This window comes from Indicator indicator, chromosome 2 (assembly GCF_027791375.1).
Source record: "Indicator indicator isolate 239-I01 chromosome 2, UM_Iind_1.1, whole genome shotgun sequence".
NCBI classification, from domain to species: domain Eukaryota; kingdom Metazoa; phylum Chordata; class Aves; order Piciformes; family Indicatoridae; genus Indicator; species Indicator indicator.
The window spans coordinates 14,587,172-14,731,350 of NC_072011.1; the positions used below are offsets into that span (position 1 = coordinate 14,587,172).

At 41.7% G+C, this 144,179-nt stretch overlaps 2 protein-coding genes across 2 annotated transcripts; both read right to left on the reverse strand.

The window, feature by feature from the left end:
• Window positions 1-13,108: 13,108 nt before the first annotated feature.
• On the reverse strand, window positions 13,109-39,068 carry TXLNB (taxilin beta). Its single transcript, XM_054397819.1, has 9 exons — window positions 38,666-39,068; window positions 36,389-36,480; window positions 35,201-35,371; window positions 28,453-28,647; window positions 26,143-26,262; window positions 21,110-21,184; window positions 16,772-16,864; window positions 15,034-15,129; window positions 13,109-13,957 (listed from the first exon to the last, which is right to left on the reverse strand). Exons 1-9 carry the CDS (start codon window positions 39,066-39,068, stop codon window positions 13,109-13,111), a joined length of 2,094 nt encoding a protein of 697 aa, XP_054253794.1.
• Window positions 39,069-64,513: 25,445 nt separating this feature from the next.
• On the reverse strand, window positions 64,514-65,239 carry CITED2 (Cbp/p300 interacting transactivator with Glu/Asp rich carboxy-terminal domain 2). The gene has a single exon (XM_054399160.1). The coding sequence runs from the start codon at window positions 65,228-65,230 to the stop codon at window positions 64,514-64,516; it is 717 nt and encodes a 238-aa protein (XP_054255135.1). The 5' UTR covers window positions 65,231-65,239.
• Between the last annotated feature and the right edge of the window lie 78,940 nt (window positions 65,240-144,179).

A 144,179-nucleotide genomic window follows, 5' to 3' on the forward strand; every position in this document is an offset into this window, starting at 1 on the left:
GCAAGGCAAGAGGCAAAGGCATGGGCTGCAACAAGGAACATTAGATAGCAGGGGAAAAAAATTCACTGTGAAGGTAATCAGACGTGGGAACAAGTACCCAGGGATGTGCCGTCTCTGCCCTTGGGAATATTCAAAACTGACAGGACCTGAGCAACCTGATGTAGCTTCAAAATAGCCCCACTTCTGGGAACTTAGGAAGTGGAGCTCACCTCTAGAGGTACCTATGAACATAAAATATATTGTGCGATTATTATGCCATTTTTCATGGCATTTTTAATTAGAAGAAAATGTTGTTTGCACTCAAAATAACTCACAACTGCATTCAATATCTGAATTTTACATGCAGGAAAATGAGGCAGAAAAATCATCTGTCTGAGACACAGGGTCATAGAATCATAGAATGGTCTGGGATGGAAGGGACCTTCAAAGGTCATCTATTCCAACCCTCTCTGCAGTAAGCAGGGACATCCTCAACTAGAGATGGCCTGAGCCACCACCCTGGGCAACGCATTCCAGTGTTCCACCACCCTCATACTAAAGAACCTGTTCCTAACATCCAATCTACATCTGCTCTTCTCTAGTTTGAAGCCGTTGCCCCTTGTCCTGTCACTACAGGCCTTTGTAAACAGCCTCTCTCCATCCTTCTTGTATGCCCCCTTCAGGTACCGGAAGGCTGCTATTAGGTCTCCCTGGAGCCTCCTCTTCTCCAGGCTGAACAACCCCAGCTCCCTCAACATGTCCTCATAGCAGAGGTGCTCCAGCCCCCTGATCATTTTCATGGCCCTCCTCTGGATCCACTCCATCAGGTCCCTGTCCTTCCTATACTGAGGGCTCCAGATCTGGATGCAGTACAGGTCCTAAGAGAAGAGATCATAATGTGAAAATTGCAGGGGGTTCAGGTGCACAATGTGGTGTCCACATTGTATGTCTACCTCTGGTATCTACCATTGTCAATGGGGTTCTCCAGGCTGCAACAAAGATCCCAGCTCCTTCCAGGGGGAGAGCATCAAGTGATGTTGCAGTGTGTCCCTGCAGCTGTGATGTTGCAAAGCTTACCATCTGTGTGGTCAGCAGTGGTAGGAAAGCGATTGTGCCCCTGTACTTGGGACTGATGAATACTGTGTTCAATTTTGGGGACCTCACTGCAAGAAGGACGCCAAGTTGCTGGAGCACGTTCAGGGAAGGGCAACAAAGCTGGTGAAGGGCCTGGAGAACAAGTCTTATGAGGAGCAGCTGAGGGAACTGTGATTGTTTAGTCTGAAGAACAGGGCACAGAGGGGAGACTTCATTGCTCTCTACAACTATCTGAAAGGTAGTAGTAGTGAGATGGGGGTTGGTCTTTTCTGCCTAGTGTCAAGTGATAGAACAAGAGGAAGTGTCCTGAAATTGTGCCAGACAAGGTTTATACTGGATACTAGAGAAAAATTTGTTTACTGAAAGAAAGGTCAGGCATCAGAATAGGTTGCCTGGGGAGGTGGTGGGGTCACCATTCATGGTCATCACAATGGAGGTATCCAAAAAATGCGTAGACATGGGACTTCAGGACATGGTTTAATGGTCACAGTCATGTTAGATAGATGGTTGGACTTGATGATCTTGGAGATCTTTTCCAGTGGAAACAATTATAATTCTATGAAAAAGCTTTACTAGAGCTCTGCAGGTCCATGTGCTTCACAGCTATAAACAGACCATGCTAGATCACATGTATGCTATATTAATATATAATTAAGATGTTAGTGTTGTGTATGTTAATTCACCACTAACTGTGGGTGAAGCTGTGTTGCATCATGAACCTTTATTAGCATGTGTATAGTACAGACATAGAAAGAGGTCATAGCAAATGGCCTGGGTAGGCTCATGGCAGCCATTCTCCTGTACTCTCAAGGTAAATGTCATCTTTTGTAGAAGTTAATCTCCTTTATGGGGAGCCAGCTGAACACATCATGCTGTTGTGTACCATGGTTGAAAATTGCTGTTATTTTAATCTGTATTTTAAAGTCTTGTAGGTGTATTTAATGTTGCAGAAATGATAGGTGAAAAGGAATGGGTTGACCAAGGCAGGTGAAGAGAACTGTCGCTGAGAAAGACATCTCTTATGTAACCCTGTATCAAGCTGCCTTTTCTGTCATCAAGGCTTTTCTGAACAGGCTTTCTGTCTCTACAATATAGCACTAGTCAAAATTGTGGTTTTGTGCAGTGGTCTGGCAATCTAGCAATGATCTAGAAGCACAAATGTAACCCCAAAACTGTCTTGAGGTGATGTAATTCAGATGTAACCCTGAATTTCAGGAGGTAACAATACTGCGTTACCTGGGAGGGCTGCAAGGATGATTAATGGACTTGAGCACTGCCTTATGAGGAAAGGCTGAGAGACCTGGGGCTTTTAGTCTGGAGAAGAGAAGACTGAGAGGGGATCTAATAAATGTGTACAAATATATGAGGGCTGGGTGTCATCCTTGTGCCCTGTGATAGGACAAGGGGCAATGAATGTAAACTACAGCACAGGAAGTTCCATCTCAACGTGAGGAAGAACTTCTTTACTGTAAGGGTGTCAGAGCACTGGAACAGGCTCCCCAGAAAGGTTGTGGAGTCTCCTTCTCTGGAGACTTTCAGGACCTGTCTGGATGCATTCCTGCGTGACCTGAGCTAGTTTCTATGGTCCTGCTCTGGCAGGGGGGTTGGACTTGAAGATCTTCAGAGGTCCCTTCCAACCCCTAACATCCTGTGATCCTGTGAATACCAACCCCCACAAAAAGGCTGCCTCTGGTAAAAATGCCACAGACCATACTCCTTTTTTTTTTTTCTTTCTTTGAAACAAATTCCTCCTTTTTTATGCTATATTCAGCCTCCAATGCAACTGAAAGATGAATCTTTTGTGTTTTGGGATGCTGTTGTCTAGACATTGATTTAATAACATTTTGTAGTACAATAAGCAAAGCAAGAAAGAAATTCAGTACATTCATATTGCTGAGGGAATTGGCCAGTTAGGATCTACCAGAATGACTGGGAGTGGAGAAGTGATCCTTGAAGACTGAGCAATCACCTTGCTGCTGGCACATGACCTGTTCTCATCTGTGAGAACCCAATGTGTCCATATGGAAACATCTGCTAAAACAGTCAATGAGAAGGCTACCATTGACCCTGGGAACAGCATCATGCTCCAGAGTTAACAGCCAAATATGTAGATTACTTTATGAGCAAAGGATGGGTGTAGTTCAGCTGGCAGTTACTGTGATCAGAATTCAGGTCATAGTTTCAGGAGATACTGTCACAAAAAACCCCAACTGTCACAAAAACCACCAATTGGATCACTGCAATGATCTGAATTAAAATTAGCTCTTCTTGGTGGTAGTGAGGTATTTTTAACTTGACTAATTTAAGTGACCCAGTTCAAGTGCAGCCACACAGCAGCATGCTGGTGAGGGATGGATTGGAAAGATGCCTTTAACAGGGGAATGTGGGAAGAGGCTGTAAGTCCTGTTACTGCTAGAGCCAGCATTTTGTTTTTAATTCTGTGGAAACTGGTGGAAACACCTGGGAAGAGAGTAACATGATGACTAGCATGACTTCTCTCCCTCCTTGGGACTTGCTTAAGGTTTTTCCTGTGTATGCTTGCTGTGGCACTGGAGGTGTTTAGCTTGCAACTTTGCTTTTCAGCTGGCAGTTTGTAGTCTGAAGCTTTCTGGTGTTAGCCATAGGGTACCAGGACCCCCTAAACCTAGAAAACAGAAATTCCAGAACATCCATGAATCTCAGCAAACATTGATCTAAAAAAAAACTATTGCTTTTGATGTTGTTGCTGCTACTTTTATTAATACCCTCCAAAGGGACAGACTGAAATGCAGTCTGAGCAGCACAGTGCTCAACTTTAATGTTGTTGACATCTTGCAAATCATAGAACAATAAAGTTAGGAGGGACCTTGAAAAGCTCCCTCTCTGGGTGAAGTCTGTCATGATTTGTGTGCTTGAGTTGCACATGCCAACTCTCCCAAACCTGTCATCATTTTGATAAGGTGCCTAGCCCTGAGTCCACATCATGCCTCGCTGATCTGGCACATGGTGATGAGACCTCAGAGATATCTCCAGTCTGTTGGTGCCTAGACCATAACCCTTTCTTAAGGGGTCCATGGTATTATATAGCTCACCTTTTCCCTCAGGGCTGCAAAGGCAGATACTGCCACAACCTGCTATTCGAGGTAACTTTTTTGGCCTAGAAAACTCATAGCTTAGCAAACTGGAAGTGATGTGAAATAAGTGATCTGCCAGAGGAGCTCTTCCTGGTCTCAGTTTTACTGATGTGTGGGGCACACATGCTCAAAAGCCCTCAGCTCCTCTCAGCTTCCACACTGAGTGAAGCACTTGCACACCAGCCCTGTAGTAAGCCAGTTTTGGGAGATACACCAGCAAATATTTTTTTTTCCTTTGGCAACATTGATTTTCTTCTGACTTAAACCCCAAACCAGTCCACAGCTGGGTCAGAGGGGTGGCATCCCCCAAATAGGAGAGGAGGCTGTGATACCCAGCAGAATTAGGGGGAGGACTCCTTTGGTGGTAGCTTGTCTTTAAGATATAACAAATACTCTGCTGATAACAAGAGTCATCCATCTGGTCCTGTATTCTGCTTCCAGCTGTGGCAACAGGTAGCACTGCAATTAAGCAGTAAGTGAGAAGGATTTTGGTATGCCTGAGCCGACCTTGTTTGAGCTGCCTGAGGGTTGAGCAGCTTGAAGCTGCTCTGAGCTTGCTGCTGTCAGAAGGACTGTTCCTGCTCTACCCATTAGCACTCTGATGGGCTTGAAAATAATCCTTTTTTCCTTAGCTGTATTACTTTTCTGTTGGGCTATTTAGTTAGATCAGTTCATCAGAGAGCCTGATGTGCTGGAGCCCTAAGCTGGTGAGAGGAGCAGAACCTCCCTCGTGGAGACCGAGAGCTGTTGCAGCAGCTCAAATGGTGTTGTCAGCCCTGACCCAGATCTCGTGTGAAATGAAACCTGAGTGTAATCATATTTTGTTCTATTTTTAACAAGGACTATCCAGCAAGCAGAATAAGTTTAGACTGGTCATTGAGGGGAGAAGCGTGAGAAAGAGCAAAGAGCTGCAGGAACTGGGTGAAGTGGTTGAAGAAAAGGTGCTCTGCCTTTCACCCTTTCTGAGGAAAGGATGTGAGCTGGAGCACTGCAGCACTTGGTGTTCAGATGAGCTGCAAAGTGGAGGCGGTGGCTGCTTGTAGTCAATAAAGGTTGCTTTTTTGGTGCTTTGCCTAAAAGTAGCTTCATTGAATGGGATGTGTTGGCCAAATTCTAACAGAGTAAATCCATTCTGCCTCTCTCAGGGCCCCTGAAGTATTGGCTGGGTAAAATATTCATTTTTTAGGAACAGAGGACCTGCTAATGGCCTCGTAATTCAGCCCCTTTGATGAGATTCTCATTGGACATCAACATTTGGAGCTTAGGTGGCTCCAAAGGAGCTACTCTGATTTACACCTGCAGAGCTGGACTTTTATTTTCTGATGATGGCAGCACCAGAATTATCAGGGTGAGGTATAAAAAAGTAAGCAATTAGGGAATAAACTGGTCATTGAAAAGGTTTCTATTAACAGACAGTTAGCAGTTGGATTCTGCTCTGAATGTTTATATCTAGTGAAAGCCTCTGCCCTAATTCTGTATTTCTGCAGTGTATTGCTAGTGTGTTACAATCCAGAGCTATGTGGCCCTCTGCCCAACATGAAGTCCTAAGTCATTCTTTAACACTTATAATTTGAAAAGCATTTTTGGATCCTCTGGAGGCACTCTTGGTGGTGTATTTTTATAGTCAGTGTATAAATTTATTCATGTAAAATAGAAGGGCTTCCTGAACATCCTTGCCCCCACTTCCTCCCCCTGCCCCAGGAGAAAAAAAAACCTACTTAATATAGAACTTATTTTCTTAATCAGTGAACATGAGATGTTTTCTTCATCTCCTTTTTGTCTCATGGCTCGTGGCCACACGGTGCAACATCTTAGTCCAACTTTAGCATCTTCTTTTTTGTCTTGAGTGTAGAGTGTTTTGCTAAAGCTGCTTTTCTCTTAGCCTGGATTGTGAGTGTTTCATCTATGCCTCAAAGCTGAAAACTGCTAACTTCATCAGAGACAGACTTGCACTTAAGCCTCTCCCTTCTTTTCTTTTAAGAAAGCAACCTCAAATCAGAGGTGAATGACATAATAATAATAACAACAACAATAAAACCAGGATCCAAATGCAGAGAAATGTAAAACTTTTCCTGGTCTTCCAGGCAGGGTCACACGTAGTTGTGACAGGGAGGGAGGATGATGTGGTTGTTCCCTCCTTATGGGGCATCCTTTTGTGACACAGAGCACATACTTCAGGCAACATGAATGGGTGTATGTGCATCCTTCCTTGCATCCTCAGGGTAAATCCAGGACTGCTGTAGTCTGGGTGCCTGACTTCAAGTCCTCTGTCTGGGCATGCCTATGTTATGTGTCCCCTTCAGACCAGTGTCCATACACGTGTGATGTAGGTGTTGTAAAATACACTATTCAGGCTTATTTCTGAATTATTACCCCTTTCAGCTTTTCATGTGCTCTTTCTTTCAGACCACCTCCACATATAAGAAAGAATGTGGAAGCCACTTTGCTGATGTAGAAGATTGCTCACCAACGACATATGCTCTGTCATCTTTCCTTGCCATCCCTCTCACAAGGTCAGGACTGAAGCATAAGAACTTCCACCACTCCTTGCCTTGCCTGCACAGAGGGAGATGAGCCATGGTTTGCTCAGCTGTCTGTGGCCCATGAGAAATGACCACCTGAGTCACTGCGTTTAGGTCAAGTGTGATGAGTGGCTGGGGCTACAGGATGAACTGAGCTGTCCGCCATGTGAATCCATGAGCCAATGGGGACTGTGGATGTTGACATATCTGTCAACATATCAATTCCCTGGCATTTGAGCAATGGCCCAGCTCTGTCCTGCCACAGCTACAACCACTGTGTGCTCCTGCAGCTTTTAAAGGGATGTGGTAAGTCTTTTCTAAGTGGAAAAAACAGAGTTGCTCAGTAGTGAACCACGTTAATGCAAAAAATTCACAGGAAGGAGAGCCTGCCAGGACAGCAAACTCCCTTTCTCCTTGTCTGCCCTTCTGTGTCCTCCCAACTTCCTTGTCCTGCTGGCATGTGCTTGTCCTGAAGGTTCAAACCCCAAAACATGCCCTAGCCCAGACAATGGGCTAAGCACCTGTGAATGTGCAAACCTGGACACTTCCTGGGGTCCAGATGGTCCAGGTAAATGTATATCAGTGTAACTAATCTTGTAAGCACCTGTGAGTGTGCAAACCTGGACAATTCCCAGGGTCCAGGTGGTCCAGATAAACATGTAGTATGTGTAATTAACTTTGTAACACACCTGTGAACTGCGTGTACCCCTGGCCGTGTTTGGATATGCCCCATCCTATAGGTCCAGTTATCAGGTTTCTCTGTTACCAAAGGGGATTAATTGTCTTGGGACAGTCTTCAAACCAGCCAAGAAGACAGGCGTTTTGCCTTGTTCTCACTCAGACAGCAACAAGAGCCAAATGCTGCTGGAATGGCAGCTGAAAAGCTTGCCTTAGCAGGCCAACTACACCTGGACCTTGCACCTGGACCAAGGCAGAAAGGGGAAAAACTCCAAGAGAACAGAATCCCAGAAGAGCCATAGAAAGGCTACAGCCCAGTGAAGGAGCACACGAGAGAGAGAGAGGGCCCCTAGCCCTCTCCGAGCCAAGAGCCACTCGAATTATAGTCACAGCATCTGGGAAGTTACCAGACAGAGGAGCAAGCTGTAGGTACCCAGCCAGTCTGCCACGGAATCCCATTCATGGGAAACTGCAGATCACAGAATGTTTATTTCCCATTTGAATGGCTGTATTGGAAATTCTTAGGTCTGTGCTTAAATCGTTTAACTGTCTTTGTATGTGAAATGCATCACTCACAACCCAGTGACAGAACCTGTCAATATACTTTTTAAATAAGTTAAGGTGGTGTTTGAAGATACCACTGCCAGGAAATATGAAATATAAAATATATTAAAATTTGCACTTTATTACAGCACTGCTTTGCTGGGCAGGCTGACTTGAGGACAGAGTTATCTCCATTCCTTATGCTTGCCTCTTGTCGCAGCAAAGGTGCTGGGTGAATGTCAGTATGAATGGCAGTGTGTGAGCCCAGGAGAGGGATGCTGACATTTCCTAGTAAAGATGAAAAGTCTAAATTCAGTAGTGCCCAGCACAATGATGTTCGTTGCAAAGAGAGAGGGGCGGTGTGGAAGACGACTGCATATGTGGTTGATTGCCATCTGATTGGCAAAGGGAATTTAAAGATGACATCAGTAGTGATGCCTAGGATTAAAGTTTCACTTTTTATTTTAGCCTATGTCCCTATTCTGGGTTACTTGCACTTCCTGCAGTTCTGTCATCTGGGTTGTATGTTCTATGTCTGCATCTGCTTCTGTTCAGTTTTGTTGGAAGAGTTGAGCTGAAGCAGATCAGCTGTTTCTTACTAATCTCTCATCAACGAGATTTATCATTACTGTGGTCTTCTACAAGGATCAGAAATTAGGTGAGAGGTTAATGTTAGCCTCCTGGATGTGATTTTAGCTGTCATAGTGAAAATCCCCTCCCATGTGGATAAACTCTGGGTTATTGAAATATATTGTGCTTTACAGGTTCATCAGGGATGCTGTTGAATTTTTGAGATGGCAAAGGTAGACATGCAGAAAGGGAAAATATTTTTGTTAACTTGTAACTTCTGCAAATAAAGGCTGTGGCAGGTTTGGAAGCAGAGAAGCAATGGATAGTTTTAGTATGGAAAATATAGTTACCACCACCACCTTTCCTCACTTCCAAGTCTGTACCTGGTGTATGGGAATAACTATGTGAAATAAAGGCAAGATTGAAGGAGGTATCCACAGCACACATCAGGATTGATGAGACTGGCAGTATCAGTAGGAGAATGGTGATAAGGGTGAACAGCAGGAAAGACACACATCTCACTGCCACTTTCTGCCTCCAAATGATGACTGAAACGTGTTAAGTTTCTGTGTCTTGAGTATGGAGGTGCCAGAGGGAAGTGCAGCAGAACTGATGTCCAAACTGCAATCCCAAAGGCTTTTTACAAGGACATGCTACCATGCAGAGGCAGTTTTGCAGTGGGTACTAGTACAAGAAGAGAGCAAGAGGAGGCCAGTAATTTATTTTGAAGAAGAATGAAAGACAGCAGGTTAACACACAGATATCTGTGACAGTAGTTTAAACTGCCAGCTTGATGCAATGGATGACAAATAGGTGCATGGCTACGTTTTATAGATTTTACACCTCTACTGAGAGTACTCCAGCCTCTCACAGCTCTACAGGCCATGAGATTACACACAAACCACTCCCACAGTTTTACTCTAAATGCTCTGTCTGGGATCAGCTGGAAGCAGCTGGGATCAGCTGGAATTTTTTCTACAACTTCTCTTTTATCTCTTGCAAACACGTGAGGTCAAGCCCTGAAACTAAAAGCCCAGAGGGTCACTCTCCTGTGCTTTCAGAGTGGTTTGTATGCACTGAGAATGAGGAAGAAACTGCTGGGATAAAATGCAGTTGGTAGATGATATGGAAGAAGAGAAGCAACAAGTATGTGGGTGGAAACTCACACAGTAAGAGAAATTGCAAGTATGTGAGTGCAGTTTTAGATGCAAGAATTAAAAAGGCAAAAAATGAGGAAGGTGGAATAGAGTGGGAGTGATTTTCTCAGAAGGTTGTGTAATTATTCATGAGGGATGATGCTGTAAGAATCAATTATGACTATGTAGGAAGTTTTTATCTGTAGAATTCTTGACTCCCTAATTGCTGAAGTTGGAAGACATGAGAAACCAATTATATAATTAAAGATGGAACCATAGTGATTATGCAAAATGGAACCAGGTTAAAATTGCAAGGCTATGTTGATCATTATTATTATGCAACTGAGGATTTGAATCATACAATCATAGACTCATAGAATGATGTGGGTTGGAAGGGACCTCTGAAGGTCATCTATTCCAACTCCCCCAGAAGTCAGCAGGGGCATCTTCAACTAGATCAGGCTGCCCAGAGCCCTGTTGAGCCTCACTTTGAATATCTCCAGGGATGGAGCCCCAACCACCTCCCTGGGTAACCTGTTCTAGTGTTCCACCACCCTCATAGTAAACAACATATTCCTAACATCCAATCTAAATCTGCTTTTCTCTAGTTTGAAGCCATTGTCCCTTGTCCTATCACTGCAGGCTTTTGTAAACAATCTCTCTCCATCCTTCTTGCAGGCCCCCTTCAGGTACTGGAAGGCTGCTATTAGGTCTCCCTGGAGCATTCTCTTCTCCAGGTTGAACAACCTCAGCCTGTCCTTGTAGCAGAGGTGCTCCAGCCCCCTCTGGACCCGCTTCATCAGGTCCATATCCTTCCTTTATTGAGGGCTCCAGACCTGGACACAGTACTCCAGGTGAGTATAAGAATAACAGAATGTATAAGAAAACTACAACAATTAAAAGAAAAAGAAGTTGGGTTTATGCAGGTGATTACTAAAATAGCAACAGAATCAAACAAGACCAAGAAAAGATAAACACCATTAACAACTATATAAACTGATTTAATTTTAAAAGTCACCCTAACAACAAACAAAATTTGTAATGTAAACTGTATTTCTACAAGCTTAAGTCAATAGAAACTAAAAAAGTAAATCACGTGAGTATAACTTTTTATGTTAGGATAAGGATTTGTTATAAGTTAACATTTTCACATGCACATAACTATTTTGGCTTTCAGAGATGGCCGTTTGCTTAGGGCTTTGAATCTGAACATTTGTTAGGATTCATCTTGCCTAATTTAGACACCTATAAACAGGCATTTTAAATTTAAACTAGTTGTCCTAGGTTGGCTCTAGAATCGACCAAGAGAAAGGGCATCTTCAGAGAAAAAGTAATTTCTTCTATCTTGGATGCAAGTCTTACCATGAGATGACTCGTCCTCAAAATCACAGAATCATAGAATCATAGAATGGTCTGGGTTGGAAGGGACCTTCAGAGTTCATTGAGTCCAACCCCCCTGCCAAAGCAGGATCATCTGAGGCAGGCTGCACAGGAACACATCCATGCAGGTCTCGAAAGTCTCCAGGGGAGTGGAAATGTGCCTGTCTTCTCCACTGTTTATAGAAGGAACTTAACTAAGGCTTGAATGATCTATTTGGGGCTGATCTAAAGACATGAAATAAATCCTGCCAGACTTGGTATCTAACAGAAGGCATCCACATGTGAAAATTGTAGCCAGAATAGCTACTTGTAAGGCTGTATCAAAGCAAACTTGAAAATTATGCTCTGTATACTCCAGCAGTTAGCTCTTGAAAAGCCTAGAGCAGGCTGTGCAGACACAGACACACTTAACCAGGGTGTGGACCACGTTGGCAGCAAGCAAAGATTCAAACTCCACTTTTGAAGGGTAGTGTGCTGGAAGGACTCTGTGATCACAGTCTCCCACAATCTCACAAAGATAGCATGTTTTCTCTTGGTTCACCTGTATTTCAGCTCCAGCTTGAATGAGTTGCTTTGTCTTCAGGGGCTTCCAGGGATTCGTCTATAGACAAGGGTTTGTTTGATTGCAGTATTTCCTTTTCCAGCCTTTGGACATCTTGTTTAATTGCCCTTTTCAAATTCTTAAGTTATCCATCTCAAAATCCTAAAGGCCTAGACTGGATTCAGTGGAAGGGGATGAGAAGCAAGAAATGTTCCAAAAAGCTTTCTTAGTCTCCTTGCTTGAGACCATTCATCTGCCTGGGTAGGTACTCTCTCTATCATTCTTCCTTCTTCATCTTCGTTCTTGGCACCAGAACCAGCTTCTGGCAAGGTGGATACCTTATTAAACAATGGTGTGTTGGCAGGCAGATGGAAAGAGCCAGTCAGACAAGAGAAGGAATGAGAATGTAGCCAGTTCCTGAAAACATCTGTGAGAGGGATTCCTGCTTCCCTAGTGCCTATTTCCTTCTGGGCTATTTACTTGTGCTCCCGGAGCATCAGCACGTGCCACAAGCTGTGGTGAAGAGGTTCCTGTGGCTGTGACTGGGAGAGATGGCACTATCTAGAAGCATGATTTATTTATTGGGGCATTTTCTGGAAAACATTTGGTATCTTCTACTGCTCCAATTTGCTTTCTGCTCCTGGCCTAGAAGCTGGGATCTGCAACCAGCTTCTGAACTTCTGGCCTCATTTGTGAGCTGGAAACAGCCTGGAGCCCCTTTGTTTGGCTCATGATTCCAAATAGGAGGACGAAATTGCAGGTTTTTGTTGAATGCAGAAAGAGTTGTGGCCCCTAGGATGGGGCTTACCATCAGTCTGGAAATTGCTGTTTTCAGTAATTTTATGAGGAATTTAGAAAAGATTTTCTCCCCTCCACTGTAGTTCTTTTTGAAAACAAAACCTCTTTTAGAACACTAAGCAGGAAAAACCAATTCAAGGTAAGGCTAAGAGCTTGTGGGTGTTCAGGGCACAGGGCTGAGTGGTAGTTTACTCATACAAAAATTCACCTTTCATTATTGCACCTCTCCTTCAGAGACAGCTGACCACAGTGATGGTCTCACTATTTTACTTTGTAATTTACAGATTCCTTTCACTTCATTTATGAAAATCACCATGTGTCCAAGTAGACCATCTTGTATGCAGCATCATAACAAATAGATACAATTATGAATCTTTAAATGTATCTAGGTGAATTCTGATGATTTTTTTTAAACATTGAAACTTCTACACTTGAACATTATTTTGCTGAATGAGATGACTCATTATGCTTGGGGGAAAAAAAAAAGATCCTGCAATTTTGTTTTATTTTTCTGTTATTAAGAAAATACCATGCTTCAAGCAGATGAAGGACAGCAAAATTTGCAAATGCATTATTAGTGGAGAGTGTAGCAAAGGGAAGTGCATCACAATTGCCTAGAAATGTGTGAGTGTGTTTTAGCACCCACTTTTTTTTTTTTTTAATGAAAACAACCAAACCCCCCAAAAGGTATCTATTTAGAGGAAAAAGTAGAGCTGTGGTTTGTAGAAGACAAGCCTGGAAACACCAGTGTCTTCAATCCAGTGCTTCCATATCTGTGACCCCTGTTTGCTCTGTGGACTGACCTTGTACAGACTGCTCTGCTGGGTCATCCACATATTCTGCAGCTTTTGGTGGGTTTTTCGTGGGTACTGGCATATTCCCAAGGAAAGTGGACATGTTTTGTGTGGGTATTGGCACGTTTTCAGGGGTTGCTGGCATGGTTTCGACAGGCTTTGGCATTGGCATGGTTTCAATAGGTTTTGGCACTGGCATACTTTCAATAGGTTTTGGCACTGGCATGCTCTTGGGAGGTACTGGCACACTTTCTAGGGGTGTTGTCACCCTTTCTGGGAGTTCAAGCATGCTTTGGGTGGGCTTTGGCACATTCTCAGTAGGTGTTGTCATATCTTCAGTGGGGACTGGCGTGCTCTCAGTGGGTCCTGGCACATGTTCAGTGAGTGTTGGTGTGCTTGTGCTGGGCTGCTCACAGTGATTCCTGGCCTCTGCCTGTGGGGTGAGAGGAGAGGGGAGCTCTGACTCCAGGGCAGCATTACATGTTTGAGCATCACAGGTCTCTGGATTACTTCTGTTGCTTGGGAGGGACTCCTCTGCCTTGTGGGACACTCTGAAAGCTTCAGCCAGTTCCTTCAGCATGGTCTCATCACTAGCATGCAGCTCAATGCTTTCCTGCTCAGAAGAGGAAGGGCTTGCATCAGCATCATCTTCTTCTAAGATGCCATTTCCATTCACTTCTTCAGGGAACTGTGCTTGCTTTATTTTTTGGTACAATTCATTCCTCTCTTCCTGCAAAGCCCGGCAAAGGTTCTCTAGCCTCTGGATTTTCAGCACAAAACACTCATATTCCTTGGTCCTCATGGCTTTCTATGGTAAAAGATACCAGACAAAGGTTCAGACTGAGTTTTGATGCATGCAGTATTCATTAGTGGAACTGTCAATTAGGAAAAAATTGAGATCTAGGCAGCCCTCGCAGGCCTCTACCAGGTAGCTGGCTTGTAACCTACTGCTCTGCAATAACTATGGTCTTCTGTACTGAAGCTCCAAGAGGAAATTCACCTCTGTTAATGCAGCATATTAGCATTATCTATACAGATTCAGACCAATTTCACTCAAAAATACTTGCAGGAATACCTGCTGATGATCTGTAGAGATGGAAAAACATAGTGAATATCCATGTAGATAACGATCCAAAAGCCTAGCCAGACTTCTGGTGGGCTTGGGTGTGAATTTGGGGGGAAACAAGCTGTACTGTATTGTTTTATGTTTTGATTCTAGGTTCTGTGAGAGCAACCTGAATTGGAACATTTCCTTGCTTCTACACCCAGTGATACAAAAACCTGTAGAAACAGCAATAGCACAGAGCTACAAAGCTAACCAAAAAGACCTGCTCCAAGGTCAGTGTAAGTTTGGGGTGAAACTTCAGGACCCTCTTACCTTATTTGAATGAGTTCCAACATGCTTATGCATTTTCTCTGCAATGCCCCCGTGACAGTGTGTTTGAAACTATGGTGAGCCACAGTACTTGCCTTTGGCTCTTAAGAGTTTGCCTACACAGGAAGTTAACAAAAGATGTGAATTTAAAGTTCATTAGCTAGAGCACATTAATTCCCTGGGTGGATGTTCTAATGCAGAAAGAAAGTAGTGTGAAGTGAACTAATGCCAATTTGCTTCTATGTGACAGCATTAGCAATCACACATTTTTAGAGCGCTTAAAATTCAGTTACATAATTCAGTTTCTTGTGGACGATATCTCTGCACAATCTAAAAGCCACAGCAGTTGAGATTTTTTTTTCTTTAATTAAGGCATCTAATTTTCAAGGTAGCTTGGGAAAAAAGAACAAATATTTCATTGAATTCTGGTGGGTTTGGGTCTTCTCACCTCCTGGTTAAAGCTTTATGTGGAGAAATAGGTGCATCCTGAGAAGAAAAAATCTGCTCACCTCTTCAATCATGTCCAGTAATGCTCTGTTACAGTTCTCAAATCTGGATTTCCATGTAGCAGTATCCTTCTCCAATTTCTTCATTTTCTTTGTCATCTATATAAGCAGGAGGAAAAACTGAATCACAACAGGAATTCCATGCTGCAGATGAAATTAGGGCAGCCCTTTTATTCAGGTCTTCGTGCTCATAACTCTGCTACCAGTAGCTGTAGTGATTGTGCTAAGTAATAACTTAATGTTAAGGGATTGATTTAGTTTTAAGTAGCTGCCACATAAGTTTCAGCCTCTGATCTGTAGTCCTAAAGTAGGACCAGTTGATTATGTGGTGTGGCAGTTTTAGGCCATGCCTAGGAAAATTTTTCACAGATTGAGTAGAAAAGTGGTAGGATGTAAATAAATTATCATTGGATGTAAAAGGGAAAATAATGATAAGGTCTAAATAACTCCATTGGTCTGATATTTAACATAAAGTTAGTTGTGTAAACTAACTGTTTCCTCTTTTTGGTTTCTTCACTCTAGCAGACACTAGCTGGTGCTTTTGCTTGGCTGTTGCTGACCTTAGCTGCATTCTTTGTTGTGGCTAAGTACTAATAAGCTACTCTCTGCTTTTCTCCTTTCTTCTTTTGTCCCATGTACAGGGTGGAAGGTGGGGAAGAGGAGGAAGCTGTTGGTAACCCCCTGGTTTTGTCCAGGGGTCCTTGTGTTGTTCATAAATTGTAAATATATGTAAGTATTGTATACTTTGTACATATTCATTGCATTTCATATTTCTAGATTGTAGTTGTACTTGTAAACATAGCTTCATTTGCTTTCAACTGAGCCGGTCTGGCAATTTTCTGTTGGGGGATAATTTCAACCCACCACATGTGGTTAAAAGTGTAGTAGCTAGCTCCAGAGCACAAATGATCACAAAACCAAAAGGCAAAAAAAAAAGGGCAGCATTATTCTGATTGACTCTTCACCAGACCACAGTGTTAGATTGCTGGGAAGTTAAAGAAGGGCTTGTACCTTCTGAGCCAGCAATGCCAAGGAAGTTCCCTTTGGATTAGTCACCTCTATACTACCTCCCAACCACACCACTTGCCCAATAACACCATCTTTCCCTTTGGTTTTCTGCAAACTGAGTTCTCTGTGAAGATCATCGGAGGATGCCTGAATCAGGGTTTTGGGCCTGGGTAGCAGAGCAGAACATTATTTATTAAGTAGGTACAATATCTGAATGTATTTGGTTTTGATTCCCTTTCAGTACCCCAGCTGCAAGGAAACAATCACTTGGGCTCCGTGGTAGGAAGGTGTTGTTGGGTTTCATCTCTGCCTACACACTCCAGTGGAAAGACCATGTAGCCTGAGCCAACCTTTCTGTGTCATTTTCAGTCACCCAGGAGGCTGTAGGCACTGCTGGAGACATGGGCTGGGAAATGCAGCTCAGGACTACCCCTTTGGTGTCTCTGAGGGGCCTGCATGTGACCACCACATTGGGTTTGGGTACATTGATTATTCTTCCAGTCAGTTTTGATTTTAGCTTAAAGGGAAAAGGAAATGTCCAGCTTGCAGTGCTGAAGTCTATGCTGGTGTCAGCCACGGCTGAGTATGTCACAGATCTTATTTGGATGTTGATGAGATTGTTCTCCAAAATGTGCACAAATGGTCCCATCCCAATAAAATGATTGCAGTGAGTCGTGTGAAAATACAAAAGGGAAGTCTCAAATACAGAGTTTGGGTATGACCTGCTACTCACTTTCTCCATCTCCTGTTTGAATGTGGCAAACACTTCATTGCTTTTGGTTAAAGTTTTCTGAAATTCTTCAAACCTTTCTGAGTACAGAGTGATCTGCATTAAGAGAAAAACCACAGTGATTTCAGAGTCTCCAGGCTAGTTGGTAGAAGATAATAAGTATTGTGTTTGGACATGGAAATCAGCTCCTGTTTGGAGACCATGAGGCACAAACATCAGGGAACTGAAATTCTCCATCTTTTTAAGGTTGCAAAATGTTGTGATTCCTCTCCTGCAGAAAGGCAAACATGGAAAAACATGGAAAAGACCCAAGCCTATGATTTTAGAAAGACCTGCAAATTTTGGATCCTCCTGAATGTTGCAGCTATGTTGTCTCTACACAGGGTGCCCATGAGTAAAAGAATTCCCTAGAAGTAGAGGTTTCTGAAAACGTTTACCTTGATAACTGTGTGGAGACTTCAAGAGGACAGCATTAAAGCCTGTAAGATTTCCAGTCTCTGCCTTTCCTTACAAGCCCTGTATACTTTTCTGTGTACAACTGTGGCTGACATCTATAGGAAAGACCATCTAGGATGACCTACAGAGTGAAAAACGATAATGTGATCCCCAGGCCATCTCCATGGGCAGGGAATAACCTGAGCTGGTCTGTCTACTGATGGGCCAGACAGCAGGATTAGCTCAAGGAGGTGAGAGCCCATGTGGTTCAAAGCTATGCTTCAGTAATAAGCCCTGCTTTACCATGCAGACATCACCAAACTCCAACTTTAACCTGAAGATGTAAGCTCTGGCAGGCTTTTGGAGGGTCACTTAGTACGGTCTGGCTGCCCATCTTTTTACATTCCTTCTTGATTAACCAACAAGCCACGTTTGGAGCCAGATGCTACCCTGACTACACTGCTTCTGATGTCCAAGCAAGCTGGGAAGAGGCTCCATCATGCTGCTGCCACAGCTTACCCTGTTCCATCCTTCCAATCCTCAAGTGCTGGCTCAGGCTGTGGCCAGGAGTTGCACCAGACAGCACCTGATGCACTTCACTGGATTCCACCATTGGAGTGTTGCTGCTCCCTTCCTATGTTATCTGTCATATGGGATAGTCCCACCTTTCACTTCAAATTGCTGTAATTCTGCACTGGATTTCTTCAAGCTGCATCTCTGGCACCATGGCTTGAACAAGCTGAGAGGGCATCTTGTCAGTTTTTTTTTTGTAGCCTGCTTGGGACTGCTGCTATGGGCAAGGCCAGCAAAGGCAGATAAAATAATCCCCTGCCAACCTCTTCTGCCAGTTTCACTTCACTTCATGAAGCAAAGCGACAGAAAGATCTGATGCAATGTGCCACCATTTGAGACTATTAGGGCTCCACATTTTGCTATCAGTTTAGACCTGGTACCCATTGAAAGTTCACCTGTGTTTTGTCAGTAAATCATATTTGTATATCTAAAATCTGTGGATGTTTTTGGAAAAAAAAAAAGCTTTAAATATCTGGTGTTAGTTTTTCTGTAAGATTTTAATGTCTTCTACTTTTTCTGTTTTGGTTGTGGGTTTGTGGGAGTTTTGTTTCATGTGTTTTGTTTTAGTTTTAGTTTTGTTGTTTGCAGTTTTTGTTTGTTTGTTTTGTTTTGTTTTGTTTTGTTTTTGTTTTACTAGATCCAGCACTTTCAGAGCTCCAGAATCCTGCAGGATGCTATAGAGATAAAGCACAATTATCTCCTCTTTGAAGAAGAAGGTCAGATCAAACTCACCCACTTCCTTCTGGTGCCAAAGCACCCCTAGCAGTGTTTGATTGATTGAATATTTTATCTGTCCAGACTGACAGCACTTGCTAGAAAAAGGGATTTGGTGTCATCTACAATGGCTGAGGCAAGGTGGGTGCAGAGCAATGAGAAGTTAAAGCACAGCTTATAGTATCCAGGCATCTGGCTGGAGGTGAGCTGCCCTCTCCACACCAGTGCAGAGATGACCAAATTATTAGCTGGGAGCTTTTCTTTTGTGGGGTGCTGGCCAACACACCCTGCCTTGATGCTGCTCTTCAGTTACTGAGGAAAAGATTTAGCTAATGTTGCTAATAGTGGGGTGGGTTTAGTTCTGATTTTGAAATCAGATATCATTTTGTTATGTTTCACATACATTCTGGCTAGATGCTATGATGCCTCTCCTCGTGGCCATAACTGGCAGCGTAGTATGGATGTGCCCAAGCTAAGTTTAAGCTAACTAGTAGGGTCTCAGTAGCTGTGAGTATGGCACTGGCTGCAGCCCTTCCATGCCAAGCTGGGTGAAGGCATGGGAGGTTAATCCTTCAGATGGAAGGAAGCAGGGTGTCACTTCCTCACTATTAGCAGGCAGTGAGGGCTATATTACAGCTTTGTCTTATCTTATTGACCAGTATCTTCTCATCACTACCATACAGCTGTTCATCTCTTAATATCTATTTGTTGTTTTGCACTGTTTGCATCAAGGAATGTTTTATGCTCTTTCTGTTCTGTGCTTGAACAACACCTTTGACAATGGTTCACGAGGGAGACCCTTCAGTGCTGCCATAGTGGAAATTATTATGAAGTTGATAATAATGTTCTCGTTCCTACTAATTCCAAATGGAGACTGCTGTGTAAATGACAGAGCTCTCACACTTGAGCACAACACCTAGCTGCATGTTTCATTTCAGGAGGGGAATCACTTAGGTTTTTTCCACACAAGTCTGCAAGGGGCATGCATATTGTCAATGTCTTTGCAGACTTGTTTTACTGGATTTTCCTAAAAACAGTTTTACAGTTTCAAATGTATGCTTAATGTATTCTAGCTTTTATCAATACCTTCAGTTTCATTAAACTGGCTACAGAGTTCTGGCAGCATACAAAACTCTTTCTAGTTAAACATAAAAGTTTAATTAAAACCACTCAGAGAAAATTGGGAGCAGGTTTGCAGTTGGGAGAGAGTCAGCTGGAGGCCTTCAAGGTTTGATTGCAGAATCTGTCAAACTGGTGACAACAGCAGTTTATGTGATAACCTTCAGCGTGTTACCAGCTTATCTTAGCCTTTGAAAAACATGTAAAGGACCAATATCCCTCTTGACATGTTTCCAGGTTATCAGTTTAATGCTAACCTTTCTTGGATGCTCAAGAAGTAGGAATTAGACAACTTGCAAGAGCAGAGCTTGAGCAACTTAGCCAGTATGATTAACTGTGAGCAAGGGCTAGGAGGGGGCTTCCTGACAGGTGAGGAGATGGGCAACTGCAAAGGGGCTTAAAGACTGACACCACTACTCTACCCCACCCACCCCAAAGCTCTGCTGAGAGGGATCTTTCTCACAGACACATCAAAGATAAACCTACATGACTATTTCTATAAGCCTGGGAAAATCTGGGTGCAGTCTTTTTTTGATGTGGAAGTCCAGCATGTTATTCATATTCAAGGTCGATTATAGCATTGCTCTAGAAGTGTAGTATATACTGCTTGTTTCTTGGATTTAGTGCATTTCACTCCAGCCTTACTCTTAGCGTAGTTTTAGCAGGTATTTTTATTTTACTGAATCGTTCACTGAAATCCTTTGTATAAGCCCTTCTCAGGCAGAATTCCTGCTAAAATTAATGAAAATGCTGCTTTCGCACCCTAGACCAGAAAAGCACATGAACAGCTCCAGTTTGGAAGACACATTTAATGATACATATGTACTCCAGTACCTTGCTGGATTAGGGAGCTGCCTGAATGTAGTTAAAGTGAATAACCAAGCCAAGGCACACACACCTTTGTGTGACTAAGTACTGCAAATACTCCTAACACCATAAAATGGTTTGGCTTGGAAAGGTCCTTTAAAGATCATTTAGTACAACCCCCTCACCTTAGGCAAGGACAGCTTTCACTAGATCAGGTCACTCAAAGCTCTGTCCATCCTGACCTTGAATACTTGCAGGGATAGGGCATCCACAACTTCCCTGGACAACCTGTTCCCGTGTCTCACCACCTCATAGTAAATAATATCTTCCTTATATCTAATATAAATCTACCCTCTTTTAGTTTAAAAACATTACCCCTTCTCTTATCACTACAGGCCCTGGTAAAAAGTCTCTCTCCATCTTTATTATAAGCCCCTTTAAATATTGAAAGGTTCCAACAAGGTCTCCCCAGAGCCTTCCCTTCTCCAGACTAAACCCTCATGATTTGTAGTATGGACATTACCTTATGGCTGGCTTGAAAATAACCTGTTTTCTTTGCAACAGTCTATGAGATGTAGAATGGGGTTGGAAGGAATACATAGAAAGTAGTTTGGATACTTTACCTGGAATGTGCCGCATGGGTTAAAAACTGGGAAACAAAGGCACACCATGCAATCACCTCTCCTACGTCACCTGTGCCTGTAGGACAGTCTCTTGCTCCTTTAACATTTTGGCCTGGAGCTTCCATTCAGCAGCTTGGTTCAGGAGCTGTGTTTTGGGCAACAGAGAGAAAATTGTTAGGTCCCTAGCTTATCAGTTGGAAATCCTTGTCCTCCAGCTACCTATGCTTAAGCCAGCTCTACCTTGATGAGGAGTGATGTGGCTTTCAGATGAAGGTAGTTAGAGGAATTAGCCAAGACAGAGTATTTAGTGCTTCCCTGAGACATGGGACATGGGACAGAGCATTTGGTTTCCATAGACATATTTGAATAGGAGTTCAACACCTACTCAGAATAAAGTCTGCAGTACAGTGGGCTCTAAAGAGTGTGGTATTTAACCCTATCTTCACCAGACTTCTAGACAGTGGATACTTCCTGGCACATTCATTTCAGCACAACTCTGGCTGCATTCCTGCTCTCCAGTGAATGGCAAACTCCCTTTTGCATTAATGCTCTGGACTTAGCATACAGGTATGGTCACAGTCAGATATGCCTCAAAAACTCTGCAGACCTTCAGAAAGGGAATGCATAGTAAATGTCATACGTTTACTAGTGTCTCTTATCTTGGGGCTCCATTTGCATTGATGTGCCATCAGTGGAGAGTCCCAGCTCAGGGTGATAAACACCTCATTTAGATCAAGGAACCAGTTCAGGAAGAACTTGACTGCAGCTTCATCTTTGGCTGCTCCTGGGAAGATGTGATGCCCTGCTTCAAGGCATTTGGCAAAAGGAAACTCTCATGTGCAGGCTGCAGATGAGAATTGATTGAAGCTGAATGAATTGTGGGAATGAGGTGTATATAGACCTTTCCAGGCTGCACTTCTATGTCAGCATTTCCAAAGTACATAGTCATATTCTAGCAATTGTTTAATCTGAAAGTGGGGAACATCTACTGAAGCGTTAAAGAGATGTGCCTATTGCCTCCCAAACATTTATAAAGCATTTTACTGATTAGGCCACATGTATTTTAGAAAAAGAATGCTAATGATACCATGAGAAATAAGATTTAAACAAGTTAGTTTGCCACAAGACTTTCTTCTGTCTAAAATGGTGCAGCTGGGCTCTGAAAATACACTAAAAATAGAAGTACCGTGTAAGTCAGTAGATGCTACTCTCACATTGGAAGTGAAAGGTGATAGAACTACATGCAAAAATTGTTTGATCCCTATTAAAAGCTTTTATTCTAATAATTTTGTTGAAAATAACAGATGTAAGCCACGTGAATGCCACCTGCCAAAAGATCTGAGGATGTACCTTGCAAATGCTGACTTAACAACATAATGAATTCCCTCCTTGTGTCTAGCTATCTGCGGCATAAAGACTATCTGAATTAGGCTTCTTGTGCCTATTATATATAAATATACACTAGCTCTAGAGAAATATTTCTTCCATCATTCTGGCCTTTTGATTGTGACCCTCTGAATTTATTACTGTCTACTACTTTGTAGATAGGAATGTTTTATAGCTCAAGTATGCATTGCATGCAGAAATACCACATTTCTATCTGCCTCTTAATATTTCTTTTAAGAATTTAATTTCCTATTTGGTTCAATAAGTCAAATTCTTGAATTTAGATCTTGTTGACTAGAATTTCAAATAGCATAACAAGTAAAAAGATATGGTACGAGCAAGCCTAACTTAAATGAGCCTCACTTCATGCATTTCTTTTCTTGGAGAGGGATATGTTTTACACACACAAAAACAATTACACTTTTTAAAAAGTCTGAATGAAATCTGGGTTTTTAATATCTACTTGTTTGTATTTGAGATTCTTATTTTTTTTAAGGGTGTCTGCTTTGAATGATTTAATGAAAAGTGTTTTGAAAAACTTCAGAGCTAACTAGCCTCTAGGCCAGTAGTTACTTCCAAGAACTGGACTTTTATCTTGTATTGCTTACATCTCAGCTAGAGTCACTTTCATACCCAGTGTGTCTGGGATAATGTAAAGCTCCCACCTCCTGCACCATACTTCTCCAGAGCTCAAGAGATGCACAGGGAAGACAAAGAAATGTTGATTCTTTTGCCTGTTAATGAAGTCCCTCTTCTCTCCTATTCACCCACATAGCTTCAGCAGCTAGTGAAAATCCAAGAGTTAATAAACTCTTCTGTAATGGAAGCAAGCCACAGAGAGGCTTGCTTAAATTGGCAGGTGCTCATACGCAGCCTGAGGTCATCTGCAAACACCAAGCTGGGAGAAATGAATCAGGAGAACTGACACATTTATTAATAGGCTATGAAGTGGTAACAAGGAGGCTGAAGTATAAAGAAACGAATAAATATTGCATGTGGTGTTTACAAAGCATCACTTCACTGAAGTGTGGTGGTGTTATGCTGTATTATTAGAGCTGTGATAGCTGCTGGAGGCTCAGACAGTCACATCATGCTCAGGACTGAAAAAAACCCCAGCAGTCCACAGAAGGTACATTCCCAATTAATGACATGGATCTAGGGACTGGCTTAATGAAAATTAAGCTTCTTTTTTTTGCTGCCAGAAACTGCAAATTCCAATTATGTAGAAAACTGATCAATACCATCCAGTCATATACTTGAAAGCCACAAAGGGTTTAAATTGCAATTAAGTGCACATCAAAGTTTGTATTACAAGTACTAAAAACGTCTGATATAGGCAGGAAATCCAAGTAACACTGACCAGCTATGCAAAGATAATTGAATCTTTAAGTAAAGTTGACTCTTTGGAAAGGCCACACAGTATGCACCATTGCTCCTTATATAGAGAATCAGAATTCTTAGTTGCACATGTTAAGGGAATTGTGCAAGCAAGGAGGTGACCTGCCTATTGAGATGTGATGTACAGAGACTGCAGGAGGGGACATCTCTCTTTGTCTGAGGTAAAGAAGTTTTGTGTGGGGGTAAAGATTTTTACACAGAAGAACTGCATTAGGAAGACATTAAGGTGAGCCTTCAAGAAGTAATCAAATAGAAGAATAATAACAAATTTTTGAAAATTCATTTAAAGACATTTTCAAAATCCTGCAGTGAAAGTCATGCACGGGGATGTAAACAAATGGTATGGAGAGAATTCATATATAGTTCTGAAAGCCTTTCCCTCAAATGAGGGGATGCTGAGATGCAGTAAGGCTCTGACTTTGCACATTACTGAGCTGGAGGAAGATAGAGCTAAAGAAGAGGATTCCATCAAACTCACTTTGATTTCATACATACATATATACACATTACTCCCACAGACACTAGCACAATAGCTAGGTGGGTAGGACTAAGCACTCAGTAATAGGATTGAGGTGGGAGACAAGTGTAGGCCAGCTCTCTGGGTGCTGGGCTACCTGTGCTGAATCATGACATGCTAATCATGCCTCCTTTCGTGGCTTTTGGCCAGTCACCCTAAATCTACCTTGCTCTGAGGTATAGCCATACATCACCAGCCTGTCTCAAAGGCAAGGTTTTTAGGCATTAGTTTGGACAGTGTGAAGAATATTCTTTGTACATGCTGCATATCATTATACACCCACTACTTAAAGGCTTTGTAGCTCATTTTCGAACCTGTTATTTTATAGGTACTAAGTCATGCTTATGGAAAAGCCAGAAAGAAAATCTCCCACTTCCCTTCCCTTCCCACTTCCTTTCACTGCTTCAAAAGAAAAAAATAACAAACCTATGCATATGAGTTCTGGATAAAATGCAAAACTAAGGTTTGGCTAGAAACCAGGATAGTCACAAGTAACAGGCAGCCCCAAAACTCATGTTCTGTGAGGCACAGCAAGAAAGGTCATCGATATAAGGCTGTATATATCACTTTCCTCCACAGAGCCAATGTCCTCTCTTTAATGTTTGTTTTTTTAACCCCAGTATCTGAAATCTGGTACTTGGTAGCAAAACTCCCAGTGCCTGCAGTAAAGTGAGCCCAAATGTGCTTTGTCATTGTAAAGGACTTCTTGGAAGTGTTACCTGAGGTTTCAGTCTGCCAAGCATCAACTGCTATGAATGAAATTTTGAGGTCTGGCTTTGCACAGGCCCTACAATGATAGGGAGGACTCAGCTGGACTACAAATTGCCATGCAGTGACATGCAGATATGCATTCAGAGAAGCTCCAGCTCCTCTTCCCCCTCAGTCTTCAGCTGGGATTAAAGCTGAGCAGGAATGGCTGTCCCAGATGCAAGATCAGTGCAGAGAAAGGATAAATGCTCTTAAGGACGACATTTGGTAAGAGGTGTTTGTTGTGTTTCCCTTGTGCTCTGCCTATACACAGGGCGCAGAGCCTGCATTTTCATCCATATTTTATCTTTTCGCCATGCTGGTGCTAATGTATCTCTTTCCAAGTACAGGAGAAGATAAATGTTGTCTCATTAGAGCTCTCTCATGCTGCTATGGAGTTAGCTGGGAAACTGGTGAGAAGCAAAGCTTTCTTCTAGATGACAGGAGCCGGTTGCACTCCTTGAGGAGTCTCAGCTGCTGCAACCAGTGAGAAGAGGGACAAGGTGCCAATGTTGATATTGTAGATATTAAGATGGATGTGAAAACCCCAAGCATCATGAGAAAATCAATTTTGGTCTGATGGAGCTGCAATATGTGTGAGGCCAGGGAGAGGTGACCTCCTCTCATCCTGGTCATGCCTTCAGAGAACATCCAGCCTGGAGCTGCTCTTCCATGTCTTCCTGCTAGAGGTGTTCTCTCTACCAGGTAGGGAAGCTGCTAAATGTACCCAGACTCTTACTGCCTGGAAGAGGCACTGGCAATGTTGGGAGGGGAACCTCTACAAAAGAGAAGGGTATGTTATAGCAAACAGCTCCTGAGACCTCAAATGGCAAAACCAGACCCACTGAAAGACATCTTAGGAGGCTCAGAGGAAACACTGGCCTTCAACTATCTCACTTCCATCTCATGTCCTTGTTCTCCACTCTGATTGTTTAAATGTGCTCATGTGGGAAGATGGTATATGAAATATCAGAGAACAAATATATTAGTGAAATAGCATACAGAGCTCATTTTGGCCTAAAGTTAGACAAAAGACAGATTAGAAGGCTATGTACGTATTCCTTTTCTTTCTGATGTCGCTCCTCAGCTTCCTTCATCAGTTCCCGAGACTGCTCCAACTTGGCATCCACCAGCTTCTGTTGAAGTTCTCTGTGCTTAAATATTTTATCAAGGTGCTGTAAGAAAAAAAAAATCTGCTGAATGTGCAGGCTTAATTATGTACACAGACCTTCATGCTCATGCATGTACAGCTACCTACTGGAACCCTCCTAAGACAAAAATATTGCAAAACAGGAAGACTCTCAAGCAATTGCAATTACTGAAAAAACTACAGCACTGATAAGAACATACTGTGCCAGACTTTTCAGGGGAAGGGAAACCTGTTTACGTTATCTATTTTGATCTGTTGTAGAAAAAAAAATTAAAAAAGCCTTAGCATCTTTGCCAGTTTGATGATTGACATAGTGACATGGTCTAGTCGATATGGTTTTTAGGTCATAGGCTGGACTTCAACGCAGAATCACAGAATCACAGGAACATTCAGGTTGGAAAAGACCCTCAGGATCACCAAGTCCAACCGATAACCCTACTCTACATAGCTCACCCCTAAACCATATCCCCAAGCACCACATCCAAACCACCTTTAAACACATCCAGGGATGGCAACTCAACCACCTCCCTGGGCAGCCCATTCCAATGCCTGACCACTCTTTCCGTGAAAAACTTCTTCCTAATGTCCGGTCTAAACCTACCCAGTCATGGCTTGAGGCCATTCCCTCTTTTTCTATCACTAATTACCTGTGAGAGGAGACCAGCACCAGCCTCTCCACAATGTCCTTTCAGGTAGTTGTAGAGAGCAATGAGGTCTCCCCTCAGCCTCCTCTTCTCCAAACTAAATAGCCCAAGCTCCCAAATAGCCCCAGCTCCCTCAGTCGTTCCTCATAAGATTTATTCTGCAGACCCCAGAGATCTATTCCAGCCTCAATAATTCTGTGATTCTGTGAAGTCATGAATATAATCCAACAGAACTAAAGACCAAATAATTGCTCATCAAGAATATATACGCAAGGGACATGCCTTTTTAGAGCTACTAAGTGGCTAGTTGCTCTAAGCCACTGTGTGGGTAAATGCATAAAGACACATTGCGCCTGCAGTGCTTGAGAGCATGCAAACAGCTCATGCTGTCCTCTCTGTAAATACAAGCCCTGGACATCTCTTGTGTTCTGGCTGCACATGCACAGCACAGGCTTGGAGGGCCTGGGTCTGGCACATGAATGGGGATGTGGAGAAGATCAGATCAGATGAACCAGGGGCCTCCTCTTGGCCTGTAAAACATCTGGATCCACGGTGACCTTCAGGAAGTAAATGTCGCTGATAGATATCTTCACTCTTGCTTCATTTAGATAAACTTAACTGGAGCAAATATTCTGAGTGCATCCCCCTGCTTTACATTTTGTTCTCATTGAAACCACAAGACAGGAATGAGCATTTGCCTCATTCATCATAAGACTTCATACATGATGCAACAGATTTGGAAATGCATGTATTGTGTTGGGCATTCCAGATTGTAAGGACAGATTACTTACGTTTTATTCAGTATGATAATGTCTGGCTGCACTGAGGCTCACAGTAAATGTATTTAGAAACAATAAAAAGACTCATGGTATTGGTTAGCATTTGCCATAAAATAAAATAAAAAGGTAGTTTGGTATTTTATTGGAGGGGTTTTTTAGTATCAAAGAAGGAGTAATTTCCCATCTGTCTATTATCTAGAGCTTATGGTGAACATTGTGCCTGCAAGGAGGAATCTGTTCTACAGGATAGGGCCTCTATCTGTCTTTTTAATTTTCTGCTTTTGGGGAAGGGTCAAAGCCTTTACACTAGAGCCCTTCTCAGCAACCTGTGTCTGGAGGAAACAAAAGTGTACTTGGCATCACCCAGCAGAGCAGGTTGTCCAAAAAGATGAGACTTTGGTTGATGCTCAGTGGGGACTTGACAGAAATTAGGAAAGAGGTGCTGGGCGAGGTCCCCATGGATTTGTGGGAGAGCTATAAGTGGGCTGGGGCACAGCTTATCAGGCAGCTCACACAACTTGCTGCTTGAGTGCTTTTGCCCCTCTTCCCACAGCAGCAAGGCTGTGTGGATGCCACAAGCAGGGTGCTGGCCCACACAGCTCCTTGCAGGAGCCTGGCAGGCTTGCTGCATGCTAAATCCTGTTCAGAGAGCTAAGTGTGGCAGGGGCTACCTTCACTTCCTCCATGTGACACTGATATGACAGCCAGCAGGGAGGGCAAGGCTTTCTGCTTCCCCGCAAGGAAGCTGGGTTTGCTGCCTGTCCCCATGGGCAGCCAGGGTGGTGATCTCACCTCTTCTCGCAGTTCATACTGGTCAATGATGCTTTTCAGCTTCTCTGCCAGCTCTGTGTTCTCCTGGCAAAGCTTCATGTTCCTCTCACTTTGCTGCTCGATCTGAGCCTGGATTTCACTCAGTGTGCCCTGGAAATGATTAGTTATTTCTTTCCTCTTCTCATCTTCCTCCCGTGCCCGCTGAATTGTTTCCTCCTGTTGTTAAATGGGAGAGAACGCAGGCATATAACTAAGATGCGTAATAAGAAGTTCCAGAAAGATACTGTTTCAGAGTAGCATAAGGCTTTCTTTTGAAGGATTATACATGTTTGCATTCCTCTTTGGAGATTTTGTTGCTTTCATCTGCTTGAGCATTAGACATGATTCTAAATTTACAGAGCAAATTACACAGCAGCCTTGAAAAAAAATTCGGAAACTAAGAATTTGCATTTATAAAGATGGATGTAGAGCAGAGCTTCAGATCAAAGCAAGCAACATACATGCGTGTCTTGATTCATGATACGGCAGCACAGCTTTTGCTTTGGAAGAAGATATTTAGTGGAAGTAGTAAAAAGCTCTTTTATTAAATTCTTTTTGATTGACTTTAAAAAACCCACCCTTTAAAATGTCTCCTTTAACTAGAAAACCTCATATGGAGTTTATGGGGGTTGGGATTTTCAGTTTTTTACATAAACCCATCACTTTCTACAAAATCCTTCTCAATTCCTCGATTTTCCTTCCCTAAATTTTTAACTGACACCAACATTCAAGCTCACTTATTATGTACTGAAATCAAGGAAGGCTTGTAGGCCGTTTCTTACAGAATCAAAGCAAAGAATCTGAATTTTGCCTGGAGAAGGATTAATGGATTTAAGGCTTTTTTTTTTTTTTTTTTCCCAGTTATTGAAATTCTGCTTTGGATTTGTTTATATAAAACACCATGCAGAAAAAAAATCCAGAGTCATTGCTTTAGATTCAGAAATATGAACTATTTTTATTCCCTACTTCTTTGCTTCCAGGGCAGTCTGCCATTCTGGGGCATGTAATTCTGCTGTGCTCTGGCTAGGACCATATCTGCTTTAGTTACAAACCACGCAAGAACTATGTTAAGAACCTACTCCGTGGCATACAAATGGCATAGCCTAATAGCTGAAACCTTTTTCAGCTAACATAGTAATTTACATAAAAATCTCTGATAACTCTGCATATGGATATTTTCTATGAATATACTTGAATAAAGCCTTAGCTGACTCTAATGAGGTATAATTTATATCAGAAATGTGACACAGAAGGTGTTGATACAGGTTCTACTCTTAAAGTAAGATGAATACCAAACGACCCAATTTCTACTTAACATGCACAACATGAGCCTGATCTTGCACAACCACTGCTCAAGGTCTGTTCTTTTGCTGAGTGGGGAGTGACAGAGATGACAATGTCTTGATTGAGGAGAGGAAGGTATTGGAAGCCATTAGTGCCAACAGTACTGTAGTGCACAGAAACCACCATGCAGCACTGATGTGCTCTGCAGTTTACACGTGAACACGTGTGTGTACTCACAGAGCGAACCAAAGTACGAGCCCATGAGGACTCTGAAGGGGAACAAAGAATTACAGTTGGAGCTGGGCAAATTACTTGGGAGGGGTGCTGGTTCAACATTTGGGTTGGAAAATGGGCACATGAAAAATTTGCATCAAGATAAAAGAGAAGGTCTCTAATTACATTGGTTTTGGGTTGTTTTGTTATTTTTTTTTTCAATTGTTGAGAATGATTTTGAGATAGCCTGCAACATTTTGCTTGCCCAGAAATTGAGCTGCTTGCTGCTTGTAGTTAGTTTTTGTTAAACTCTTTTTACTACAATATTGAAGAAGAAATGTTATTCCAAAGTAGAGGTAAAAATGCTACTCTGAAGGTGTTTCAAATTCACTGCTTTAGCATTTCCAAAATGAAACCTTTTTTTGTTTGTTTTTAAGAGGGAATGTTTGCAAAAAAGGTGATCCTTTTTATTGTTGTTCAAAACTTTGCCAAATTTAACTTGAATTCCTCGGTAGTTTCAGTCAAGTCAGTTTCTAAAGAAACTACTCATGCCTCTTAGTCCTCCATTGTATAGGTGCAACCCTGAGCAAGGAAAAGAGTGACCAGGTGCTTTCACTTTCGGAAGTCAGAGTGCATGTTGGAGACCTATTTCTATGGCTTCCAAACATCCTTCCTGAAAAACTCTTTATTGTATCAGTGTACCAATGGTGCTATAACACATCACTGCTGTGATTGAAAGCTCTCTGGAGCAATAAATTCAGATGAGCATAAAACAAAAAAATGATGGATTGTGGGCATGTCACACGGAAAAGTTCTGTTGCAAGGTGAAATGAGACATCTTGAGAGTGGCAATCATGCAAATGAAAAAGAAAAAAAAACAACAAAAAAACCCCAACAACCCAATATCATGTGTTACTCAGAGGATTTTATTTCCTGCTCTTCCTCCGTCTATCATCTGAGGTAGAATAATTATACAGAGCACAGAGACAATACAAAGATTCATGGTTAAGGACAGTGAGCCAGAAAACATTTAATTGCAGGCACTGTATTTCTATTGACCTTTCTGCTTCAGAGAAAAAAGGTATTTGAGGAGGCTATTTGCTGCCAGGGCGCTGGGGTGGGTCCCAGAGAACTCCTCAGAATCACTCATAAAATGGCAGGGATTTGTTAAATCCTTGAGATCCCAGTTACAGATTAAGGGTGGGTGTGGGTGAGAGGAGCTGGGTGAGCAGAAAGGTGATTGTGTCTCTACAGCACTATGCAAAAACCTGCAGGCATTACCTCTTCCCTGCACCAAAGCACAAATCCCTCTGTGCCTCAGTGCTCTGCATGCCATGTAGCTGGCTGCAGTGCTGCCAATGCCCAGCTGATGCTAGGCTGGTGCCCAGACCCTAGGGAAGTACAGTTTTAATCTTGGAGGCTTCTAGGTGCTACTGGTAATACCATGGGAAGCATGGTGGGTCTTCACAAGCTTTAAAAGCATATGGTTGAGGCTGCACCTGCAACGGAGCCAGGGATGGGGCTGGAGACTCATGGTGCCATCAGTAAAGCCCTATGTCTCTGCCAGCTTTATTCTGGGGCTGTGGGGTCAACTCCCCTTTACCTATCTCACCTGGGCAGGCAGTCTGTCAATCTCCAAATCACTGGCATCAACCATGTTTTATCATCAAAAGGCTAGAACCCTAACTCTTTTCTTATACCTGGCTCCATAACCTGGGAAAATATTTTTCCCAATAGGTTCCTTAGTCCTTCCCATCTTAAGACCCCATAGCGTACAGTAAGATTCCTAAGTGTTCCCCAAAATCAAAGACTGACTTCTGTTTTTTGTACTGCTGTTGCAGCTGGAGTAGTTAGTTGTGTGGAGTCCAGAGTTCCTGGCTTGCCTGGTTGTAGGAAGTAGAGCAGAGGGTGATTGAGTTGTCAGCATCATAGCATGCAAAACACACTTGGCCTTGTCAGCCACTTCACTCTGTGCTTATTCTTTTACTATGTTCAAATTAAGTGCTCCCTTTCGGTAGGAAAAATAAAGCATTGTAAATTTTTTTAGATTTCCAGTTGTGGAAGACTAAAGCTCCATTTCCTCTGCCCTTTCTTAATCTTTGTTCTCCGTGTAGAATCACAGAGTCATGAACGTTGTAAAACACCTCCAAGGTTGTCAAGTCCAGCTGTTAACCTAATATTGCCACATCCACCACTAAACCATGTCCCTAAACTGCATCTACCCCATCAAAGATATTTTCTTGTGTCCTACTGCAAAACTGCTGTCACTCTTGTGTTTAACTGTTAAAAATCATAAAACACGTTGAGTAAAGCCTTCAAAATTAAGACAAGGATATTTTGCAGTTTAGGATTTATCACTAGAATGTGAGATAATTTGCAAAGGGAAGTGCAGGATCATCTCTAGTCCTCATGCCTCACCGGGGCAACTCAAGAAGACTGTTGGTCTGATGAAGTCTTATCAGGTAAGACATCACTCCTCATTTTCAGTGAACCACCTTCATTCCTAAACACTGCAGTATGAGCCACTGTGGAGATGGGCCCATAAGGAGCCCAAACTCAAAGCCAGTAACTTTTGTGACATTTGATGAAAGTCATTGCTTAATGCCTGGTAGCAGGAAGGACAAGGGACCTAAGATGTTCATATCACTGTAAGATGCTAAGTAGCCACCAAACTGTCAGATAATTAGCAGAACATGAACAGCATGCAGAGAAATTAATTGTTTGTCTTAGCACAGCTACTCTCTGTTGCAGTGCGAATGCATTTCTTGGAGGGAGAACTAAATGCCTTTTTTTCTGCTGTGAAGTGTAGCTGCAAGGAAATAATCTGAATTGCTGGACTGTTGGAAAGCCAGATACTGAGGATGGTATCTAATAGTAATCAGAAATTTTTCTTCTCTCATCTGTCCTGTGGATTTTCAGCACAGCTCCATATTGCATATGCATCACCACTTGGCTACACCAATCTCCAGCTAATGGGAATTCCACACACCAGATGAGCAAAGATGATATTTACATGACGTGATGTGCATATAATGTACCACATGGCAAGTCAGAGTTACTTCATGATCTGGACAGGCTAAGGTTCCCCTTTGCTACTGAAATGACACAATCTCCTACAGTTTTTATTTTCCACTGTTTTGGAACATAATCAGATGTGTTCATCCCAAGTGCTGAAAAAGTTATGAATCAGCTCCTCTGCCCTGCCAAAACCAAAATAAAAACTACTTAAGCAGGAGATTTGAAAAATAACACTGATGGATTCTCCTGCTTTGGGTTCTCTCAGAACAGTCATAAGTGAATCAAAATTGCACTCATTTAAATAAACAGAAGATAAGACTCTGCACATTCACAGACCTCCAGGAGCTAAAGCTTAAAGGAAAATATTGCAAGAATTATGTTAAAAATCTTAGAGAAACAAAACTGGATGAAGATATTAAATGCCTTTGTTTATTAACTTAATCCTGATTCATTCTGCAAGTGTATGTTGTCTTACTGTTTTATTTAACTTTAGGGATTTTTTTTTTTAATCCGAAAGCACAGGAACCAGAGGAAAGCAAGTATTCTGGATTTTTCAAAAGGTCTCCAAATCCATAGAAAGAAGTGGCCAGAATTTGAACACTTCTTCCTACTACAAGATCAGCTCAGGTACCTTTCCTGACTCTTTCTCCAGGCTCTTTCTCATTTAAAAATCAGAAATCATTCAGAAATTGGTAAGTTTACTTAAAGGATCTAGTCCCAAAATAAAACAGTTCAATGACTGGAAAGATACTGGAAAGACACTTTCTTAAATGTAAAGATGAAATGTGTAATGAAGTATTTATATGCATAGGGAAAGGAAGAATCATGCTTTCCAGTAGTGAGATTAGCAAGCATATGTTAGCTGGGAAACTGTGTGAGGAATTCAACAAAGCCTGTTCCAAATGTGCTTTACAAACATAATTAGTTTTTCTCTATACCCCAGTTTCCACTGATTTGTTCCACGGATATGATTTGTGTATTTTAGAAATCTCAGGCAAGTCTATGCAAAGCACTGTACACCTAACTCTTAAATCACTTCAAAACTGGCTCATATTTCTATTCGAAGGTTTTGCCCAAAGACAGCCTGGTAAATCAGTGTGGCTCAATACCGAGGTATAGCTCAAAGTCTGGTGTGAATGATAGGCACATATTTTATTGGCACTACCTGTTCTGCAGTATTACAACAGAGCACACACAACTTTGCTTCTAGTTTTCCCATGATCTGTCAAACTGCTTTTGTCTTTTTGCTAGCACACTGTTTGAATGTACCTGTGGCTGTTTCTGCTCCCAGCTATGTTCTTACTAATGTACAATGGAAGTCAGGTCTAGACCCTGAAGGACACTCCTGAGCTGATGGAAATGAAGGAAAATCCATTACAGCTAATAGAGGTTATATCAGGTAAAATTCTTGCTGCTGACAATTCATATGTGTAATTCTATACATACATATACGTAAAGAAGGATTTTGAATAGATCAAAGCAGAGGCTTTTTGCATGATAATAACATCATCATCACTAACATGAACTCAAAGGAAAAGGAAAATCACAACAGAAATATGCTTCTTGAACCTAAAATTTTTCAAGAAGCCTAATCATATTATAAATTTCACATTTAAAAGGCATGATGCACCAAGCACTAGGCAGACATGGTATATAGATACTAACCTCCTGACACTCCTTTAAAATTTCCTTTTTGAATTGATTCTCATAATCCAAATGACTTCCACATTGGTATTCTTCCTGTTTTGAGGATTGATGTCCTAAGGCAAATGTCGTGATTCACTAACTCTCACAGATCACTTGAAAATGCCCAAGTGCTCAGATTCCATGAAAACACCCACTAGCTTTCCAGAGGCTGCTGAAGCAAAGCTAGCAGTCCTATAGTTCTGTCCATGCACATCTGTTAGCACCTGCAGTCTCAGGGACCTGGTCTGTGAGTACCACTGGTCTGCTCTGCACTGGGCTCCCTGAGAGTGCAAAGAGGACTTACAGATAATGTGGGAAAACTCAATATCCAAGAGTTCTTGGAAATTTCCTAATGAGAAATAAAGGGGTCTTGGTGTAAATGGGCCTCGAGATTAGAGCCTATATATATGTGTGTGTGTGTGTGTGATAGATTGCATGTGCAGATGTGAACATCTCTTTGATTTGGTACTAGAGCAAGACAGCATCTTCTTCCCCCACTGCCAGGTACCTTGGTAAGGCCACCACTCACCTTCAGGTTTTTGTTGTGCCTCTGGAGCTCCCGGCACAGGCTCTCAAGCTTGCTGCGGGCAAGGATGGCTCTGCTGTGTTCACTCTGCAGCTGGTCCTTCTCCTTGGTGATCTGGGCCTGCCTTTTCTGCAGGTATTTGAGCTTTTTCTGCTCAGCACGATGCTCTTCAAGCTGGGTGAGGAACAGGGGATAAAAATGAAAAAAAGATGGGCAGGAAAGTAAAGAAAATGAGCTATTTTAGTATTGGGAAAGTCTTCACACTTTGTCAACCTCTTAGGAAACATTTGCTATGTGAGTGCTAAAGGGAGAGGAGTGTGCGACTTGGAGAGATTCCCAAGCCTGCTTGCTGCAACAGTCCCAAGTGTGCTGCAGCGTGGGAGGGTGAACATAATTTTTAATACTTTTGTCACACTATTTCAGCTCTTCCTTCTTTGGTTTGAATTCCTTTGCAGGGCAGCTGTGAGGTTTTCATTTTTGCTTCAACGTTAGGAACTGGAGCAGTGGGTAGTGCTTTATGCAGTGAGATTTCTCTAGATCATGAGATAACACAATAGTTGTTCATTCTGTTTTGAAGATTCCTGAAAAAGAAGAGGCTTCCTAGATACCCAGGAACCTGCTGGAAAAAACAACAGCAAAAGAGATGCTGGAGACCAGGGATGCCACCTGTGTAGGGGCATTGCTAATGATGGACATTAATCTAACAGGAATAATAGGAAAGTGCTCCCCAAAGCATTCAGCCTGATCAGGCTCGGTCCTCCATTTGCTGCTTCCTAACATTTTCAACTAAGCCCTGTGTTATTTTAATTTTGATTAAACTACAAATACATTATTTAAAGCAATACCCATATACAGAGGTATGCAATACTCCTTCTAGGAGGTGAAGGCTGCAGCCTAGACACTAGTTCCTGGTATGGATCAGTTTGGTAGATTCACCTTTAAGTACAAATATTTTGCCTCATCAACTTTTTAACCCAGAATCTGGCTTTTCTCCCTCAGTTTTTACCTTTTTTTTTTGTTTTCCCCTACTTCTCATGCATAATTGATTATTTGACCCTGACAATCATTTTGGGATATACTTATGGATTCACAGACACTACTTCATGAGGTTTGACCATGCTGCATGGCATATGGTCTTTATAACTTCCTATATAGACAGTGTGCACAGAAAAGAACCAGTGCTCTACTAACCAGCTCAGCATACTTCTTAAATAGCAGGTCCAGCTTCTCCTCTGGAGTGTTCAGTTTGTTCAAGCTTTGCATCAGTAGGGTGGCTTCCTTCCCTTAAAAAGACAAAAAAAAAAAAAAAAAAAAAAAGCAGCAGAGATTTGATGGTAGTGGTAGTTTGTAGCAGATAGTAGTTTGATGCATGGATCTGCAAAATTTCAGGGAGAAATGAGGCATTTTAGAAGGAAGGGAATAATTTTTACTATTAATTGATGGGTTTTCCTTCTTCCCATAAGAACAAAAATGCTTGCATTTTCTTCCATTTCAGACCTCATTAATATGCTGTTTTCTAGCAAAAACATTGGCTGTGAAACACTTTTGTCCTCTATAATTTGATTTTCATTTAGTGGTTTTACAGCATGACTGGGTCATATGTATGGCACACTTAACTGAAACAGGATGGAAAGGGCCTAGACCCTAAAGGCTCAGAAACTAGATCTCTTTGCAGGTGAAACCCAAACAAAGCTGGTGTACTCAGCTCCTGTGCTGCTCAACCCCCACAAGACATAAGGAAGATTATATTAAGTACAGAGACTATGGTGTGGATGGAAACAATCAGAGAGCAGCAGGTACTGCCAGCCACTTTTGGGCTACTTGATTGTGGTGTAAATCAGTTCCCTGACTTGGTGAAGAGAGTAGGGCTGGCAGACAGTCTAATAACTATCTGGGCATACATAGCTAAATCACTGCATAGCCATTTATGAATTGCTTCTCTTCTGATGCTTTGCATTCATTCCAGCCACGAGTATGAGCTGGAGCTTGAACACTGCTTGTTCTTCAAATACAAAATGCCTCTGGAGATAAGGATGGCTGTGGAGCCAGGGGCTCAGCTGTGCACTTCCAAATGCTTCTCTTTCCCAAGGCTGTGAGAGCAAATTTGATTTCTGCTTTAGGCTGTACTTTTTCTGCTTCAAGTCTAATGCGGTCCAGTATTGCCTATGGAGAAAATCCACAATTTCACACTCAGTTCTCTGTACAGCACCTGTATAAATAAGTTGAAGAGAGATAAAATCAAACCCTGGAGTGAAAATTATTGCAAGTACAGTTGGAGAACTGTACTTTGGTAGTGTTTTTTCTGATCTTGGAGAGGTACCAATGGCTATACCAAAGCCAAGGCAATAGATACTGAGGAACTTTTTCTCCTGGATGTTGAAGAAATTTTGAGAAGAAAATCCCTGCTCTGTCCTGTGCTTAGTTCCTTTTCTATAAGAACATCCTGCATTAATTTTTCTATAGGCTTGGTCGAGGGTTGGGTTTCAGTTGTCATGCAAAGGAGAGGCATGAAGGACGGCGGGAGTAAAAAACAGAAAGGGAAATAAATTACACGTTTGCTAGATTGGGATGTAACTACATTGCTCTCTAGTGGCAGCCCAGAAGAAGCAACATATTTCACAAAAGCTCGCCGAGACTTCCTTCTAGCTCAGCCAACCGAGCCCTGTCGTGACCAAGGTGCTCTCTAAGCGCTGTGCTCAGAGACAATAAGCATATTGGTTTATTTCATACAGTCCGTGACGAGTCCAGGGATTGGATAGGTGAAAAATAACCTGGACATGACAGTGAGTTTGTTCTACAGAATGCCATGCCACATATAGCACCATCAGCATTGTTATGACCAGTGAAAAGTCATAGCAAAGGATGCATGGGTAGGCAAAAATCACAGAATCAACCAGGTTAGAAGAGCCCACCAGGATCATCAAGTCCAACCGATTAACCAACCCTAACTAATCAGCTAGACCATGGCACTAAGTGCCTCATCCAGTCTCTTCTTAAACACCTCCAGGGGCGTTGACCCCACCACCTCCCAGCCCATTCCAATGGGCAATCACTCTTTCTGTGAAGAACTTCTTTCTAAGATCAAGCCTAAACTTCCCCTTGCACGGCCTGAGACTGTGTCCTCTTGTCATGTTGCTGGTTGCACTGTTGCACAAAGGAGAGGCCAGGTTTCCTTTGGTCTAAGAAGCAATTTTGTGTTACAGCTTTGGCTAACTAGTTTGGGTGACCTAATAGGACGTCAGAATGATGTGATATCATCCTATGATTTTTGCCTTTTTACATGTAGTAATGGGTAATTACTGATGGGTAATTACTGAAACAGTTATTAGAGAAAAGTTCCACTGTAATTTTCAGTAATAACTAGAGGTCCCTATCACTCATGGCAGAGGCTTAACATGGGAAAGAGCAAGGACAACAGAAATTTTAGTTATGTTTGCAGAAGAGCTGTGTAAATGCATAAGTACTTGCCTAGCCCTTTCAGGATTTTCTTCTCCAGCTTTTGCTCCTTGCTGCCACTGGGCTCCTTCACTCTGGAAGCATCCCCAGGAGCCAGCTTCTCTTTCTCAGTCTCTTCATTTGCATCTTCATACTCTGCATCCTCCATGCTGCCTGGCTCTCCCTTATCAGGTCTGTTGATTCCTGTAGTAGCACTTTCCTTCTCCACCAGGCTCGTGGCAGACCCATAGGTTTTAATAATGTCCTCCAGCTGCCGGCTCAGCTCTTCTGAGATGTCACACACAGCTGCTTCGGGCTGGGCACTTGGCTGCTCCATGGGGGCTGCGACAGTGGGCTGGGAGCCGGGGGCAGATTTGTCCCCACTCTGCCCCTGCATGTCCTGTCCAGCTGAAGTGGGAGACTGGTCATTCTCCATGCTTGGTGCAGTACCTGACAGCAAACAAATGGAGGGTTAATTTAAAAGTACACAAAATTTGTCTTCTAACTGTTCCAAAAACTTGGCCAGCATGTGAAGTGATTTTGTGTGGAATTTGAGATGGCAGCTCATCAGTCGGCTCTGGCTTGATAAATACGTCACACTAAAATGAACAACCAAGGTGATTTGGCTGCAGGGAGGAAAGCAAATTATACATTTTCCAAAAGGAAAAGCCTGCCCAGACCCAGTACTTAAAAATCAAAGCCTCTTATTCCCATTGCTAGTGAGATAACACATGAAATGACGCCCAAGAAATTGATACCATTTCGTTCCCTGAACACACTATTTACAAAACAATCACTCTTCTTGATCTGTTTACCTGACAATCTGACTACTGATATGGGCAGCTTCATTTAAGAGATGCCTCAGTTTCATTTCCGATTTCTCCCCTGTTGGCACATCCTAAGTCAATAACCATGAAAAAGTGACATTTTAAATGAAACGGGCGCACCAAAATTTGTGCTCTGCTTTTAGAGAGCCCAGCGTGGTTCTTGATCTACAAGAGACTTGGTTTCATGCTGTCACAACAGCAGCAAAGAATAAGATAAACAGCTAAAAACCACTCTTGTACTTGCTGCATGCTGCTGACAGCTTGTTTGACAAAGTACAAAATACAGAATAAACCAGAGCAAAGCAAAACTGACCAGGCCTAATGTGGGTTGATAATCTGTGGTGTTTTCTGAGGCAAATTTGAGTTAATTTGTTCCCAATTTGCAAAGAAGAAGCTTTTCTTTTCCAACGTCTTTGAGTGACTGCACTCAGCCAGGAGAATCTAGAGCTCCTGACTTGCCTGTGTTCCTCTGGAGACTGTGCCAGCTTACCCAGGACCTGGTGATGAAAGTGCCAGTGAGAACGTCCCAGACATCTGCTCCCAGCTCCTACGAGCTGTTGGCCAGCAAAAATAGCATGTCTGATTAGGTGCAGATGGAAAACTCAGTGTGGAAGAGGCTTTTTCCTTGCCAGAGTGTTGGCAGAGCTGCTGTTACTGCTGCACTGCCCTCATGAGGTGTCCGGGTGCACAACCAGGTCTCACCCTTCAACTAGCCCCACGACTGCTTTCACTACAATACTCTGAGCCACGAGTCCCTTCTCTTTCTCTTTTTCAGGCTAATTTTTGTTCCTCCCTTTAATGATATGATTATTAATGGTGCCAGTGGGGAACGAAGAGAGGAGGAAGTTTGCTTTCTCATTCTGTTCCAGCACCTGAGGTGGTTGCTTGCTTATTATTTTTGAAAGACAACTTGCTTTGAAAACACAGAGAAGTATTTAGTTCCCTGCTCGGTTTGCCATAATGTATACTTTCTATGGTGTCTACATTTATACAGCATTCAAAATCATAAACTTCCTTGGCTGAAGGCAGTATATGTTAAGGGAGATGTAATTTACTGTAATACATGGCTCGATGCTTATTATTAAACTCTCCTCAGTCAAAGTGATTGGAAGTGCAGTGATGGCTGTCACTAAGGCAACATTTTTCAAGAGCTGATTGTCTGCCTGTTTGACTGGACTTACAGGTAAGATATTAAAATATTATGGTTTATCATCTCTCAAACAAATAATTGAAAGCTTTGAGTGGGACTCAGGATGTGGTTGAGAGCTGTTAGCTGTAAATCCATGCCCCTGCAGCCCTCCCACAGGTACAACTCCCTAGCAGGAATGGCTTGGGAAGGTGGCTGGACCTGGTCCACAGACCCTGTCAGAAAAATGCGTTTCATTTGCTCCATCCTGCTTGTGGCATGGTCATTATATCACTGCAAAGAGATTGTAAAATTATATATGTCTGATTTGATGTCATATTTAGCTTAATTTACATTGAAAGATTAGATCCTATACATGTAATTTAGGTTAATAATTCCACAGTTTGTGATCTTACTTTAACTATAGCTAATTCATTCAATTAATTCAAGGTCAGGAAGACTGTAGTAAATACTAAGCTAGAAGTTCTACAAAATAAGTGTTTCTTTGACATGTCCACATTAGTTTTTACAATTGCATTAATTAATTTTAGCTAGCTGGCAGCTGGTAATCAATGAGCTAGAAAACCCAAGATCACCATCTCTTCGCTACACAGAACAAGCCTCACACAGTATATTTCCAACTTCAGATATTTTTTTTATCACATAAGGAGAACAAGATTGTTAAATGCTTCATTTACAAATATGAATTTATCTTCCAGCTATCTCCCCCTCTCTGTAAGAAGGCACAAGTCAATGCAGCTCTTACTGCACCCCAACTCTCTCCCTTGGCTGCCTCCAGCTCCACTCATGGAGCAGCACCTTCCATCTCCTCCTACATGAATCATGAAACATGCTTGCAGTCACGATGGGCTTTAAATCAACAGCAGCAATCAGTTTATGCCCAGTGTAATAAGGGAAAACCATGAGCAAACAAAACAGAAACTGGATGTTCAAAATCAAGGGCAGAAGGTGTTTAGAAGCTGCCCTTGCAGGAAATCTTCCCTAATGTACATTCCTGTCTAGAAAGGTATTAGTTATAATCAGTCTCTGAAGCTATGGCAATTCACATTTGCTAAGGTTCAGGCCACCAGCCTGCAACAGCGAGCAGGCAGAAACCTCAGAACTAGCCAGTGACATGCCTTTAACCCAAGGGTGCCCACCTACTGGGTCATACCAAGGACTGCATTGCACACACAAATAAGTATTTTACTGTTTATTCCACTCTTCTTCAGGCTACACCAGGGGTCTGATAACTCCTTTCAAGCACAAACCCAATGTCTGTTAAGATGTCTGTACCTTGTTTTGTGTAGTGGCTCCCACAGCATCACAGAGTTTACATTTAGGGAGACAGGGCAGCTCTCATCTGCTGAAAGCATTCCATTTACAGCCTTTGATTCTAGGAGATTTTACTGTAGTTGGCCCTGGTCCTCATCGTGCTCCAGCCTGTTTAACCTTGATGTACATCAGGAAATCTTTATGAGGCCATAAAAGGCTTTCAGTGCGAATCTCAGCGAGACCCATTGTTTACTTTAGACACTATTAGACACAGTCATTTCTAAAAATCAGGTGACTAAGCCCAGAAAAGGAATTCCTTGGTTCCTCAAGGAATTAAGGACTCATTCAATTTTAGACTATTCACTTCTTGAGTTTTGTGACTCCTGCTACCCTTACTGTTGCATCTAGACACTTGAATTTCCAACAGAGCTGTACCCTGGTCTATGGCGAGGGGGAGGAGTGACCAGACATCTGACTGACTCTGAGCATTGCATCTTGTTTACTCTTCCTTCTGCACTCCCAAATCCTGGATGTGTTCCACAGCCCTGAGATCAGTATCCTTCACAGCCCTGGTGTTTTGGCCGAAAGCATGATCCCAGACACTCGTGCTCACCATCTGCAGATAGCCACTCTGGTCCTCCTCTCCTCTGGTGGCAAACAGTCCTGAGAGCCAGAGGGTGCTACTGCCTCCCCACTGAAAGAGGGGCTCTTTATTCTCCTCCTTCCTCCATTAAAGCATGAGATAACCCAGGAAAGAAATGTAGTGCATTGGGGCATAGGCAACCTCCAGTCTTAGGTGGGAAGTGACGGACACTGGTCCCAGGCTGATGCCTTTCTGTAGGAGGACTTTTGGCCGTGCCTGCCATCCCACAGAGGTACAAAACTGGGCTGAGCACACAGCATAGCTGCAGCTGCACTCAGAGGCAACAAAGAAGATGTGCTGCTAAGCTCAGGCTGGTAAGACACTGAGACTGTTTGTCTCTGATTATATCCCTTAACAATTTAGCATGCCTTGCCTTTGCTGTACTTTGAAATCAGACAGTACCTCCAAATTAAACCTTCAGTGGGCAAGGGCCATCACCTGATTTAGCAGAGCTGCAATAGCCATCCTCCTGCTGCTGGAAAAACTATCCCCTGTGCCGGGTGCCTTGTCAGCCTCTCTCTCTTACCACTGGAACAGACCCTGCTGTTGAGGCACTGTCCTGGCACGTACAAAGCATAAACCAAACATCCACTTCTGAACCTGCTTCTCTGGCAGACTGTCTTGCATACTGTTGCAGAGTTTTGTTTATACTTTTTAATAACAGAGAACTTCCCTTTCCTTCTCACGGGAATTGCTTCCTCCTTCCCTTCTTGCAGCTTCAACTTCTGGAGGGTTTACAAATTGGTCTATATTTAGCTCTTGCCTCCCCGTGTATCCAGCAGAAGGACACATGGCACCTGCTCTGCTGCCAGCAGTTATTTTAAGCACTTCTAAAATGGGTAATGTTATCTGGCACTTTACACTCAAAACTCTCTCTCTCTCACACACACACACAATTCTCTAAAACACCAGCTAGCATATGCTGATAAAATCTGAATTTTTACCTCAACAAAACACCAGATTGAACTACAGCAACACTTCAAAGCAGCACATATCAAACTCTAGAATGGCCTGCACTACAGTAGCTCCGATTACCCTCCAGAAAAATACAAGTGTCTTATTATAGTCTTGATGCTGTCCTATGCATTACTTCAGAAAGTGGTGATAAAATCAGCTTTATCAACTACATGCTGCATTTGAATAACTTTATGATTTACACACAATTTTCCAGTACAAAACAACAAAAGTCTGGAGGCTTTGTGGCAGGTTTCCACACAAGCATGAAAAGAACCAGAGTCAGAGACTTTCTGAAGTTTCATGTGGCACCTGAGTCTTGATCACTTACTGTTGTAGCAAACCAGCCATGGCCCTGAGTCTCACCTAAAGGCAAGCTCTACCAAAGTCAGCTTAAATGTTTTTGATCACTCTTTAGAGAAGCATTTCTTACCTTCACAAGTGGCCTTAGATACTTGCCTGTTTTACTCACACAGTGCTCAGGCTTTTCATGCTATTCCTAGAAATCGTGGGCTGACAGTCCCAAAGGGAAGTATTTAGATTAAAGCCCTTGCACCATGCCACCAAGCAGTAACAGCAAGGAAGCTGTTCATCAGACTTACCAGAGCAAAAGAAGAGCTGAATGGAGAAAAGAGAGTCAGACAGAAAGCTCAGACAAGGGCACGCCAGCAGCAGGACACTGGTACTGTAATGCTGCCACCGAGGGAAGAGGGACAGGAAGACCAAGCGAAGGGGGAAGGACAGAATGACACAGCAGGAACTAACATTGCAGAGACTGCTTTGCACGGTGACTGCTCTGATAGGCGAGCAGGCAGACTGCCTGCTAGCTGGCAACATCAACCAGCTATGTTGGCTGTTGCTTGCTCTAACAGACATAGCATAAGAGATTAGAGTCTCAGGTCCCCTGAAAGAGAAAACAAAGGAAGGATTCACAGACAGCTGCTACACTTAAAAAGTAAGCCTCAGTCCTTCAATGACTTGACATGTTGTTGGATTGGTCAAATGTGGTCTAATTTTTCTAACTGCACCACAAAGACTGGGATGGTTTTCTCTAATCTGAACTCACAGCTGTGACCACCCTTTGCGACCTGGGATTCTGCAGAATTTGTTAAAAACCAGACTGATTCTTAATCATAGACTCACTGGCTGGACAGGACCACAGGAGGTCTTTAGTTCAACCTTTTGCTCAAAGCAAGCTCAGCTGTGAGTTTAGACCAAGCCTCTTGGGGCTTTATATTAGTCTTAAAAACATCTGAGGATGAAGATTGCATGACCTCTCTAGGAAGCCTGTTCAGCCTGACCATCTGCATGGCAAAAAAGTTTCTCATATTTAGCTTGAACTCCCCCTTTTTTTTTTTTCAGCTTTTGCCCATTACCTCTTGTCCTACCTTACACTCCTCAGTCTTCTTGATAATCTCCTTATACGTACTCTGGGGCTGCAGTCAGGGGTCCTGAAAGCTGTTTCTTCTCCAGGCTGAACATCCCCCTTCCCCTAATCTCTCCTCATGGAACAAGTGCTCCAACCACCACAGTGTCCCTCCAGTGAAGTGATGAGCTTCTCCCATTGAAGCAGCAATGCTAATGGAGAGAGATAGTGTAAGCTGTTCCCCTGATCCCAACAGCTCTCAAAGAAAACAGCTCTTGAACTGCTGGAGTGGGCCCAAAGAAGGGCCATGAAGACCATCAGAGGGCTGGAACACCTCCCCTATAGGTACAGGCTGAGAGAGTTGGGGCTGTTCAACCTGGAGAAAAGATGGCTCCAGAGATATCTTATAGCAGACTTCCAGAACCTGAAGGGGGCCTACAAGAAAGCTGGGAGGGACTTTTCACAAGGGCTTGCTGTGAAAGGAACATAGGGAATGGATTTAAACTTGAGGATGGTAGAAGATTTAGACTGGTGTCCCGGTCCATGGCAGGAGGGGTTGAAACTAGATAATCTTTAAGGTCTCTTCCAACCCAAAATGTTCTAAGATTCTACAAAATGTTCCCATTGCTGCCAAGGTAACCTGTCAGACCTACTTTCTGCATGTTACTAAGCTGGCACACCCTGGACCAAAGTTGTTTATACAAACAAGCAGAGCACTCCCCAGGGTGCTCAGCTGCATACTGTTTATCCAGCGACCAGCATCTCCTGCTTCTGTGACCCACAAGTCACTCAGGAAACATCTCGAGATGCTAGATGGCCTCAGACTCATCTGTTGCCCGCTCCCTAGAGAGAGATGGAGGTCAGATTAATGCACAAATACGAAAACAACTGAAAAGCAATAGACTGGTACTAGAAGTGGCAGCCAGTGCTATGAGAAGAGAAATGGGTCTTTGGTTCCAGTGAAAAGTAATAGGGCTCAGAACAACATAAGGAAGAAAAACATGTATGTTACAATATTTTGGAGTAAGCCCTCAAATGCATCCATTATTTCATGGCACTAGAGGATCTAGAAATGTTTGGTACTTGATTTATAAGGGATATATGAGAAAACAGTACTGGACAGCTCAGTGTCAAGAACTACTGGCTCAGAAATGGTCCATATGTTAACAGCATCCCAGACTTTCAATGGAGAGGATTGAAGGTCCTCACTAGATTTGTTAAGAAAGTGCCTGGGGGGGTGGAAAACATATACTTGGGATGGTTTCTCATTAATCTTATTTATCTGCTTAGAAAAGGCAGCTCATATTATCTGGGGATATGTGGACACCATGGCTTAAGGGAAAATAAGTTCTTTCAATCTTCTTCAGACACAGGCAGTGGCTCAGTACTGCTCCTAAGAAAGTCACAGATTTAAGGATAATTAAAGTGTGCTTGCAAGGTGGGGGCTTCTCTGAGCCTTTTGAAGGCAGTTAGAAATCAGATGGTCATGTTTTGAGACACGATAAAGCTCTAGGGTTGTTTGAGCTCATGTTTACAACATCCTGACAGCATGCACGCAGACCCTTATCACAGCCCAAATGAAGTGCAAGGATTCACTAGGCAGTGGGAACCTGGTTGTGTCCTAGAGGCATGAGAACGTACTGATAACAGAAAATGAGTTGGGATCATCATTATAAAAATTAGCTACAAGAAATCCAAAGCTACATTTCTGAATTGTTCCTAAATAAGCAAGTAAAGAAAGCAGTCTTGTACAGTCAAGGAACAGAGTAGAAAAAAATCAGTGTTCCTGAGTATGTGAAGAGTATGTGTGTGTGTAGTTTCAGAAAGATTAGAAGAGATCTGTTGGATTTTGGCCACCTTAAGAATGGAAAGGGAAACCGAGACTGAGAAATTTAGAGTGTACTGAAACCGTCAAGCAGTACACATGCTAAGGAGAATGGACAGACTGGCATTTGGACTCTGCATGCTGGTTGCCTCTGGAGGATGAGGAAGCTGGTTGAAAATGCTCTCTGTGAAACCTGTACCCCTTCTGAAGTTTCACCTTCTGCAATACTTCAGGCATTTTATGTCCCTGTTTAGGGGAAGAGAAAGAAAAGCTTTCTCTAATCCATGACAAAGAGGAGAAATTTATCTTCTCTATAGTAAAGCCAGACCATTCCTTAAGAATTTGCTGTAACAAGCCTGAATTTATTTTTCAGTTGTGAGCTGGACTGCATATTCTCTAACCCTATACCATTTGGTGTGCAGTGGCATTTCCACTGAGGTCATTGGTAATGTTACACAAAAATAGTCGATTTCTGGATTAAATGTAATCATCATCAGAATAAATCTGCTGAAGACATAGACTTCTCAGGTGAAAAACACCTAAACAAGAAAATTCCTACCTATATTTATAATTTACTCTATATGATATTCAGTGCATTCAGACTTAGCAAATGGAAGGACAAGTTCATCATTAAGTTAATGGTATTGAAGCTTTTGGGTGTTCTTCCTACCTTTTTCTGATATATTTTTTCACTTCTTTCCCCCAGGCCATTTACTTCAACTACAGCATTCAGCTCTCACTTGCTGATGCTCTCCATTGAAACAGATACTTTTGGGGGTTTTGTGTATTCTTTTTGTGTGCCCTGTAAATGCTTAGATGAAAGAATGATGGTTCAGGTTTACGGTTTGCCTCTCAAATGCTCAAGGGCTTTAAAATACATAGACACTGTCCATAGGGAATACTGTGTTGGTGACTAAAAACACTTCTAAAAGTCTCAAGGGTTACTTTTTCACCAAAAGCAATGACAAGCCTTAATTATTTTTCCATCTAAAAAAAAGCTAGATTTCTTCAGAAGTCCTTAATATTGCCTGGAAGCCATGCCAGCTATTTGGTTGGCAGGACAGCCTCTTGACATAAAGTGACAGAGCTTTATAGTCTGGAGAAGAGAAGACTGAGAAGGGATTTAACAAATGTTTATAAATATCTGAGGGCTGGGTGTCAAGAGGGAGGGGACAGGCTCTTCTCAGTTGCACCCTGTGATAGGACAAGGGGTAATGGATATAAACTACAGTACAAGAGGTTCCACCTCAACATGAGGAGGAACTTCTTCACTGTGAGGGTCACAAAGCACTGGAACAGGCTACCCAGAGAGGTTGGGGAGTCTCCTTCTCTGGAGCCTTTCAAGACCCATCTGGATGCATTCCTGTGTGACCTGCGCTAGATTCTACGGTCCTGCTTTGGCAGGGGGTTTGGACTCGATGATCTTCAGAGGTCACATCCAACCCTTAACATCCTGTGATCCTGTGAAGAGGCTGTGGAAGGTCTCCTGCCTTCTGCATTGGCCATAAAAGAGCCATCCACACTGCTCTGCAAACTGTAGCTGCTTTGCTCCATGAGACCCTGCTTGCCAGCAGCACAAGAAAATCTGGAGACAACAACCAGTCTCAGTCCCTTCATTCATGGGGATGCAGACTCCAATGGACTGCCACAGCCTGCCACTTCAGTGCCATATCTGTATTAGTGACATCAACATTTTTGGATTCTGCATGAAAATTCCACTAAGAACCTGGAAGAGTTCTTCATGGCTTTCCTGACAAATGTCTTTATTTTTTGGAAAGGTACAAGTCTTTCAAATCATATTGCACCTGGGCAGAACCACATCCTGTAATACCACTACTTCAGTCAGTTATATTGGAAATCAAATTGATCCATTCTGTTCAAACATGTACCATAACATACTTATGCCATCACATAATTATGTAATGCAAGATGACAATACATAGTACCAAGTAGGCCTGTAAGACACACAATGAAAACATAGCATGCATGAAGAATTTAAAAATGCCTGTTATGTTAAGACAGTATCATAGAATTCTTTTGGTTGGAAAAGATCTCTAAGATCATGGAGTCCTACCAAGAGGTATCATTAGAATTCAGAAAGATCCCTTATAAAGGTCTTGAGACACAAATGCATGGTGATGTGTGAGCTTTGGTCTAGAAGTCAGAAGCTTGCTGAATCTGGCACTGAAGCAGTGGTGGGGAGACTCCTATGTGGTCCCACTGCAGTCTATCAGGACTGATCTCCATTGGGTTTAATTTAATTCCATAGAAATATCATGAACATCTGGACCAATCAGACATTTTGTATGGTGACTTCTTAGGAATCATTTCTCTCCTGTTTAGTCCTGTGTCAATGAATAGAAAAAAAAACGGAGGGGAGGAAGGAGAATGACATATTTGCACTTATTTGCATACACAAAGCAGGTGCTCCACTCTGCATCAATTTTCTACAGATTTTCTAGCTCCAAATCAATCTCAAAAGGGTTGGGAGGTTATGATTTGCCTTCTAATAAGATTTTATGGCCTGAAGGGTTTGTCATACACCCAAGGTTTGCTAGCTGTTTTTTTTTTTTCTTCTGTGGCTGAAAGATCCTGGCTACAAATGGCAGTTAATAAAGCAGCCAAATTAGCTGACACAGAAAATCCCAACAGGCAACAGACTTAACTATTTTAAGCAAATAATTTAATTCTTAATCTACATCAGTAAGAATATAATTTCTGAACTTTAGCAAGGAAACCACTCTAAGAATGAGGAGGAATTCCCCACAGTTTGCTGCTGAACAGTTTTTGATTTATTCTTGGAAAGATTCAAGTCTTTTGAAACCTTAAGAGCAAGCAAAATCAATTATCAGAGTTTCAATTTTCTCCAGGCAATTTCCACTGCTTCGACTTGCCCAAGAGATAGACTTTCCATAAATACATTATGCTATGTGCTATTTGAAGAATTTGGCAAAATGGAGAATAGCTTCACTTGAAAAATCACTCATAAGATAAAGGAATCCCTCAGGTGAGGCACGCAGTCACACATGAATACATCTCTGCAATTTGGAAACAACTCTTCCAATATACACAGGTAATTTATTGAGAAGGAAAAGAGCAGTATTAGCTGTTTCCAGTTTCCAGTACTGCAGTGAAGTTACTGCTGATTTACACCACTATAAGCTAACATAAAATGTAGCATGAAACTCAGAAATGGTACTGAATCCTAAAGTAGTCTATTTTAAATCTAATTTCTTTTCAAAATGATGCTACTCTAGCTAGAAATGATCAATGGACCGTGGGAACAGAGTTGGGCCAAGTCAACCATCAACCTGGACACTTTGTGAATCTGCCAGGGGAAATCTCTGGGTCCAGTTCAGATGTGATCATGCTGTAAACTACATATCAGAGGTAAACTGAAAGTCTTTCAAATGCCAGCAGTCCACTGGTCAGGAGTGAGTTATAGAGAAGAAATTATCTATTCCAGTTAGATAATGTAAACTGACTTGCTTTGTGTGAGGTAGCTTTTTGTCCTTCCCTCCATCCCTTTTCCAGCCCATTCAATTTGCTAGTAATGCTCACTTACACCAGTTTCATTATCAATATGCAACATTTGTTGTGGGTGGGTTTTTTTGTTTGTTTGGGTTTTGTGTGTGGGTTTTTTTTCCCCACTATTACTGCTAGAACTGGCTTGTAAAAATTAGAAATGGGAAAGATTTATTGAAGGCTGAGTCCTGCAGCTGCTCCATGTGTGGAATTGCCATTGATTTCCCAAGCAGCACCTGCTGGTGAGCAGCACAGAGAATAAAGCAAATTAGAAATTGAAGGCTAGCTCTCTCAGCTGTACAGGCTGTGCAGGGATGGTAAAGCATCTCATAATAGGAGCCAAACATCTTCCTCTGGAAAGGACAAAGTCCAAACTCTGCTGACAATCATAAGTAAGCTGACAGTGGTGGGAGGCTGAGCAACACTGGGGTTATGACTAACATGTCTGAGACTACAGGAGGGAAGAATAGAGACTGACACAATGAGAATGACATAAACGGAGGTAACACTTAAACAACACCTGGAAATGTGGGGAACATTTGTGGTGAAAGATAAATACCTGTAGAAAGAAGAGGGAAAATAACAGAGAAAGTGATGATGAAATGAGAATCTTATTTTACAGGGTAATGACAGGGTGGCTGATGAACTATTAGTTCAGAAGGAAGCGTGGTGATCTGCAGAGCTGGCAGCACTACCGTGTGATGTCTAAAACTGCTGCTGATGTAAACACTAACGACCTATTTTAAGACATGGGTGGAAAGAGAATCACAAGATGGAAAATGAAAAGGATGCAAAAGGTATAGTGGCATTAATGGATCAAAAGCGTGAAATGGTGTTAATTGGATTTTTTTACAAGGGTTTTCTAGCTCTCAAGGTAGAACCATCTTATAAAACATAACAATGTTTGGAGAATTAAATGAGTAAAGAAGAAAATAAAACTCGAGATGAAAGGATGAATAAAGAAAAGATCAGATAGGAGTGACTTTCATATTTTACTAGGCTAAAAGACAAATATAAGAAGTGGCACCAATGTCACCAATTTTTAGAATATAGTAAACCTTCATTTTGTGTATATAAAAAGCCTATGCAAGTTGTATGTATTGTGAAAGGCAAACTGGTCTCTAATTAGATCCTGGACTTGAACTGGAGTATACAGACAGATACATGCTTAATATTTAGGCTTGGTATCTTCAGATGTGTCTCAAAAACTCTACTACTATTACTACTACTACTACTACTACAAATGTTAAGTGTTTTTTCCTCTCTAAAAGACAGGATGTGTTAGATTGCAGTGTTTCTCAATACCCTCAGAGCAATTATGTAATTTGGAGACTCCTGGATCAGTTTAGTGTGGGGAATTGCTGAACCAGATAAAAATCAACTATTTAGCCACTCCCTTGGCATCAGAGCGAACAAGAATTGTTCACTTGGATATTCTGAAGTCATCATCAGCCAAGTAATATTGCCTGTGTTCCTACAGTATTACAAGACACACCACTAGTTACTGTTTACCTTATTGTTTTTGTTTTTCCTTTAGCTATTAGTTAGGTTTTCTGAGCTCAAAATATATTTTACCACAAATCAGGGTTATCTGTGGTTAAAATATTTAAATCAAATTTTTAGAATTAAAAGATGCAGGGACCAGCTTCTGTGGCAGTGATTTCCAGTTGTGTAGTAGTTTGCCTGCAAGGATCTAAAGCAACCTGTTAAGTAAGTTCAACGTCGAGCAGCAATGAGCTGCAAAAAGTACACTGTACTCATTATTTGAAAGGGTAAACTGAGATGTAAAATGTTACACGCTAATGCACAATATATAATGACTTGCCAAAGGTCATGCAGATGGGAACAAGACGTGCCCATGTTTTTTTCTACTTTAGTTGTGGCGTGCTTGCTTTATACATGAGAATACACAGAGTTGCAAGCTTGGAGTGAAGGGGAGGTCCACCTCACAAAAATGTTCAGTGCCTATGCACTCCATGCACCTTCACTGCCTGCAGAGAGTTTGCACTGGTTGTGAAATTCGTAGGACCTGTCGAGTATGTTTGAATAAAGATGGTCTAAAAATGACACTGCTTTGCACAAAGGAGGGCTAAATTAGGTAAATTATAGGATAGTAATCTTCCATGTGTAAAGGAATTGTACTTCATACAACCATAGAAAACTGAAATTCTGATTTTCATTAAAGTCACAGGACATCTGTGAGACTCTGAGCCATTTCAGGCATTGTGACCATGATATCCCACATAGGACAATGTAAATAAAATCCCAGGGCTGTCATATTATTCAAATGGCTAATAAATACTAGCTTTTATCAGTTGTTTGTTCTTTGGGTTTTTTTGTTTGTTTGTTTGTTTTGTTTTGTTTTGGGGGTTTTTTTGTTGTTGTTGTTTTGGACTGGTTTGTTTTTTCTCATTATTTGGTCTCCTACCTGCCTTAACCTGTCTTGTAAGATAGCCAGTGGGCAGGAACCCCAGAGCCACTGTTATGTTGCATGCTTGTACTCTCCTGGCATAGCAGGTTGCACCCCTAGGCTCTTTAATGATAGTTTCTGTGCTGCAATCTTTACAAACAGCTCCCTGTTTGTAAGACTGTGGACTGTTTCATCAACCAACAAATAGGAAAAACACAATCTGTCTTTAGTCCTGTTCTTTCTTGTTTATCTGCCAAACAATCACAAAAATGACAAAGCTATTGGAGGGTACACCAGGCGGTCCCCCATAAACCTCCTGTGTGCTAGCCAAGAGCAGACAAGAAGACACAGTTCCTTTAATCTTGTCTTGCTCTGTCCTCTCTTTCATATTATGCCACCAACTAATGTTTGACTAACTGGGTCCTTGTGAGGCGAAGTCAATTTTGTTATCAATGTCATCCTATTCCTTTCTAGACTGTCAGGTGACAAGGATCCTCCCCCCCCCCCCCCCCCCAGGTGATCAGTCTTCCAGGTAACCTTCATCAAAAAGAGGAAGATAGAAATACATGCAGTATTTCAGCACGATCACCCATCTCAGGCAGCAAACACAGAGGCATCATGAACCCAGTAACTGCTAGTACAACCAGGTATAAGCTGGCAACTTGCCTTTCTAAGGGAAAGTATGAAACCCTCATGAGAACAATGTATGCTTTACTGGCAGCCTGACTTGTTTGGGGTATTAAATACTACATACATCTATTTCTTCACTTTTTTTTTTTTTTTTTTTTAGCAGAACAACCACAATGACAGAAGTTTCTATACCCCTAAGATGTGACATACATGAAAGTGAAACATGTATATACTTAAGCTCCCTTAAGAAGTAACGTGCAATTTCCTCACAATGAAAGAAGCTGGCAAAAACCATTGACCAAAAGCAGTTTGGAGTTGCTCATTTTTTGTGGGGGAGTGGAAAAAAAAAGTTAGGAAAGTGTTAGTCATTCAGATTTGGCAGAAAACATCTAACTCAGCTTTCCATCTGCCTTCCTTGCCTTTTCAGTACTTAAAGGCTAGCTGCTACCAGGGTGATACAAATGCAAACCAAAACATAAAACCAAAACAACCCCCCACAAAAACAACAACCAAACCCCCACCAAAACCAAAACAGAATCAAAACCCCTACCAACCCAAAACTAAGAAAGAAGGCATTATCAAGTTCTTTCATGTAACACTGAAGGGAAAAAAGCAATCACAAAGTCCCACTAAATCATTATAAGAATGAGTTTAACAGTACTAAACCCCAGTAAACTAATGTTAGGGGAAAATATGGATCGGAAAATATTCTAATCCATTCCTGACCCAAACACCACTTTAAGAATATACTCAAGTAGGTAATGTGACATATGAAATAAGTTAATAAGGGCTTTGGATAGGCTCTTGGTCACCACAGTGATTGTGAACCTGACAATCCAATCTGAAATTGCCATCATAACACAAGGTGGTGGAGTTGCAGGTGATAGTTTATGTCTGCACCTAGAGTGCTGTGTTCATGCAACACTTTAACTTGGTTGAGCAGGAATTCCAGCAACACCACTCCAGAATCTCAAAAAGGACTTACAAGACCTCAGACTGATTTACACCACTATGGTGTATGCTAGCCAAGCAATGTTTAGTCCTCCTAAAATGAACAATGTGTTCACAGCACTTTTTAGGCCCACTCACACTGGTGGAGTGACTTAGGGGAAACTAAAATAACTGTGTTAGAATATGCAATGTAGTTTTGGCACAAAGTGCTGCCTGCTTTCCAAAAGGAACTCCAAGTGTATGGCTATATTGAGTAAGCCATCGGTCAGGCCTTGATTTTTTACTTAGACACCACTGGCCAAGTGGTTAGCTAGGTCTGAACTAGACCAAATGTATCAGGAATCTAGATTTTGGTGATGAAACTTATCTGGGAAAATCACAGGTAAAAAATAATCTTAATTTCTGCTATTCACGATTCATAAATCAAGATCACTGCCCTTTGAATGTTAATTGTAAAAAAGACCCAAATCAACAACATCACAATAACAGAGAATGGACTGCCTGAACTTGGTTTATGCACCAAGTCTTTTCTTGGTTTGTGTCATGTTCAATCAAAGTTATGAGGACATTATTCAAGGACATTATGTACAGAAAGAGCTAGAGAGCTCTGAAGGAGAAGGAAGGAAGCAAAGTACTCTCCCTTTCTTCCTTAGGCCAAAATACTAACTGAGAGTTCAGCTCTGGAATTTAGAAGTGTTCTGCTTCATTGATTTCCACGGAGCCAACCTCCTCTTTTAAACACAGCCCATCGTATTAGAGCCTAGGGGAAAAAAACCACACAGCCAAACACAGGTCCTCGAATAGAGGACCTCATTGTTTGCAATATTTATATGCAAAATCAATCACATCAAACAGACTTCTCTACTAGAAGGTATGGACTAGAGAAACCAGGGTAAAGAATTCCTGTGCATATTATACTAATTTTTGTGATGGCACTGTGGAAGTGATGAGATTTAATTCTTGCATTAGGTAAAGGCTCTGCTCCATAAGCATCCATCACTATTGACTCTGACTACCTTTCATTTGGTTAAAACATATAAACCAAATCAAATTAGAAAGCTCTTCTTTATAAGACATTAATCAATAAGAAGTGCAGGGCTTCAGCTACACCTAGTGGACAAGCTCTGAGCACTGCAGCCACGCTGGCAGCGTTGCTTTATCTGTCATGACAAATTATTCCTGCTCAGTTCCAATATATCAGTTGTGAATTGAAACTAAGCACCTCCAAGCAAGCATGATCAATTTAAACAGCTCCTTTCAAAACCCTCAGTGATTATGTGCATGGCTGTCTTCCACATGAAGTGCTTGATTAAAAGGTGAGGCAAGAGGACCCTGTCTCAGAAGGCAAGAGCTAAAGAAATAAAAAGAAGCCACGCAATGGGAGGGCAAGCTGCCCTGTAGCAGGTCCCCATCTGCAAATGGGGCCAGACACCAGACAGAGGTTGCTCTTGCCCTTATAGGGCAAAGTCACACTCAAGGTGACTTGTGACAGACCAGCTGTCGTTTGCCACCCTAGGGCATGGCTGCAAAAAACCACTGCACCAGCTGACCCTGCATCCCACAGCAAACAAACACCACCCCAAAGTGCTTTCAATGGATTATTTTCACCCTGATCAAAAGAAATGGGGACAAGAGAAAGTCTGGGGCCTGTGGTGCTTCCTGGTTACCAGAAAGAAACCCACCGGATGAGGAGGAGATTACAGGGATTACAGGGGATTGAAAAAGGGAGAAGGTGTTTTTTAGAAGCAGGACTGAGCACAGGCTTGAAGTCCATATTTTGGCTACAGCTGTTTCCAGTATGGTGGCTGACTAGAAATGGGACTGCTCCCTACTTATCTTCCAGGAGCAAGGACACAGATCTCATGTCCCTCCTCAAGAGCAGAGAAGCAAGCACACAGGACTGCAGGCTTCTTTGGCTCCCTCTGACAGCAGCTTTGCTCATTTATGTCTGCCAGGGCAAATACAGATTTACGTTGTTAATAATGGTTTGTGAAAAAGGTCACATTTTCTTTAATTCTCCACTTCTGCAGTGCACAATGTTGCACCCTGTCAGACACGACTAGCAAAACCTAGCTGTCTCATCAACACCATCCTGGTTGTGTTGGGACAGACTCATAGGCCAGCGACGGGCTGCAGGCCACTAGCAGTTCTTGAGTCAGCCAGGACAGCTCACTTGAGTTGGCTCACAGATGTATCCCATACCATGAGCATCACACTTGGTATAAAGGTGGGAGCTTGCTGAGGAGATGACAGTTTCCTGTTTTGTTTTTTTTTTTTTTTTTGTTGGTTGATTTTATCTTCCTCTTCTCTCCTTCTTCTGCATCTTCTCACACTGTTCCTTTTCCTTCTGCCCTTGAGTACTGCCTTCCTGGATTTGGTGACTGCTGTGCTTTTGCTGGGCTGAGTATAGCTTGTATTGACATTGGTCTTAATTTGGCTATTTCATTAAATCATTTTCATTTTAAACAGTGGGTTTTTTCCACTTTTCCTGGTTTCCCCTCTCTGATTGGGAGGGGTCATCAGGTGATAGAATAACTGCTGTAGTTTAACTCCAGATATGGGCTAAATGTAGACAACTCCATGGACAGGCAACCAGCAGCAGAACAAGAGGACAGAGTCTCAAGCTGCGCCAGGGGAGGTTTAGGCTGGAGGTGAGGAGAAAGTTCTTCACAGAGAGAGTGGTTGGCCATTGGAATGGGCTGCTCAGGGAGGTGGTGGAGTCACCATCCCTGGAGGTGTTCAAGAGGGGATTGGACATGGCACTTGGTGCCATGGTTTAGATAGTCATGAGGTGTAGGGTGACAGGTTGGACTCGATGATCTTTGAGGTCTCTTCCAGCCTTCTTGATTCTATGATTCTATGATTCTATGATTCTATGACAGGCATCTATTTCTAGCTTTTGGGTTAGGGCTGACTGTTTTTCAGGCTTACCTCCTAAAGTCTTCTTAATTATAACCATCACTGTTTTTTTTTTTTTTGCCTATTACTTAGTCTTTATATTCATCTCTATACCTGTGTTCATACCTTGCCTTTCATAATCTCCCTGCTGAATCACGTACTACCCTTAGTGCAACCTGCTGATAAATATCCTAGAAGCAGCCCAAAATACAAGTATTTAGCCCTTATAATCCTATAAACAACTGCAAACATGACTATTTACCTTCTGGACAAAGACATCTGCAGAGGTTTGGTGTTGTTTCCTGTCATTGGAATATCCCAGAAATCCATTCCTGCCTTCAAATATTTCATATAAAGTTGGTGAAAGACACATAGCTATACAAATCTTGTAGAGAGAGATACTAAGAATTATTAGACCAAGGAATGTAGCTGAAAAAAAAAGAACAGAAAAGATTCTGAGGAGCACACCTTTAAATACCTACCCTAGCAGAGAGAGAGAAATCCAAGATTCTCTGTGTTTCATAAATTCCTACAAGGGTTTGGGTTGCAAGGGAGCTTAAAGATCCCAACCCCTGCTAGTCCCAACCCCGCTGCCATGGGCAGGAACACCTTCCAGTAGACCAGATTGCTCAAGACCTCATCCAACCTGTCCTCCAACACCTCGAGGGAGGGGGCATTCACAACCTCCCTGGGCAGACAGTTCCAGTGTCTCACCACCCTTACTATAAAGAGTTTCTTTCCAATATCCAGTCTAAATCTACTCTCCTCAAGCTTCAGTCCATTCCTTCTCATCCTATCACAACATGCCCTTGTAAAAAGTCTCTTCACAGCTTTCTTGTAGGCCCCCTTCAGATACTGGAAGGCTGCTATAGGGTCTCCCTAGAGCCTTCTTTTCTCCAGGCTGAACAACCCAGCCTGTCCCCATAGGGGAGGTGCTCCAGCCCTCTGATCATCTTCATGGCCCTCCTCTGGACCCCCTCCAGCAGGTTAATGTCCTTTTTTTGCTGGGGTACCAGAACTGGATGCAGTACTGCAGGTGGGGGTCTCACCCGAGCAGAATAGACAGGAGAATTACCTCTCTTGTCCTGATGGCCACATTTCTTTTGATGCATCCCAGGATATGGTTGGCCTCCTGGGCTGCAAGTGCACATTGCTGGCTCATGTTGAGTTTTTCGTCAACTGACACTCCCAAGTCCTTCTCCTTGAAACTGCTGTTATGTCTGTTTGAATAGCAGCAGGTAAGGCATTTTATAGAATTCCAGAAACTTCATCCTCTCTTGTGCAGGGCACCAGTGTTAGCAAAGCAAGCTGTAGTAGAAAACTATCAGTGCAATTGTTAGGAGACTCTTGGGCAAAACTGCACATAAGGACGTGTACCTCCAGCATCGTATCAGGGCAGGTGTCTGCTAAATGTTTATCTTTTGAGCTTAAGAAATGCTGTGTACTCACCCAGCCACAGTTTTAGGAGTCTGAAGATTATGAAAGTTTCTTTTATTTTACTTTATTGCTGATAAAATAGGGAATGTATTGCCAAATGAACACACCAGTAGGCAGAGATAACAAAATGACATGGTGAAAGAAAAAGGTGAGAAGAGTGGTCAGCATTTTACAAAGCCTGATGAGCCAGAAAATCTCTTGCCTTTTTTTTAATATGAGAAATATGCATCTTTCAAAATCTGTGTCAGGCCTGTGATCAAATTGCCCCCCTGCAATTTTTTTAAGAGGAGGAAGGGTGTAGCAGATGGAGAGCGACTGCCGTACCTGATCCATCTCTATTAAAAACCTGGTGTTGCAAATATTTTTTCTAAAACGAGGCAAAGAGAATAACAGAACTTACAATAACAGCAGTTCACCTGCTCAGTCATTTGATGTATCTTGTTATTTTTGCAGAGGCTCAGCTTTATCTTGTATGCGAGCACAATAGTGGCACCATATTCAAATGTGTAAATATATTTTCAGAAGCTATGTAAAACACCTTCCCTCTACTGACAAGATGATGCACATGAAAACTTGAGAAGATGCTGCTGCCTTGGGTTCCAAATTCCTCTGATTTGTCATCTTGGTTTTATTGCACATGCAGTGTACCTGACAAATATATTTGCCTATTTAAAATTTACTTTGTCTTATAATTTATACAGCTCCTGTCAATGTTACTTAGTCCTTGTTCACACTGTTATCCCTATGAGTGATGATACAGAAATAGATCAGGTTGAGGTCAGTCTGCGTAGCCCAGATCTGTATCATTGGCATTTCTTATTCCTGTCTGCAGTAGTCCCACAGTGATTTTGCTGCATGAAATGAAGGCTTCAAAAAGGATAACTGTAGGGTCAGGGACGAGGACTGCTTTTTCTGACTTTGCTTCCTGCTCCTTTATGCCCATGCCCACTCTGATTTTGCTCCAGATTCCAGCATGAGAGGGCATTGGCCCCTTGGGTACCAGCTCACATGTTAAGCCCTGCTGTGCCACACAGGTAGCAAAGCAGAGGGCAAGAGGAATGGGATAGGAATAGGAAGGCTCCTATAGTAAGATGTTGATGCAAGAGCTACCCATGCCCTGAAGAAGTAACATGTTGTGGCCTCACAGACATGAGCCATAACCTTTGGCTGAACACCAGTGATTCATAGGGCTTTGTAGCCAACTTATCTAGAGTGTGGAAAATATCTCAGAAGGGGCTGGGGGCACACAGCAAAAAACCCCCAAATGCCTAACAAATGATGCAACAACAGAAACACACAATAGATTAAAAACAAAACAAAACAAAACAAAACAAAACACCCCCAAACCAAAGACACAGAGAGAGAGAGATCTGCTGGAGAGAGTCCAACGAAGAGCTACAAGGATGATTGCCAGACTTGAACATCTCTCCTGTGAAGAAAGACTGAGAGAACTGGGGCTGTTTAGTCTTGAGAAGGCTGAGGGGGGATCTTATCAACATCTGTAAGTATCTGAGGGGTGGGTATCAAGATGAAGGTGACAGTCTCTTTTCAGTGGTGGTCAGTGATAGGACAAGGACGAGGAGACACTTCTTTTGGGTGAGAGTGACAGAGCACTGGGAACAGGCTGCCCAGAGAGGCTGTGGAGTCTCCTTCTCTGGAGACTTTCAAAACTTGTCTGGATGTGTTCCTATGTGGCCTGCCCTAGGTGATCCTGCTTTGGCAGGGGGCTGGACTCAATCTCTACAGGTCCCTTCCAACCTCTAGCATTCTGTGATTCTGTGAAAAACAAATGAAAGGAACTCTGCAAATCCAGATGTATGGAATTTTCCAATCCCCCTAGCAAGACAAGATAAGCAGGGGATAATCCTCGTTTATATATATTTTTTTTCAACAACCTCCCCCTGGAGACCAACAGACATGTTTTCACGAGGTTTGTTTGCTGCTTCTCTAAACTCACGCCGAGAAATTTCGGGAGGCTCCGCAGCTGTGCCGCGTTGCCAGGTGCTGGGCAGTGCCACGGGCACCGCTCGCCCAGCGGCGCCTCGGGCAGGCCTGTGACGGGCATCGGCGCCGCAAAGGGCACAAGGTCGACCCTTGTCGCACACAGCCAAACGCCACAGCTAGAACGGAGTTCCCTGGCTCGGGCGGAGCCCTGCACGGCCACCGCGTTCTTCATGCCCGGCGGCGGCTGCGCGTAGTTTAGCAGCGCCCGCGGGAAGGCGGCGGCAGAGAGGGCAGCCGCCCACACGGGGGCGCCGTGGCGCCACCGGCTTCCCCTGGCAGGTGGCTGCGGCAGCCGCGCCGGGCCGGGCCTCTCTTACCGCCTCCCGCCCCGGCATGCAGCGGCGGAGCCCGGTCAGTGTGGGGGCAGCTGCCCCCCTGCGGCGTCCAGCCACAGCGCCCGCCCATCAGTTCTTCATTCCAGGGCAAAAAGCAGAGGATTGCGTTAATCGGCACCTAATTTTCCACCGAGGGTGTCTTGCGTGGCAGGGTGGCTTAGGGCTGATCTCCTTTCCAAATAAAGCAGCGCGTCTATTTCTGGCCGTGGCTTAAAGAGGAGCAGATCTCATGTACCATGTTGGAAGTTCTTGAAAAACAGCCAAAGTACAGAGGTCAAGTTTCCTGTACTGAAAGCAACTTAATGGGATGCAAGACTGCAACGTCCTTCATGAGGGTCTGGCAGTAGCTGGAAAACTGGGTCATTCCATTTTTCACTAATCGCTGGGATCAAATAACAAATTACTTCAGTGTATTTCTAAACAGTGCGGAGGCTAGCGAGGACTTACTTGAAGGCCTGTTACTGCTTCAGCCGTGGGAGCCAGTGGGAGCGCTGCCAAGAGGTTCATGTTGGGAAGATGAGGGTCAGGCTCCCAGTATTGCTTGATGGATGATATTATGAATAAGAAAATCTGTAGTTGTGCTGTCCACTGGGATCTGACTCTTCATTAGAAATTAAGGGACGAGGTAGGCAATATGATTGTTCTGCAAATTTCCCTAGGGTCTGCTTTTAAGAAATCATAAAACTCCTTGAAGATGCCTTGCCCTAAGCCAGTGCTTTCAGTAACTGCTGTTGTTTAAAAGCAGCAGCTCTCAGGAGTTTTGCAAGGAGTTGTATGCAAATAGACTCTACCAGCATGCCTGTTAAACAGCCTATTCTTGGAAAAGCTTATATGGAAGGATTTAATGTTGACAGACTTAAGTAGTGATGTCTCAACTGTGAAGAATCTGTTGTTTAACCAACTGCATGAAGCAAAAGTGCTTATCATTAAAGCGAGAGTATTCCCTTTCGTTTTAGATCATGGAGGCTTTAAACATCCATGCAATTTGGTATGCACATAATTTGGTACTCTGTTTCATAAGAACTTGATTAGAATCAGAAAAACCACCCTACCAGCAAAACTGCAGCAGAAGAGGGCAATGCAATGTATGCTAACAGCCTTAAAATGGAAAAATGGTTTATATAGTGGCAAGTTGGGCAATGGCTTTCAAAAACTACAGCTGTGTTCCTCTGAACGCTCTTTTATGTTATTGGTGAGTTGGTAAGTTATGATTCACTGCCATTTGATGTTAAATTTACTGTCACAGAACATTAGAGATCACTGGCTGAAACCAGAAGATTGTTTTTTTAAATTCTTTTGTCTAAGAAAAAGCTGTTGAAACACTTGCAGAGAGCATTTTGGTGTCAGGTTTTCCCAGAAGTGTACACTTCTTTCTGCTTTTGCCAATACTTTAATACATCTCTCTTTTTTTTTTTCCCTTTTACATTCATAAAATGTATTAGCTGCTTCATGTCTGTAAAGCAAGGAAGGCCAAGTATCACTTTTCTCACCAGCTGGGACAATTTTAGCAATAGTAATCAGTTTAATTTCCCAGCTTGATCCAAAACACTGCAATTTACACTCCCATTGTACAGCTATATTCTCTCTTGTTTACGTGCCCAGGTTTAAAATTTAACTGCATCCACCATGCTGTGTTTCTTCCTAATAAATTCAGAAGACATGGCTGAAAAAGTAGACAAAAAGAAAGCAGTGGTATCATTCCTGTATCAGACTTAGGGAACATGGCTAAACAGGATTACATGTATTATTAGGGTTCTGATCCCACAGTCCTCATGGAAGTAGTACCTCATGCAGGAGCTTTGCCAAAGGCCAGGTGGAGGCAGAAGGCTGCAACAGTTGGCACTAAAAGGAGCAAGATGTCAATTGTCTTATAATAATTGGCATTTTTCCCCCAAATATTTAAAGTAGACCTGTATGGATTTGTATTGGTGGCTTTAGTTAGTAGCAGTTTCTGGGAGATAAGGGTCAGAGATGTTCCACAGTGAAGTATTTTAAAGATATCTGCCCCTTCTTCTAAGTCACTGAAAATTAAATGCAGTCAGTTCTGGTGCGATGCAGCTCTGGATCGATGCAGCAATCTCCTGTGATAACGTTCTGAGGTGAGAGGGACAGGCCAACACCCACCACCCTCCTTTCCCAAGTTACAAATACTTTCATATTAAGCGCTTGGTTTTTTTCACACAACTTTTCCAGGTGAGGTAACAAATATACAAAAGAACAAAGTCAGCTGTATAAATGAAAGCAGATTTATAAAATTACAAGTTTAATAGATAAATATAATAAATACTTTATGCATCATAACTCTGGACAACTACATTTAAAGCAAGTATGTTGGCAAGTCACAAGAAAGTTGCGCCTCAGAGCAACTTTATTTTTCATAAAACCACACTGACAGGCATATTACAATGTTACGTATGAGGCTTTATGCTGTAAGTATGTTCAAATCCTGCTCACCTACTGAGTTCACCATGACATAATATATGGGTGTAGTGTACTTTCTATTTTGGAATGTCTTTTTGCACACCAACACGGTTGTACAGATAGATGGTCTACTTACCAGGGACAGTGGGGAAGACTTTTGAAGAAAAATACTGGTAAATGACTTCTAGAAAAACTAAAGCATTTCTTAACTTTTTATTGACATTGGCAAATTAAAATAGAATAAATTAACAATATTTTCTCAAAAAAATGTTTTGTACAAAAATACTGTCAAAATTTCCTGAAAAGCTTTCAACACAGTAGTATCTTTTCATGTACTGAATAAACTATATTAGCACAGTGTCAAAATGCTGAAGAAACAAAATCTTAAAACAAACAAACAAAAAACCAAACCAAAAAAACCCCCACCAACTTAAAAAATCTGTGAAATGTTTGCCACTAGTCAACATTCCATCCACACCATATTATTGTCTATACATACATATGGAGAAGGGGGAATGGGTAGCAGACTTTATAAGTAACAGTATTACTTTTCCTGATCTGGAAAGGTTTGGCCCACATCTGTTAAGCTTCCAGCTTAACCTATTAAAAATACAAAACAAACAAAAAAACCCCAAACCAAAACCAAACCTCCAAAACAACCAATCAGCCAAAAACCCAAAACAAAAGCAAAAACCAACAACCAAAACAAAACTAAAATCCCCCAATTATTAGTCTGCACTGCAATGCATAGTTAAAAATTAAGCAAGATGGCAGCATTTGTGCAGTATTATCTGCCCTTCAAAGTTCATGCAACCAACTAATGCAATTTTTTTTTCCCTGTTCACTCAGAATTTGAATGCAGTTCAAGTCACTGGAAATCTTCGTTTACAAAATCCACACGATTAAGCAATTTGCCAAGATTAATATCTAACAGTTGAGCACTGTGGGAATTATGGGCACGTTACTGCAAAGAAATTAACAGAGCAAGGAGTGGAGGGAGGCGACCAACATAATAAGGCAGAGTTTGCTAGAAATGATTACTACGGGGGAGGGGGCGTGAATGTTAAATCTACGAAAAAAGTGGCAGCAATTTGAGGAAAAAAAAAAAAAGAAAAAAAAAGAATTTATACAAGCGCATAGTTGACTCTTGCTTTCCAGATTCTCACCTTTCCAAGCCCTGAAAAGTGAGACACCGTGTCTAGGGGAATGTTTTCATTCGCACCGATAGAAAGTCCTTTGTTTGTTTTAAATGAATCAGCAGCTCACCCTGCTGGGCTGCTGTTTGCAAACGAAGTCTGTCATGAAGTCAAACTCGTTCTGTCCCAACCACAGCTCGGGAAGCTCCTTGATGCGATCCAGCCCCATTTCGATGACTAAGGACATGAGGACCTCCTCGTCGATGAAGTCAGTGTCTATGACATTGGGCGGCAGCATTGCCGCGGGGACGTGGGGGACAGCGGGCGGCAAGCCGCTGCCGCCGCCGTGCTTGGGGTTGCAGTCCCTGAAATGCTGCTGGCTGCTGCCGTTCAGCTGGTGGCTGCCGGGGTGCAAGTCCGGCATGTAGTGGCTGTGGGGGTAGGGGTGGTGGTTGAAGTACTGGTTGTTCAGCTTCTGGAGCTGCATGCTGGCGCTCAGCTGCCCTCCCGGGCTGGCGACAGGGGGGGCCATGAACTGGGAGCCGCTGAAGCGGGCGGGGGGCGGCATGGTGCCGGTCGGGTGCCCTCCGCTAACGCTCCCCGGCCCCATGGCGTGCCTCACCCCGCTGCTCGCGTTCATATTCCCAGCACCGTAATGTATATGGTCTCCCATCAGGGCGCTGAAGGCGTGCTGCTGCGGCGGCTGCTGCTGTTGGTGGTGGTGATGGGGGGTGGGAAATTGCCCCATGCCCATCCGATGCGCAGGGTGGTGGTGAAGCCCGCCAGATCCGTCGGGAAAGCGCCCGTGGTTCATGGCCATCATGTGGTCTGCCATTGCCCACCTGGAAAGTTAGCGTGTGAATACATTAGGAAAATACACCCTCGGACATCCAGCTGCCCTCTCCCGGACTGTCTGCATCTGCCTGGCCCTGTGGGAACCGCCTCCGCTGGTCCCGCCGTTCTCTCCTTCTCGGGGGAAGAAAAAAAGATGAGGGGAAAGCAAATCTCCTACCGCGGCTCTACCGTGGAGTACAAAGGGAAAAATAAAAGGGGAGCCTGCGGTACGAAAATCCCAGTCCCCTCCGCTAATCCAGCGAGCAACACGCCTTCCCACTCCAACTTGTGCATACCTATCAGCGGAAAGTGTAGCATACGGCAGCAGCCGCCTCCTCCTCGCACGTTCAAAAGGCGCCCGAGCCCCCCGGCTTCGCCAGGGAAAGCAGCGGATTTCCACGGCGCTCTCGCTAACTTGCAGGGAACGAGCAAAGAATTGGGAAGTCCCACTTAACCGCTGTCAGTAACTTTTAGAATTAAGCCCTAATTATTTCGGCATAAAAACTGTAACCCACAGATAAGGAGGTAAAGCCAGGCAGCTGAGAAATACCTTTCCTCGCGTGTTTAAACAGTCCCATTTTTCCTGTTGCACACAAAAGGGACACCCGGCACCAGCTACGAGAACCGCCGCACTCACCTCCCGGCTTCTTTCTTCTTTTGCTTCAAAGGTGGCGGTGAAATCAGTCAGTAAAAGTCACCCAGCATAGAGAGGGCTTTCCCGGCCCTCTCCTCGGCGCTTACGTGACGGTGCTGTGATCGCCGCAGCAGCCCCGGAGCTGTTTTTCACTCCTCAGCGAGGCTCATCGGCACTTGCCAACAATGAGCTGTGTTTCTTACCCGGCTTTGGCCACAGCTAATATAGGATTTCAGAAGGGAGGAGCAAAACCCTTACAGGCAACCAGAAGTAAAACCTGGAGCAAGCGGGAGGGGGGGGTGGGGTGGGGGGAGGAAAAAAAAAAAAACCAAACCCGGCATCCAGCGCGCACACGCAGACGGGCGCGCACACGCGCAGGGCACACGCGCAGGGCACACGCGTGCTCGGACACACGCGGGAAGGAGCGTGGCGGTCCTGGAGGACATTCGGGCACCCGCGGCCCCGGGCTGCGCCACGCGCGTGTCCGTGGCTGGCACCGCCGGTCCCCCGAGAACAAAGCGGGGCTCGGCGGGGCTCCAGCCAGCAGCGCACCCTGCCGCCGCCGCTCCCCCGCCTCCGGTGCAGCCACGCTGCCACCCACGGCCCCGACCGCTTGTGTCGCTGCAGAGCGGCGGCCGCGGGCACGCGTGGGTCCGGGCGCCCCAGCGGCGCTGCCCTGGAAGAGCCAGGTCCACAACTCCCGGGCAGCCGGACTGCAGGTGCCTGGCCTCGCCGAGTTGGTTCCACGAGCAGGAGTGGGCGTCCCCGGAACCGAGCCCTTTCCTGGCGGCGAGATCCAAGGTCCACTTTTTTTCCACAGCCCGTGCTCTGCATGTGGGAGATGCCTGTCTGTGATGGGGGAGCTCATGATTCTCTCCCATCCCCTTCCTTCCATCCCCTCATATGTGCCCCACAGCCACCCAGGGTGCACAAGATGAGTGTCCACCGACTCTTGCCCTTGCCCAGATTTCTAGGTTTATTAATGTTATTTATGATTGGTTTTCTTGGAATGGCAAATAAAAACAACATGCACAGCATGAGTGGGCACATGCTTTACACAGATGATTGCCCTGGCCAAGTACATCTCTTGTCACTGCCCTGTATCTGGTGGTGTCTCGAAGAACTTGCCCTGATGGGGCCACATGTGTGCAACCCCCCCGAGACAGCCACTCCTGGCTCCTGCTCCAGATCCACCAGCTCTTGCTGAAGGGCAGCTGTGCTGAAGTAGCAGGGAAGTGTGGAGGGGCTGGGAGAGGCCTGCTGCAGGGACACATTGGATAGTGGCCTATTTTCAGCAGTGCCTTTGCCTGTTTTTCTGCTTCCCTTCTCGGCTTTTTTATGCCTATAGGCATTTTGAGGGGGCAGCAACTGGGAGGATGCCTTCCCCAGACAGGAGAAATAGTATTGTGTGAAAGCAACCATCATGTAGGCTGAGATGGTTGTTCTGCTCCTTCACACAATCCACAAGAACACAGTGGTTCAGGAGATCTTCCCCAGGGAGGCATGAGTAAGGGCAAATGGCATGCTTCAAGGTGCTGTTTGTGTGACATCCCTCTTGCTCCCTTTTAGGAGCCCTTACCTGGCCACAGTGAATTATGAAGGTAAAACCAAAAGGAGGGTTAGCTCTACCTCATCTCCCCCAGCGATGGAGGCAGACCTGGCTGACATGCGGCAGTGAGGGCCAGCAGGAATGGAATCAAAGCCCTGGGAAGACAGGAAGCCTTACAAGTGTCAGTTTTACCTTGAGGAAGTGACCTCATCCTAAAGCTTCCTTTCCTGCATCAATTAAACAGGGTGCCCACCATGATTTCACTTTTTGGCCCTCAAACGCATGTGAGTAGGTGGATGTTTGGGAGTTGCCATTGAACAAGGACCTCTAGCATGGCCAGGAATGGTCAGAAAAGTGATAGTACCTTTCTGGAAAATTTTCCTTCTTGTGGTTGTGCAGGTTTTTCAGGGTAAAACAATGGATAATAAGAAGATCCTGTTCCATTTGGCAAGTAATCAGCTGTGTATCATGACAAGTGGTTTGTTTAATGTCACATATCCATGGTGATACTGGTATGCCTTTTTGCTCTCCAGCGCCTTAAGTTTGTGATCCTTTTTAAAGCCAAGCACACATCGTATCACCGCCCTGCAAATGCCTTTTCCTATTTTCGGCTTTCAGATGTTGGAAGCTGCCAGCTTGCCAAAGCGAGATATGGAGAATTGGCATGAGATTGCCTGAAGCAGTAGTAGAGAAGTCACCACCTCCGTAGCACCTTGCTCATACAAAACCTATCTTCAGGTATTTACAGCCCACACACAATTAGGCAGGACAGAGCTTTCTGCACAGGGGATTGCAATGGGATCCATATATGGCTCAGCAGAGCAGTGCCACAGGAGCCAAGTTTGTCATTGTTTATGGCCACGGCAAGTGGGAACACAGTTAGTTGCTTTCCAGGAAATGGCTGGTAGACTGGTGACAGGCATCCAGGGGAATGCAAGACAAAGCATGAGCCCATCACCACGGAGCTATCAGGGAGCCCTGACTCTCAGCTGTTTGCTTCTCCTAACCTAAGCCACAGTTATTTAAGGAAATCTTTTCACTCATCTTCAAAGTCTTCTGCATACTTGACTTAGTTCTTCAGTCAAATAGCAAGAAAGCAGGACAGTGCATATCAGGAGAATGCTAGAAATGGCCAGGGGCAGGAATGAAAGCAGTTTGGTTCACAGAGTTGCTTCCCAGTGAAGAATCCAAGCAGAGTTGAAAACAGAATGCAACTCCTGTGTCCATCTAGGGAGTCACTAAGAAAATCAAACATGACAATGGAAAAGAAAAGATGGATCCTTAGTTGGGTGTTAACATTTTGAATTGGAAGGTCAGGCAGGCACTGAGGCTGGGTTGTGGATGTGGCCCTGCTCACTCCTTCCAAACTGGAACATCTGCAGAGTATAGTGAAAGGAAGGAAAATCAAAAAGGAGAATCCCAGATGGTGTTTTTCCAGATACCTACTGTAAATGTTCAAGCCTGGAGGCTTAAATACTTGTAGTTCCAGGGATATATTACTGGAACAAGATACACAGGGCAATGAGTTTCAGGGGGACCTGGATCTCTTAAGTCCTTTTTGCAATTCTGAAAATAGAATCCTAACTCACTGTGACTTATCTCTTCCAGATCATCATCATCATTGTGGAGGTGTTTCTATGTGTTCCCTCCCACACTGACACAAAGCAGTCAGGAAAACCTAGTTCAGGACATCTGCTAGGGTTATCTGATAGGAAATTTTGTATTAGAATTATATCCTGGAAGAAATACCTTTTCTGTAGAACTGATTAAATTTTGCTATTTAGAAGACAAGTCATGATTTTCTGGCTGCTTTTGACCTCCTTGCAGCTTCCTTCAATCCCACCCTTCCCCAGGGCACTTGAAAGGGGAGATGGAACTGTGGCCCAGGAGGTCTCCAGCACTTTGCTTTACTAGTGCCAAGCTGGATGGCTGCTGCTGGTTTCACTGCACACCCTGAGGGAAAACAACAAACAAGACAGGTTTCATTGAATCAATCATAGAATGGTCTGGGTTAGAAAATACCTTAAAGATTATCTAGTTGCAAAATCCTTGCAATGGGCAGGGACATCTTCCACTAAAGCAGGTTGCTTAAAGTCCCATCCAATGTAGCCTTGAACGCTTCCAGGTCATCAACTGGACTAGGCAAGTTTGTTCCAGATGGGCACCTAGAAAGCAGAGAAATTTGTTCTGGTCTCTAAAAATGCCTTTTTCTTTCTTTTTTTTTTTTTTTTAAACCCACAGAATCCCCTTTGTGAGAAGAACAGTGATTTGGGGTTTGTTGTTGTGTCTGTTTTGTGTCCTTTTTTTTTTTTTTCCTAGCCTGTATAGTGGAAACACAGGGGCTTTGACTAGAAGGGAGTTTTATTTTCTGACGTGCTTTACTGAGAGCCCTATTACTCTTACATGATTGGGAAGGAAGAGTGGACACAAGGTTAGCCATGGGTCTGGGCATGAGATACTCACCTTGGCATATTTGGCTGTTTGAACAGCACCAAAGAACAGCACCTATGTCAGAAAACATACAATTGACAGAGTTCACTTGATACCAAGCATAAGCTTCCTAAAACAATCAGAGCTCCCTTCTGCCAGTCCAGACACCTGCCAGGCATTTCCCAGAGATGAGCATCTACTCTCCTGTTTCTGCTTTCCTGGGGAAGGCCACTGTTCAGTCGGTAGTGCATCTGATACACAGATAGGCAGCTCAAGCATGGAAGAGATGACCCACTGGGGATTTCTTTCATTCGTGGTTACGAGGAGTTAAAGCAAATCTGTACAACGTTGCTCACAGCTGGCTGGCGTGTGAGGTTGGTGGAAATGTACATATAGACAGAGCATGTGCTGTCTCCTGCAAGGGCCTTGTTTTCACTTTGCCAGTTTTCAAATGGTAATCCATCCCTGTGCTGATTGAAAGTGGTTACTCTGCTGAGAATGGGGTTATCAGTCTATTTGTTACCAATAAATCTTTTATGAAAAGCACTACCTGAAGCATTTGGGGGTATGTTACAGGGTTTCAGGTGCTTGCATTCCTTGCTGATGTGCCAGGAACCAAAGATGTACATGCACATCAAAGTGTTGTTCTAAAATAAGGAACACAGACTAGGCAAATTGTGCTACTCTCTCCCCACCCATCTTGTCCTGTTTGTTTAGATGGCTCAAGATAGTAACATGCTGGTATATTTTATTGTGGTAGTAATGAATGTAGCATTGCACCCTTCATCTGCATCATCTTTGGGTGAGAATGGCTTGGGAAAAGTGACAAGCTCCATTGTTTTACTGTGAACGCTCTCTCAGCACAGTCTCAAGCTTGTGTGATACAACCCAGGTTCTTCCTCAAGCATAATTTCACTGCAAGATATTTTCTTTGAAAAAGTAACTCTGTAAAAATGGGAAAAGTTACAAAGAATATTATTTCTTGATGATGCTTAAGAGGATATTTTGTAAATATATAAAAATAAACACACATGTAAGAAAGTAACTAATCGAGTATTAATGCATTTGCATCTGTCACACATAACCCCAACATGGAGTGTTTTACTACTCTTTTACTTTTGGGTGTCAGTGGGAATCAGAAATAAAAGAAAAATGTTCTGGTGCCTTTGACAAAGTGGTAGTAGTTTCAGTAGTAAGTCAGATGGCACCAGATTCAAAGAAAGAATGTACATGGAAACTAGCTAACAGCTAGGCTATATGAACAAAATTTGGTTCTCTTTGGAGATCAAGCCAAGTATTAATACCAATGTTTTGGGTCAACAAATTATTTTTAAAAATTTTCAGGTAGAATGAAATGTTTTATTTAATTTAAAATTATTAGAAAGCAAAGTACATACTTCTAAGTATGTATTAGACTTGGATGATTACACCTAGTGTTCATTGCATACATTCCGTAATTAATCGAACTGGTAGTTGACAAGTAATTTATTTGAAGTCCAACGAATAATTGAAGCTTATTATTAGAATGAATTGGAACATTCCAAAAAAGAAAGATTTATGATTACAAATAGAGGCCCCACACCAGCATACATTTACACACGACTAACAGTCACATTTTTTAGGCAAATCATTTCACGCAGAACCCTGCTTTCTTGTGTCTGCATGCAAATATTCTATTTTAAATCAGTGAGACTGCATAGTAAATAAGATTCATCTCAGTATCAGTAAGGTTGACAAGATCTCACCTTCTCAAACCACGGACTGATCTAATTGACACATCTTAAATACAGCAATGGTCTGTACTTGGGACTGGATTTCCAGGTGATTGAACCTTTATAGTGCTACAGTCCACTTGAGATACTGATCTGTGTGTCTGTCCTGGCATGTAGTAATACCCAATCTAAAATGTAATTACACTATCTCATTGATTGAGCCCACATTTTCCCTTTCTAACATGAAGAAAATGTTAGTGGAATTAACATAATAGCTATTTAAGAGAAATGTTTTGTTGCTGTACTGAACAACAATTTAGATTTGGGTTGGCACGGATTTTGGACATGTGTATTGAACCTAATGGGATCATATGCAGCAGAATCTAAATCATATGAGAAATTCTGACTTCCGTGGGACTCTACAATGGTTTGAACAAGTGTGTGGTGTAATATGTAGAACAGTGCTGTAATATGTAGAAAAGTAGTTCTGCAGTATAATCACTGAGGTCATTAAGGCTTCTCCAGCATCCTTGCCAGTTTGAATTTTATTTAAATAAACAGTTAGTTTAATCCTCCTCGTGATGGGTTACAAGCAGCTGTGGTGTTGGTCACATGTGACACATTGTCAGCAGACAGTTGCAGTTTCAGTTACAGTTTTCCTTTGATTAGATTATGTTTTTCCCCTAAATTAAATAATTATGGTGTGTGCATTGTGTAGCAGTGACAGCAGCATTCATTCCAGGCCTATATGAATATGGTGTGGGTACAGGTGAATATGTAAGCAATAAAATCCATCTCTTCCAGCATTTTAGGCAACTTATTTTGCATACACCTTCAAGTATGAAGGATCTGGGAATCATTCCAATCTGACCTGTGTTTTCAGTGTTTTTTCACTAGATTTCTTTAGGTGGGAATCTATAACCATGTTTACTGCAAATCTCTATTTTGAGGCTTTATATTTCACATTGAGTCTCATCTCAATCCAGTATTTCCCATAGCCTTTCTCTGAAACACTGATACATTATCTTTGTTTTCTGTGGCAAGGGTTAACCTCGCTCAGACAGGTCAGATTCCTGTCTTCACTTCTGCCTTCCTGAATGCTTGCTGCAGAGGAGGCTTCCTGCTATCCCTCTCAAGATTAGTTACACACTTTCTGTGTGGATTACTTCCTGTTTTCCCTCAGACTTTCATTTTGGTTGGCAATAGCAAGTGTTGTTCCCACTTGTGTAAGTAGCTGTTCTGTGGATGCCTGAAAAGTAATGAAACTCAAAGGAAGTAAATTTAAATAGTGCAAAATAGTTTATATTTCCTAAACTTAGCTAAAACTCAGGTTTTGTAGCCCCTTATTTGGAAACCTAAAGATAAAGCCTATTTTCTTATCAGGCATGTCTTTGTGCGTGCTGCAAAATGATGATACACTGTTTTTTTTCAATTGATTAATTTTGGTTTATGTTGTTTTTAGGAACGCAGAGTAGATGTATATGATTTTTCACACTTTGCTGTTCTTATGCATCGGCCTGATGATATCATACTCAAGCACTAATAATACTACTACTTTTACATAAATTAGCACTTTACAGCTTCAGAGCACAATACCAACATTACTTCATTACTCTAGAATTGAGCAGACACTCTTTTCCTTTTAAAGCAGGAGCTGATGGATTTAAATGGTGATATGTAATTGGAGAGGAAAACAAGTCCTTTAACAGCCCATGTAATGGTGTCATCAACAAGCCAGGAGCCATGCTATTTGTTCTTCCCCTCTCCCAATTCCAGCACTGTAATTAAAATCAGACTTAAGCACCCACATTCCTTTCTCCTTGTGACAGTCAAACACAGATGTCAGTTTCTCTTTCTATAAAATGTTTTTAAAAATTATACCCTTCTCCTAGAAAATGCCTAGCAGAGATCTTTTTGGGTGGACACGTAAGTGTAGCTACTGTTGCCACAGATATTTGGTGTCCAAAGGATTTTAAAGCTATCTTGGTTTTCTGTTTTTATTTCAGGTCGTAAGTGAGATCCTGGCCACCTTAATGTCAGAAGAAATAGTAATTATCATCACTGACTTCAGTGTTGTCAAGGTCCGTTCTGGAACTTTTTATCTCGCACAAAAGGTAACCCTTCCAATAACCTCTTGGAAGTGGCTCCTTGCATTGCTCACTCCCACCCAGGCAAAAGGACAAAATACTCCCCTCTATTCCCTGCCTTCTCTGTGTCCTAAATATTCCACTCCCAGTGCCTCTTACCAATTACCTCTGCAAGATGCTTTGGGGGCTTTTGCTTCCTTTCTGCTCCAGGATGAATCATCCCTGCAAACTTTCAATCCTCACAGCTCTTGTCCAGGAAGATCACTGCAATTTTCTTTCCAAATAGCCCATTTCCTGCAGCTACATGCAACACCCTCTCCACCAAATCTCTCACATGGTGAATGGCAGCAGTCCAACAACATATTATCCATCACAGTGAAGTTATGTTCGTTGACACAACTTCTTTGCATAACTGCACAGTCCCTTTCTTCCCTCCAGACTCTGACACCCCAATAACCCAATTTCCACTCATGTAAAAAATGTTAAATCCAACAACTTCTCTCACTATAATGTCCACACATGGTAGAAAGAAAAAACAACCCTATACTTTGTTCTCATAAGGAAGGTGTTCAGCAATAACAAGAATATGTGTTAGGGTTTTTATGTCCATCTGAAGTTGTCTTCAAGATCTTTGGTAAAGTATTTCCTCCAAGTGTGAGGCTGGCCTACCCTTCTACATCCTGAAGTTGCCTGTTCTTCCAATCCACCTGTACCAGTCCCATGCCAGGGTAGGAAGGAGATTATTGCTACTAATAAACATTTACATATAGCTTTTACTCCTCCAAGAGACTGAGAAATATATGCTATTCTGTATTTTGATTTCTAAAAGTCTTCACATTTAAGGATAAAACTCCTATCAGTTTACAATGTTTTGTGAACATTTCATTCATTGTCTGTCGTGTATAAATTTGCAAGGCTATTTGATTGCTCAAGAATATTTATGTTGCTTGTGAAATAAAACAAACAGCTCTGTGACTAATACTGGCTTCAGTGTATAGCTCTGATTAATGCTATTTCTAACTGTAATATAAGGTTCATTGCTAGTCGTGTATTATGGCTAGCCATCCTTGGCTCAGTTTTTGTTAGCACAGCACAAGGAAACTCCATTTCAGAAAGAACAAATAGCTAAAAGGACATCTGAAATTCAGTCACACATATTTTGCCTGAAGATAAGTATTCATAGCACAGAAAAAGCTGCTGGTACACCAAGTCCAGTATCTGCCTACTGGCACTGCCAACACTAATGTCTTCTAAAGAACTCATAATGCATCAGGCATTCAACGACACTATACCTGGGGAAGGATTCCCTCATGGCTGTACAAGTGAGAAGACAAGCCTCTAATATAAAGCATCGTGACAATTGTATCATCACTGATGAAGACATAAATCTGAGGGATTTCTATCTTAACCCTGCTGAGTCCTGAACATTGAAAGTTGAAGGCTCTTGTCATTTTTATTTTCTGTACAACTGATGAAATGGTATCTCCATGGCTTGTATAATCAGTTCTACTGATTACAGCAGTTAATGGATTGACTTGATTTACATAAGCTGAAAGGTTTCCTTTTTTTTTTTTTCTTACTGCGTGTAGAAGTCTCCTTCGTTTTGGTGGTAAATTAATCTATTTACCACACTGTTAGTTTATGAGCAGTTTTCTACAGATCACTGCATTGATACTCTGTGTCCTTTTACACGTTCCTTTTTTTATTGAACAAGGCACATACACATGCCACATGCCATGCCTGGTCTATCCTTCATTGCTCTCACTTTCTTGTATTCTTTCTTTAAAAGCCATTATTCTGCTCAATTAAGGTGCTGAGAACCTAGGATGTGCTGTAGTCAGTAACAAGGGAGGCAACTTGGCACTTGGCGGGACTGACCTCTACAAGGTCATCTGGCTTATTCGTAGGCAAGCTTCTCTTTCATATCCCTTTAAGGTTGGTTAACTGAATCTTTCTATCAATATTTTATATAATATCACAATATTTTCAGTCATCCATTTTTTTATTACAGCTTTTTTTTTCTGCATTTGACCACTGGAGCACGCTGAGCAGACATCTTCATTAAGCTGTCCACACTGATGCCTCAATCTTTTTTTGAAAGGTTCCAATTAATTCAGAACCTATTTGTTTATAGGAGTGGTTTAAATCATGCTTTCCAAAGCACATTACTCTCCACTCATCTACACTGCATTCCCTCTGAGGAAGTATTGCTCAGTTACTTAATATCGTCAAGGCTTACTGAGGTGCCTCATGATCGACCAGTCTTAGGTCACTGTTATGTATCCAGCCTTTCCAGTAGACCCTCAATAAGGACGTTAAACAATGCCACTGTTTGTATTGATCCTTGAGGCACCCCACTACTTAAATGCTGTGAAGAGAACTGAGCAATTATTCCTGCTCTGCTCCTGCGTGGTCTCCTCTAACAGGATTTGCATCCACGACTAGCAGGATGTTACCACCTCTTCTCCTGGCAACTGCCTTTCCTTAGTAGCTCTTTGTGAACTGTCTTTATTCAAAGCCTTTTGACTGTTTAAACAACTTCCTCTGGTTCCTCATTACCCTGCATTTTGCTCTTGCTTCACAAAATTGCTCAAAATCCAAAGATCTGTCTTCAAAGCCTTCTTTCTTTTCACAAACTTTTGTTTGTTGACCTAGAAGGTTTTGTTGCTATGAGTGCTGTTATTTCGGCGTCCTGTCCAGGCAGGTGAGTTTCAGCCCTGTTTTCCTGAAGTGCTGCCGTGACAGGGAGCTACTTTATAAACTAAACCCATCCAGTGGGCTGATGGCTTTTGTACAAGCAGCAATCTCTTCAGAAGCAATTCTCTCAGCCACTGGAGGGCTTCAAAAATAAAATAAAATAAAACTGAGAAATCACAGTTTCTCAGCAGGGCCGTATCCAAGCACCCACATCCCGTATTTGGGGTTCCCTGCTTGTGTGACTGAATTTGATACAGGCTGGTCAGCAGCTTATCACCTTCTTCATCATGAGTTTTCTCACGATTTTGCATTGCCCGCAGGAAAGGCACCTCTCAGGCAGCAGCCTGCCAGCCGAGTGAGTCAGTGCCGTCCTACCCCTCGGGGGCTCCTTTCTTCCTACCACCCTACAGCCTTCTGGCCCCAGTGTCGCTCATCCCTGGCGCCTCTTCTCAGGCGTCACATCGGAGCTCCCGCCCCTCCTTGGTCTTCAAGCGAAGCATCCTTCCTTCGCTGGTCACCGCCTGGGCGGTCAGTGCTCGTTGCGACAAGCTGCCTGCGAGGCTCCCGCCCTTCGCCCCTCAGCAGCTCGGGGCCCTTCCCCCGTCCAACAGAGGCCCTGCCGGCGGGGCAGAGCAGAAGGGCCGCGCCGTCCCGCCCCACACGGTGCCGCCTGAGCCGCCCTCTTCTTCCGCCCTTAAGTGCCGCAGCTGCTCTCGCCTGCAGCGGCCGCGGGGGGTAGCGGGGCAGAGACGTAGGGTACGTCGGGTGTCGGCAGGTGTCTGCCCCGGGGTGGGGAAGGGGCTGGATGGGCTGCCTTCTGGTTTTGGAGATTTGGGGCAGGCTTTGCTTTCACAGCAGTTTCATGCTATCCCCGTAAACAGGGACGTACCGACTTGAAGAAGGAGAGTTGTGGGCCCGGGGAACCATCCAGAAGTGCGTGTGGAAATAACCTGGCTTGTGGTTTGGCATTGTATGGGTCACCTTTTTCAATCTTTTCTTCATAGGTATAAAGAATGGAAAATTACTTTGAAAAAAAAAAAAAAGGCATTCAGATCACTTGGTGCCAAAAAAATAATAGCACAAAGTACTAGAGGCTTGTGATCAGTGTATGGAAAGTGGCACAGCACTTCTCTAAGGAGAGGACAAGCTTTTTTACCTAAGGGGATATTGAGGAAGGTGTTTTTTTCTTTCGTTGCCTTTTTTTTTTTTTTTTTTTTACCCTTTTGAGGCTGTTAAACATTGGTAATGGATGGGGGCACAGCTCCTGTTAAAACTTTGGGAGTGCTGATGGAGGTAAAAACAGTCCCAGGCAAATTTAGCACTGCAGTGTCAGGCCACGGTCTCAATGGCAGTGTTTGAAATATGCACGACTAAGGAGCTTCACCTGCAGCTGTACACCAAACATTGCTGATACTGATGGGGTTAGAGTGGCCTTGTCAGTCCTGAGAGACTCCAGAAAAAACTCTGGTATGGACAAGGCCACTGTGTCCCAGAAGGCAGACACTGCAGTTTTTCAAGGTTGCCTTGTTTTCTACTTGTTGGCTTTTGCTAGCAAAAAATTGGAATAGGTTTAAATGTGCAAGATGAGCTGTGATTCTGGTCAAAACATGGCCATCGTGTCAGCAGGCAAAGATGGGAGCATGGGGGAAAGGTTGGACTATTTGCTGGTTTATGCAGTGTGGAGCAATTGCATGTAAGGTCTGCCGATCACCTGAAGCAATGCGCAGCTAGATACCTTTTTCATTATTCCAAGTATCAGGAGGAGAAGCAGCGACTTGTACCCTGAGCAACTTGTACCCCAATTCTATCCTCTCTGCAGAATGTACCTTAGGGCACTATACGTAATCTGTGGCTGGTACTGGTAATACCACCTTGCTTACCCAAAGCTTTCAATTCATGGTATTCCAGTTTGGCTAATGAAAAGCTTAAAATATTTTTACATTCACTTTCACATTAACCTCAGAGTAGACCTGCCAGATCTGACAGGCTGAGAATAAGTAATACTCATTTTGGATTAATTTTAAGGCACTCTGAAAAGCATTACCCTTCCCCCCCCTTCTGTGTGTCGGTGTGAGCTGAAATTCCCCCCCCACCAACAATAACCAGGCTAGCTCAGTCTGGAAGCAAATGAAAAGCTGTATTTATAAGCAGAGTCTAAAATCTACAATGAAATGCAATGAATATGTACAAATATACAAAATTCACAACATTCACAAATATATACAATCTCCCTTTGCTTCCCCCCAAGGGGACCCTCCCAAAGGGGCCTCTCTCTCCCAGGAGCTTCCCCCCCAGACCCCCCTGGACAGAGAAGCAGAGTTAGTTAAGCAGAAAGTTGTTAGCTTAGCTGCCAAGGTCAGTGTGTTATCTTCAGCCAGAAGAGAAGAAGAAACAGCAACCAGACAGGCCAGCAACTGCCCCCACTGCCGAACGCAGAATGTGCCGAATGCCTACTTTGTTTTGGGTAATAGTTCTTAAACATTTCTATCTATCCAATGGAAGTGTTTAGAACAATCGTTATTTTGCTTTCTTACACCCAATAGTGACTTATTTACATTCTTTCACTTTCTCTGTTCTGAACTTTGCAAGGAAAAATTAAAATGACAGTTTCAAACCATCACATAAAAGAATTTTACTGTTGGTTTCAATGATCCATTTAAAATCTCACTCTGCTTTTGAGGTTCTTTTTGTAATCTAATTTAAATTTCAGCTGCTTGGAAGACCTGCTAAGAATTGTTAATTGGGATATGGAACAGCAAATATAAAAACATGGGACAAAGTAGAGAAAGAGAGCAAAACACTGAATATAATAGAAACGGGGAATGACTTTGCTGCCATTATTCCAGCAATGTAAAGTTTTTCCTTTAACAACATGCTGAACATCCAGTTCTCTTTCATAACCTTTTATACTCTTAACATACAGGATTTTTATTTTCTGAATTATTTTCAGAATCACGGTTCTGCAAAATTTTATTTCCTCTTTTCATCCTTCTATTCCTCTCCCATTTTCCTTGAAATCAAGAAATTAATTTATTTCTTTAATAATTGCAGTGTGGAATGGAGATTGTATCATAGAAATTAGAGATGCAAATGGACAAGTTAGGTCATTCAGCAGTCCATCTGCACTGCGTATGCATGATGACTCCCTACGCTGTAACATGTTCTCTAGTGTTTTCTCCAATCCAATTTTGTAAATTGGGTTGGCTTCTATTTAAATTGGGAGGCTGTTCCAGGATACAGAGAGATCACTGAGAGGAATGTCCTACATATGTCCCAGTTTAGGGATTTTTTTTTTTTTAATCAAGCTTTTGCCATACAGGTTTAAAAAACTTCTTGCTAACACCGTATGGGGAAATGTACAGAAATCATCTAAGAACACTGGAATGGTGATGCAGCTTGTAATCACTTTGAAGGAAAACTGAGGATTAATCTTGTCAGTGAGTGCATTATGGGGACTGCTTCCACAGCAGTTCTTCCCACACAAGAGCCCATTGGCCCAAATAGGAGCTGCTCAAGTACAATAGCTGCAAAATCAATCTCGCTTTATGTAGCATCCATTGAATAACAAACTGTAAGTTCAGTGTATTATTAGTTTATCTACAGTTTGAATGTCTCTCAGGTGGTTTTACATTTGAAGTGCAAAATTATATATAACCCCAGAAATTTTAAAACTACTTGCCTTAGTTTATCTGGTGGAGAGGTAGACAGGAGGCACCTCACTAGGCTTGAGTGATTTCAGTGTGAGCTGGCAATCCACACAGCTGCTTGGGGCCTTAGACCTTTGTAGCTTTTGGCTTGAGTATTTGGCCAACAGTTTCCTGCTCTAAGCACTGCTTGGGACATCAGTAATTTGTCATATGAGGTGTTAGAAAGAATAGATGAAGCTTCAATATTTCTTTTGTGTATATTTTTTTAATTAGCTTGTCTTTGTTATGTAGCTTAATGTTATGTTTTTGTTTCCAAAGATAAACAGTCAGTGGGTACTGTTGGCACTTGGCTGCTTTGGAAATCAAGATTCTTTTTTCAGGTGCCTGAGGCTGTGTGTGATGTTCCAGACTGGAGCAGCAATGCAGTTTTGAAGTTAATTCCCCAATTGTCTCCACTTACCAAGTTCTGGTTTAGTTTGCAAAATATTTTTGGTATGTGCTCACTAAATTTTGTTTGCTTTCAGAGAAACTAAACCAGAAGCTTTGCTTTGCTTGAACATCAAAAGCACTTTGACAGTTGATGATGATCTAAGCCTGTAAAGTGTCCCTTGAACAGCTTTGGATCAGCTGGGGGAACACACTCAGTTCAGGGCACTGGACTAAGCCTAGTTTGAACTAAGTTCCCCAAACTGCTTAAACTACATATATAGGGACCTCAGTACCAACAACTTCGACTGACTCATCTGTGCCTGTAATACCAAATTACTGTCTAATGATAAACTTAGCCTGAGATTTTAGGAATATAATTTTGGGGCCCTCTGTCTAGCAATTTGGACCCTTTGTGTGCATTAGAGACTCCCTGCATGCCTCTTCCAATTCCACTGTAAGGATAAGTCATCTTTCTCCCTGGCTTAATCACTTGGAAACTACATCATCTTGAATTAAAATTGCTTTTTCCTATTTACAAAACTAGAAATGGTTTCTAAGAGCTCTGCTCCTCCCACATCACTTTCTTTGCCTTTTTTCCAGCTGGGTCCAGTATGATTCCAGTGCTTGGATAACAAAGCACCATCCACCGGGTGATGCGGGTGGAGGCACATTGAGAGGGTGCAACTGTTCACCACACATTTAGATCTCTTTTCACTGAATCAGGTGGAAAAGATAGTACTTAATGCCTTTAAGAAAGGGCTGCCTGCGTGACAAGTACAAATTATACTTCATGTTCCTGTAATTTGACCAGTCAACACCTGGTCTAAAACAAGTGATATACTGTTAAAAGAAAATTCCAAAGCCACATCTAACACACAGACATATCATTTTCCCTATGAAATAAACAGGCAGTTAAAGCCCCATCTGCACCCAACCCTCCCCAGAAACCAAGAAAAGCTGAAAACTCAAAACTTCACAAATAAGACTTCTAAACATGAAGAAAATGTAGATAATAGCACACCAGTTTGTATTTACAGGAGTGTGGTTTTTTCCTTTAAATTATTATTAGTGGCTATAAAAATACATTTACAGGTTTAGAATCGTTATAAAAATAAAACCATTTTAAGATAAAACTTAGAAAATTAAAGTTCACCACATAGGGTCTCTTTCAAAATAAGTACAGTAAGTACTACTTTAGTTTTGGGTATATAAATAAGAAAACTGGAGTGTGCAGATGACATTGGTTTAATAACTTCTGCTGAGAATTATTTAAATTCTGTTCATGGACAGAACCGTGTGTAGGTGCCCAGCGGATCAAACAAAACCAAAACAGTAAATAATTGTTCAAGAAAGTACTTTTCAGTTGTGACACTAGGAGTAATAACAGTTTGGCTCTCTATGATGCAATGTATAATTGAACCAGCTCAGGAGAAAAAGAAAAATAATCAAACTTGCTGAGAAAGAAGGATGTCTCCTTGCATCTGAAATATGTATATAGAAAAGAACTCGAAGGAGAATGAGAGTTTAAAACCAGGGCAAGAAAGGAAGGAGTCTGCAAAATTCAGTGGCTACCAAGGAAGAAAGGAGTTTGGGGTCTGGTAGTGAGGGAAGTGCACCCTAGGCTGCATCAGGCAGGGTCAGCTGAGTGAGCTCAAACTCATTTTATCTGCTGCTTGACCAAAATCAGCAAAGCCTGAACAAGTTTGGGGTCTGATTCCTCTAAGTTTTCCAGTTCCATAAAGGCAAAGATGTTTGTCAGAAGAGAGAGCAATTAGTAGTTTACACACTTGTCACCAAGTTGAGCGCTATTCACAGCACTGACTTTAAGAAACGTGCCTGGGAGTGTGCTTTACCTGTGGTTAGGTATAATATTCTGAGGATATCTTGTGGCTGGAGCCTTTGACTAAGGAATGTCTTATACTGTGTAATATAAGTATTTGTCACAAGAGATGCTGGGCATGGACCATTCCTCCTGATCTTGTTAAAGTGTGAGTAAGAGCTCCTCTACAAATAATGCTATTTCTGATTAATACCACATGTGGATGCTCTGGCCACATATGACATTAATCAAGAACAATTAATCAGGCACAACTCCATGTGTAGACAAGCCCAAATTTAACATGAGGGTGGTCACAGAATGGTGCTCTGCACAAGAGAGACCTTAGAGCAGATGAGTAATTGCCTGTCATTTCCATGTGGATAATAATGCTCTTGGCAGGGAGTGAATAGACATTCGAGAATGATTTAATTTTTCATTACCAGGTACACACACACGCACACCCCATTGCCAACAATGCCCAGCCTGGTGAACACTGAAGTAAGCATCACTGACATGAGCATCTCTAGCTCTTGATGCCTGGCATCAAGAGCTTCTTATGCATTTCTAGACACTTGCAAGCATAGCTGTGTTGGCCCAAGGCGTAGAGAACTGCATTCGTTCCTTTGTCTTAGGAAAGGATAAGTGCACAGAAGGTAGCCCTTTGTCACTAAATGGCTTTTTTTTCCCCCTCAGGACCAGCTTGCATTAAATTTTCTTGTTTACAACCAAATTATTGGTAGTGCAAGTTGTGCTGACTTCTTGTGTGGGCAGCTTTTAAAGACTGGGATGTTCAGTGTACCATAGGGTAACCTTGTAACCTTTCTTCTCTTACCATTGTGGGAGTTTCCTGGGCTGGGACTGATAGGAAGCAAGAGAAGGTGGTTTGGTGTGCTCAGGGAAAATTTGTCCCTACCTGAGCTGGCTTCCAAACTGGCTGTTGCATTGTATTTATGCAGGCTCTTTTCTGGATCATTTTGTGAGGAGCCGTCCTGCTTTGAGGCCAGATAGATCCTCTTGCCCTGAGAGGGACAAAAGAACGACACTCACACAAGTGGATTGAAGAGTGATGGAAAGTTTAAATGGAAAAGCAGTTGGTGAAACTACAGAAACTACAAACATAGTGGCAAAGGTATCCCAAAGCATAGAGAGTCCCTTACACCACACCCAAAGGCCTCCCAACACTTCCCTTCTCCCCACCTGAGGGTCTACCCAAAAACCCCCAGGGCTCTTTCTTCCCCCCCCATTGCTAGGCTCATCTCAGGAAGCACCCAGCCTAAACTGCCACAGGAGCCAATTGCTAATACTTAGCTCTCTCTGGGTATGACAAATACTTCTTTGTCCTTTCCTTCTCCCTGTCTTTTTGGTGCTCAGACCAAGAAGTCACTACCCTGGCTCAACACCTAGTTGGGTTGGTTGGACCTCAGTTCTACAGTGCTGGGATGATGTGCTTTCTCTCTTCAGAATATTTAGTGGAGTTCACTCCAGTATGTAATTTCTCATGAGGCAATATAAAATATCTTGAAAGTCAGTGTGTCACATGTTAGGATACAGAGTATTTATTTTATTTTATTTTATTTTATTTTATTTTATTTTATTTTATTTTATTTTATTTTATGAAAAATAGCAAGCTGGTGTTCAGACCATGTTTGTATTTGGTCTGGTTTGGTGTCACATATGAACACAGGTTTAAACATCTGAGGCCGTAACATATTTTTGGGCAAGTATCTCCTGTTGAAGCTGTTGTGTTTCTCTGGAACTGAGAGCCTGTGAGACTAACCTGCTGGTTGAAGTGGTCATATGGGAGACCCAGATTCATGTGTGTGTTCCAAGAAATGTACAAATGTTTATACAATGTAGAGCAGCTATAGTGGGACAGATTGAGACACATTTTTTTTCAGAACACCCAATGGCTTTGACATTTGGCCACTTCCCAGAGAAACAGGAGAATGGGTTCGAATTCATTCAATGAATCAGGCAGAGAGGAGGCATCAGAATGTATTTCCCAGTACGCATGCATGTGCCTTAATCCTGACAGATGTGTGCCCTGACCCTGCTGCTCTCTCTTACCTTCCCCCTAAATGCTGAATGTGAAATTTCCAGCAGGGATTAGGCATGAGGTAGGCCTGTGAGCAGCTTCACAGTCTGGCATGTGCCTATGTGTGATCTTCTGCTTTGCCCTCAAATTTAAGCAGCAATTGAAAAGGACCTGTGGGTTGTGGTAGTGCTGAAATGTTAACCTGTGGTACTTAAAGGTGGAGTTAGGCACCCAAGTAATTTGTAGATTTAGTTCATAAAATCTAAAGCGTACTATAGGTTGTTTCTATATTATAGAAACAAGGATTTGTTTCTAAAACAAGCATTTAATTTTAGCAATAAAAATGTGTTTCATGTATGTATAGATTGATATTTTTAATTACCCATTTTTCTAATACTCTTGTAAGGATATAATTTGTATTGTAATGTTATGGCATTCAAATGTACTCCTAGGAAGAGCATTTTTAATATTTTTTTTTTATGTTGTATTTTACTGAACTGTGTAAAATTACAGTCAGCTAAGAGAGCATGTGCAGGTTTTATTACAGATCCCTTCTTATGCACATGCTAGATGTCCAAAACTTAAAGATAGTGACTTGGCTTTTGTAATCTTTGCTTTCAGGAGATTTATCCTTTTAAAACCGTATCATTAGTTCATGGCAAAATGTTCTTCATGGTGGCACACTTTAGAGGTCACATAAAGGAACTGGTACCACCCATCGCTGACCAGGTGGTAAGAAGTCTCTGAGAAGGCAGGGAGTGGTCGCTGCCCACACAGCACAGCATGAGCAGTGATTGTGTGCTCCCCGGGAAGGGGTTGCGGGGGGTGCCCCAGCGGTTTGCAGCTCGTTGGGATCTGTGATCCCTGCACACCGAGCAAGGTCGATCCACAAGCAAGGTGAGTCATCCAGGTGTGTGCTGGCAGCCTGTGAAGTCAGTCAGTGATAGAGATCCAGGCATGGTCACAACCAGGCTGAGGGCTGTTGTCAGTAGAACTGTGGGTACCCAGGCAGACATGTAGGTGTCCAGGCCCCTGGCTGTGGTGAGTGCTGGAGCCTGGCACTTGCAACAGAGGATTGCAGAGACAACACATGTATTAGATATGAGCAGGTGAACGATCTGCTCAGGCTGGTGGCTGAGCTGAAGGAAGAAATTGAGAGGCTAAGGACTATAAGGGAATATGAAGAGGAGATAGACTTGTGGAACTGGGCTCTGCCATCCCTTAGAGAGGGGCAGCAGGTGTGGGTGGCACAAGAAGCAGGGGATCCCATGCCATCTTGTCACCTGGAAAAAGAAGGAGACCTAAGAGAACAAGAGAGTATGGCCTCAAGCTGCAACTGGGTAGGTTTAGTCTAGACGTTAGGAAAAGTTTTCTCATGGAAAGAGTGGTCAGGCATTGGAATGGGCTGCCCAGAGAGGTGGTTGAGTCACCAACCCTGGATGTGTTTAAAGGTGGTTTGGATGTGGTGCTTGGGGATATGGTTTAGGGGTAAACCTTGCAAAGTAGGGTTATTGGTTGGACTTGGTGATTCCGAGGGTCTTTACCAACGTGAATGTTTCTGTGATTCTGTGAAAGCTTAGTTTGGAGCAGAATGTACATGTTTTTCTGTGTTGCCTATGCAAGTGTGCTATGCTTCTGTTCTCTCATCTGTTTGTACATTTAGGGTTGCAAGATAAAAGAGTTTGCTTTAAATCCCAAATCCATGAATGTGTTTTTCCTAGTTAACAAAAGTAACATCTCCTCTGCATCTGTAATGATATGGAATTGGAGATATCTGTGAAGCTTGAACTAATAGCTCAACTATTGAACTAATAGTTCAAGCTCCATTATTTTCCGGAGCATGACTCTGTTGACCTTTAGGTTGTTCTTTGTCTTCTGCTACACCTTCTCTGGGGAGGACAAATGGGAGGATTGAAGGCATGTTTCTTGGAAGACTTTTTTTTTTTTTAAGGGTTAGAATAGGAAGGTCAAAGTGTTTGAAAATGAGTGCCGTTCATTAGGACTTAGTCTTAAATAGATGGAAAGCAGATATTTTGACTCTGCTTACATAAATAAACAATGTTGTAAAGTGACATAGCCTTTAAAAATGTCAGCTATTGAAAGTTACTGCAATTTTGGTCACTTTAACTCATGTAACCGGCATTCAGATGACAGATACCCAAGGTTTTGCTGACCTTGGGAACAGTACTGAGTAATCAGTCATTACATAACTATAAAGTGTTCTTGAACAATTCAGTCAATGTCTTCAGCACTTAACGTCCCTTCCCTTGAAATCACATACCTTCTTGCTCAATCCTCTATTCCAGGGGACAAATTTTTTCTAGTTTAAAGGGAATACCATTCTTTATTTTCTTTGTTTGCCTTTTCCTGTCATATCTCTTCTTAATGGGAGTAATGACCTTATGTTCAACTTTGATTTTGCATGTCTCTTATTGAAAGCATAATAAAGCTTGAGGTTTACATCTTCATAGTGCAACACAATCTTGACTGTAGAAGGGCTGACTATTGCCTTCTGATGCAAAAGTATAATTCCCATTGAAAGAAATGAAACTCCAGCATGCGTAGAGAGAGAATAAAATTTGAATGTTGGACTGCTTCTTGCCAAATCCTTTGAGGAAGGTGAGCAAAGCATTACTACACCAAACTTTGCAGATAATCTGAGACAAAGAGGATTGGGGCTGTTCAGTCTGGAGAAAAGAAGGCTCCGAGGTGACCTTATTGTGGCCTTCCAGTATCTGAAGGGGGCCTACAAGAAAGCTGGGGAGGGACTTTTTAGGATCTCAGGTAGTGACAGGACTAGGGGGAATGGAATAAAGCTGGAAGTGGGGAGATTCAGGCTGGACGTGAGGAAGAAGTTCTTCACCAAGAGAGTGGTGAGAGCCTGGAATGGGTTGTCCAGGGAGGTGGTTGCGGCCCCATCCCTGGAGGTGTTTAAGGCCAGGCTGGATGAGGCTCTGGCCAGCCTGATCTAGTGTGAGGTGTCCCTGCCCATGGCAGGGGGGTTGGAAGTAGATGATCCTTGTGGTCCCTTCCAACCCTGACTGATTCTATGATTCTAATGAATTGTTGGGATCCACTGAGAGAATAATTAGTTAAAGCTATTACTGGCACTCAGGAGTTTCTGGGCTCCAAGTTGTATGTGCAATCCACTTGGCTGTATTGCTGAAACTAAGGCACCCTTGGGTGGTGAAGAACTTGCTTTGCTGAGAGGTTACATGGACGGTTGCTTACGTTCTCCAGCATAGCATACAGGCAACCAAATTGATGCATGGACCCAGATGCTTGTTGGTGGTGTATGGAAGTGAATCAGCTGTGAATATAAGGCTCTGGATGCCATGGCTGAAGGATGAGATGTTTGGTGTACTGGGGTGGCACTGTTGCTGCTGAATGCACAGGAGGAAGGACAAGGTGAACAGAGGGGATATGGGGGAGGGAACATCATGATGAGAGGGAATAGGGCAGGAGTAGAATAAGGAAATGGGAGGAGTATGAGAGAAAAAGCAGAATGTGATGGAAAGGGATCATAGAGCTTAGCTAAGCAAAATAATATTTGATGTCATATCTCATTGTTTTAAAAGAACCCATTATATATATCCATCTGCTTATTTTTATGTGTCATTACAATGCTACTTTTGAATGTGTCCTCCAGGAATTAATTGATTGCTTCTGCAACACAAACAAATATGTGTTTTATCCATGGTTAATTTCATTTTTTGGGTTTAACAGTTGCTGTTGTATTTTGTGAGGGACTGGAACCAGAATTGCTAGCTGAAGCACAAAAAATTGAACTGATTCCTGAAAACAAAACAAAACAAAAAAAGGTTTGCACTTAACTCCCACTGATATCAGTATCAGATTTCAAATTGACTTTAATTAGAACAGGATTGTGCCCTTACATGAAAGCCATGATTTCCTAAGCATTAAATTTTCTGTTAGATGCAGTAGACATCCCTTTCATATATATATTCATGGAATATATATGCCCACATTTTATCACTAAAATTTCAGTGTAAAATCTACCCAGGGCCACCTGACTCAATGCTTTTTTATTCAAAACTACTTAAAGGGGGCCCTCCTTAAAACTTCCTGGTTAGAAATTTGCACTTTCTGGGTGAAGTGCACTTAACTAGTGTACTCTGAATTATTAAGAAAATTGTGGAAGTTTTTAATTCCCTGATGAAATGCATGAGATCACTGAGTAAGGGAGAAATCAGAGCTTAAACATGCAAAACATGCCTATACTGGCTTATTTAGGATGGGCACATAATCGGATGTCAGAGATTCAGATACATATTTCTCTGTTGCTTCTTTCAGTTGCAGTAGCCTTAAGTGTTGTTTTTACTGTTGTGGATACCACATTTGATAGGCATAACAAAAATGTGGTTTTCAAGCTGACCCTTTTAAGGCAGAATAGCCTGAAGGAAATGCACCCTTTCTGCTTCAAAGAAGATCTGTCAGTAGGAAGGAGGAATAATATGCATGCATAAGTAATTAATAATGATCTGAAGCTTTGATATTTTGTAAGGCCCAGAAAATTACATTTTTACAGGATGTAATATGTTGTTGGGTTAAAAACACATGGTTTAATTCCATATCCTGTGACAAAATTTCTGTTGAGATGAATAGGAACTGAGCTTGAATAAGGACAGAAGTATCAAAAGCACTGGCTTGAGTGCTATGTGTGTCCTTTTATTACACCAGCGAATACAGCTGTGGTTATCACTGCAATTCTTAATAGGATAATATGGATGTGAAAGATCTTCAGTGCAGAGCATAATGAGGTGCTCAAATAGCCTGACTTTTCACTTAAAGAATTCATTCCCCTGAAAAGCTCAATTTCTGCATACCTAATAGTACAACATGAAATTGAGAGGCCAAATCTCATTGACTGGATTTTGTTTGAATATGTTTTAAAACAGCTGCTTTGACTTCATTAGGTGTCTTTAATGTAGCCATTTGTAAAGTCCTTTTCTTGTATAATAGATTAACTTGCAGAGGGGAACTGGCTGATACAGCGATGCCTTTTGACAGTCCTATTTTTAGAAGCAGAGGGAGGTACAGTCAAATCAAACATGCTGCAATTAATAATCTACATATCAAGCATGGATCATTATAGGGAAACTCCCTTTGTATTTTAACAGTCTTCTGGGGCTTCCTGTCCCTCTTCTAACAACAGAGAATCCTACAGACAATTTTTGCCTGGTGAGAAGGTGCCTATGCACTTATCCATTAATCTGTAATAGGTATATAGATATATTTCTTTTTCTTCAGAGACAAAAGATGTGAACCAGACTATCAAGTTCCACTTTTCATTTATCTCTCTTGTGTTGTTTCAGCTGGATATAAGGACACTGAACTAACAGGTAACCACCCTATTATCTGTCAGAGCTCTAGCAATACCACTCTGGTACGTTACACGACAGTGACAGATCATGTTTTGAAAGCCTGGGGAATATGTTGTTATGGTGTGTTTTGCAGGGATTAAACTACTTAGGACCAAATGAGCAGTTATACAGAAACATGGAAAAATCCAGGAGATTTAATACTAAACCTCAAAAGTTTTAGTAAAATGAAAACTGCAATTGTGGCTTCAAAGGAAATGGACTAGGTATGGCTTTTGCTGCATAATTAGTGCAGGACCCTTGTGCAGGGTGAATATCTTCCTGATGCCAGACTTGTTGGTTAGTGTAGGTCTGTACCTAAGATGAGTGGCAGAGTTAAATGATGCCTTAATTGCAACATTACACATTTAGAAATTTGAGTAACAAGCTCATGGAGTTCACAATTGAAATAATCTATGTATTTTTTGTATGGATGAAGTATGCAAATGGGGCACTGGTTGACAGGATATTTCCAGAATACGGTTAGTGCTGTAGAACAGCTTTTCACTGAACATCTATGTCCATTAAAGCTATCAGGAAGGAAAACATTGAAGCCTAGGCTTCCTGGATTGGCAAGGCAAGATTAGTTAACCTAATTTAGGAATCCATCCATTGGCAGGTGTCTGTTGAGAAAGGCTGATGATCAAATCTATAAATGCCTCTGTCCTTCCAATGTCTTGTACATTCCCTGTACCTTTTACCACAGATGCTGAGATAAATTTGCTCCCAGATATGCTTAGGTAAATGCACTGTGCATTACCTTTGTCAGTGTAGGTGGTTGGATGCTATTTTGTAGCCTGGCCCATTCCCTGAGCATAGGAGGCATTTGTAATATTTCCAGTTACGATGTTTTTTTGGCCACATTCAGACAGCACCTTTCGAGGTCATTAATAAACAACAGAGAGCAAAGCAGGCATCTGCAAAGCACCCAACTTGTTATTTCTGTCTTCTGCAGTCCACTGCCATCACCTTGACTTTTTGTTCACACCTACTGGAACAATTTATCTAATTCTCTGTACTTACATTCTACAAACGAGTTATCTATTCTAATGCTCTGTCTAGACAAAGACTTATACATGTGATGTTAGCACATGCAACTAACTTTAACCCATGCTAACATGTGAGAGCCTAGGCTCCCCGTGAGGCTGTAAGTCTATTTAGTGTATGTAAAAGGTAATGTGTCTTGTCTAAAGCTTAAGGAAAGCGTAGTTTGACAAAAGCTTCAGGAAGACATCAGTGTACATTGCTAGTCTCTGCGTAGCAGTTTGATTCCACTCCCCCTCTTCAAGTTGGCATTGTATATTTTTGTAAAACAATGTGTCTTGGTTTTATTTATAAACCTGCCTATCACTTTTGCCTTTGTGGAAAAATCCACAGTTTTATCTTGGACTTACTGAAGCTCTGTTTGCAATGAGTTTTGAGCTGATGTATTTGCAGTTGTATTTAATCTGCAATGTGGACTTCTAGTTCTGCACTGAGCTAGACAGTTAACTCTCAGAGTGAATTCTACTAATAATACTTGCTTTTTCACCAAAGTAGTATGTCTGTATTACCTAATGTTGCCACAGTTGCCCTGTATAGTACAAGGTATGCTGAATTATGCAGTCAAAACTCAAGTGTCCTATGAAATACGTTCAGGTTTTCCTAGAGCAGCTGTAACAATAGCTATCCAGAAAAGCAGATTTTCTGAATATAGAAATTACTTGTATATAGTTAGTCTTAGTCCTCATTTATTAGAAGAGTTGATTGATATGTAGAGTACTTAATTCTGAATCAAATAAAACGTGTGTAACTTTTCTCTCTAGGACTATTTTGGATTTCCATACTTAAAGTCTGACAGCTGAAACATGAGGGATTTTTGTCAGTGTAACCACTGTATGACTATGGTAATGCAAAAAAAAAAGAAAAAGAGAGAAAAAAACCCTTTAATGTCTTTTGACAACAGTCAAAGGTTTATCTCCCCTGTGTTTGCTTGATGTTTCTCATTTTCACAGTTTCATTGTTTTTTGGTTTTTTTTTTTTTTTACAAGTAAGGTAAAAAATAGGGGTAATTTTTTAGTATTGTGACACACACCTCATGATAGCATGTATTTCTTATTTGTGCTAACTTGGGGTTTTGGTCATTGAATATTGTCAAGTATTAACCATTTAGGACCAATGGTATTCCAAGCTGACATTCTTTTAGATTCACTTATGTCTTTATTGTTTGAGCCTGAGAGTGGCAGATACTGTGCCACCATCTTTATCTCTATATGCTCAAACTGTATTTTTGGACATATTCATTATCTACTTATTTTAGTACTGGCCTTTGTAAAAAAATATTTCAGATCCTCAGACATTCTTATGTCCTCTGACAAGGTCTCTTCTAGATCAGTTTTCAGTATTCCTACATCATAATATTTTGTACTGCCATGTCCTTTACATATTTTGTCTCAATGATTCTTGTTATACATGCCCCACATGAGTCACTGAGATCAGTTTCCATTTTATCCTCTCACCTCTCTTTTGCTACCTTTCCACTTTTTATAGGGAATTTATGTTGTTTTTTATTTATTTAGTTAGTCTTAATATAATTTTAATCTCCTAGGTAAGGTGGTTTGTGTTTCTTCTTGCATTCTTATAAACCTGCTATAAGCAATTATATAGACAAAAATACAGTGTATCTGCTCATATCTTTATTCAGTTACCATTAAAGTACTGCACTATAGTTCTAGTTAAGCATTTTGAGTATGTAGAGTAAGGTCTTTGTTTTACTTCACATCTGAGGAGTTCTATATCTGGTCTGTCCAGCAGCCAGAGAGCCACGTCAACATGAACAGTGCTGTTGCTGTCCTTGACATTCAGCATCTGCAGCAGTTCTGCAGGATTAGTTAAGCATCCCCAGGACACCTGCAGACCTGCAAGGTAGTTTCTTTTCTTGCAACTCAGTCGGTTGGAAACACTGCCTTTTTATAATCTGTACTCTGATAAACAACATTCTTCGTTAGCACTGGATTGATTCATGTATTTGATTTCATTAGGCAGTGAGACGATGAATACTTACACTGCTTTGTATATGTAACTTGCACTAGCCTAGTGTCACAGGCTGGTGTGAGTTACATGATCATTGTTCACACATACATTCCTGGGGAAAAAGGTTGCATTTAAAATAGAGATGAAAGAAATTTGACACCATTGTGACCTGAGAGAATGCAAGTATCCTGTCAGGGATACTTTGTCTGTTAACAAAGAGATACGATTTCATCCATGATGCACGCAAGCTGTTTTGAACAAGAGACCTGTTAAAGCATGGTCTGCTTTTGCCAAGGTGGACTGAGTGTCCTGCTTCAGTACTCTTTGTCATTCTTCTGCCACTAAAAATCAGCAGTCTGAGGTAAGACATTCCAGATCTTCATGTTATAAGATGGAGAAATTCAAGTGACAATTACTTCAGCGTTTAAGAACTGGGCTGGTTTTGTACATCTTGCCCCATGCCCATAGAACCCTAGCAGTATTACAGAAGAGTGGGAATACATAATGATCTCTGGAATGGCACTTTATTATCCTTTGTGAAATACAACAGCAAGGAATAATTCTTCTTCAGAAAGAATAGATCCATTAAAAAACCCTTCCCCCTTCTGCACAAAATGTGGTGGTGAGATCAGTCCAAGGTTATAGGTGCCGATAGTGTCTAATTACTCTTGCTTTCTCTAAAGTTCTAAGAACAGCTTTACATTCTTTCATTATCTTAAGACAGGTGGCAACACTGTTCATTAAAAATTTAGCACCCTTCTCATTTATTCAGAATAGATTAATATAGTGGTGAACTGTGAGGAGGTAGTTGCAAATGAAACCAGTGGTGCTGTTACCCTTGAGCCAGACATGTGGCATTTTCTTAAAAGGGTGCTGCAAATGCACACAGTTCTCTATCAATCATGGTAAAGGCACAGGATCTTTCAGAAGTGTCTATTAGTTTCAGGTGCCTCACTTCTGTGGTGCTTATCTTCCCACAGCTCAAGAGGATCCTGATTTTCAAAGAGCAGGTGTCCATCATTTTGCAAAAATCCAGTTATGTTGAAATGTCATTCAGCTTGAGGTATCCAGATGTACGAAGCTATTTTTTGAAGTCTTGTTCAAACCAATGTCTTCTGCAAGACTTTGTAGTCTAATTCAGCCCAATACAATGTACAGAATAAAAACAAGATGAGACTTGAGAAGAGGGAGAGACATCAAAGGGAAGAGAATGAAAACACAGAATTTGTTGTATCAGAGCAGACCATTGATCTGAGAATTGTATTCTGCTTCCAGCTGTGGCCAGTACCCTGTGATGTAAAAGAAGCACCAAAAAAATGTAATTCATAGTGTGCCATACAAAAATCTCCCCAAACGTTCTTGCTTGTTTTGGTCATTGTAAATAGATTGGTTAAAAATGAGGTGGAACAAGAAGCCATGCATGGCAATTGATACTTGGTGAAGGAAGAGTATGTGTGTCTAACATACAGGCAAAATGCTAGAAGACTAGTTCCTCCTTAAGAAAATATTATCCCTGTAATGCTGCCAAATTCTGTGCCTACCTGGGTTATGTCTGCCTTGAACAGAAACTGCTAGATTTGCAAGATTAATTTATTCAATATGATTTATCTTAATTTTTTTTTGACTGCTCAGAAAACTTTTATGATATTTCATTTATTTCTCCTGCAGGATCTCTTTCTTAACTTGGAAGGCACAGCTCACCAGCTATGGCAATACTTCCTCAAGATGTGGATGTAGAGCTGGGCACTGGAGGTCAAACTGTCTGTCATGTCCTTCCTACTTTTGCATCAGTTCAAAGTTGCATCTGCCAAATTACCATGTTACAAGAAGGTCTGAGCAGAATAACAGAATGGACTAAGTTAGAGGGGGTCTTTGGAGGCCATCTGGTCAACAGCCCCCCTGCTCAAAGCAGTGCTAACGTTCAGTCAAATTACTCATGGCCTTGTCCAAGAAAACTTTGAATATTACAAAGGATGGAAATTTCATGACCTCTCTGTGAGCCTGTTCATTTGTTTGACCACCCTTCTTATATTTTCTTTTCCTCATATGTGATTGGATTCTCCCATGTTGTAACTTTTGAGCATTCCTTCTTGTCCTTTCGCTATGCGCTGCAGAGAAGAAGCTGCCTTTTTCTCATTTCTGGCTCTTCTACCCACTTTAGGAAACTGAAAATAGAAACTAGACTCTGTGGGTTGAACAAATTCAGTTTCCTCAACTTCTCATCATGTGCCATGTGCTCCACCAACTTGACTGGAGTAAGTTTGTGTATGTCTGTTTTGTTCTAGGAATTCCCAAACTACACACAACCCTCCAGATAGGGCCCCTCAAATGCTAAATCAATGAGAAGAATTGCTTATTTATAAAATGGGTCATGATTGATTTCCCCCACATTTCTCTACATTAAGACAAAATAAAAACTAAAGGAAACAATTCTGGCACTACAAGAACAGAGAAAAGAGTTGCTGTGATGCTGTTCTTAATTGTTCCTTCTGATTCTTAGTTTGGTTTTATTTCTGCACAGTGACACAACTTCAAAAGAGGGGGCAGATGGTGCTGCTGCTGATCACAGCTATCAAAGAAACACCCTTTTGGGATGGAGAAAAGGGAGAGGAGATTCAGCCAGTTCCAGCTTAGTCCTGTTTGTTGTTTGAAGGGATACACCATCCATTCATGGATGATTGAGTATGAAGTTAGCTATTCCCACAGATGTCTTTTTGTATGCAAAAATGTTATTGTCTTGGATTTTGAAGCTTTTCTGTGTTTGCCATATTGCAAACATTCTGTGGCCCCTATGACAAATAGAATGTGTGTGCAATACCTTAGGCTGGAATTTTGTATCTCTGGAAATAATGCATGTATTAATTTGTTTGGGAATTGCAATGCTTAGGTGATTTAGATCTAAGAGTTGTCTTTCTAATTCCTAGGTTTCATTGCAGCTTAGACTGAGGGAAAGCTCTGTGCTGGAGAAGCAAGGCATTTTCAAGATGAAATGACAGCTGAGTCGGGCTACTGTCGGGTGAGTTGTCTAGGCACATAAAGTCCCATCTAATTGTCAGAGTCATCTTTGGAGGGAGTCTAACCATAAGAGTCAAATTTTAGTATTTAGGCAACTAAATGAAAATACAAGAATGCAATGGTATTTGAGGAATTTTCAACTGCCATGCCTCTATTTCCTGTTTGTGACCTGAACGCATTCTCTCCTTGCAAGGATGTTGTGGAGATGAAAGTACATGCTCAAGTCTGCAGAGTTCTCAGACTGTTGTATACGGGCCATAAAGTTATTTCACCAGGTGTTTGGATAGAGTTTAATGCTCCTCCTATCTCAGTCCAGTCAATCCTTTTGTTTGGCTTGTTTGCCTTTCCCCTCCAGTTTTATTGTGATATACTTCTGATCTTAGAGATGATGAATACTGTTGGCTGAGTGAGTGTTATGGAAGAGGTGCCTTCTCGTGCATTTCTTTTTGCCACGACACTTCTACAAAAAATAACTGCAAAGCCGTTCATGAATAAAACCCAGGCACTCAGTATCACTGTGCAGAGCATAACTCAACAAAGAGGCAGCCTCATGTTTGACATTATAATATCAAGCAGAAGTGCCTTTGCATTGTCAGATGTTGATGCTATGGCTGCCATTCCTAAGTTGTTATCCTCCTTGCCCTCCCCCCCTCCAAACTGCTGCTAATAAATTACAAACACATTTGCTCTCATTAATCATTCTTTGAAATGGCAGAATAGTCTTTGCTGATTGAAAATAATTATTAGCTTCTCAAAAGGATTAAACAGCCTGTTTAGATTTTCATTTATATCACCATTTTGATGGAGTGATGTGGGGGTATGTACACAGCCTTTGTCTTAAAAGTAATAATAATAATTAATTCTGTGTAACAAAGACTTTCGGAAGGACTTCAGACAGAGAGAAAGAAAAGGCAGGCAAGGTGAGCTGTGGAACAAATGTAGGACACAGGACTGAACATAAACTTGCACTGGGCAGGAAGCCTCTTGCTGTAGCAGACCAGTGATAAACACAAAGGAAAATACAGCATTCTCAACATGGCAGTGGAGAGACTTGAAATTTCTGGCTAACATTACAATTTAAGCAGTGTAATTAATCTGGAATCAAAAGAATACCACAGATGTTTAAAATTATTTTTTTTTTACTGAGTCAGTATCCTGCACATTTACAAATTGTAGGTTATGGATTAATAGCCCCTGAGGTTCATTACCCAATGGGCCTTGCTCCAAGCTTTGAATTTGCTCTCAGAAAAGTCTATTTGGATTGAGACAACTTCCTAAAGTTGGGCTTGCTCTTAAAGAGTTCCGTGGACACTGGGATGAGAGTGCTTGCTGGAATGCCAGAGGTATTAAAATAAACAAAGAAAAAAACACCAACCAGATAAGAGTTAGAACATGTACATTTCAGAATGGGATGTGATGCAGAGATGCTCCGATAACATAACCTTATTAATGTCTTACACTCAAAATGTAACACTGCTAATGTCATGTTTACCTGCTGAAGGGCAGAACTTACTAACTAGGTCCATGTTCTATACTAATTTGATTGTGCTGTCCTGGGACCTGAGTTGACATATCCATGTAGTGCAATGCAGCTCTTGGTGGAGGTACTAGCTAGTTTGGGTTGATTACAACACACAGACATTTATTTCCTGGTGGTAATCTTTGAATGTTATTTCCTTTTCACCTAAAGGAGAAATTGTATACAGATGCACTGCAGTAGTGTATCTTTTGTTCCTCATCACAATTTGTACTGAGAATCACAATACAAAAGCTTACCTGGATTTCTGGTTGGATAAATGGTTTTGTGATGTGGGTCAAGGAACCCTTGACTTATTTAACTAGCCTCTAGAGCGTTAGTTCTGTGACTGTACAATGAGAATCTTAATTTCTCTTCCACTTTGCAATGCTTAATTAGCATGCAAGGTCTTCTGACAGGTCTAATATCTTAAAATATATGTAAGCATTTTAAGAACTTATGTACTGAGATCCCCGTTTCCACTTAGTGCTGTGGTGAAATAGATAACAAGATGGGCCATGTGACAGGGTGCATGGCACAGAGTACTCTGCAACCATAAAGTTAAAGATAGTTTCCACTCCAGACAGCTTGCAATCTAAATACCAGTGATTTATTTTAGCAGCTGTTTCCATAAGTCTTATATCAGCATGAAAATTGTCTATGAAAATATTTAAAAGTAAATGTAATTTATTCTTCCAAAGTTCACTATCCAGTTCCTAAACCTGGAGCTCCAGATGGAGGTTTATTTACTAGAAGTGTGTCTGTTACGTACTGTTGTCACTATATGCTCTTCCTTTCCTCTTTACAGGATGTTCTGATTCCTGTGTGCAGGCTCCATTCTGAATGTACTCAGTACCAAGTGTTTTGTTTTTTCAGTCACCTTGGAAGAAATTTCTGAGAACTGTATATTCTGAAACAGGGTCATAATGTTCTGATTTTTCCTACAGACCACTCTAATAAATTTTGCATCGATTCCTTACTATATTAGTGGCTACTGTCGTGCCCATAATTCAGACTTTTCCATGCACAGCTGTTGTTTAAACTGTAGAATTGTAGAATAATAGAATGGTCTGGTTTGGAAGGTCATCTAGTCCAACCCCCTCTGCAGTCAGCAGGGGCATCCTCAACTAGATCAGGCTGCCCAGAGCCCTGTTGAGCCTCACTTTGAGTATCTCCAGGGATGGGGCCCCAACCACCTCCCCGGGCAACCGGTTCCAGTGTTCCAATAATCTCATGGTTAAGAACCTGTTCCTAATATCCAATCTAAATCTGCTCTTCTCTAGTTTGAAGCCATTGCCCTTCATCCTATCACCACAGGCCTTTGTAAACAGTCTCCCTCCATCCTTCCTGTAGGCCCCCTTCAGGTACTGGAAGACCACTCCTAGGTCTCCCCGGAGTCGCCTCTTTCCAGGCTGAACAACCCCAGTTCCCTCTGCCTGTCTTTGTAGCAGAGGTGCTCCAAGCCCCTGATCATTTTCGTGGCCCTTCTCTGGACCTGTTCCATCAGCTGAACAGGATAGAGCAGGTCAGACTTGCTTGTATTTGATTTTATGAGGGGAAGGAACTGATCTAACCTTATAACTAACAACTACAGGTTGATTTGCATAACAAGTTCATGGCAAAGATTTCCTTGTCAATAATGAAAAGCAACATTGAATTAAAATTAATGAAATTGTAGAGAATAATAAATCAAAATATACTGGTCTTGGGAATTAAGGGAACAAAATGTATGTCTGTCTTCCACATGTTAACCTCATTCCTGCTTTCCCTGGATTCAGATCTCCTTTGCAAGTACAGCCAGATAGGAAAGCATTTTCTGCACCTCTCATCATGTGTGCATGGAAGACCCCGTTCCAGTGAGAACCATGATCCCTTTATGACACAGCCATCTGATGTGTAGGTAGGATAACCCTTGACTGGGTCTCTTCTAAACACCATCAGCGTCACATGGAAGGGGAAAGAAAAACTTTGTAAGTCACATTTGTTTGCATGTTAGCTCCCCTTGGTATACTGCAAGTTAGCACCCAGTTACGTATTTCCACACACAGGAGTGCAAGGTGTATAATTTTAGCCACTGAGATCTTGATTATGATCAAGTCTACAATTACAAGACAGGAAAAAAAAGGTGAAGAAAATAAGGGAATGCAAAACAGTAATGCAGGAGAGGCATTTCTTATAAAGACACGAGGGGTGACCTCATTGTTGTCTACAACTACCTGAAGGGAGGTTGTAGCCAGGTAGGGGATGGTCTCTTCTCCCAGGCAACCAGCACCAGAACGAGGGGACACAGTCTCAAGTTGTGCCAGGGGAGGTATAGCCTGGATATTAGGAGGAAGTTCTTCACAGAGAGAGAGATTTGCCATTGGGATGTGCTGCCCAGGGAGGTGGTGGAGTCAACATCCCTGGAGGTGTTTAAGAAAAGCCTGGATGAGGCAGTTAGTGCCATGGTCTAGTTGATTGGATAGGGCTGGGTGATGGGTTGGACTGGATGATCTTGGAGGTCTCTTCCAACCTGGTTGATTCTATGATTCTATTAAAATACACGATTTTACAGAGCAAGGTACATTTGTGTATGCTAGAGACATTAAGAAATTTGGAATAGACAAGGTAGAATTGAACATTTACTCTCTTTTTACGCACTTTTTCTCTATTGGCTTGAGTTACCATATCTGTTTTATTATCAGCTTTGTTTTTATTTTTAGACAGTTTGGGCCTGATCCAAGTACCTTCTTACCAGGTGAGAATATTCTTTGAATGGCGAAAATAGGATTTTGTCTTTTGTTTATTTATTTTCTCTGCTCATTAGAGTTCATTTCTGTTTGAGCTGTTAACAATCTGTCATTGTATCTTGAGAGTCTCCCTGGATTATTCCTTGATAATTGGGAGACTGCATAATGCAACAAATTATTAAAAAAAAAAGGGGGGGTATACAGAAGGTTGCTGTATAATTTGTTGCAATTATTACTCTGCCTCACTTGTCTATTATAAAACAAATTTTACCTTATTACTGCAGTTACTATATGTCAATAGGAAAATAAAAAAATACCATATAGGCTTCTATTTCAAGCGAGTTACAAATAGGAAAACTTGAACTTAACTGTGGCATTAATAAACAATATCTGTTTCTGCCTTTTTAAATCCAACAAAAGTCAAATAAATTGTGTGGATGAACCTGAAGTATATTTAGACTGTTTTATTTTGCTTGGTGCTAGGATAGAATGTGAAATGAAATATGTTCATCCAAAGATAACTGAAGTTCCTGCTCCTGTTTAGATTTCATTGTCTGTTAGAAATCTCCTAGGTGATTAAACTAATGCACTGTAAAAGAATGAATCAGTCCTGCAGAGCTCTTCCGCATGCAGAGAATAACTTGCTTAGTTAAGTACTGTTGGGGTTTTACTAAATTAAAATCCCAGGAATTTGTGTACATAATATATTTTATCTGTGAAAACTGTGAAAAATTTCATATGTGACTCTCACGCTAAATTCCTATGGTAATTAATAAAGAAGATTTGAATACTTTTCTGGTAGAGTCATCTTTGACCAATTTAATAACTTGATTTTCTTAACAGAGGAAAACTCTTATCTCTCTAGGCTTGTGGTAACATTGGGGTACACCACAAAATGTTAAGAAAATCAGAGAGTCTCTTCTTTTTTTAGGAGAAAATGAATTCAGACGGGAAACTTATTTTACTGATTCAGGTGTAAGACGTTATTAGTAATTATTTATTATTTATATTCCAGTTCCTCTGTAGGTTCCAGCAGATCCCTGAAACTCTTAACAGGAACATCAAGTCTCCATTGTGTAGCAGCACATGAAAATATGACTCTTCCTCAAAGCCGAACTCACTGGTCCCTGATAAGGCTGCTTACATATGCAAAGCCAACTCATTTTAACTATTCACTTGTTTACAGGTAAACACAAACATTGCTTTTGCATCTCTGGCAGGGATAGGCAAAAAATGTAGTCAGATGTATATTCTTCTAACATATATATACACACTTGGGTTTTTTTTCAGTAGATGTAGTAGATGATTACATACAGGAAAACGTCTTTGCTTTGAGGGTGATGGAGCACAGAAACAGGCTGCCCAGGGAGGTTGTGAAATCTCTGGAGACTTTCAAAATTCACTCTGCAACCTGATCTAGGCAAACCTGCTTTTAGCATGGGGGTTGGACTAGATGATCTTTGGAGGCCTCTTCCAACCCCTATCATTCTGTGATTCTATGTATTAACTGTTACTTATCCCCATCCCCTCTTGGCCTGTATTTCTGTGACTGGTATGCCAAGGGGGAATGACAAGAGCTGAAAGAGAGATAAGGAAATGATTTTATCAGTCAGCTCAGTGATGACATGTCATGAGTGGCATTTTGTGATTGTTGCATGGAATAAAAGTGCATATATATATATATATACACACACACACATTTATGGGGTTTGGGTTTTTTTTTTTTTTTTTTTTTTTTTTTTGGAACTGTTGATTTCCAGCAGCAACTTACTCTTGTCCACTAAGTGTAGTTGTGGATAAAGACTATATGAAATTCAGCTTTTGTAATCCAACAAAAGTTTCCTTTTATTATATGACATAGCATTTATGTGTGCATTCACTGTCTTAATTCTAACATAATGTTAATATATGGTATGTGCTTTTCCAGATTTTAAAGTTTTCTTTAAAAATTCCATGTAAACATCTTACTGCGTTGCACCTGGTAAGTGTCTGCATGATGTACACAGATCTGCAGACTGTGTAAATCTGTGTTAAATCTGACTAGAGTCAAATGAATTGTGAAAAAAAATAGAATTATGCACTCATATGAATTCAAATTTTAATTCAATCATTTTTGCTGCCATTTTGCACTTTCTGTTTGTGAACACTTAAGAAATTGATTCTTGATGAGAATTTTCTAGGAATATTTAACACGGAACACTGGAACAGGCTGCCCAGGGAAGCTGTGGAGTCTCCCTCTCTGGAGATACTCAAAACCTGCCTGGATGCATTCCCCTGTAACCTGGTATAGATGATCCTGCTCTGGCAGGGGGGGTTGGACTAGATGATCTTTTAGGTCCTTTTCAGCCTCTAAACTTCTGTGGTTCTGTGATTTTATGAAAACAAATGTTTAGTATTAACAGGGTGAGATTCTTTTGGTCCTATTGTAATAAAGCTTTCAATGGCATTGGGGAATAATGCTTATCTTTATAAAGAGCTGGCTGATGTGGAACTTCAGTTGGAAGGGGGCCTTTCTTGATTAAATTACAGCAGCTGGGGGAAGCTACTGTGTGTAGAAAGTAAAGCCAATAGTTTTCCTTGGGAATGTTACAAAGTGACGTAGATCTGTTTGATCTGCTTGAAATGAGCAGTGTTTTCAGGAAAGGGTTTCTTGTGCAATACCACTTGGCAGAATGGAAGAGAGGATTGCACAGTCTGGAAGAAGGAGTTGATAGCAGCTCAGCATACAATGCTTTTCTTAGTTATTTTGGAACAGTACATTTAGTTGACTTTTGACCTGGTGTCCTAAATCAACAGTAAAGGTTGGACAAATAAGAGAAATTTGATGCACTGATAATTAAGGAGGTATCCTGATTCATGGCAGTAACTTAGGGAAAATGAAGAATGCAAACAAACATATGCAAATAGAGGGGAGAGCCATTCCTAGGCTACTCCAATAACCTTTGAGCTCTGTTTCTCCAGAGTACAGTACTTTGCCTGCTGTGAAGGGAAGGCTGATTTAGTTCTGTCTTCTGCTTTTTTTTTTTTCATCATAGATTTACTGAAGTAGTCTCTGCTTAAAATGTTAGGGACATGGCAGAAGTTGCTGTAAATGAGAAGGATTACCCACATGATTTCTATGTATGGCTTATATTTCCATGACAAATATTTCTCCAAACAAGAGAGCAGTGGTAGCTGACAGGTTAAGTCGAAGTAGATCCTGAAGCAAAGAGCTCTTCTCAAGAGATAGCATTTTGATAATTGGCAGCTCAAAGAATTTCATTTTTACTGGAATGAGATTTGGAACTTCTTTCTACCCAGCCAGGAAAGTGACAGTCTAAATTGCTGAAGAATCCAAAGGAGCAAGGTTATGAGCTGAGGAGAACAACAAGCTGGATGGAGCATAAATAGGCAAGTTAATGAATTTAAGAGTAAAATGGCTGCTAATTAAAATACAAATTCTCTTACTTAAGTCAGGAAGATAGCAAGTATTATACTTATAAAAAGCCCCAATAATAAGCTGGAGAATTACAGCCAGTAAAGTCTTACTTCATCTCTTCACAACTTAATTGATAGAGTGATAAAAAATACAGTTATAATAAAACCAGAAAGACAGAGTTTGATGAAATGGTAGGGAAAGAAATTGCAAGCATTTTGCAAAGAAATATTGCACATCACAAACTCTTTAAAATGTATAAAAGCTACAGTAGATGAATGAAACCCTGCTGATTGAGTATATTTGTGTCCCTGTCACTGATACTTCTTGAAGAGACAGCTGAGGAAACAAAAGCATGTAGAGTTCCCTAAAAAGGTGCCAAGAGGAGGTAGGAGTTTGAGATTCAAGTCTTCCTTCTGAATCAGTGCAGAAGGCAGATTTGATCTTACATTCTCTGTGCTCAAAATAGCTGTTCAAACTGGTGGATTTCCGAGATCCCAAGGAGTGAATTTCTCGTTCCCTTTGTTCTGATAGGATTTACAGTCCCTGGCAGAATGCCTGTCTCAGCTGAACTGATGCCTAAACCCCACCCATTTCCTGTGTTTCGCTGCTGACTTGCTTTAGTGGTGTCACATTCAGCCAGCCTTAGGAATCTCTTTAGATGCATATTAATTGCAAGCAAGTATACCATTAGGCATCAGGGCATGTCTGAGTTAGGCCTAGTAATACTTTAGTATCTTTGATGTTCTGAGCAGAGTAATACTCTGGGAAAGTAACATCCTGTGTGGGTCAAAGAGTACAAACCAGAAAAAAAAAACCAAACAACCAAAACCCCAAACAAACAAACAAACCCCCCAAAAAAGCATTCCTCAGGGAAAAAAATAACCTTTGGAGTGTGTTAGGTTCCCAAATATGAGTGGAAGTTGGTGTATTTATTAATAATTTAAAAAACAGAAGACCAAAGGGGTATTACATTAGAAATATGCTCCAAAATAATTTAATTACAGTTGAAGAAATGGGGACAAACTTCAGGAAGAACTAATGAAGCTGATAGCAAAGTTTCCCTATTGGTGGGCTAAAAGCAGTGTTGCTCGAAAGTGGTGAACCTTAAATCATTTTATGCCAACGGACTACCGCCACACCTTCAGTTTGGTCATGGGAGGCTTTTAAAAATGTGAGTGCAATGAAGAGAACATCTCAAAAGAGTAATGAGGTGCAAATGATAGAAGAATTCAGAATAAATTTAAGAGTGAAATGACTACTAGTAAAAGCATGCAGTTTCTTCTCATCATACTTTTAATGGATGAATTACAGTACTGCTTGATATCCTGTGGACTGTCCACAATCTACTTTTCATGGCTTAGCAGAACTCCATGGAAACCACAAGAATTTGGTTTGGGATCTCTGGGCCTAAGAAAAGCAATACATATTGAAAGGTACAGTTTTAACTATTTTTACATCTTCATGGTTTAAAAAACCTGAGTATTGCTGACTGCTTGTTGCTTAGTGAAGTGTCTGAATTACTAGTGCCTGGAGCTGAACTCAGGTTGCATGTCTGCCCACCCACCCGCTCAGGCAGTTCAGTGCCAAAGGTCTGCCTGCCTAATGGTTTCCAACCTTTTTTGATTTGTAGTACCTTGAGAAATGTCTTGTAGAGGTGCAGGCTCCTGTGTAATAAGTGCAAGTGTTCTGATATTAGGCTTACTTTTCTTTAAAATGACCACTTGCAGGTCCTAGGGGTTGATCCATGGAGATCCAGAGATCTTTAGATGATAGATTAAAAAAAAAAAAAGAGTCCTCCAGTTCAGTTCTTCAGTTTTTAAAGGAGCCTTTAGTTGAAAATTCAGATGATTAGAACAACAGTACATAAGTGCATTCTAAAGTACATTTTGCATTTGGTGCCCTAGCTATTTTTAACTTCCCTTCTTAATGTTTTTCAATTTGAACACAGGCCTATTGTTTTCACTGAAGTTGAAAAGGAAGACATTCTGGAGTAATTAGAACATTACTGCTCTTTTCAGCCTTAGTTCTCCCTTTATTTTTACAGTTAAAAAAAATAAAATCAAAGTAATGGAGTTCAGAGACTTGGGGGGTGCATGGGCTTGGAGGAGCAGCAAGGAAGCAATATATTTAATGTGGTGAAAGGTGAGATAGCAAACTTTTATGTACCCTGGGTACCAGGTATTAATCTCCTGATAACTGCTTTCACATTTGAACCTTCTGTCTCTTATGTGAGATCCAGCAGTCTTTGCTTTTTTCTGTTCTGGGAGCAATTTTCTGAATCATTAATTTTCAGTGGGCAGGCTTCAATTAGCTTAATCAAGCATTGATTAGATTTCTCAAGTCCCTGGCATTTATTTTCCACCTTGCCTATATGGTTCCTTGACTCCATTATCTGATTGTTCACTTATTGCATATAAGGTTGATTCCTCTCCATTAACATTCCATGATGAGAGGTCTCCTTAGCCATCCAGCTAGCCACTTTCATTAGTGATGGTGGCAATTCATGGCGAAGGCCAGTTTCTACTGCCCTTGCAAAGCAGGATATTTTCTTCCAAGTAGTGTTTCTGAAATCTACTCAAACAAGGGTGCTGCTTAGGAACAATTCTCAGCCAGAGGGCAAAAGACTCTATTTGGAATATGCATCCTCCTTTTTTAAAAAAAGTTGTGAAATTGTAGAAAATCAGTTAAGTAAACCACTCTTCCCCCCGCCTCCCCCCTGCCCCAAAGCATACTTAATGAAAATGTAGGATTTTTTCCTCCTTCTGCTTTTCTTAGTGTCTAGCCAGTACTTATGATTTCTGAGACAGTTAGACATGGTTTTATAATCGAGGGTGGTATAAGGCACATTCAGGCTTCATGTTCCCATGGACTGCAGCCCCTACAGGCCCATGCCCTGTTCATAGATACCACTTGCTCAGTGGTAGGAGGTTGTGTGCTCCTGATGCATGTTTTGGGTAGGTGTGAGCATGCAGGCAAGACAGGATGAGGCTGGAAGTGAGGGACTGGACAGAGCTGGAAAATGGCACTTCAGATTCAGGTGAATTTTTCTAGGTTGAAAAACATTTTCTCTAAATCCTGTTCAGGGTCTCACATTGTCTGTGGTCAAATCTGTTCATTATACTTTGATTTTGCAAACACCACCTTCTGGAGCACAGACCTCTTTTTGAAATTCTCTTTTAAAACTGTGTCTACACTAGCTTGAACTAGACAGACCTGAATGTGTGCCAAAATCGATAGCAGGGAAGTTCTGATAGCATGGAGTTTCAATTTTAAGAACTTTGTGTAATGTATAATAATTAAAATCTCTAATAAAAAGTTATTTTAACAATAAAATACAACTTCCAATTAAAAAATATGGAATCAGATCTTCAAGCATGCTTTTTCTGTAGCTTCTTTGACTTGGGAGAGTTGCCAACATATCCCTTTCTTTTTAACCAAACCAAAGTTGCTTAGCTTCAGTTTTGATGAGTGTGATGTTCACTAGGAAGCTCTTGACCCACTCTAATTTTTGTACACTTACATAATTAAATATATTATTTGTCTTCTTCCAGACCTAGGACATACAGGTGCCTTCTAATTTAAATGATAAAGGATAAAAAGAGGCCCTCTCAAAGTTGAACATACCTTTTTTTTTCCAGGTTGCTCTCAGAAATAGCTTGAGAATCAGCTTCACCTTTTGCTTAAAAATGCTAGCACATAAAAATTGCAAAGAGCATTTTCATGATCTCTTTCTTCTTAACAGCTGGGTGAAATAGTGATTAGATTGAGTATGAGACTTCTGAAGTTCATATTCTCTTTTTGTACTCTTTGTTTTAAAGATTCATGGTGAATTGATAGATTTTTAGTCAGAGAGAGATCTCTTATTTTTCTTACTCACTTTGTTGTTTATGCATTATCTTATTATGCCCTCCAAAACTGTAGGCACTTATGTGAGAAATAAACACTTTAGGGGGCTTCTGTCTTGAAGTTATTCTAGAATGATCTTTTAGGGGATTGCCATTTCATATATATGATAAACATTCTTTGGTTTTCTTAAAACACCCCCTCTTCCTGTGTTGAATCTTCCCCTCCCTTTTGAATCAGAGGTCCCCTTCAGCCAAGAAATTTTCACATGTCTAAAGCTGTCTTTATGTAGAAACCATGATCTCCTGTGATGAAAAAACACTTTGAAAATATCTGACAGTTCATCTCTGCAATTAGTAATTTTCAATTACTACATTCAGAATGGCAAGCTGCATTAACATATAACTGTCTCAGAAGTCACATCCACTGTCATCACTCCTTTGGTTTTGGTCATTAGCTGTCACTGAGATTTCTGGGCTCATTGGAACCATTTTGGGGGCACTGTGAGTCTGGACCTTTTGTCTTCTGACTAGTGAAAACCATTGCAGATTCACTGCATTACTTAGGCAGTTAGTAACACTCTATGAACTGCTAGGAAGAGATATTTTGTTAACTGCAGAAGCAACGATGTGGGGCTCATGTTGCTCCAAAATCAGTGGCACAACTCTGACAATCTTGCCAGCTGTCCAAGCGTGTCCCATTTTCAGTTTTGCAGCTAGAGGTTATTGATAGAGTATGGGTAAGAAGCCAGTTATACTTGATTCTTTCAGGCATAACTTTGCCTGGTTCACCTAGCTGATCTACATATAGCAGATATGAAAATTGTCCCAAAGGGCACTGTTGAGTGCTTGTACTTCAGCAGTCTTTCTACAGGGATATTTTAATAATCTGCTTAGAAATCCCTCTAACTCAAACACAGGCATAAAATAAGATGCTGGGTTGAGGAAGAAATTACAGTCCTCAGTGAAGGGTGCTTGTTAGACATCTTGCCTAATGCTGGAGAGTGAGAAAGGTGCTGTGGCTCATGTCCCCTCATTTGTTTTCCCTGCTGATAAAGCAAATATGCCTATGTATTTCAGGTCCCCATTTGCTACACTTCCTGTGTTGTTTTTACCTTCCCAGTAGCCTGTGGAAACGTTCCTTCATGAGGCAGTACCTTGAGATCTCAAAACTGAGCTTAGTAAGGCTGCTTGAAATATTGAAGTGGGTTCTTAAGAAAGTCCTGTGACATCTTGTTGCTGACAGCTCAAAGCTTCTGACTGAAGATGAAGGTATTGGATTTAATTAGACCTGATCTGGATAAAAGGAACACGGTCTCAACAAAATTCTCATAAAAGTTCATTTCCATTTTTAATCAAAGCTTTCTTTCCATTGAAATTTTCTTAGAGGTACAGATTAGATCTATCTACATTTAGGTGCTTAACTAAGTTGCCAAAGTTCAGAGCTTAGTTTTTCTGGCTTCTCTTTGTAGTCAAGGGAGAGAGTTGGGCAAATCTAGGATTGTAAATCTAGTTTATGTGGGCTGGGTTGCACAGTGAAGCAATTTGTCTTTTTCTATTGACTATAGAGGACAGATACAACAGCTGTGTAATTTTGTACCTTGTGAAAATTAGCTTAGATGAAGTGCCGAAATGGAGAGAGAAGAATCTGGAACCAAGCATCTTCACTGAAATGTGAATGAGGTGGCTGTCTGGACCCCTAGTTGTCCCTTACGGTCTGCCTCAGGGAATGGACTTGGTTTAGGATAGAGAGGTGGTGATGAAACAAGCAAAGTGAGCTATCCTCTCCCCAAAGTTGTATATTGCATAAATGATGCAGGAAATACTTATGACTATTAATCAAATCACTTCTGCTAGAGTGAGTTAGCTGTGGCTGAAAGGCTCCATCTAACTCCAAAAGGCTAGATGGGACCTGTTGGGAAAGGAGGGCTTTCTCCTGTCACTTGCCTTTTCTACTTTACAAAGCTGGAAAATTTTCAGACTTTAAGTTATGATTTTTATTAATACAAAATCTCTCTGGGATAGATTTTGTCTGTCATTGTTCTTAGGAGTAATTTGTGAAGGAAGAAACCCAAAGATTTCTGGAATTTCTTATGACTCTGAAATATTAAACAAAGTCCCAGAGAGCAGGATTAATATGCAGAGGTCAAAGACGCTTGATACAGGTTTTTTTTAATACAGTTAATTTTTCACATGGCTCTTACTGAATGTGCTACTTTGCCATGTCACTCTGCAGTGACAGCTAGGCAAATTTATTGGATGGTGAGTGTAGGAATTTCTACAAATGGAGGAAACATTTTTCCTGGCCGACTGATTTAAAAATAAAATGGTTTGTCAGTGTGCAAATGCATCTGGAGGAAAAGGAATGAATAAGAGATCAGTCAGTATAATCATAAGTGAATCATATAAATGTGTCTGTGTGCTCAGGCTGTGCAGACCTGACTGAGTATTCATTGCTCTCATGAATATTATGCTGGACTGTGATTTTCTTGAAGAATATTGGAAAATGTTGATTCAGTGAAACCAAATCTTTTTGTAGACGCATAGTTTTCACCTGATTTGCCTGAAAATGTTTTCAGGTATTGGGAGCTAATTTGGGTGGCAGGAGAACATCAAACTTTCCCCTGAGTAATGCACTGGCCAAGGTACCTGGCACAGACATGGGTGAGATGCTGTGGAGCTACCTGCCTGCACATGGTGTGCCTGCCATGCTGCAGGAGGTGAACCTCTCATCTATGCCTGGGCCACTGTCTTTCCCCACCCTGCTAGCGCTGCACAAGGAGGCTGCACCCAGTGTGAATTTTATAAAAAAGGCAATATTTAACAGACATTTGATTTTTTTTTTTTTTTTTGCTTAGTAATAATAAAAAAAAAATTCTGGGGCTCTGAATTTTCAGAGGCAGAAATTTCAAATTTTCTGCAAGTTATCTTTGAATCTTCATATTTGCTTTTGGTCCTCTTCCATATTTAAGCTCCTTCACTTAAGAGAGTTCTATTTAATAAGTCTTTACATGCTGTTTCTTCTTTTTGATTCCTCCTTTTGCTTATTCTTGTAATTCTGGCTTCTGACTTAGAGCCTCTGGACCTGAGGTAGCCTCCTTTTCTGATATCCCTGTTTTCCCTATAACTCCTAATTCAAACCACTATTTAACACAGTCTTTCCTTCTTGTTTTCTTTCACCTCACTTGCAATTAACCCCTCACACTGCTCTCCTGCGTGTCCAAATAACAGTTCCAGTTTTGTAGCTTCGTCTTATCCCTGGCATTATTCTTTCAGAGGTGTTCTTTTAAGGAATCTATAAAGTTTTAAAGGTTTAAAGGCCAAACTTGAGAGGAAGATTTGGAAAGGGAGTCTGCAAGGGACTTTGCTATTCTCTCATTTACCCCACTTTCCTTAAAATACTTTTTCCATTTGCAGTTTTGCTCCATGAATAGCAGTCAGAAACCCCTGGGGTCTGTTTATCCAGTTGTCCTTATTCTTACACCTTTGGGGTGGAAATAGAATGGGCTCTAGGTACAACCACTCCTGCTGTTGAGCAAAAAAGTTTGACTAATATTTTGATAAACCCCCCCCAAAACACCCCTCCAAGGGTCACTTTTATGCTTTTAAATTGAAGAGAAAGAAGCTGTCATTTAATTTCACATCTCCTACTTCTAGCTGGCCTTTGGAAGACTAGAAAAGATGTGGTATACTGCTGGAGCACCCCTTTCCTCACATTATCAATTCCCCATGCCTCTCTTCCTCCCCAAGCACACACATGCACATAGGCAAACAGCAGTCTGCAACTACAGCTTTTTGTTTAACTGTATAATTGCTCTCTCAGTGGTTTCCCCCCACCCCCCCCCGTCTCAATTTGTTTTCTTAATAACTAAGAGCAGCACATTTAAATGGTCCTTTCCTTTAAAAAAAAAAAAATTAACAAGCATACTGGATGTAACAAGATATGCAGCTAAAAACATCAATCATATTAAAACTAATTAAAAACTGAAAAGTTTCTGTGCATTCCAAGCACTGGGGATGGGAGGGGGCGGGGAGGGCTGTGGTCTGAGCACTGGAGTTTCCTGAGCGCAAGCAAATGCCTGACACATGGACTTTGCCGAATTCCAAAATGTAGCAAAACAGTGCCTGCATATTTGGCAGGAATCACCAGCAGTTCAGGTCAGTGTCTGTTTCAGCAAAAGACGAAGCTCCCCATGTTAACAGAGGAAAATAATTGAGAGGAAAACGGGAGGAACAACATGTGACATTTTGTAATTGCAGCACTTCTGTTACCCAAGGAGCACCACTCTGCTGCTGCTCTGTAAACACTTCCTCCTATGCAACTGCCTTTGAACACATTTTTTCAACGGGGGGAGGCAGGCAGAGGGAGGGGTGAGGAGGAGGTCAGGGCTTTCAAGCTATATGAATGAGCTAGGGTTTTCTTTTTCCCCTCTCTTTTTTTTAACTTCTTTTTAAAATGTTGAGTGCAATAAATGTTTTAAGGAGACACCAGTGAGTTTGTGGCCAGAAGGATGTGCAAGTAGTGCTGCAGGACACCAAACTCCAAGCCACTTGAGCTTGGAGGAGCAAGAGGGCAAGGCTGTGGGGAAGGATGCAAGGATGCAAGTGTGCAAGGGTGAGGGAACACTGGAACAGGCTGCCCAGGGGGGTTGTGAAGTCTCCCTCTTTAGAGATATTCAAGACCCATCTGGATATGTTCCAGTGTGATCTGGTGTAGGTGATCCTGCTCTGGCAGGGGTGTTGGACTGGATCTTTTGAGGTCTCTTCCAACCCCTAACATTCTGTGAAGTAAGAGGGTTCTGCAGTGCAATCTCAGAGTGCCCAGTGCAAGGGAGGACAGCTGGGAAGGGTGGGAGACCTCCTGAAGCCTCAGCACCTCACCTTGCTTCCGCCTTGCTGCTCTATCTGCCTCTATGCTATGGTTGTCAGACTCTGTTCCCCAACACTGGGGTGGGACAATCCCACCAGTTCAGGAGCAAAGCTACTCTTTAAGCCTTTCCCACTAAAAAGAAGAGTAGGCCTTTATGATTTAAAACACTGTTTTGGGCATTGTGTTCTTGTTTCTTGAATTTCAGCACCTTAAGCTGCCTTTGTTGTTGAGGAACTTGCTATTTCTGCAGAGATAGGGCTGGCTCACTTGTTATTGTAACACTTATTGGTGATAAAGTTCAGTCTAAAAATTAAGCAGCTGCAATGTTGCAGCACAAATTAGTTTAATGTAAGCAGTCAGGAGCAGCTGTTTGGCTCAGGACTCTGCTTCAGTGGTGGGGGAAGGGCCCTGTGATGCTGACAGTGTTTTTTTTTCTCTACATAAACATTTTCGGCTGTTGCAGCTTTTGTGCCGATCATGTGACAGTGTCCCTAGGCAGATAATTTATTTCTGTAGCTTTCATGAGCAATCATTAACCTTCAGACACTGAGCTTGCTTTCTGCTTTGTGGCATTTGTTATTTTTTTTTGGTATCCTAACTAGTTTAATTCACAGAGTGTCAGGAGAAAATTACAACCAATTTATAATAGACTGTAATGCATAATACTTATGTTTCTATTAAAACAGACCTTGCTTACAAGACGATTCTTATGGCTTAGCTTGTGTTCATGGATCAGAATAATTATTTTCAGTGATGTAAGTGCAGCTGTCATCATGATACTCCCATAGTGTCTTATTCTGAATGCAAAGCCCTTCAGAGTCCTGATTTGGGACCACCCTTTTGAATTCCCCTTTGCCGGAGACACTGCAGAGTTTATTGAGATGCAACAGGCTTGGGAGAAAGGGCACAGCATTTATTCTGGTGATTGCTATTCTCCCACCATGACCGGCTGCTGAACAGGTATTGACTGCCACAGAAAGTGCGTCTAGAAGAGAGGTGACGCAAAGCATTACTGATAACAATTACAGCTCCAATCTGTGCTAACTTGGTCTGGGGTTTCAAAGCAGACTTTGCAGATAGGGTTGCATCACAGAGCAGTTGTGAATGTTAGGAAAAGACTTCATTTTCATTCCTGTCCATTTTGTTACAGCAAGGGAAACAATAAATTAAGCGACTTTGTCAAGGTCACTGAAGAAATAAATGTCAGGATAGGAATTTCCCCTTTCCTGATCCTTTTCCCCAAAGTTCTGTGCTTTTGTCTAGGGAAGATGACAAAAAAGTGAAAAATACCGAGTCTTGGGCAAAATAACTAAAAAGTAACCAATAAAAAAAAAAGGGGGGGGGGGGAAGAGGGAATAATAAAAAGAGCTGAAAGCCAGATGACTGCTGACTTACTGTGAATATAATTTCCCTTCAGACCTGAATGTGATTTTTGCTTTTGTTCATTGCCTCCCTGCCCCGATTCCCTTTGCTAACTGGTCATTCACAGCACTAGGAAGTTCTTCTCTTTTTTTGGATCCGAGAGCATGATGCTACATTTGTATAGGCTTGTGAATAGACGTAATCTGCACATAGGTATTCCTTAGTTCCTTTTTGATAGCTTGTGTCACAATGGAATCAGACATTTAAGACAGAAGTCCTACCAATGTGATGTTACAGATACAACGGGCATGACATACACAGGGTGGAGGGGAACAAGGTTGGAGAAATAAAAGGATTTTTCCAATGCCCTATGGAGGAAAAGGGACATTATAATAATGTGGTCAATGGAAGAGCAGTAGCATCCAGATAGCTCCACTACTGCTCTGCCCCCTTAGGAGCCTGAGGATACTTTGGCTGTCCTGTGGCTGCTCCTTAACTTATGAAAAAGGCAGGTAACTGGAAGAAGACCAAAACATACACTTAGTCTGAGATGTGACAGTGGTACATGCTGTATCATCTTGCAAAATATAGAAATGGGTGGACGGATTCTGCTGTCAAGTGTCAGGAAAAATATTTCCTTTCTCATTAGTTAAAAATAATAGTCTGAAATTGGTGTTTTAGTGATGCTAGGTTTCTTTTTGGAAAGATGAATGAATGAGTAGCTCACTGTTTGAAACCTCCATCTTTCAAAATGTTTAATGAAAAAGAAAACACAACATATGGTAAATGTGGACTGAAATCAGGGATAAAAAAGCAGAAGCCTGGGATGCTCACTGAAGGGCAAACGGAACTACACAGGGGCTTGGTGTTGTGTTACATATTGAAGTGGGTAACATTTTTGGATGCATTAGAGTGATTTAGGAGCTCTCATCCCATTGACTTCTGTCTAGAGTCAGGATGTAACCGCCTAAGTCAATTCTGAAAATGGGAATTAGATTTCTAAGTCATTTTAAGGTGCTTTTGAAATTTTTACCTCTAATCCCAGGGTGATTAATTTGTAACAAGGTGATTCATTCGTATCTTTCATGTCTTCAGAAGCCTGAATGACACATTTGAGATGCAGTCTAAAAGCACAGGTAATAGTCAGAGTGCTACCTCAGCTACTTTAAAAGACAATTGATTAATTTGAATTCATGCTTTTCTTCACACGTTTAAAGGATTCTGAAAGTAGTAGTAGCACTTTGGAGCTGCCTGGTTGCTTGGTTTGAACTGTCACTTTCATGCCCTTGCCTTCATTAGTTTTTCTTTTTTTTTTTTTTCCTTTCTTCTTCCCTGAAACTTGTTCCTTGTCCCTCCCCATTGCTAACAGCAATGTTACCTCTCTGGTCATAGCAAAACCCAGGAGGTCTCAGGTAGTAGCTACTTTGCTGTACAGAATGGCTGAGTAGCTTTAGAAAAAACAGTGTTCAGGAACCTGCTGTGAACTTGTCTCCACTAGTTTGCACTGGGAACTGCAGGTACTTTTGCTGGAGCCACCCCGCAGTTAGCAACGCTGGGGTAAGGGCTGGTCAGATACAGTTAGTAAGACGAGGTTTTCTTACCACCTAGCCTGCTAGTTTGTTCGAAGATGCAATGAGACTGATGACTTTGGTGTTTCACCAGCTGTTTTTTAGAATTGTGCTAAGAACATACTGTAGTGGTTTGTGAACTGTGTTGTTTTATTATTACTGTCTTAATCAACTGGTGGAAATCTGGAACGGTGGTAGTACTTGTAGAGATTTGGTCAAGACGTTATATAAATATATATAAACTGCTGCCTTACATCAGCAACATTATTGCAAAGGTCACTTTCCGTTGCTCTTCTTAGCCTCTGTTTTAGAAAGTAACCAATGATACAAAAACCTTTCTTGAGCAAAATGAAGACTGCCAAGCCTGAGGGATTTCTTGAAAACATTAGCACTTGCCGGTAAAAGCAGACGTCAGAAACCTATCTAAATATTTGACTGTACTTTCAAAATTGAAGGATCTCATGATTTCAACAACTTTACTTTGGTCCCCTGGTACGGTCACAACCAAACAGTCTTCTCAAATCACTTTAGAAGACAATGACTGATATTAATTTTACTGTTTGGAGTAAGGAACCCGAGGTTTGCTTGACTATCTTGAAAGAGAGGAGTAGAGGAACTGAATGCAATACATGTTTCATTTATGGACTATTATTTCCTACTTTTGACTGTGAAAAATATTTTATGGAATTCTTCATTTCATGAGAGACTGAGATCCCTGGGGCTGTCTAGTCTTGAGAAGAGAAGACTGAGAGGGGATCTGATCAATGTCTATAAATATGTGAGGGGTGGGTGTCAGGAGGAGAGGGCCAGGCTCTTTTCGGTGGTACACAGTGATAGGACAAGGAGCAATGGGTTCAAACTAGAACATAGATTTCACTTCAACATGAGAAGAAACTTCTTCACAGTGAGGGTGACAGAGCACTGGAACAGGCTGCCTAGGGGAGTTGTGGGGTCTCCTTCTCTGGAGACTTTCAAAACCCATCTGGATGTGTTCCTGTGTGGACTATCCTAGGTGATCCTGCTCTGGCAGGGGGGTTGGACCTGATGATCTCTTGAGGTCCCTTCCAACCTCTGATATACTGTGATACTGTGATGTAGTTTCAAAATAGTCTCCCTGAGAGTTACAAAGTCACCTAAATTTTCTGTGCTGCAGGTGGAGAGAGTCATGGTCCCAGTGAGCCCTCACACACCTTCCAGTGAGTCAGCAATCTCAACCGCTACACATCTTTTGATGTAAGGATCCCTAAAAGCTGCAGCATAGAGGCTTTTCCTTCATGGGTCCTGTGTCTTGAAAAAGTGCTGCAAATCATTTGGTCCTTGAGGAATGGATCTCCTTGCACTGACGGCAACCCTTGCAGGCACTTCTGGCTCACCTCGTTGTTTAGGACGTTCAGCACTAAGTTAATGAGTGACAGAGCTTTCCTGCTCCATAGTCCCGAACTGTAAAGGGAATACCCAGAAGAACTAAAGGCTACTGTAAATTTTACCACTATCAGTTCTTTGAACTTTACCTTTTAAATAGAAACTGTCACCACATGAGTGTGTATGTAATTCTTAAATGTATGCTATGTATCCACAGTGATCTTAGGAGAGCATGGTAAAGCAGACTGCTTTGTGCAGTAATAGAGCTCAGAAACAGTGACAAACACAAGGTAAGAATGTACATGGAGGATAGTAAACCTGCTCTTTGAGTGACTTGAACGTGTGAATTTATTTTCCTTGCATTTTTTTTAATTGCTTGAAGTGGGGCAGAAAAACCCAACACCCCCAAAAGGAAAACCCACAAACCAAAACCCTAATCCAAAAGCCTGTAGGGGAGATGAAACCACAGGAACATTTTTCACAGTAGCTAATTTCAAGAATCTGGCATTTACACAGCAAGCCTAGGAAGTTCACAGGTGCATTATAGTGTTCTCCAGAATGCAAATGTATTGGGCCTTCCTGTGAAGGTGCTTTAATGTAGTTTTAAGAATTTCTTTATCTTCACTTTGATTTTTTACCACCTGTAATCCACTCATTTTTTCACTGCCACACAGCTGACTAAATCCAGAGGCTACACACTGGAGTAATTTCTCATCCCAGAATGTCTGTGATGCAGGGAAAGTTGGGCAGATGGAATTTATTTATACAAGAGGAAGGGACACTTGGAGAGAGCAAGCTTATAGTTTGCAAATCAGAAACTATTTCACTTATCTGAACTGCAAAACCTAAAAGAAGGGAGAAGTTGGCTAAAAACAGGAAGCAATGACCTAGAAATATATTTTTGACACAGTTATTCCCTCCTGAAAATTAGCAACATAGAAAAAACAATGGCTTACTATCTAGAAACATTGGATCTTCTTCATAAGTTTGTTTCCCTTCAGATTTCCTGCCCAAAAGTTTAGGAGTCTGGTTACAGATATGAATATTTTGTCTTACTATTTTTTTCCTTCTTAAGAAAAGTTGTCAACTTGAAAGAAGGCAGTACCTTGAGACCAATGTCCTTTTATGGAGAATGTGTTTCAGATAAAAGGATAAATACCTCAGAGAAACAGCAGGAAACATCAACATTCATTACCTCAATTTAAGCTTAATAGTGAGCTTTTGAAATGTGCTTGTTCATTTGTTTGCTGACAGTTTGGTTTTGCTTTCTCCCTGTTTAAGGTTGTTTGGAAGACTTGGTTTTGTGGTGTTTTTTTTGTTTTTTTTTTTAATTTCCTTCCCTAATTTATGAGCAAAATAAAAAAAAGGTTATTTCAGGGGGTTGAACATTGAAGTTGTTATAAACCTGAGGATGGGTGAAAAGAAAGAGAAACATCTATATCATAATAATAGTTAACCATATTACTTCTGTACCTTTCACTGTTTTCTCTTGCTATATACTAGGAGATATACCTCATAGCATTATCAAGAATGTTTAATAGACTCTTCTTACAACTGACTTCTCCAAGAGAAAATGAGACACCCAAAATATGGCTAAATAGACAAAAATTCCCAGAATCTTCCAATTAGAGAAAGTTTCAGAGGGAGGTATAAATAGAGCATAATTGAGACTTAAGTGGTACATACCCTGTTGTGACCTTTTGCATAGAGGACATATTCACCCTTAGCTAACTATTTGAGCAAAGATATGTCTGGCATTGGTTCTCTAGTAAATAAAAGACATTCCTTTCCCTTTAAATGTGGAATACAATGTGATCTGCAGCTCCATCATGTCAGTTAGGTTTTCTTGGAGGGGAAGAATCTGGTGTCTATAAGCTGCTTTCTAAGTACTTAAGTGTATTTGAGAAGCAGGAAGCCATATACTTGGTGAACAAGGGAAAAAAAGTGCTTGAAGAAATGCTCAGATTTCCCATTCAGAATTTAAATAGCAATTCTCTTTGTTTGTGTACTCAATGTGTAGCAAAAATGGGACCTATTATAGCCAATTGCTACTCTGAGTTTAAAACTAGTTTCTTCACTGAAGCTCAGATTTCGCCTAGTATCTGCCCTGGGAAAGAAATATGTATGTGAGATGAAATGATGGAATTTGATGTAATAAAGAAATGGCCCAACCTGGTAGAATTGGGGATGTAAGGGGATGAAAGTGAACAAAGAAAAATCCGTGCTGATAATGAGGAAAAATCTCCTAGCAGTGCGGTCTGTTAGTCTGCTGAATGGTCTCCCAAGGGAATGAGTTGAACCTTCATTGCTTTAGTTATTTTTAGAATGAACAAAACTGTCAAGATCCTTGTAGGGAGACACTCTTTATTAACAAAAAGAAAGAAAAAAATATTTTTTTTCCTATCTCCACTGTTCATGACTATTATTGTAGGCAAAACCAGGTTTGGCAATAGAATTATAGATTTCCAATTTTCACAACAATTTTGTAGCACTTTTGTTCCATAATAATAGCAGTACTTTCCCACTTTTCCATTGCTTCTGTAAACTTTGTGCCTTGCTTTTCCTTCAGAGAGGGCTATTTTGTAGCCCTGTGACTAAAAAGAGCTGTCAGGTAGCATAATTTACTTTAAATAATACTACTTATAAGTATAAGATAAATATTTGGACCTTGTGCCTCCTGATTTTCATCAAAAACTCTTCAGTCAGACCTAAGGGCCAGGGCAGCAGTACTGAACAAAATGTCATTGCCTGCATCTGTGAGTCACCCTGTGAAATAAGGAGCCATGACGTATACAGTGAAGTCCTGGGCTTGTGTTGACTTCCACAAACATAAACTATGAAGGCATGAGATGTGGCACATCTTTGTGGTCAGTGTTTAGGGTTCTTTATATAATTTCAATGTTTTCCTTCTTTCCATAGAGACTGGTCTTTGGTGTGGAGTGGTACCATATTAGCAAGAGGCTGGGCAAATGTGACTCCTGGTCTTCTGGCTGGGCATCTCTGGCACCTGCCACTCGAGTCTGTCACCGTTCCCTCTCCCTTGTTCCCAGAAACTCCCCATTGTCTTGTGTGGCTCAGGTAAGTGATAACAGTGAAAATAACAGAAGTGGAATAGTGCAAGAAGAGCAGCAATGGCACATGGCCTTTCTTTGGGCCATGTTCTCAGCAGCTGTTTTTTAAGATGGCAGTGACATTAATTTTAATGGCTAATACTGACGTAAAACTGAAATAGTGCCACAATGAGTCAGATCCTACTTCTTCGAAGTGATGTGCAAATATTTACCAGTTACTCTTCCCAGTAGCCAGCAAGCTACGCAACCTTGTTGCTGCTTTATCAGAAGACAGATTGGTTGAGGTAAAACGCAGGAAGTTCTGATTGTTCTGTTGCAGTTGTACAGGCAAAGGGTATTGAAGCTCTACTACAGAAGGAGCCCCAGATAAACTTTTGAGTAGTATGACCAAGATGACTAGACTATAAAATGGACAGAGACATGGCACTAATGTATATTTATTAGTGATTTACTGAGATGAATGCTCATCCCAAGAGTTAATCCAGGAACATCTAAACCACTGTAATTATCCTTGCACAAAGGCTCTCTATTATTTGCCTGTGAAATAACAAAGCCTTTTCATTACCTGGCGCTGACATAACTTCAGCTGTAAAGGCAGGTAGGCAGTGAACAAGCTTCCCCTGTTTGTGGGGGATGGGACATCACAAGGATGAAGCCCTCTCTCCAAAAAGATCTAGCAGAATACGAATGAGGTGGCCAAACTTTTGTCTGAATAAAAATGGCTATCATTACTAACATGCCAATTTTCTGGTGGCACAAATAGATGAAATCTCATGAACGGTGCAAAAAGCACAAATTCCTATCATGCACAGAAGTGAAAATGTAGAAGTCCTGGCCACAGGAATGTAAATGTACTGAAATTGGGAAAGAATCCAGATTCTGTAGTATCTCTCTAATCTGTGACACAAGAGCAAGGATTTTCATTATGTTTTGCATTCCACATATGCCTTTGCTTTGGAACTGTTATGCAATTGGTGATGCAGTAAAACCATTGTATTCATAATGATTGCAAAGACGTGGATGCTTCCAGGGTTTGACCTATTTTACCACTCATGCATTATACACTGGGTAAAGCTACTCTCATAAGGCAGAGTCATTAGTACTTAGAATGTATCCGTCTACTGCTGTCCCTTTTCTCTGCAAGGCTGCTGATTTTTTACAATTTAAATCAATTATTCTTTATTCAATAATTTATGTTTCTATGCATCAATGGAAACTGCCCATGCACATTTAAAGGAGAGCTTAGCCTATAAAGATACTGTAAGGGGTTACAACTGTTATTAGCCCATAGCAAATACTTCTTCTGTTAAGGGTTTCTTACAGTCTAAATATTCCCTTTAAGGTTTGTTTTTTTTTTTTTTTACTTTGGAGATATAAAAACATACTTTCAGTGCAACAATGCAACTCAGGTGTTTTGGAGGCCAGGAAAATTCCTAATTTCATGGCTTACTTTTAGTGGGAAGAAGTCTTCCCTAGTTAATTCTAAGTCTCTGTTAGTGTCTACAGGACTCAAACTTTGCTCTTCTACAGTAAGGTGCAAACATCTTCCTGAACATCAGTGTAATGCTCCAGGAGCTTTCCATGAGTGAGACTGGAAATGTTGTGTGTGGCAGTCATCACTGCAAGGACAGTCCTTTCTGCTTCTTTATGAAATATGCTAAATTGTACTAAATAATGTTACGAATTAGTATCTTATACCCCAACAATGTAGTTCAGGGCTTATTTTCTTTAGATCCCAAACCATCCTTCCTGGAACTGCCAGAAAATTTGAACCATGAAGACAGCTCTGATTTCTACAGGCTTTAGCATGGATTGACATGGTGAAAACAGGCTCAGGACACATGTGTCCTTCCACTGCTGAAGTGTCATCATGGGTAAGGCATACAGCATATAAGGGAGATGCTGAGAGTAGGCTCAGACCAAAACGTTTGCTTGCAGTGGTGGGGGAAGCTAGTGAATATCACCTTTGCCCTCTCCGTCCTTCACAGCTTTCTGTGGGTCAGAGTCTTTTCCTTTCTCCACAGAAACTGGATTAATCTCTCTGAAGCAGCTACAGAAGAAAAACTTAAGATATCTGCCCACAAAATTTTCCCTCAGTATCAGCTGCACCAGTAGCACTGGGGCACAGATCTTCCTGTTACCAGCTGGGGAGAGAAAGGTTATTCAGCATTATGTCATTTGTTTTGACTCATTACTGGGAAGGAGATGCCACTGTGCTGCTGAAGACTGTCCTTTGGTCACTTCAATGTGATCCAGGGCAATGACAAGATCTACTCACAGGTGTGAAACCATGGCAAGACTGAGGATTTCCTCAATTCCCACTCTGGTCTTACACCTTGACTCTGGACTGAGGTGGACAGTGTTTCTCTGGTGGGCTCTGGACTCTTGAGTGCTTTGGGCCAAAGTGTGGTCTCTAATGAGAAGTTAAATGAAATCTTTGCTGTTTCTGTGACCTCCACAAATAGGGGGAAAGCGAAAACAGAGACAAGAGTCAATCAGCCAGTGATTACATTAAAGAAAATGGTTCTCTGTGGAAAGCATGAAAGAGAAGACAGATTGGGTGCTGGGACTGAAGAAAAGAAAATAAGGCTATTGGAGTTTTGCAGTCTTTTACTTTATTTTGTTCCTTTCATAGTGTATTTTAAATTCATAAATGATGGAATAAAATGCCCCCAACAAAATTCATCTAAATGATCTTGAGCCCTCAAGCCTCAATCAAAAAATAAACACTCTAATACTTTTAAAAGGAATTAGTAATGTGCAGTTATAGTATTCCATGTTTAAAAATAAAGCTGTTGAATAAATGAACAATACCTTGGCTGAAAAGTATTTCAGCCGAAGAGTGAAATCCCTGCAGAGAGTGATCTGTGAGATTCTGCAGGAAATCTGCATTACAATACACCATTTCCATTTCCAGGGAGGGACTCACAGAAGGACACATGAAGGAGAAAAAGAAATGAAAAAGCCCCAGCCCTTTATGCCTAGGTTGTAGGGGGCCTTGGCCCAACATTCTCATGCTAAACAGTTACTTTTTCTACACGTACCTGACTGAAGTGGGAATTTTTTTTGAAGGAAGAGTAAATGTGAAAAAAAGACAACAGAATTGGTTCTTTGGTTAAAGAAAACTGTCTCCATAGCTTGCCTAGAAAGTCTGAATGTGATAAGTACTAGGCTACTCTGCTGCTCTTTGACTTCTGCGGGTCTATTCCAACTACTCCACCTCTTGTTACTAATTAAATGCCTTTGTAGTGGAGAAAAAGTTTCTAGCTAGATCATTAGCCAGCTAGTCAGCCAGTTCAGGTGGGATGTGGGAGAACAGGGTCCTAAGGCTGGTCCAGGGACAATCTGGTGGTCTCCCGTGCAAGGGACTACAATTAGCTTTGCCTAGGCTTGAGTTTTCTATCTTTTAGCTGTAATTTAGCAGCTGAGGCGATGGCCATCCAGGCAAAGTATTATGTCCTGGCTGACTGCCCCTATCGGAAGGCTAGTATTCAATGGATCAGCCTTGCTTGTGTGAGGAAAAACTTACACAGAGCTGGTTTCCTTTTCCTGCTGAATAGGAAAATTTCTGAAATCTCAATACATTTGTGGGATAGCAAAAAGAGAAAGCCAGCAAGTGGAAGAAAAAGGAATAAAATTCCTGGCTTCAAGTCCTTAGGTTATTAAGCAAGCCATAGCAGAGTGTGGCTGGGTCACTGGTCCTGGCCTGTTCATGTGTTTACATCAGTGAAGAGTAGCACTAAGCACATATAGTGCTATCTGCACCAAACAGTGTGTATGTAGAAAATGTTTTGAAATTTGGAAGGAATGGGCCCATCAGCTGCTTAAATCTCTTTGTTGCAGTCACTACCATAACTAATGCAATGGGCTGTTACACTACCCTGTTGTAGCTGATGAAGATGGTCTAAATAGAAGCTATGTTTCTATCTCTTTAGTATATCATTACACTTGTGCTTCTCTTCTGCTTGGACATATATTTAAAGGGGAAAAAAAACCCACAAACAATCAGCATCTGTTTATTTCTGCTAATCAGAGGTCTCTGGTGATCTCACATATACACAAAATTCACCCATCAGCTCTGCTCCTGGAGAGCGTGGAAGGTCAGTCACAAGCATTTCCTATGTTTTCCCTTAGAGTGCCATCTTTTGCTTGTCACAGTATCACAGTACATTAGAGGCTGGAAGGGATCTCAAGAAATCATCGATCCCCTGCCAAAGCAGGATCACTTAGGATAGTCTGCACTATAGAATAGATAAAATGCATCCAGGTGGGTTTTGAAAGCCTCCAGAGAAGGAGACTCCACAACCTCTCTGGGCAGCCTGTTCCAGTGCTCCATCACCCTCACTGGAAAGAAGTTTTTCCTCATGTTGAGGTGAAATCTTCTATGTTCAAGCTTCAACCTGTTGTTTCTTGTCTTATTGCGCACCACCGAAAAGAGCCTGGCCCTGTCCACTTGACACCCACCCCTCAGATTGATGAGATCCCCTCTCAGTCTTCTCAAGACTAAACAGCCCCAGGGATCTCAGTCTCTCTTCATAGGGGAGATGCTCAAGTCTCCTAATCATCCTCGTGGCTCTCTGTTGGATTCTCTCCAGCAGTTCTCTGTTTCTCTTGAACAGGGGAGCCCAAAACTGAATGCAGTATTCCAGGTGTGGTCTCACCAGGGCAGAGTAGAACTCATCGTGGCTCTGCATAATACCAAAATATGATCTAATCAGGGTTATAATGATTTGAAATGTCTAAATTCACACAAACACAGGTGTCTCAATCATGCATAGATTTATTGTCATATCCATATGTAGCCTGTTGCAGGTTCTTACGCACATACAAGTGTCTGTGAATTTGTCTACTTCTGTTTGTGTGACTGTGTGTATGAAGGCAAACATTTAAAATACGTGTGTATGCGAGGAGGCAGATTTAAAAGCATAACTTACGTGGTATAAAATATACAGCAACATAAATCACAGGAAAAATTCCATCTCTAAATTAAAGTACACTCCAGATAGAGCAATTATTGCCTCTGAAAGGTTTCTGTTAAATTCATGAGACACCATACAATTTTATTCATGTTATCATCTATGGTTGCCCGAGAGTGTAAAAAAAATCTTAGCCACTAGCAGAGAAATGTGCAAAATACTATCAAAAGAGTGGCAAAGGTCACTTCTGTTGCCTGCCTTTTTATGAGTTTCATTTTTGTCTTTTTTTTTTTCCATTGCAGTTTGTTTGTGTACTCTGCTAAACTTTAATGGAAGAAAATATGAGGGGGCAAAATAAATATAAAGGAACAGACTACTGTTCAACAGTGCTGAGCTGGTATTTCCATGAATGATGTTAGGCTCGTGTTTAGAATAAAAATTCAGAAAGGCCATAAACAGAAGGTTGCAGCAGTGCTTTTTTCTCTTTCTGTCTTTTACACCTGATACATTTTAAGATATACATCTATTTCTGTGCAATTAAATAAATGTGTTATCATTAATCATGACAGTACTGATTCTGTGAGGCACAGAGAGGCCATCAAACAACTGTACTGTATATTTTTCTTTGCTGCTGTATGCTCCATTGCTCTGTGCATGGGATTTTGTTTGCTGTGCAAGTTCAAATTCCAAACCTGCTTGCTTAACCCCTGTAATAATAGTAACTGATGAGGGTTTAGCACAGCAAATAAAATTTCCATATGCAGGTGCCTAACATCAGGTGCAGAAGTCGTCACTGAGATCTCTAGGAAAAAGGCATCATTTTCCAGAGGTAGCAGCAAGCATTTGCAGTTCTTGCTGAATTCAGTTGTACTGGCATGTCCTTCATATTGCTGAGAAGGAGAAGCCCTTAACTCCATTTAATCAGCTGAAATATTCTCTTGATCTTCTCAGCAAAGTACGTTAAATTCAGATGAGCTTTTCTTCCTCAGTACCAGGCTTAGCAAAGTGTATAAATAAATGCTTAGGTAAAAGGCAAGACCAAAGATAATCAAATACTTAAGTGTTTTGCTGTATAAGGGCACACCTTATACCTTAAGTATTTGCTTCAGTCAGTCTCAAATTGTCTGTTATGCCTGCCTTGAAATGAGCTTTACAGATGTTTTGGCAATGTTGACAGGTAATATAGTTTCATAACCATTTCTATAGCCACTTCTTTACTGTTTTATTTTCTTTCAGTTTGCTTTCTGCCTTCTTACTGCAACATTTCTTCAAAAAGTAAAGGAAACTCCACATAAAATATGGGCAGTCCCTGAAGGAACAGTTTATTCTTTGAGATAAGAAAACACACTGTAAGTAAAATGTGATGGATAAGTTGACCTCAGTAGGGATAAGCGTTCCTGTTTCTGCACAAAATATCATTCAGTAGGTTATGACACAGGTTTTTCAATCCTCACAAGAGGCTGGAGAAGGAACTTGTGACAAGAGCAAGTGGAGAAACTGTGGAGAAACAGTGACATTTCAATTAGTGGCTGCACTTTGTATGCAGATGCAGAGATGACACCGAGGAAGGCTAGTGCAAAAACTGGGCAAGCCTTTCCCATCAGCTGATAAAAGTACTGTCAGAAGTCACTGCAAAAGAAGGGATCAGTAGCTGAAAGAAAGATTTCTGTGTTACTGGACTGTGCTTGGGTGCCAGGCAGTGTCACCTGTACTGCCAGGACTGCAACAAAGGCAGGTAGTACCAATGAGAAGCTAGAGATTCCTGAAGTCTCCTTATGTTGAACAGTCTTAGGAGAATTCCACCATAGTTTTGCAGATCAAAAAGTTTAGGTTTCTGAGCTTTCAGATGTCTGGACTAACCAGGATGATGCTAAAATCTTTAGGTTCCTGTTATAGATGAAAGCAAAACATTGAAAACTCCAATCTAGCAACGTAAATCACCTGCCTAGTAGCAACAGTGCATTTCAAGATGTTTTCATATTTACTCCACCTATAAACCAGGTTAAATCTGGACATGGAACATTTTCCCAACACTAAGAAGCTGTTTATGTTTGAAAATGTTTTTCCCATTAGAATGAACCCAACATGGTTTTAGAGATTTTCACAGAGAGAAGGTGTATCACTGAGTGATTAAGAGCCTACTCATAGTGAGTTAAATGAGAGACCTTAGACACCTCAGAGCACTGACTGTTTGGGCTGGAATTTGTGTATTCCAGTTTTAGACAATCCATCTATGAATCTGTGGAGCTCATGTTTTCTGACACCAGAGCTTTTATGATGAAAGAGACAGGAAGATAATTACACTGCTGTGAAAATCACTCTTTGCAAATAATGTCCCCAAATGGGTCAAAACATTCTGTGACTACCCAGACTTCTCACTGCTTGCCTCCTAAGCCAATAAATAGAACTGATACATTTTGTCACTAACCTAGAATAAAGGTAGAGGAAAGCCACATTTGCTTTCACCTGGTCCTGGACTGAGTTCAGCTCTGATTTCTGGCACGAACCAAGCCCTGAATTCCTTAATTGGCACTGACTTCTGACTCAGACAATTGTATGTTCTCCCTGACCCACAAACATTAGTCTAGGCCACTCAGCTCCTCTTCCTACAGATACATATATAATCATCCATCTAAAAAAAAAGAATTAAAACCAAACTTCTCTGTTTGCCCCTGGGAAAATAGTTTCACCTGACACCTTTCTCAGGTCTTTTTGAGAGGGACTTTCCTTTAACTGTGACTTGTGCAAGTAACTACACGCATCATTTCTGTTTGGTAAACAGGAAAAATGATGCTAAAATTAAAACATTCTTTTTTTTTTTCCTTTTTTTTTGGTCCACATATGTAGCTGGAATGCTGAAGGCTGCTTGGCTAGTATGGAGAAGTCTTACTTACATTAAATTAGCTGGTTAAACTTTGCAGCTCATCTTTAAAGCCAGCAACTTCTCAACCCCAAGCAGCAGAGCACAAGTAAAGGCAGATGGTCGAATGAAGTAGAAAGACTGACTATAAAAAGCTCAGCCTTCCATTAACACTGCTGCTTCCCAATTTTTTCATACAAATCTCTCCATTTCGCCTCCCAGAGACTCACAATTAAAATTCTATTCTGCCTGTCTAATCAAGACAGCAAATCTATTGAATTGCATAATGCTGGGGATAATCAAGGAAGGATGTGACATGAATCCATTTTTCTTTACAGGTAGAAAAGGAAATATTTTCTTTCCTCCCCTGAAAACAGATGGGTAGCTGAGAATTTTGTTATTTGGCCTAGCTTCTCCCTCTTGTTTCTTTCTACCTTTGGCACCAGCATGCAGTGTTGGGTAGATGTGCTTGCCAGGCATGAGTTGCATCAGGGCAAATAGGTTATGCCATTTCAGTGGTGAGAGTGTCTTACTGGGTGCGAGAGGCACTATATATTTGGCTCTGGTTGCAAGTGGATTAAATTGGCGGTGTTAATCTCCTTGCTTCCCACCCCTTTTTACCAAAGATCATTTTTCCAGTAGCTGAGAGAACTGAGTAAAATTTGTATCTGCTTCCTGGTTGCCATAGCCAAGCCCCATTTATTAATGTGCTTCAACATCTCTTCTACCTCTCCTCTAGTTCATGTTTACATTCTTCAGGCCTGGTCTGTGCTATCGAGAAGAAAATAGGGGCTTGCAGGATGTGATCCCACAGTCTGTGGTTTCTCACTTAACTAAGGGACCAAGTGCAACCCTGAAACAAGGGTAGGTTGCTCCCATTCAGCTGGTTTAAGAGGAGCTGTGCGTCCTTATGCAGTGGTTGAAATCAGCGTATGGCTTCCTGTCTACCAATAAATCCTTGTGCTTCAAGGTGAACAGACAGACTACTTTTGTGTAAAGTCAGAGAGAGAATCAACCCAACTGGGCTGAATTGGTTTGTAACCCAATCATGCTTAATTCAGTTACAGAAAAAACAAGGCCCACAGAGTTTCGACCTTGTTCCCGTGCAACATCAGGAATCTGATTTGTGCCGATCTCGTAATCGGGTGCAGACAACAGGGAAAACAAGCCCTTGGAGTGGTTTTTTTACTGAGCCTAACAAACCACATCTGATAAGCTATATAATTTGCTACAGCAATTTGTGCCAAAAATAAAAGGCACAGTCCTCCAGAGCAGCACGTTTCTGAGAAAAACAGAACCCCACCCTTTCTCTGCGTAGCATCTTCCTCTTGCTTTTACTTTCTCAGTGAGACTGAGCTGATGTCTTTCATCCCAGCTGACTGGCTTTGCTGCCATCAGGGTCCATTGCCTGACCTACTCCCCAAACTGCTTTTGTTTTCCCTACAGCTCTGGAGGATGGTCCAAGGCAATGGCACTGGTAGGGTTAAGAAATAATGACAGTACCGTGATGACTTCAGTAGTGAAGACTCTTTCTTGGCTGAGTGGACCTGATTGGAGGAGAGGAAGCTGGAAATCTAAATTATCAAGTAATATGCTACACAACTTTTTCTACAAAACAGAAGGTTTATTGCTTTTGTTGATTTGACAGAGTTATTCTAAACTTCTAAGAAATGTGTATCTTTTTAGTTCAGTGACCAGAAAAGGAACTAGCTCTTCATGTGAATTGTACTTACTAGGCCCCCAAAGGAGAAAAAAAAATTTCTATGCTTTTTTAGTATTTTCCCCCCCACTGCTTACAGAGAGAGGGGAAGAAAAAAAGCAAACAACACAACATTCCAAAGAATGCAGACTGTCAGCTATGCTGTGAAATAACTTGGAGGTTAAATGTGAATCACTGCAGTATGTTTTCTAATTTGGGTTTTGCCAAGGTTACCTTAAAATCCTTAATGCTTTTTGCAGTGTTTATGGCAAAACCTGCAGATGTGCTTCTTGGTTATTAAAGGGAGAGTGTATGAAAGGGAGGTGGGCTAAGAGGAAAGGAGAATGAAAGGTCAATGATTTTAATTCTACCTCACTGGATTGCAAAGTTTGAAGGGATATATTTACTTGAAAGGTCATGCTATGGAAGGTAAGCAGCCTGAAAGCAGTGTGTTCAGAGTTGTACAGTGAAATAAACAAAAAGGTAACTTGTTGGGATGTTTGTGTGTCAAAGGTGACAAACCCCCCGCCTTTCTTTTCAAAGCCTCTTGACTATGCTAACTCACTGGGATCAGGGCTGAAGTTTAAAGGCAACAGACTTAAAGTTATGCTTTAAGTCCTTAGATAAAAACCGGATCCAGAAGCCAACAAGATTTCACTTCTTACCTAAAGCAGCTAAAGGAGAGAGCAGTAGGCTTCATATCAGAGGAGTACTTAAAACTTTCAGTGTTTGTGCTTGAGTTCACAGTATGTTCCCTTGAATATAAAAACACTAGGAAAACAAGTGCTGGGCATGAAGATCTGCAACACTAGCTTCAATTTAGACAGCATAATGAAAATCCTGCTGATAATAATTTTGAGGTGAAATATATCATACTTTGGTCCTTTGCTTGCACAGCACTGAGCACAAAGGGTTCATAATTTATGAGTAGTTCCTCAGAGCACTACAATACAACAGTGAATACTAGTAATGTTAGTTCTTTCAGGTGAAGTTACTTGGAAGAAATTGAGACCCTTCGTGATATCAAGACAGTCTTCCTTTAATACCCACCCCTCCCATCTGCCCCCCTGGCCAATTTTTGCTTGATTCATTAATGCATTTCAGCTATACAGTTATAACTGGAAGAAAGAAAAGTTCTTACATGACTGAGGCGCACAACAGAATAAGTGACTTATACAAGGTCATGCAGGAAACTTGACTCTGTGCCAAGAACAGAGCATAAGTTCCTTGAGTTCTTGTCAAGCTCTTTGTCCATTTACCCTTCCTCTTGCCTGCTTGCCTAAGCCAAATAAACAATGGCAGCTGCACACATACACACACACACACACGCACACATGCATAAATGCCCACGTAGTACATGACAGTACACCTGCAAACTCAGATGTTTGGAAGCAGCAGGCAAAATGTGCTCATGCACCTTTGGTGTTAGCAGCAATGTCTGTATGCATCTGGATGTATGGTGCCTAAACAAACTCAACAGTTTAAAATTGCAGGTCACTGAGCATACAGGAAGTGTAATCTTGGAATGGATTTTCATCTGGCAGCATTTTGGTGGAATATGGTGCATCTTAGAAGTAAAGCACATTGGATTTGAAGTTCCTTCCCACATGGGCTTTTAAAGAAGTTGCCACCATACTATTTTAACATGAGAAACAGCTGATTTACTCCTTGCTTTATTATCTGAAATCTTTACTTGAGGCTGAAAAGTAGCGTGAGCACTGTTAGCCCGAACCACTGCAGTCTGGTAAACAGAATTGTATAATGGTGTCAGCAACTTTAGGAACTGCTGGTGTTGCCCAGCCTATATTTAATCCTGCAGTGAGTTTGACTCTGTGATTAGACTCTACTCCTGTATCCCTGCAAACAGTTGAAATTTTGTCTCTGCCTTAAAGGAGAGCAGGATCAGGCCTTAAAGAAAGCGACTTTTATTTTTTGCAAAGCTGTTCTCAATGAGCATGTTTTGGAAATATATCAGCATGACCTTTCAGCAATGTGCCAAAAAATGGGAAAAAAAGGAAAGACTTTGGGAACTGCCAACCAGGAAACATTGTTTTGTTTGTTTAAAAAAGAAAACCAGAAACCTGTCCAAGAATTTTTGTGTAAGTTAGAGGCTCAGTCACTCTCCTTTATAATCACTCTTCTTTTTGTGGATACTGTATTTTCAGTGAGGGTAGATAAAATCTGGCAACATGCTCATTGGCTCTCTGTTTGGATTCAGTCCCCTTGACTCTCATCGGCCTCCATAAACTTTCATCTCCTAAACCCAAAGCAAGTTCGTGCAGGAAAGGAAAAAGAAAGAGGGAAGGGGGATGGGAAGAAGGCTGGTGAACTGCACAATAAAAATCCAAATTGCAGCTTCTGCCATTTCTCAATGAAGAAAACATTAGCAATGGCCAAGAAGTGCAATAAAATGCCATAAATCACCCAGCTTTTATTTCCTGTTTGGGAACCCTACGTAGAGATGAAGTTCTGGCAGTTGCTAGATACACACAGGTTCTGCAAGCATGATTATTTCATCCGGTTTTGTTGTGCTGAGTGCTTTCATAACACTTGCAGAAAGTAAATTGCCATATCTACTACTCCTTCACTCTCTCCCTGCTCCCTTTCCCCTGCGCTGGCTGTTTTTGCAGTGTCAGCCCTCCATGCATCATCAGATCCCTACAAGCTATGGAAACCCCCTCACCAGAAGTCAGAGGCTTGCACAAAGCCATAGGATTTGACTATTCCAAATGAGCTTCTCATGCATTTCTTATTCTCCTGCTTCCCTCTGTTTACATTCCAGCTCATTTCTCATTTTCCATGGGAAAGAAAGAGATACTAGCAGGTAACAAGGGGCCCTTTAAATATTTCCTGATTCTCACTTTCTAATGTGACCCTGAAACATACTGTGTTTTACAGGGGTTCTCAACACAATGTGTTTTTTAATAGCAACATAACTCTCTTATTGAAGTTTTATGCTAAAGTAGAAAAAAAAAAAGTTCAAAACGAATTAAAAATACCTTTATTGCTAATTGTTAATGAGCATTTTGTTAAATGCAAGTCAGTTTGACAAACCCAGTCTTCCAATTTTACTTAAAGCTTGGTAATTTTTCTTATGTGACTGTTCAAAGGAATACTGTCATTTGGTTTATACCCCAATTTAATTCACTTTAAAGCTTATTCTGATTTCATAGGGAATTATAGATACTTTATATTAAATGTACCTGACCTCACAGAGTAATAAAAAAAAAAAATCCCCAACAGCCAATGTTTATATAAGATGCATTAAAACACTCCTCAACATTTTATGCCCCCTCTAGCTTTACAGCTTCACTTGGCTAACAAGCACAGAGCCAAATGTTGCCTGAGTGAAACATATGCAGCCAGCCTCCCCCGCCCTTAATGAGAGCTCCATGCTTACTTCTAAGGCAGAATTTCACCCACTTTTTTCCCCCCAGGATGGTAAGGGGCATCTTCTTTCTCTTATTTTGCTTTGCTGATGGATGAATGCAGTGCCCCAACACAAACAATCGTGATATAGATCCTAAACATAAATGCAATGTTAATTTCAAGGTCTATTAGCAACATCATGAAAAAACCCACATGTTTGACAGGACAAAATCTGCAGGGGAAAAGAAAAAGAAACATTATTCTCAAGCTCCAGGGAGGTTATTATTACAAACAATGGAGAATCAATAAATTATATTTAACACTATTAAAGGTAGTTGACAGTGTTCCTTTCAGTAAGCACACCGAGGTCCCGAACACTGTGTGACTGCAGCCTGTGTGCCCAGTTCTTGCTAACTTGCCATCAGGTCATGTTGAGAACAGTCCACACAGCATTCGTGGAAGAGCTGCTGGCAAGCGTGCTGTGCTGAACACACACACACACACACACACAGAGACACACACATACACAGACACACAGACATAGACACACATAGACACACACACACACAGAGGCACACACACAGACACACACTGACACATACACACACATACAGACATCCACATACCATACACACACAGACACAGACATACCACACACACACAGACACGCACATACCAGACACACACAGACACACGCACACACATACCACACACACACACATACAGACACACATACCATACACACACACATAGACACACACACATACCACATACATGCACATACAGACAGCCCACTACCACACACACACATACAGACACACATACCATACACACACACATAGAGACACACACACACACATACCACATACATGCACATATACAGACATGCACAGACACACACACATACCACACACACACACATACAGACACATGCATACAGACACACATACCACACACACACACATACCACACACAGACACACAGACACAAACACACATACTACATACATGCACATATACAGACACACACAGAGACACACACATACCGCACACACACGCAGACATGGATGCACAGACACATACACATACCACATACACACACATACCACATGCACACACGTACCACACACATACATACCACACACACACAGACATACACATACATACCACACACAAACATACCACACACACACACATACACACACACATACCACATGCACACACACACACAAACATACCACATACCACACACACATACCACACACACACCATACATACACACATAACACACACACACAGACACACACACACAAACACACATACCACATACATGCACATATACAGACACATATGCACAGACACACACACATATCACATGCACACACATACACAAACATACCACATACACATGCACATACCACATACACACACATACGCACACATACCACACACACACATACCACACACACATACGCACACATACACACACATACCACACACACACATACCACATACACAAACATACCCGCACAGACACACACATACCACACACACACATACCACATACACACACAGACACACAGAGACACACAAGAAATTAAAACACAGCCATGTCCCCCACCCCCATCTTGTTATGCTTAATTTGTGAGTTGGTGAAGTGAGCTGGTGTGCACTCTTAGAGTAGGTGGGGTTTTTTTTGTTTTGTTTTGGGGTTTTTTTTCCATTTGAAAGTGAGTGGAAAGACAAAAGCAAACAGGGTTTTGGCTACAAAAGGATGACCTTCCTTGTAAAGAATTTAAGTCTTTTAACTTCAGAGGGGAATGAGGCAGGAATGCTGTTTGTATCAGAAAACTAACATGGGGAAGGGAGCGGGGGAGGGAAGCAGCATCTTCTTCCTATCACTTTGGTGCTTTCAAATACCCCTTTTCCCAGAACTACCTCTGTAGTGGGATAATATAATTATTAGCAGCTGTTAAAGCAAACAACAAACAAAAACAAAAAGCACACGCCAGGGCTGGCATGTCTGCACATGCCTGAATGCTCTGACCGTTACACTGAAAACTTAAGAGGAGGCCCCCTTTCCCCACACCGCCACTCGATCCAGGCCGGGTAGAGCCGGAGCGTGGTACAGCAGGACGAAAACAGCAGCCAGAGGCACTTATTTTCATCCATTCACGTTATGAATGCCGAACACTCCTCCATTTGATGAGCGGAGCATTGATTCTTTTGCTTCTCAAACATGCTTTCCCATAAACAAAGGGCAAAAGAGATGACTTATTTCAGATGCAGAGAAACACGGGGCAGGGGGAGCAAATGAAACAACAGAGGGAACAAATGTGAAAACTTCCATGCTGCGGGCAGAGGGGGAGAAGGAGGTTAGACGATTGCTTGCTCCCGTGGCTTTAAAAGCCTGACAAGTGGTACAATTTCTGATTTTTTTTTTTTTTTTTGGTGTCACACGGCTCTGTTCCTGAGATGGCAAAAGGGGATGCAGATCTTTCTTTTCCTTACTTTTTAATGGGAGCCTTCAAGGCCTTATATTCTGGCCAAAAGTTTATAAACATGAACCTGGGAATCTATAAAACCCAAAAGCAAATAAAAGGAATCCCATGTGAATTGTTTATTAAAATCACAGGATTTTTAAGTAGCTCATGATTCCTTGGGCCAGTTTCACCATTCTGGATGCTCAAGGCTGGCAGTGTAATTTCTACTTGCTCCCTGGGACTACTTTTTCTGATTAGCTGGCTCTAGGCAGCTCCTTGCTCTGCAAATTCCTGTCCAGAAACCTCCTTTCATTTATTAACAAGGCAGAGGGGCACAGGTAGAGTGTCAGCATCGTGAATATGAATGCCCTGCTTACCTGATTCTTGTGGCCAGCACCAAAGCAGAGACTCAGAGCAATTTAAAACGTGACTGCCTTAGCAGTGCCCACCCTCCCTCTCTGCTGAAAGGTTTCCATGCCTGGAACAGCAATCCAGTGTATTACTGCAGAGCTACCTCCATCAGCCCTTTTAGCTGTGGTCTGTGAATTGCAGCGAACGAAAGAGGAGTAGATCTTTGTTTTTTTGTTACCGGTGCTCTAGGGGAAGGCAACATCTGCCCCACGGGCAGGGTGGGCAGGAGAGTTTTAAGCCTCTGGAGCAAAACTGGCTTTCACCTCTTCCAGCCTGCTTACTCTTAGTCTGCAGCTAAAATGAAATGCAAAATGACACATACCTCATGCCTGTCCCTTTTGTCTGGAAGGGAGAGACTTCACTCTTTAAAGGGGCAGTACACAAAAGGAGCAAGGTTTCTGTCGTTGCTAAGCTTGCTGGTATGTTTCCAGGCTGGATAATAATTGGCAAATGTCAAAGTATTAGACAATATTTAGTGGTAATTAAAAATGTGACTGAACCCCTAAGGCTGGCATTAAAACCAGGCAAATCCCCTTAATATACTGGGCCAAACCCGCTCTAACTATTTCCTAAACTTTGCAGCTTGGACCCCTCTCCACTGATAATGATGGTCAGCCTTGTTATCGTGGACCTCTTTCTTTGTCCTTTCCCTGCCTGCCAGGCAAAGAAGCTATGCTGCATACATTTTCTTCTTGACCCTCCTTGTCCTTTTCTCAAGTGCCTCTTATGTTTGTTAGATAAAAGGTAGCAGTGTTCTAAAACGCTGCCTCTGTAGTTTTGCTATGTAAAATGACATTCATTCTGAAGAGTGGTAAGAAAATAATGATCTCATTAGAAGAGAGTTTAGCTGTGTAGTGGTTCCTCTCTGTAGTGGAGATTAAATAGCAGCTAACTACAAACAATAGTCATTTAAACAAAGAGTTGGCATCAAAGTTGTTATCTCTCTTTCTGCCCCTCAAGAACATCATCAGAAATTGATCCTCTCACCATTGCACATTTTCATCAAAGGTCCTGAATTTTAAGCTTGAAACACTAATTGTTTTGTGCATGTGTCTATATGTGTGTTCCTAAATTGGTTCCTTGTGTTGATGTTTTTAACTAATTATTGGTGACATTTCACTTTTCTCCATAATGAACTTCCTCAATTGTTTTTTTTTTTTATTCCTCAAAAAGAAAGAAAACAAATCCTGACTCAAAATGAGAGGTGAAGTGGCAGAAATAATAAAAGGAAACAACAGTGTAAACAGCTTTCTCTCTTCTGCTTCTGAGGAATCCTACAAGTGCCTGGCCACTGCACATTTGGGAAATAGAATAAAAGTGATGGCTCAAACAGAATTACTGATGCTGCCTGGGCTGTATTCAGTGTAAGAGAAAGATGAGAATGATGAAATTAGGATCACAGAATCTCAGAATCAACCAGGCTGGAAGAGATCTCCAAGATCATCAAGTCCAACCATGGCACTAACTGCCTCATCCAGTCTCTTCTTAAACACCTCCAGGGACGATGACGCCCCCACCTCCCTGGGCAGCACATTCCAAGGGGCAATCACTCTTTGTGAAGAACTTCTTTCTAAGATCAAGCCTAAACTTTCCCCTGTGCAGCTTGAGACTGTGTCCTCTTGTTCTGTCACTGGTTGCCTGGGAGAAAAGACCAACCCCCACCTGGCTACAACCACCCTTCAGGTAGTTGTAGGCAGCAACAAGGTCTCCCTTAAGCTGCCTCCTTTCCAGGCTAAACAACCCCAGCTCTCTCAGCCACTCCTCACAGGGCTTGTTGTTCTTCAGTTTCATGCCCCAAAATGTTGCAGGGGAAGCCACCCTGAAATCACAGCCATCCCTCTCTCTGACTCAACACACCCCACCTCCTTGGGTGATGGTACATTATTTGTTTCCTTTCTGAAACAAGACCCTGCTTTCCTTGGCAGGTGAGTGCTTGCAGCAGATCTTCCTCTTTTTACCCTCATCCAACATAAGAGCTTAGAAGGGGAGAGGCACGATGAGCAAACCATACAGGCAGATGTTGCTTAAAACTGGAGGTGTCTTGTTGCTGCTTATGCCATTGTAATTGCTGCCATGTGACACCACAGACGGGCCTGTGTTTCAGGGATGGCAAACAAAACATGGAGTGGGGAATGATGGTGACTGGGATGTTGATGCATATATACATCCACGCAGCAAATCTCAAGTGGTCTGATTTGTGACTAACTCAAGATCAGGCCTGTATTCCACATCATTCAGGATGGAACAATTTGTGAGAACCTTATGCTCCCTGTAGTCCATGAAAAGGCTTCATTATTCTAAACATCTTTGTTCAATGTGAAGCCCTAGATCAGTGAGGATGCAAAATACAGAGCTATCACATTTTTTTAAAAGACAAATGTATCTATGAAGTCACCTATGTGCATTATAACCTCCAAATGCCAATTATATCCCTAGGAAATGTGAAAGATAAATGTCAGATTTTTTTGTTAGAGATTTCCTGTCAAAAGTGAAAACTGGAGCAATAGCTTGGTTAAAACCTCAGTCTAATTTGGGTTGATCTGATCCAAATTGATTTCTTGTAACAATCCCTTTTACCATGGAAAACAGTATAAAAATTCCACACACACTGCCTCTCCCCCTCTCCTGCCCCCCCACCTCTTTCTCTTAAAAATAAGTTTTCAGTGAAAGAGATGTTTTTGTCTTTTACATGAAAAACATTTGACCATCTTAGCTATGGACATAAAAGTGCCCCAGATATTAGTGGAGCTAAATTCCTGACCTCTGATCTGGAGAAGTTACTGAAAGCATAATGTTGAGGAATACCAAAGAGGAAACAGTGTTATAAAAGATAGAACAGTCAAAAAAAAAGTTATCAAAGGAGATTGCAACACTTAGAGAAGCAGCTGAAAAGAAAGCAGGAGGAAAAAGAAAACAAATAATGATTAAATGGCAAAGTTCAAGATACTGTTTGAGGGATGTAATCAGCAGTGCAGAGTCCAGTTGGAGGCCTGTATCTAACAGTGTTCCCCAGGGGTCAGTCAGCACTGGGTCCAGTCTTGTTCAGCATCTTCCATCAATGACCTGGATGAAGGGGTGAAGTGTAACCTCAGCAAATTTGCTGATAATAGAAAACCAGGGGGAGTGTCTGACACATCAGAAGGTTGTGCTGCCATTCAGCAAGACCTGAACATGCTGGTGAGGAAACTAATGGATTTCATTAGGGGCAAGTGTAGGATTCTGCACTGAGGGAGGAATAATCCAACACACCAGTACAAGTAAGTTTGCTGATGACACCAAGCTGTGTGGGGCAGCAGACACGCTGGAGGGAAGGGATGGCATTCAGAGGGACCTGGACAGGCTGGAGAGGTGGGCACAAGCCAACTTCATGAGGCTTGACAAGACCAAGTGCAGAGTCCTGCATCTGGGTTGAGGCAGTGACTGGCTAGAAAGCAGCCCTGAGGAGAGGGAATTGGGGGTGCTGGTGGATGAGAAGCTCAACAGGAGCTGTCAGTGTGCACTTGCAGCCCAGAAAGCCAACCAGATCCTGGGCTGCATCAAGAGAAGTGTGGCCAGCAGGTCAAGGGAGGTGATTCTCCTCCTCTACTCAGCTCTGCTGAGACCCCACCTGGAGTACTGCATCCAGTTCTGGAGCCCCTATTACAAGAGGGATATGGACATGCTGGAAGGTGTCCAGAGAAGGGCCACCAGGATGATCAGAGGGCTGGAGCACCTCTCCTATGAGGACAGACTGAAAGAGTTGGGGCTGTTCAGTCTGGAGAAGAGAAGGCTCTGAGGTGACCTTATTGTGGCCTTCCAGTATCTGAAGGGGGCCTACAAGAAAGCTGGGGAGGGACTTTTTAGGATATCAGGTAGTGATAGGACTAGGGGGAATGGAATAAAGCTGGAAGTGGGGAGATTCAGGCTGGACGTGAGGAAGAAGTTCTTCACCATGAGAGTGGTGAGAGCCTGGAATGGGTTGTCCAGGGAGGTGGTTGAGGCCCCATCCCTGGAGGTGTTTAAGGCCAGGCTGGATGAGGCTCTGGCCAGCCTGATGTAGTGTGAGGTGTCCCTGCCCATGGCAGGGGGTTTGGAACTAGATGATCCTTGTGGTCCCTTCCAACCCTATGATTCTATGATTCTAAGAGTTGACCTTCTGAAAAGCAGTTCCATGGAGAAGGATCTGGGCGTCCTGATGGCAAGTTAACCATGAGCCAGCAGTGTGCTCTTGTGTGAAGGCCAGTGGTATCCAGGGGTGCATTAAGAAGAGTGTGGCTAGCAGGTCAAGAGAGTTTCTCCTCATCCTCTACTCTGACTTAGTGAGGCCTCATCCGGAGTAGTGTGCCCAGTTCTAGACTCCACAGTTCAAGAGGGACAGGGGAAACTACTGGAGAGAAAAGAGGTCTAGGAAGATGATTAGGGGACTGTAGCATCTCTCTTATGAGTAAAGGCTGAGACCTGTGCTGTTTAGTGTGGAGGAGAGAAGACTGAGAAAGGATCTTATCAATGTTTATAATTATCTAAAAAGGGTGAGTGTCAAGGAGTGCCCAATGATAGGATAAGGGGCAATGGGCACAACCCAGAACATAGGAAGATCTGAACATAAGGAAAAAAAAATCTTTGCGGGAAATGGAGCACTGGAACAAACTGCCCAGAGAGGTTGTAGAGTGTCCTTCTCTGGGGACTTTCAAAACCTGCCTGGACACATTCCTGTGCAACCTGCCATAGGTGAACCTGCTTTGGCAGAGGAGTTGGACTAGATGATTCCCAGAGGTCTCTTCCAACCCCTAGCATTCTGTGATTTCATGATTCTGTAAGCAGGATTCCCTGGAAAATGGAGAGACAGCAGGAATGAAGCCAAGGGAAAAGAGTGCGAGTTATGATAAGAAAAAAGAAGATGGAAATTCTGAAGAACAGCAATTACTTGATAACAAGGGTTCATTTAAGTATGTGAGATACTGGAAACCTGTCCATCCAATGGATTTGAAGGATGCAAGGAAAGGAATTAAAGGTAACAGGGTTTGTCCAGAGAGTTTTGTCAATTTCTTTGGCTGCCAGCAGGACAGATGTTGGAGAGGAATTCAGTGAATCTGAGGAAGAGTCAAATTAGCTTCATGCTGGTGATGTGCAACAGTGCACAAAAGCATTGCCTTGCACAGCAATATCAGACCCAGTGTATGAGGTATCAGAGGCTGTGGCTGGAAGCACCTCTGCTAGAGCTAGTGACAGCCTGTAAGACAGGGACTTGTGTGGCCAGGCTGCCTCTCTTAGTTCCAAAGATTTTTTTTTCATGCTATTATGAGCCTCTGGGAGTGCAGCTTGTCCTGCTCCTGGGGAGCAAGACAGTCAGGACAGCACTGGCTAACAAAAGGTGCACAACAGCAGGAGGGTCTTCCATCCTGATTTACTCATTGTGGCCCCAGGTTTTACTTAGCAAAACTCCTTCTACTCACAATGCAAGTTTAATGCTGTCTCTGATACAGTGCATGGCTACTGTACCTTGACTTTCAATTACATTAAATCCTATTATAGTCACTTTCTTTATAACAAATCCTCTTTAACACCTGAAAAGCTCAGTTCCCATGGGTGCAGTGCTGTGTTCCTGAAATCAAAAACAGAGGAATTCTAATGGAAATGCATTAACTGGGAGAATACTTTGAAAATGTGCCTGGCATGAAAGGCCTTCAACACGCAGCTTATATTCAAATAGCAGCAGAGAAAAAAAAAATTCCCAGAGCCAGCACTTGTACACCAGCTGCCTTAAGACAGAATGTCTGAATCACTGTGTTATCACAGTAAAACATCTTGTATGGAAAATCATCACTATCTGAAGACAGGTCAAGTACAGGTTATCTAAGTACTGTTATTATAGAACTGAATGTTTTCCATCAAAACAGGAGCAAAAATTTGAGGAGATTTACAGTGATGGCCCAAACGCTCAGTGGTGTAGTTGATAAACCAGGAAGCTTCTTTGCAACTTTTTGTTTTATTGCCTTTTTTTCTTGGCTGACAGGAAGGCACTAGAAGTAGTATGCCACATTCTGTTACAATTCTTTTCATGGTTCTACCCTTTCTGGAAAAATATTTTTTTGCATGATTCACATGTTGTTTGACTCTTCTTATAAGAAGTTACCGTGCTGTTTTCTATTGAAATGAGAAATTATGGCTCTATCATACTTCACTGGGGGAGAGAGGGAAGGAGAATATATCCAATACAGATACAAATCTGATACGTCCATCCAAACAGCTGGGGCTTTCTCAATGTATATTACATATAGTTTGAATATGAAATGCTCACTCAGGAGTCCTAGGAGAGAGCAAGCAAAATGAATTATATAATTCATGCCTTTAGCATGAATGATATACCTCATCTTGGTTCTGTTTCCCATGCTGGTGGTGTTTGTTGAGGGAACCTGAAAGCCTGAGCTACCCCTCTTTGGCTGAGTTACTTGTGGAGTCCTTTGACAGACTGGTCAAACACTGAAGAGTAGACAACATACAGTTCTTAGCTGCTGAAAAATCCTCAGGCCTGTTCTTATGCTGTCTGAGTACTGGCTCATCTCTGCTTTCAGTATAACACCTAAGTGGAAACAACATTGCAGAGACACTGTAGTAAATACTTTCTTGTGTAAATCTTGCTTGTAGAATGTTTAAACACAGCCACTGTAATGCACACAACTCCTCTGGTACACCTGTGTGAGGAGAACGCCACCAAATTGGGTTGCGTTTCAAGAAATGCCTCTCTTCTAACTTCTGGCAGTGGTGCTTGTAAATGCTTTGCTGAGTCAGGAGGACTTCCCACAATGTCCTTCTAGACCACATCAACAACAAAAACATGAAATGATGATCATGGTTTTCTAGTGTAGGCATCTACCTTCTGGTCTGCAGCTCTGAGTATGCGTAATACATCTGTGACATTGCTGGAGCTGTTCCATTTCGCATAGACAAGGACTGCTATATTTTCTTCATGGACAAGGGCTTCTACATTTTCTTCAAGTTTTGTACTTTCTGAGATGCTGTGTTGCAATATGCACTTGTACAGCCCACAGATTGTAAATAGGGTGGATGGGTCATTGTTAGGATATGATTATACCTATTTTCTTGGTGATTTCAGCAACTCTTCACCACCCCACTGTCTTTCCTTATTATTTTTTATTTGCCCTGCTCGTGTTCTTGATCTGCCCATCTTAGCTGAAAATGAGTCTTGCAGAAACTCCACAGCTTTTGACTGAGCTTCATCTTTGATTTTGCTGTCCATTATGCCACATAGCTATACTGGCAAAAAGAGGTTGTGAGAATGCAGAGCAATGGCCCAGGGGAAGGCTGGTAGGGCCTGCTTTGGTGACAGTGTGGCTCTAGGTCAGCTTACAATGACCATGAGCACATGCTCTGAGGGGCTGAAGTCTGACATTAAGTATGTACACCCATTTGTCCTTGATTCTCAAAGTAGGGAGACAGGAGTCTATTCTGACAGGTTCTGCCATATATTATTAGAAACAGGGCAAAACATGATGGCTTTGTCAACTGGTGAATGGGTGCTGCAGCATAAGGCAATACTGTCTTCCAGAGGGTAAAACCTCTTACTTTTTTCTTGTACAGAAATCTTATAATAGATTATTGTATGTATAATTCTGCAGAAGTAGAATAGTTCTTTTTACAAAGTGGAGCTATAAAATTGTCTGCATTTTGTGTAAAGGTTATGTAACTGTACTCATTCTTTATATAGTACATTTTAGTCAAACTGCTTACTTTCTCTTCATTCAGGGAAACAAAAAAAAAAAAAAAGAAAAAAGAAACACAAATTTCCTAGCACAAAAGATGAATTCCAAAGGACTGTAATTAGTTCATGAACACTCTGCCTTTTGTCATATCTCCTTGGCTGAAATGAAAATAAAAGGATGGACTTTTTTTCGTTGTTAAAACAAAGCCATGACATATGAAGCAAGGAAACCTAAAGGAATCCTGTCACAAGTGGTGTCTTAGGTCTACAGAAAATGATAGTGCAGCAATGCTGTGGATTCATGACTTCTCACTCTGCCAACTTTTGGAAAGCCTGCAATTGGCAACTCTTGTCTATTTCTTTGCTCATTTCTTGGAGAAAAAGGTATAGTTCAAGTAATAAGGAGTTAAGAAGAAGGTTATAAAATCACAAAATCACAGAATCACAGAATTAACCAGGTTGGAAAAGACCTTTGAGATCATCAAGTCCAACCTATCACCCAACACCATCTAATCAACTAAACCATGGCACTAAGTGCCTCATCCAGTCTTATTTTAAACATTTCCAGGGATGGTGACTCCATCACCTCCCTTGGCAGCCCATTCCAATGGCCAGTCTCTCTTTTCTGTGAATAATTTCTTCCTGACATCCGGCCTAAACCTCCCCTGGCACAGCTTGAGACTGTGTCCTCTGGTTCTGTCACTGGTTGTCTGGGAGAAGAGACCAACCCCTACCTGGCTACAGCCTCCCTTCAGGCAGTTGTTAACAGCAATAAGGTCTCCCCTAAGTGTCCTCTTCTCCAGGCTAAACACCCCCAGCTCCCTCAGCTGCTCCTCATAGGGCTGTGCTCCAGACCCCTCTTCAGCTTTGTTGCCCTTCTCTGGACACGTTCAAGGAACTCAAAGCCCTCATCCTGCAAGGTGACTTAAGCAGCCCTGTATACTTTTGCTGTCTAAGGATCAGCTGAGTTTTGACAGGAGGAAGGGATACTAATATCAGGAAAAAGACTGACAGAGATTTAGGCAAAAGGAAACAGATGAGTAAGGAAGAAAAAAGACAAGAGGTAAAGAAATGGCACCTGCTGAAAAGGAATGGTCTGGCAGAAACATATTTACAAAATAATTGTGGTTGTTTGATTTTGGGTGATGTTTTTGAACACTCTAGGAAAACATCATAATTTGTAGCAGTAGCCTCAAGTCTTTTAGCCAGTTTGGGAAATATGCAGTGAGGACGTGGACTACTTTGTGATTAAACTTAATAGAAAACTTATAATAAATTTATATTAAACAAATAAAAGAAAGAAATCATGGGACTATGAGGGAGTAACTA

Bases quoted from the DNA above. Each gene is read 5' to 3' on its own strand.
- TXLNB (XM_054397819.1), bottom strand. From the start codon at position 39,068: ATGGAGAATGACCAGTCTCCCACTTCAGCTGGACAGGACATGCAGGGG. The intron at 35,372-36,388 runs GTTAGTAGAGCA...TTCCTCACCCAG, and splicing joins TTAAGAAGTATGCTGAGCTG to CTTGAAGAGCATCGTGCTGA. The intron at 21,185-26,142 runs GTACATAGCCTT...CCCAAAACACAG, and splicing joins ATCAGAAAGAAAAGGAATAC to CTCCTGAACCAAGCTGCTGA.
- CITED2 (XM_054399160.1), bottom strand. From the start codon at position 65,230: ATGGCAGACCACATGATGGCCATGAACCACGGGCGCTTTCCCGACGGA.